Source organism: Abramis brama (assembly GCF_963993115.1).
Source record: "Abramis brama genome assembly, chromosome: 9".
Taxonomy (NCBI): Eukaryota; Metazoa; Chordata; class Actinopteri; order Cypriniformes; family Leuciscidae; genus Abramis; species Abramis brama.
Window position 1 is genome coordinate 3,350,149 of NC_139971.1, and position 130,160 is coordinate 3,480,308.

The following is a 130,160-nucleotide window of genomic DNA, read 5'->3' on the forward strand; positions in this document are numbered from 1 at the left end:
TTGGATTCATGTACACTGGTGGCCAAAAGAAGTATTTAAGTGTCTTAATGTTTTTGAAAGAAGTCTCTTTGATGCTCAAGAAACATTTCTTATTATTATCATCAATGTCTGACTGTCTACTCCTCCATCTTTTCCACAGCATAGGAGTAAAAGTCATCATCAAAATAATCTTTAAAAAGCCAACACAATATTTTTGTCCACCTTTGCGAATAAATGAACTTCTCCAAAGATTGGTTCCTGTTCAGAACTTGATTGACAACATCAGAATGTTCCCTGGTCTGTGTGCGTGTCCACAAACACAAATGTACTCAGTCCTTCAGAGGAGATCCCGGTTCCAACACTATATAAAACAGAGAGAGAGAGAGAGAGAGAGAGAGAGAGAGAGATCACTGAGTGATGATCGTTCTCCTTCCTACAGTAGTTACCCACCTGTGCGCTGATAGCCTATTAGGACCTTCCTGGTCAGGTGGGATAGAGTCTTCTGCCTAATAAAATATCAAAATTATTCAAAAATATAAACTTAAGTTGTTTAGAATGCTAGATTTGGTATGAATGAATTAGTGAGAGTTTTACTGCAGTGCGCCGGAGCATTCAGTGTAATATCTGACTGTCTTTTGTTGGATCGTGCCGTTCGTGTCTCGCCCGGGGTAGAGACGGTATTCACTTCACCGAGAGAGAGAGAGGCCAGCAAGCAAGGTAATTAAAAAAAAATCCCAGACAGTGTATAGTGATGCGCCGTTATATTTCTGACGTAGCCTACACTCCGAGTCCAAGCGCTCGCGCTATTTCTGACAACCTCTGGCTGTTATAGAGTTGTAGACACGCGGTGTAAGGCAAACATTAAGTAAAAAGCACGATGGAATGGTGCCAGAGAGGCCGTTACGTCAAATACAGTACAAAATACAGTAAGTCTCTGTATGTGGTGTTTTACGTCACAGAAAATTCCCATGATGCAATGGGATTCACAGTTATTTACTGTAAAGAGAAATAGCTGTATAATACTGGGTGATTTAAAGTAAATAACTGTAGAAATTACAGAAAAGTCTAATTGTAGGGGAACCATCCTGGTGGTTAGTTCCTAGAGCTATCCGGTGCGAAAGCCCCTAATATAGGGGGGAAAAGACAACACCAACCTCCATTTCATGCACACTTATTATGCACATTAATATACAGTATCTCACGAAAGTGAGTACACCCCTCACATTTCAGCAAACATTTTAGTATATCTTTGTCATGAGGTGCCATGTTGAACATCCAGTGGTCAGTATTAGAGAATTGTACTCAAAGCACACATTTTAACTGCTCTAATTCAAGATACACACATTTGTATGGTCCTGTCAAGCAGACAAAAACATGAAAATGATAAATAGGACATGTGGCTTTGCATGGTTAAACGACGTGCGGCCTTTGATACCAATCTTTCATTTGAAAGTCACGTGTCTAGTATCTGTAAAACCGCATTTTTCCATCTTAAAAATATATCTAAATTACGCCATATGCTCTCATTGACAAATGCGGAACAATTAGTTCATGCGTTCATGACCTCAAGGCTAGATTATTGTAATGCTCTACTGGGTGGTTGCCCTGCACGCTTAATAAACAAACTACAGCTGGTCCACAACGCAGCAGCTTGAGTTCTTACCAGAACCAGGAAGTATGACCATTGTAAGAATTGATAAATTAGGAAATTCCAGACAGTCTGTTTTGGTGGTGACCAGACCCTGAGAGGACAAAAGGACTTCTCTGGAGATTACCATTTGAATTGGCCCTCGTGCCCCATCGAGACGGAAGTCTCACCTCTGAGTCATCTTAATCTACATTTCCTTCCCTCTCCCTTCACCCCCTCTCTCTCATGCTCAGATGATCACCTGGTTTCACCCAAGAAAATGTAGTTTAATGTGAATGATTATCACAGAGTATTTTCATGTTTGGTATCGTTTAAAATGTCACAGTGCGACTGGTACAATTCTCTCATTTCAGAATAAGTAAAACACAAGGTAATAAGGTTTTTGAAGGTTTATGGATAACTAGCATACAAGGAGGGGTTGGTCTCTCAAGCAAATGGTCACACACCCCCAAGAGGTGCTACAGTGTACCTCTGAATGCAAATTTCTATTGTTAGCACATGGTTCCAGGTGAAAGGTTTGTCTATTTAAGGAAGTGCAGCAGGGAGATCGGGGCCTTTTCTGTACTTCAGATTGGCCCGTGAGGCTGAGAGAGCGATCTCTTAGCCTCACGTATTTTTTAAAGTTGGGTTTGCATCTTCTCTCTATTCCAGAGCATTTGATGTTTTGTATCGATTATCTTTGAATTGATTATGAAATTGGCATGATACATTTACCTGACATAATAAATCCTAATGTGATTATTCTAACTGATTTTGACATTGTTCATTTAATGGTTAAAAGGAATAATCAAACATTCACTCACTTTTAGTGAGGCACAGATATTATTAAAACCCTTTCATTTATGGAGTCAGATGAAATAAACGAGAGAATACATAACTAAATGTATTGTAAATTTAACCAACCAATACTTTGCATGAGTGAGGACAGAACACGTGATAACCTTCCCCGTGTATTGGTCGGACCGGCAGATTGGGCCAATATAGCGGGCCTTACAACCATATTAGCCCGGTTCTGTCAACACTGCACTGGCTCTCTAATAAACATCATATACATTTTAAAATATTGCTGATTACTTACAAAGCACTAAATGGTTTAGCTCCACAGTACTTGAGCGAGCTCTTAGCGCATTATAGTCCTTCACGTCTATTGCGATCTCAAAATTCCGGCCAGTTGATAATACCTAGAATATCAAAATCGACTGCTGGCGGTAGATCCTTCTCCTATTTAGCACCAAAACTTTGGAACAGTCTTCCTACCATTGTCCGGGAAGCAGACACACTCTGTCAGTTCAAAGCTAGAAAAAAAACACATCTCTTTGACCTAGCATACACACAACACATTATAGACTTCTATAATTCAATGTTAGGCTGCTTAGATCAGGTCAGCCGGAACCGGGAACACTTCCCATAAATCCTGATGTACTCGTTACATCATAAGAAGAATGGCGTCTACGCTAATATCAGTCTCTCTGTTTATCCCGAGGTTTACCGCAGTCCGCCGGATCCAGGCCGTATCCAGATCTGATGAAGGACCTGCGCCTGGACCCGATGTCACAGCGGGGTGCTAAAGTGCCAACTAGTCTCTCCCTATGGAGGATCCCTTTACCACTCTACAGATAAAGCGTTGTCGGGAAAATTCGGTTCGCGTATCTACCCCAAAGTGATACAATTCTGTATCAAAATGTTAAGGCCAGACAAGTAGTTTTTTAAGGCTTGGTTTGTAGGGAATTACAAACCTGCGCACATATATTCAAACGCGCATACCGCATACTGAACTCGTAATACGCATGTGCACGCCATCAGCGTTCTCACAGGTTTCGCGTTTAAAGTCTGTGTAGAGTTTCCTGTTAAAACGGTGTTGTGTTAAGTTAATAACTAATGATCGTTGCGATGGAAGTGAATCAATCAAATTAACTTTACCTGGAAAATAACTTTATTCAAGAACTGCTATAAAGACAAAACAATCTCTGTTACTTTGAACTATCCTTGTATCTCTGTAAAGCCGCTTTTGGAACAATCTACATTGTTAAAAGCGCTATATAAATGAAGATGACTTGACAGCGATTATCACTTAGGCTGTACTCACTTTTGTTGCCAGCTATTTTGACAATAATGGCTGTTTGTTGAGTTATTTTCAGAGGACAGTAAATATATACTGCTATACAAGCAGCACATTGACTAAAATATATCCAAGTTTCATTTCTATAGTATTGTCCCTTGAGAAGATATACAATTTTTTTTTTTTCTGAAATGTGAGGGGTGTACTCACTTTTGTGAGATACTGTAAATATATATATATATATATATATATATATATATATATATATATATACGTTGCTTGTTATGATCACGATTCGGCAACATTCAGAATTTGGGGATTGGCTACATTTCAACTTGGAATCTGAGTTTGATTGAGTCAGTCATTTGTTAAGTCAGTCTTGTCCAACTTTCTTTTCTAGTTAAAAAAAATTCACTTATTGCAGTCAAACAACTTTCTGTGAACATTGTTCAATATTATTATACTTTTTAAAATTCTAATTCAGGATTCTTTTTGGGCAAATATAGAAAGAAATACAAAGGGTTTTACGGAAGACTGAGCAACCATCTGTTTCCTATTTTTATTATATTTCCATATTTCAGTTTCAGTTGTCTTTCCTTGTTTCTTGTATATTGAGTGAATAATTAATAATTAAAGTTAATAATTTACATCATTTCTTTTTATTCTTTCTCAATCTAGACATTTTTACATCTTAAAATGATGCAATCTACCATGGAACTTTTTGGTATTTATTTGTTTATGACGTAACATTATTAAGTGGTTCCTATTAACTGAGTCCTATTTATAGATATGAATGCATGTTGAATGCAAGGGCATATTAATGTAGTAACTGGGGCGTGAAAAAGCTTCCTCCAGTTGACTCATTTCTGGACTCCACACTTTGAATTATTGACCCACCCATTTCTCATTACTGGGGGAACAAAAGACAAAGTGTGAACGGAAACTGTTTCTCCTTTAGTTTCAGGATTCTGTAATCCATCTAAACCAATGCACTGGCTGGACTACTAATAGTAAATCCAAATCAAAACCCTTTTCTTTCTGCACTTCCTCTTTTTTTATACTATCTTCCTTTTTGTTTTTGTTTTGGTCATGTGCATAGTGACGCATCTCTTCCGATGGAGTGAACTTCCTCAACTTCTGCACCAGAGCCTCAGATGACCTGATCTCTCGTTTCATCCTAAAACAACCGTAAGTGCTGATCTACTCGCTGTCTATTCACCTGTTAATTATGCTTTGAATCTGATATAATGGCAATATTTAACTTGCACTTCATAACAATCACAAATGTACAACTATTCAGGCTTAAAAAAGTGCAAGTGATCCAGCAAAAAATGTGGAACTGATATTAACATTACGCAGACGATTATTTCTATCGTATTAAAGTTACTTTTTGTGTGTATGGTATGAGGTGCAGTACTGTACAATATTGTTTGCATATGCGCCTGTTGTAGTTTATATCCTTGAAAGGATGGAGAAGAATGGAGGAAAACCGCGGCAGCAGCATTATGGGTAAGTTTCAGTTTCGTGCTGCATTGTCTTGTCTATCATGCATGAAGTCAGAAGTTAATAATTATGTAAGGCAAAATAAAGAGTTTAGATTGTGATTGATAGCAGGACCACAAGAAGAAACCGACATTACGACAGCAAAAGAGGCAAAGAATCCGTGAATCAAAGGCATGTTGCAATGGGCTGCATTTCTCTTTTGGAACTGGTGCTAAATTTACATAAAACTATTTTGAGCTGTAAGACACAGTTGTCGCTCAGGATATTGCACAACAAAACAGTGCATGATACACTTTTAACATGAACTCTGTGTCGGGACATATTACAACACCAATACAGCAATGTAAACATTACTGTAAAGTTTTAGATAATGTACAGTGGGTCAAAAGACTGGAGTCTTGTTGTGATGAAATAGACATTTCAGATTGTAAAATTCATGGTGCTCTTGTACAGAGCTCCTAAAGGGACCTTTGCGAACGTTTTTCATGTGCACGTGAAAGTATATATATATATATATTTATTTTTTTATTTTTTGCAAAGGTCCCTATAGGGGTTCTCAGCAACTTTAACTTTATGTACAGTATCGGTCAAAAGTTTGGAAACATTTTAATGTTTTTGAAAGAAGTCTCTTATGCTCATCAAGTCTTCTTCATGTTCAGTCTTCAGTGTCACATGATCCTTCAGAAATCATTCTGATACGCTGATTTGATACTGTTGGAAAATCAGTTGTGCTGCTTAATATTTTTTTGGAACCTGTGAGACTCTTTTCATGATTCATTGATGAATAAAATGTTAAAAAGAACAGCATTTATTCAAAAGAGAAATATTTTCTAACTATATAAATCTTTGCTATCATTTTTTTCTCTTCATTTTAACACATCCTTGCTGAATAAAAGTATTAATTTCTTTCAAAAAAATAAAAAAATAAATACTGACCACAAATTTTTGAACGGTATTGTGACAAAAATATTTCTATTTTAAATAAATGCTGTTATTTTTTAAAAACTTTTTATTCATCAAAGAATCCTGAAAAAAAAAAAAATTAAGCAGCACAACTGTTTCCAACATTGATAATAAATATCATATTATGCTGATTTCTGAAGGATCGTGTGACACTGAAGACTGGAGTAATGATGCAGAAAAATCACCTCATCAAATTATATTTTAAAGATATTAAAATAGAAAACCGTTATTTTAAATTGTAATAATATTTGACAATATTATTATTTATTTATTTTTTTTCCTGTATTTGTGATCAAATAAATGCAGGCTTCTTTCAAAAACATTACAAATAGTAAAGTTTCCAAACTTTTGACCGATACTTGACAAAAGAGTTGTGATATATTTTATATATATATATATATATATATATATAAGGATTATTTGATAATTATTTAAAATACAGAGAAACCAGGTAATGTTAAACATATCCGTGCTCATGTGTATTACATAGAGGTTGATAATGCATTTCTTTGCAGGCTGGTTTCGTCAGCGTTTTGTAAAACAAAGGAATGAGTCGGACCAAAGCAAAGCAAGCACATGTTCTCAGAAGTGCTCGTCTGGACCCTCCAACACCACATCCATCTCCTCTTCCTCCTCTAAACCTTCAACAACAGCGAAACCGTCCACCTCAGAAAAGCCTCTTCCCTCTGTGCTCTTCTCATCCTCGCGCTCATCTCGCAGGTATGACGTGTGTCTGTGTCACACTGAGAAGGACATTGATCTAGCTCAGAGTTTGGCCTGTTTCCTTGAAGATCCCTGCAAAGGCCTGCGCTGTTTCCTGCAGGACCGGGACTGTCCTCTAGGTGGCGCTGTGTCCTCTGAGATCCTGCAGGCCGTGCAGGACAGCCACTGCTGGGTGCTTCTGCTCACCCCACACTTTCTGAAGGATGAGTGGTGCTTATATCAGATGCACCAGGTCCTGTCCGAGGGACCCATGTCCCAGAGGATCATCCCTGTCGTTATAAACATGCCCAGATCCCAGATCCCGCTGGAACTGCGCTTTCTCTATACTGTGGATCTGAATGCGAACACAGCGTTTGGCTACTCTCAAGTGTACAAGACCGTGCTTCATTGTGAGTAGAATATTTTGTAGGTCTATACAAATGAATGAATCGGCGACTCTACTGATTTTGTGTTATCTTTATTTAGTGGTGGCAGGTTCAAAAATATTTAGGCCTACAGTTAAGATTTATGTAGACCTACTTGAATTGCATATAAAATTACCATCCCTTTGAATTACACAGTTTTAACATAATTATATACATAATGATGCATATTTGTAAGTCATACAGAGCCTAAATGATACGGGTAAGATTTTTGCAATAGTACTAATGAACTGAATGCATTTTAAATACAATAACCAAACTTATCATTAAAAAAAACCCAGTTTGTGAGCTGGGAACCTTCAACAGATTCTCATCTGATGACCTTAAACTTCTAGCAGATATGTTAACAATCACAAGTTCAGATAAATAAGGAGGTGCCATCCCATTTAAAACATTAAAACCAAAGAGTAAAGTCTGAACAGTTATCTTAAGAAGATAAGACACATCAGCCACAAACAATGAACTATTAATGACATGACATGTTGGTTTCACACATATAAAGCAAGAGGAAACATGAGCAAGATACAAAATAGAAGAAGACACCAAAACTAATTCAGATATGCTGACCCTTTTAAAAAGTGTGCTTAATTGTGTACTTATAGTGTACTCAGTTCACATCTTAAAAGCTCTACAAAAAAAAAGAAAAAAGAAAGAAAGAAAGAAACAACTGTATTTATACACCATATTTTGATGGTCCCTTTTGGAAATTCTTAACAGTTTTAACATAATTATATACATAATGATGCATATTTGTCAGCCATACTGCAATAGTACTATTAAACAGAATGCATTTTAAATACAATAACCAAATTTATCAATAATAAACCCAGTTTGTTCACAATCTCATGCATTTAAACTGGTAGCCATATTTTAACTTTTTACAGTTTTCACAATGAACTGTCACACTTCTGGTGTGTTATAGTCACACTACACTCAAGGAAGTGCTGATACAAAGTCAAAACACAGGAGAATCAAAATGCATGAACACACTCCACTACATAAAGACAATACAGCACAAATAACTAACTCAAACGGAGGGCTTTTATACACAAACTAAGGAGCTAATTAACAGGGAACACCTGAACTGAGGAAACTAATCAAATCAGTGGCTATGGAGACAAACATGTGAAACGAAGAGAACAAACTGAGAGATAAACAATGACATTCAAACATGAACTGAGGGTTGTTCCATAAAACAAGATTAGAATACAAGCCAGGCTTATTTTGGTTAGTCAGACTTATTGTTGGTGATTTCTGTTTCATAAAGCAAACTTAAAATAGTTCAAACTCAGTTACCCTGGCAACTTATGCTGGGAAACTAGCCCGGTCCAGGGCAGGCTAACTGTCAGGCTAAGCCTCAGCTGTTACACAGATCCTCTAACACTGACCACCATTACCACTGACACTCTCTCATACCATTATTGGACTTTATTAACCACTATTAGTCCAAAAATAAATAGGCCTACACAGTATACAGAAAATCAACTTAAATAAGGCTACAATGATAAATTAGACAATATAGACATATATATATATATATATATATATATACTGTATATATATAGATATATAGATAGATAAGCCTAAATACAATATATATACTACAGGTTTTCTTTTTTTACTGGCTGAATGTTTTGTGCCCAAGATTTAATTAGATTGTTTTAAAGATTTATGAATACATTTCTCTCTGGTTTGTTTGGCAGCTGTAGTACATGTTTATGATTATTAGAAGAACATTAGAACAAAATCTAAAAAAAGCTTTGTAAAGCAGAAGTTAAAATCACAAAATTAAAAATAAATAATTACAAAAGCACAGTATGAATTTTAACTGGAAAGATGAATCTGAGCTTAGTAACTGACAGTATATTAGCCTACATTTGATTTACCCCATTAAAATAGTTCCTTTACAGTTATTGCTATCATAAAAATACACTTGTAGGTTTAAAATTCTAAATAAGGCACATCTAATGTCCAAATAACAAATATTTTAGCATATATATATATATATATTATGTACTTTATTATGTCTTTCAATTCAAACACATTTAACACAATTATACAAATTGACAGTTCCTTTAAAGACATCATATTTTCCCCCAATAAATATTCCTTATTTTTCCTTCTACTTTTTTTCTTTTGTGATAATACCCACCAACACACATGATTAGAACAATAACCAATAAGTACATAGTTAGACACTTTTACATATGATTTAAGGGGGGAAAGACAAAAAACAATAAATAAATATTAATAAAAATTTAACATTCACATATTTATATCAAACTCTTATAATGACACATAATTCCTAATAGTTATTCAAGTAATATTATTTGAATATAAAATATTCAATATTAAATAAGCAAATAAATAAAATAACAAATAACTAGCCTAGAAATAAAAGGGAGGGAGGGTTATATAAAAATGTAGTTAATGTAGGCTAATATATATTCCTTTATTTTATGGAATATTCTTTGATTTTAGAGTTGCACATATCTTTTCAAAATGTATACATTTGCTCTTAATTTCATGTTATCCTCTCCATAGTGTACTTTAGAAACTAAATCTAACCACTCATTTAAAGTGTAAATTGCAGGTTAAATTTTTCACGAAGATAATGCAATGTGTTTATTAAACATAAAGATAAGAACCGCCCACCATTGTTTTTTATACCAAAATGCTGAATATAATATGAACAGTTGGCACTTTTAACATTGGTTTTAACCGCTCCCGCTCCCTTCCACTAGATGGGGCGTGACGTCATAAGAGGAACTCACTAGAGTTACCGTACGCTAGTAGCTATAGATGCCTTACATAACTTCAGAAAAGTTGGTTGTATGTTTTATTTGATAAAAAAATTATGGATAAAATAACTCAACTGTAAACATACTCGTGTGTGCTGACTTCAAGGGGACCGTGATCCTGCCTGAAATGAGAATAAGCTATTCGCAAAACAAACGGGTTCAGGCATGTCAGATCAGCCGGTCGCAGGTCGAGCTGAGGGTTGTTCCATAAAACAAGATTAGAATACAAGCCAGGCTTATTTTGGTAAGTCAGACTTATTGTCGGTGGATTCTGTTTCATAAAGCAAACTTTAAATAGTTCAAACTCAGTTACCCTGGCAACTTATGCTGGGAAACTAGCCTGGTCCAGGGCAGGCTAACTGTCAGGCTAAGCCTCAGCTGTTACACAGATCCTCTAACACTGACCACCATTACCACTGACACTCTCTCACCATTATTGGACTTTATTAACCACTATTAGTCCAAAAATAAATACACAGTATACAGAAAATAAACTTAAATAAGGCTACAATGATAAATTAGACAATATATATAGATAGATAGATAGATAGATAGATAGATAGATAAAATATATATACTACAGGTTTTCTTTTTTTACTGGCTGAATGTTTTGTGCCCAAGATTTAATTAGACTGTTTTAAAGATTTATGAATACATTTCTCTCTGGTTTTGTTTAGCAGCTGTAGTGCATGTTTATGATTATTAGAAGAACATTAGAACACAATCTAAAAAAAGTTCAAATTAAAAATAAATAATTACAAAACCACAGTATAAATTTTAACTGGTAAGATGAATCTGAGCTTAGTAATTGACAGTATATTAGCCTACCCCATTGCAATAGTCCCTTTACAGTTATTGCTAAAGTTATTACAGTTAATGTCCAAATAACAAATATTTTAGCATATATATATAAAATGTATTTTATTGTGGCTTTCAATTCAAACACATTTAACACAATTATACAAATGGACAGTTCCTTTAAAGACATCATATTTTCCCCCAATAAATATTCATTTATTATTTATTTTTCCTTCTACTTTTTTTTTTCTTTTGTGATAATACCCACCAACACAAAGCCTAAAAAACACATGATTAGAACAATAACCAAAAAGTACATAGTTAGACACTTTTACATATGATTTAAGGGGGAAAAGACAAAAAAAAAACAATAAATAAATATTAATAAAAATGTAACATTCACATATTTATATCAAACTCTTATAATGACACATAATTCCTAATAGTTATTCAAGTAATATTATTTGAATATCCAATATTCAATATTAAATAAGTCAATAAATAACATAACAAATAACTAGAAATAAAAGGGAGGGAGGGTTATATAAAAATTTAGTTAATGTAGGCTAATATATATTCCTTTATTTTATGGAATATTCTTTGATTTTAGAGTTGCACATATCTTTTCAAAATGTATACATTTGCTCTTAATTTCATATTATCCTCTCCATAGTGTACTTTAGAAATTACATCTACTCATTTAAAACTGGGGATTCTTGCTTTCTCCAAAAAATTATTGCATTAAAAGCTGTAATTCTCAGCATTCTAAATAAGTATACATCATCTTTATTAAGTAGCATAGGTCCTATACCCAAAACTATATTTTGTATCTTTATATATTTAGTTTCTTAAAATAAACTTCCCTTAAGTAGCCTACTTCTGTTCGCTAGAAGTTCACTGCAACTTATCCAACATCCTAAAGATAAATTATTATAATTAGAAGATATTTCTAGTGTTATAAAATATCGCGTATTCATTTTCCAAGCAAAATGTATATTTTAGTCAGAATTATTGCGCTCCTATTTGGCGCGCATGCGCGCAGCAACGCTCGTTGAATATGAAGATTAGCAGCAAAATGGATACATTTGCATGACTTTTTAACATTTACAGATGGAGGATATAACTGTAAAATGTAAGTTTTACACTGAGGGAAAAAAAAACAGCATAAAATATACGCTGTTTGATGGTGGATCGATTTGATCCACGATCGACCTCTAGGGCTGCTTCAGAAACGCGTGCACACGCAATTATCTAGACTTGATAAACCTGGATCAAATTAGTGAGATTGCGTTAACTTCAATTACCTTTTATCGAACCACTTTAGCCCCAACTTATTTGTTAGGCTCATTCAAGTCCGGTTTTGGAGTTTAATCCCCGCTTTTCTAAGCGTCTTTTATGGAACAACCCTCTGGACAGAAAACTGATCAAAAACACTCTAAACATGAACAAATAAACTCAAATCCTGACGATTTATGCTGATTTGAATAATACATTTAAAAAAATATTATTAATAGATGCAAATAGTTAGTAATATGCCATGGTTTTTTTTTTGAGTGCAGACATCTTATCTATTTCATTTATGTATGACTAGTTAATATAAGATTATTAGTTTGTTATTGTTGAAACTAGGCCTGCGTCAGAAATCGTATACTCTCTTGAGTAGGTACTTTGCGACCGCTATAAAAGTATGTTATAAATAGTATGCTATGAATGTGTAGCCTGGATGCCAGCCGAACTTAGCCCCGCCCACAAAATCTTTAGGTCGGGAAGTTCGGTCTGGCCTCGTTCCGTTGAGGAGCTATTAGGTGTGTTCGACATCGGCTGCGGCTGGATGCAACCGATCGGCGAGAGTAGCCGCGTGCAGGCGGGGAGGAGCTGCAAACGGAGACGTGAAGTCGGACACTTTCTGGTTCCCGTAGTGACCGCTCACGTTGTTTGCATACTTTACCACAGCTGAAGTGAAATAAATGCAATATTGCCAAATAATACACAGATGTTTCAGAGACATTTTCATTCAATACTTTATGTACTGCTTCATCCAGCGTCTGTTTGAACAAAAATAAAGTTCAACATAAGCTACTATCAATGAAGTGGAGTCTACGTTTTTTAAGCAGTTTCAATTTGATAAACATGACACAATATAACATGACAACGACATGAAAAGAGTGTTCACTGTTATAATAAACTGATTTGAGAGCTTTAGAGGAACTAAAGGTTTTCGAATAAACACGAAACACACGTGATCGTTGTCATGCGATGAATCCGGCCAATCGTGAAACAGCTGTGTCGTCATCAGCCCACGTGCAGCCCAGTGCAGCCGCTCTTGAGAAGCTGCGCTGGCTGAGTTCTCCGGCTACTCTCGAATTGCTCTCGCGGTACTTTGATGGCATACGTCACAGTCACGTGGCGTCGGCGCTGTATCAAGTCGGACAAAATTTCTAACCGGCATGCACTGCTTTAAGTCAGCCGCCGATCGGTCTGCGCAGAGCTGCATGAAGTCGAACAAGCCTACTATGCCCGAACAAAAATTGTTCGGACCAATCAAATTGTCAGGGCGGGCTTTATATGATGATGGACAGATGAGCAACGGTAACGTAATCATCCATGTCATCAACGAGCGCTTGGGTTGAATTCAAATGACTGCCGCTGAAGAATTGAGATTTCACGAGTTCACGCTTACAAATAAGTCAGATAGAATAAATGCATATTTGGCGTGCTGTCTGAGGAGAGGCTCCGGGCTCGGTATTCGGCCCGAACCCAAAGTACTCCTCCCGTATTCCTGGCTGTGGAAGAACAAGCCGAGAGTGAGTGAAGGGATGCTGAAAACTGTCAAGGAATGTTAGGTGAGTTGACAGTGAATAAATATATGCTTCCTCTCATGCTGATAGTGTAGACCGTAGACGGTTGATTGGATTGATTATTTGAATGTGAACTCTGAACTTTGTTTATAAAACATCATGTGTAGATTCCGCCATCGCTTCTGTTATAGAAGATATCGACAGCGCATTCATTTTAAAAGAGGAACAGAGAACCGCGATCGGAAACATGAATGAAAAACATACGTCACTTACTCCGTTGCTCTGATTGGTTGTAGGTCTATCCAATTGAGTGCAGAGGCATTTTCTTTCCTGGTTCGGTTGAAACACGCCCCATAATCACAGCCCAATGGAGCAGATCAGACTCACATTCTGACTAGAATCTGAGTATGACGACGTCAGGCTAATGAATGTGTGTAATATAAATGTAAATTGGATGTACTACTTCCACCATTATCACGTGACCTCCATTCATAAATCCAGATCATCCGAGTACTTTTCACCTATGAGCTCTGTGAATTCAGACAAACTTCTTTTGTCATACTGTATACTTTTTTTTCGCCTACTATATAGTCGTGTTAGGGGGTAACAGTTTATGACCCAAGGACCAGATGTTTGAAAGAAGACCCGGAGTCAGAACTATAATAAATTGAAGAAAAGTAGGCCGCTCTGTTATACCCTACACACACACACAGAGACACACACAGACACACACACACACAGCAGTTATACCCTTTACCAAGGTCTACGCTACGTCATTACTTCAGGTTGCAGTTTCTGATTGGCTAAGAAATAGATAAACATTGTAAATTTATCACACATATACAGATAGACTGAAGCATATCTCCATCATGCGGTTGACACTCAGACCCTGAAGTTAGGCACGTCGTGAACTTCCAGGTCGCAGATTTGGGTCGCTGGGCGCCAGCATGTCCCGAACAACAACTCAGTCAATCTCCAATAATGCCAGTGGTTCCTTAACCTGTAACCAAGAAGACTGAGGCCATGTCCACACTAATACGTTTTCGTGTGAAAACGTATCTTTTTCTCTCCATTTTGGCCTTCCGTCCACACTGAGACGGCGTTTTTATTAATGAAAACGAAGCTTTTTTGAAAACGCACTCCAAAGTGGATACTGTGAAACCGGTGGTATTTAAAAACGATGGCGTAAATGTAGTCATGTGACGCATACTGTACCAATAGATATTCATGTTTATACCAGTATTGTGCCTGTTATGTGCTATTCACTTTCACACTGTTGCTAAAAATATTCTACATTGCACACTCTTCATATCACAGTCCTGCAAAGATGACAGAATTTACTCACATTTGCTGCAATACATGAGAGCAGTTTCAGCGTTTTAGATCAAACATATGGTGACTGCGTGCGACCTGGACCGCATCAGTGAATGCTGAGATATTTCACTAAATAAAATTATCCTGTCAGAAGAATTGCGCGATAACTTCATTATTTATTTTTCCATCTGAATCATATCAGTGATCTTGTGTGGGGTTACGCATGCGCAGTAAAGGTGAATTTAGCGTTTTCAGGCGTTTTTCAGAAGTTTCTCATCCACACTGAAACGTCCGAAAACGCTAGTGTGGACGGAGAGCGTTTATAAACGAAAACACTGTTTTCAAATGTATCCAGTGTAACAAATGAGCTCAAAGGGGAAATATTAATAATAACTCATAATTACCAGTTATGATTAATTATTAATATTTGGGTCGGTTAATTAGATTAACTTGAGGTAGCTAAATTAATATTACAATCAATTAATCAGTTCCAACGAACTCTTTTGATTATTCAGTTATTCTAAGAAAAGTGTATCTTTCATGGCCACCGAAAAATAATTATTTCTTAGCATGTACAGCGCTTAGAGCATGTAACAAGATCAAGATCGTAAAATGGACTTTGTTGCAAGCAGAGAATCAGAAACCAAATACATATTGTGCACATGTTTTATTAACTAACTCACAAACATAACTAAAACTAAACAAACATACATACATTACATTCATACATACATACATGCATAGGTAAAATGGTGAGTGATATGGAACCGGAAACAGGAAATGGAACTATGGAAAAGGTTTATTTAACTATGAAAAGAACCATCAGCTTATCATTTTCATTTTCTATCAACGTGAAGGAGCGGCAGTTGAGGCCAGCAGCGAAGAAGCTAAGAGGCGGAAGGGCGAAAAGGCCTTTTAAAGCTTGACAAAGGACACACCTTGCAGGCTGGCTCAACCAATGAGAAGGGTGGAATTTCTGGCGGGAGTTTCCTCTGTGGGGAAGATTTATGAGTCTCTGTTCTAAGCATGCTCATTTGCAATGGCACGCTGGATTGGTTTCTAAAGATGAAACTAAGAAAGATTCTTGTAATACTAACATGTTGCACAGCTATCGGCATATCATGTACATAATCAGTGATTAACGTTAATCAGTGATTAACGTTACTAACCCGCTGACTCCGACCTCGTCTACTCCATGCGTTACTCAGCATCGGTCACGAGCGTCGAGGCCGCGATCAGCTATGGTCTCGTTTACGCCGGCTCCAACATGCCACCACGAAGCCTGGATATTTCCGCAGCGGAAGACGCGAGTCAGGTCTAGACCAAGAAAACTCTCTCCGACCCTCCCGGTTTTCGAGATATCCACACAAAACCGCTTCTCCCCTCTTCGCGAAACAGAACGCGATGCTGTGATCATCGGTGATTCCATCGTTCGACACGTACACGCTACGTTAAATAAAAGTAAGGTGCATAGTCACTGCTTTCCTGGTGCTCGTGTTTCTGAAATCGCTGCTCACGTTCCCGAGATTCTGAACGAGCGCGTCGGAACTGTGGTCCTGCACGCGGGAGGGGCCGACATCAGGCTGCGCCAGACAGAGGTTCTGAAGAAAGACTTCAGGAATCTGATCGATACGGTACGCAGCACATCGCCTGATATAACGATCATTGTGTCAGGACCGCTTCCCACGTACCGACTAGGTCATGAAAAGTTTAGTAGATTATTCGCGCTAAATGAATGGTTAATATCATGGTGCAATGAGCAGAAACTGCTCTTTGTAAATAATTGGAATCTGTTTTGGGAGCGTCCTAGGCTTTACCGTGCTGATGGCTTACACCCAAGCAGATTCGGATCGGATCTTCTGTCAGATAACATCTCCAAAATGTTAAATACCTTTTGACTAGTAACCAAAAGTCCAAATCATAGTCTCTGCTGCACCAAATTAACTGATATAAATAGTGTAGAACATTGCATAGAAACTGTGTCTATTCCTCGTTTAGTGAGATCAAATAATAAATCTACTGCAGGATCTAGAAAAAATCTAATTGTTATTAAACCAGAAAATGTTGCTATTAGTAATCAAAAACAATTTCTAAAGCTAGGTCTTCTAAACATTAGATCACTCACACCTAAGGCAGTTATTGTAAATGAAATAGTCACAGATAATAGCTTCGATGTACTTTGCCTTACTGAAACTTGGCTTAAACCTAATGATTATTTCGGTCTAAATGAGTCTACTCCATCTGGATACTCCTATAAGCACGAACCCCGTCTGATTGGTCGTGGCGGCGGTGTTGCAGCGGTCTATAGAGATATTCTCAATGTTACTCAGAAAACGGGTTATAAGTTTATTTCGTTTGAAATACTTGTACTAAATGTTACGCTCTTAGATGTTAGAAAAAAATCCATATTATCTCTAGCCTTGGCTACCGTATATAGACCGCCTGGGCCTTACGCTGATTTCCTAAAGTTTGCAGATTTTCACTCAGATCTATTGGTCAATGTAGATAAAGCATTAATTGTTGGAGATTTTAACATACACGTAGATAATTCAAATGATGCGTTAGGGGCTGCGTTTACAGATTTATTAAATTCCTTTGGGGTCAAGCAAAACGTCACCGGACCAACTCATCGTCTTAATCACACACTCGATTTAATTATATCATATGGAACCGATCCAACCGATATAGATATCATTCCACAAAGTGATGATGTCACTGACCATTACTTGGTAACTTGCATATTACGTACTGCTGTAATATGTCATGCCGTGCCGCGTTTTCGACCAGGCAGAACAATCCTTCCATCCACCATAGATAATTTCTCAAATTGCTTATCTAATCTGTCTCAGCTGCTGCCTGAACCCAAACAAACAGATGAACTAGAAGAACTAACTAGCACTATGAGCACCATTATCTCTAGAACATTGGATGTTGTTGCACCCATTAGATTAAAAAAGGTCAGAGAGAAAATTAAAGCACCATGGTACAATAATACTACGCATGTTCTAAAGAGAGAAACCCGTAATTTAGAGCGTAAATGGAAACAAACTAATTTAGAGGTCTTTAGAATCGCGTGGAAAGACAGTATGTCACGTTATAAAAAGGCCCTAAAAGCGGCCAGGGCTGAGCACCTCCGCAAACTAATAGAAAACAACCAAAACAATCCTAGGTTTTTATTTAACACCGTGGCTAGACTAACAAATAAACAGACGTCACCCGAACAAAATATCCCGTTACAGTTTAGTAGTAATGATTTCATGAACTTCTTCACTGAGAAAATAGAAAACATCAGAACCACAATTGTAAACGTTCAATCCTCAATCGCACCTTATAATTCAGCCTCAATTATCCCCCCGCAAGAACAATTACAGTGCTTTACAACTATAGAACAAAAAGAGTTAAATAAACTTATCACTTCATCTAAAACAACAACATTTTTATTAGATCCTATACCAACTAAACTACTGAAGGAAGTGTTACCTGTAGTGGAAGAGCCTCTCCTCAATATTATTAACTCATCTTTATCTTTAGGTCATGTTCCAAGAACATTTAAACTGGCAGTTATAAAACCTCTCATTAAGAAACCACAATTAGATCATAATAATCTAGCAAATTATAGACCCATTTCAAATCTACCTTTTATGTCTAAAATACTAGAAAAAGTGGTGTCCACTCAACTGGGCTCTTTCTTGCAAGAAAATGATATCTATGAAAAGTTTCAGTCAGGATTCAGGCCGCATCATAGCACTGAAACTGCGCTCGTTAAAATCACAAATGATTTACTCTTAGCTTCTGACCAAGGCTGCATCTCAATACTAGTTTTACTTGATCTAAGTGCTGCGTTCGATACTATAGATCACACAATACTCTTAGATCGACTACAAAATTATACTGGTGTTCAAGGACAAGCATTAAGCTGGTTTAGATCATACTTATCTGACCGCTACCATTTTGTCTATTTAAATGGAGAAAAATCGATCATAACTCCAGTAAACTATGGAGTGCCGCAGGGATCTGTGTTGGGCCCTCTGTTATTCTCAATATATATGATGCCACTTGGAAATATTATAAGGAAACATGGAATTAGTTTCCATTGTTATGCTGATGACACTCAAATATATATTTCATCACGGCCGGATGAAAACGCTAAATTATCCAAATTGACAGAGTGTGTTAAAGATATAAAAGATTGGATGACGCGTAATTTTCTTTTATTAAATCCAGACAAGACAGAGGTAATACTTATCGGTTCAAAAAACCGCCCACAGAACCTCTCACAATACAACTTTGACATCGTAGGATGTCCTGTTACTTTATCCTCTACAGTAAAAGACCTGGGTGTTATACTCGATTGTAACCTGTCTTTTGAAAATCATATTTCGTATGTTACAAAAACAACCTTTTTCCACCTTAGAAACATTGCTAAGCTACGTAATATGCTATCAGTTTCTGATGCAGAAAAGTTAGTTCATGCATTCATGACCTCGAGACTAGATTACTGTAATGCTTTATTAGCCGGTTGTCCTGCATCCTCAATAAACAAGCTACAGTTAGTCCAAAATGCAGCCGCTAGAGTTCTTACTAGATCAAGAAAATATGATCATATAACACCGATTTTATCATCACTACATTGGCTACCTATAAAGTTCCGTATTAATTATAAGGTATTGCTACTGACTTATAAAGCCCTAAACGGCTTAGCTCCAGTCTATTTAACGGATCTTCTATCACCCTATAATCCATCGCGCTCTTTAGGATCAATAAATTCAAGGCTTTTGGTCATACCTAGGATATCCAGATCAACCAAAGGAGGGAGAGCATTTTCACATTTGGCTCCAAAACTCTGGAATAGCCTTCCTGATACTGTTCGTTGCTCGGACTCACTCTCCCAGTTTAAAACTAGATTAAAGACGCATCTTTTCAGCCAGGCATTCATATAATATTGTTAATCTCACAGTTTCAAACTACAATCCGGCCTCTAGTTCATAAATGCCAGAGGAGAACTGGCCCCCGACTGAGCCTGGGTTCTCCCAAGGTTTTTTTTTTTCTCCATTGGGTCACCTGATGGAGTTTTAGGACACCATTAGGTCACTTGATGGAGTTTTAGGACACCATTAGGTCACTTGATGGAGTTTTTTCGGTTCCTTGCCACTGTTGCCTTTGGCTTGCTCAGTTGGGGATATTTTGGGGATATTTTGGGGATATTTAATTTTATTCTATCAATCAATAAATTCCACTAGAAACAAACTTTGTTGTATTATTTTATTTTAATACTGTGAAGCTGCTTTGATACAATCTGTATTGTGAAAAGCGCTATACAAATATACTTGATTTGATTTGATTATCATTTCGATCTTCAAAGTACCAATTTATAGAGACCAAACATGGTATGCGTGGGGTTACATTGATACATAAGATATATAGTATCAAAGAGATAATAGTATCAACAGATAATAGTATTAAAAGACACAACACAAGACAGTAAATCATTCACAAAGTTTCTGGGATGCATGTTCATTTATAGATCAGTTCGTCTATGATTAATGCAGAAAAGTCTGTATTAAAGATTGTTTCTGTCTTCCCATTGTCTCTCTCTCGAGCATGTGGTCACATTCTTTTAACACCCATAAAACTTTATCTGATCGTGGTCATGACAACTAGGACCGTCTTGCCCTCTTTGGGGGGATGGGACCACAGATCCCAGAGTGAAGTTTGAAGATTTTTATGGTGCATATACCAAATAATTGTGTCTGATTTGGTCTCAGTCGTTACACCGGATTAATGTAGACGTAGCCTAACACACACACTGACACACAGCTTTTCCAAGGTTGGATTTGGCCAGGCTCTAACTATAAACAGGCAGGGTTGCCAGATGTCAGCAAGGTTTTCCAGCCCAAAACCTCGTCAAAAACCGCGAGAATGCCCAAAAAAACACCCAATTTTTTTTTTTTTGGGCTTGTTTCTCATTTAAACACATTGAAATCATTAACAATCATTTTTCGACTTATCCAATTAGTAATATGCCAATTATCTATGGGATTAATATCCTGCCATGATTCAAAACTGAAAATAAAGTTCTGAAAGGTTGAAACTAAGTGTTCGAAAACTCAAAATCTTACAAAAAAAAGTTTTGCAAGATCGAAAAATAAGTTTTGCAAGCTTGCAAAATGTAAAAAAAATAAAAAATATCTCTGCAAACATTATGTTGTTTTTGAGATTTCCTTCTTCAGAACTGCAACATTTTTTTACGATGTTGCGCAAACAATTTTTCAGAGTTTCAAATTTGTCAGTGTTCTCCCACTGTATTAGTTTGTTTTCCAGGTTTGAAACCTTGTAAATGGTGATCTGAAAACTGGTGTGCGAATGTGTGAAAAAAAGTTTTGAAACTCTGAAAACAGAGTTTTGCAGGCTTGCAAAGTGGTAAAAAAATTAAATCTCTGCAAACATAATATTGTGTTTGAGTTTTCCTTCTTCAGAAGTGCAACACTCTTTTTTTACGGTGTTGTGCAATCATTTTTTCAGAGTTTCGAATTTGTCACTGTTCTCCCAGTGTATAGTTTGTTTTCCAGATTTGAAACCTTGTAAATGGTGATCTGAAAACTGGTGTGCGAATAGGTGAAAAAAAGTTTTGAAACTCTGAAAACTGAGGTTCGAAAGGGCGCAACTTACTACATTACATTACATTTGCACTCCTATTGCAGACTATTTTTTCAGAGCTTAGTTTACAACACCCACTTTGCGGAGATACGCCCTCACAGTTGCGAGTTTGCGACTCACGTGATTTGTGGCAGCGTTGTCACGCAGCTCTGCTCTGAAACTCTGAAACTCAGACTGAGCGAAAATGAAGCTTCGCAACTTCGCAACTTAAAAAAAGCCTGGAGGGAGGGCCTTCTGCTATTGGCCAATGCTTTGCTGTCTGCTGATGTACAGTCCAATCACAAGTCGTATTTACTGGAAAGGTGGGAAAACTTTTTTTCACACATTCGCACACCAGTTTTCAGATCACCATTTACAAGGTTTCAAACCTGGAAAACAAACTAATACAGTGGGAGAACACTGACAAATTTGAAACTCTGAAAAATTGTTTGCGCAACATCATAATTTTTTTTTTGCAGTTCTGAAGAAGGAAATCTCAAAAACAACATAATGTTTGCAGAGATATTTTTTATTTTTTTTACATTTTGCAAGCTTGCAAAACTTATTTTTCGATCTTGCAAAACTTTTTTTATAAGATTTTGAGTTTTCGAACACTTAGTTTCAACCTTTCAGAACTTTATTTTCAGTTTTGAATCATGGCAGGATATTAATCCCATAATTATCCAGCCTATCCAATTTTAGAAACAATATTCAATCAAATGAACGCAAAAGTAGGCTACTGACTACAGTCAGACTAATCTTAATCTACTATTAAACTATAAGCTTATGTTACGGAAAATAATGCGATCAATTTAGGCTATCGATGAGTCTGTTTATTGTCAAAAGTCGCTTGGAACAAAAGCATGCAGTAACATAAAAACATTGAGTGGATATATGGACATAAAAAATAACCCACTTTAACATTTAAATTATTTCAAATGGCAACATGAAACATGCATATTAGGGCTGGGAGAAAAAATCGATTCACCTAGGTATCGATTTTAAAATCGATTTTTTTATTACAGAATATTACAGATATTAATTCAAGTTCAGATAAATAAGAAGGTGCCATCCCATTTAAAACCTTAAAACAAAAAGTAAAATCTTAACAGTTATCCTAATTAGATAAGACACATCAGCCACAAACAATGAACTATAAATGATGATATTGGTTTCACACATATAAAGCAAGAGGAAACATGAGCAAGATACAAAATAGAAGAAGACACCAAAACTAATTCAGATATGTTAAGTGTGCTTACTTGTGTACTTATAATGGACTCAGTTCACATATTTAAAAGCTCTATAAAAGAATTTATACTGTATTTTGATGGTCCCTTTTGAAAACAGTTTTAACATAATTATATACATGATGCATATTTGTCAGTCATACTGCAATAGTACTAATAAACGGAATGCATTTTAAATACAATAACCAAATTTATCAATAATAAACCCAGTTTGTTCACAATCTCATACATTTAGACTGGTAGCCATATTTTAACTTTTTAATGGAATAAATGCAAGTTTTCACAATGAACTGTCACACTTCTGGTGTGTTATAGTCACACTACACTCAAGTAAATTGCTTTATTTTTGCCTTTGCTTATAGATGAGGTTGACAGAAGTTAGCCACTTTCGTTTCAACAGAGGATGAAATGTGTCGTTATAGAGCATCTTTAAAAGACTGTGATCTCGATTCAAACACCCACGCGATCTTATTCCATTTCGTCTGTCTATTAAACCTCTGACAAAATCATATCGCAACATTCAAATCTGTGTTGGCGCTTCCGCTGACTCAGAAAGAGTTGTCATGAAACCGCAGTGTCAGTCAGCTAGCTAAGTCTGAAAACCCCGCGATCTAGTGTGTTGTTTGAGGGGCGGGCGCGGCGGGCGGTGCCGGCGTGCGTCACTTAAGATAGTGGGAGTGAGTGTCTGTTGTGAGGTTAGGGGGCACGTCAGCCAGAGTTGTAGTGGGTGTGTGTGTGTGTGTCCCATACAGAAAAAAAAAAAATTGAAATATATTTTAAAGCAGGGCTATTCAATTAGCTTCATTCGAGGGCCGAATTATCAAATCGAAAAGTTGAGGTGGGCCGGTGGGTTGATTTGGGGGTTTAAGCTTATTTATTGAAACATAACAGTTTCAATAAATAAGTTAAAGTAACCCTAAAAAAGTATGGTATTTACTTGGAAATGTGGTACCCAATAGTATGCAGATATATAAAACCATAATAAATAAAAACTTGATAATTTACAGCTGTGTACAACTATTTTTCTTGGAACAAATAAATAAATTATACAAACTCGTAGCTGTTGGTGAGAAATAATAATAATTTTATTTATAATTGTTATGCTTAAATGAAAATATTCTGACAGTGAGACTTGATAACCACAGGCTACTCACTCCCACTGTATAAAAAATGCCTAAACACAGATTAAAAACTATACACACCTTTACAAAGAAACTGACATAATTTCATAACAAACATTAATTATATATTCCTCTACCCACCTAATAAATCTAATGCAATATAAATCACTATATTTATTTATTATTACATAGTATTCAATATATATATTGCACATTTCTGCCCAACCATGGTAAATTACTACAGTACATTCATGGTAAATGTTTGTAAGGGTGATTAGGGGATTTAAAGTCTTCTAATTTTGTTCATGCCACAATGTTTCTCCTGCTTTCCTCATCAGTCTTATTGGGAATGTTGAGGCTGTTTCATCCGATTTAATACTAGTTAAATCATCGAGTGATTTGTGGTTTGTAACAGAGAGGTTTCTGTCGAACTGAAACGCTTCCCACTGGTTGTCGCAACGCTGTTTAATAATAGTGTCCGGGACCGGGAGTAAACGCAACTATTTGTTGAACTTGTTACTGTACTGACCGAGAAACCGCTTCAGATGATTCAGCGACGGAGCGGTCCGAATGAATCCGAACAGGGCTGGACTGGGACAAAAAAATCGGCACGGGCATTTTGGCCCAGACCGGCCCACTATGATCATAAACACCACCCATCTTTGCACGCCCCTTAATTATATGCATACCAACTCCTATTCCTTAAAACCATGCCCCCCCCCGTAAGAAAATGTTGTGCATTTTAATGTTAAATTCATCAATCTGGTGCACTTTGAGAGTTCAAAATGAAAAGCTCCAACCCATATTCAGTGTGCAAATTAAACAAAGAAAAATTCAAACCTCTTTTAGTTACAGTGTCTATTTACATTACACCTACTACATAATAATAGTTATAATATTAATCCAATGACAGTAATTGCCATATTTTGTAAAACAAATGCACTAAAAAATAAAGGAAACTTTCAGAATTAGTTTTGTACCAATTTCTATACTTGAAAGAGATAAGCACATGATATTTTATTTTGACGCAAACTGCATCAAGTTTTTATTTTGGCTGAAAACATGGTTTACAAACGCCTCTCATTAAGCTTCTAGTGAATTGCGGTAATCGTCAACTATGCAGATGTGGAAATAATCTGTAACTGGGTTATGGGTTCCTACACTCATGACATGGCCTAAGTGTTTTGAAAGTAGTTCTGCTTACCGCAGGCTCTACACTCTCTCATCTCTCTCCTCGTCTGCTTTAAGGGCCTGGTTCTATTTTTTCACACTATTTCTCTGCACATTCCTTGCGTTTCTTCTCCATCTCGCTGACTATTTTGACAGATACACTGTTCACAGAGTAAACGCAACAACCTGTTGTACTACGTCTGTCATTACTAGCCGCCCAGTCTGCATCACTGTATGCTCTTATTCCCAGTGTCTCATTACATTTTCTGTAACACAGTTCTTTGTCAAGTGTACCTTTAAGATACCTCAGTACATGTTTAACTGTGGACCATTGCTCAACAGTTGGCTCTGTGAAATATTGTGACAGTTTGCTTACAACAAAACTTATATCAGCTCTAGTACAGATGGACAAATAGATGAGGCTTCCCACTGCCTCTCTATATTTTTTCACATCAATCATCTTTTCGGCATCATTAGTATAGTCAAGTTTTTGTTCACAAGGAGTCGATTCATAATTCTTTTCATTCCCGTCGAACAGTAGCCGCGACCAGCGACCGCTATGTTCCGTTTTTCTGGCATTAGGCCTACTCATGGCTCTACTTAAACAAACGCTTGACTTCTTGACTTCCTGGGCCCATAACCTGTTCACAGAGTAAACGCAACAACGTATCTGACTTGCAACACACACACAGCTACAGCTGTGCTCACTCAAGGTGATTTTATTAATTAAACAACCAATTACAAATGTACACCCCCCCCCATTACTCATCACGTGCCATTTCATTCAGCTCAATCAACTCAGACATAAATATCAATCAATAAAGAGACAAAAAAAACAAAACAAAAAAACATAATACACATTGAGAGCACACGGTTAACATACACAATGACACTGCTGCTCGCTCACTCGTTTAAAGTTGTGATTGGGCCAGCCCAGTGTCAATCAAGAAAAGAACCAATGGGCCGCTGATCTACGTGTTTCATGGGCTGGTCTGTCAGAAGAAAAAAACTAACACTGACTTTTTTTGACCAATGCATTACACCGGGGGCCTGTACCATGAAGCCGGTTTAGGTGGCTAGCCAGCTATGTTTCAGTTTAGTTTCCGCCAACCCTGGGTTTTAGGTACTATGAAAGTAGCTCGGCTTTAATCGGTGTTCGTTGCCATGGTATCTTACGCTGCACGGCTAACCTGCTCCGGGGCAGGTTATGTTCTGGATTCGAGATCTCAGACTGAAGTTTGACCAATCAGCTGAGAGCAAAGAAACATATAGGTGACGTAACTTATTCACCTTTTCTTCCAAATCCGGTGACATCTCAGCGCAAATTGTTAGACGAGTACTTCGTAAAGAAATAATTTTTAGCATGACAAAATCCCCTTGCCTTTCCTGATAATTATTTGTATGAAAGATACAGATTTTCCGCGGAAGCAATGTCTTATCTTTACGAACTTCTTGAGCCGCACATAAAGAATTTAACACGTCGAATTCATGCACTTACTGTACCGCAAATATTGCGTTGCGTTTTTTTTTTTTTTGCAAGTGGTACATTCTTGCACGGTGGGTGACGCACAGAAGCTAGGGGAAAACATATGTTTGTCGAACCATTCGCAAGGTGGTCCTCGCTCTGCAGGAGTACATTAATAGTTTCATTAATAGTGTTTCCCGGACATTTATCGACCATGTCCATAAAAGAGGACTTTTATAAAATTGCCGGTAAGATATATTGATAGGGTGACATCACATGAACACTTTTTTTTTTTTTTTAAAAAAGAAGCAAATTTCACAAATGTAGGCTACTATACAATACATGTTAAGAATTATTTTAAATATTTTTTATTATTATTCTGTTAATCTTATGATAGGATTCCCTAGAGTCATTGCAACATGCAGTCTATTGCTCCAATCTCCACTGCTCTAGGGGAACATGAGGCAGATTATGTTAATAGGAAGTCCTATCACAGCCTTAATGTTCAAGTAGAGATGATGTGAATATGTGAGATGATTATTTTCTGAGAGATGAATCTTTAAATTAATAGTAGCCTAACATTAACAGATATAACAATGATCTACTAAACATTTCATCTGCAGACGACTTGTGGTCATGAATGTATGATCACAAGTTTGGATGCCAAATGGCCTGGCTCCAGTGCTTGTCTCACAAATTTTCCGTGAGTCTTTGTTGTGTCAGCGCTTTGAGGAAAGCAAGTTAAATTTGGTACAGTACAAAACACTGTTAATTTGAACTGAGATAGAAAAACCTACACAATAACCCCCTATCATGACCCTCAGACAGGGCCACAGCACCGCTTCAATGTGGCCCTCAGTAAAACCAGAGTGAAGATAGAGATGACCTTTGGCATCCTAAAGGCACATTTCAACTGTGTTCGGCGCTTCAGAGTCACCAGAGCGGCCCACCCAGCTGGTGCAGATGTAGATGCAATCACCATACAATATTACACTTAATAAAAGCACATTGAAACTGCAGATAGGTCTCAAACTGTTTTATTGGTTTTGTGGGATGGGAGGGAGAAAGAGCAAGAGAAAGTTGCATTAATAAATATTCATACTAAAGTGTTACTTGGTTAAATATATTCACATACTGAGATCAGTTTTATCCAGCTGTTTGATCTCCAATTTTTTTTTTTTTTGGAGCCTTCTCAGCTCACAGTCCAGTCTAGTTCGTCTCCTTTAGTGAACAGTCTAGTTCAAGACTCCTTTAGTGAGCAGTCTAGTTCAAGTCTCCTTTAGTGAGCAGTCTAGTTCAAGTCTCCTTTAGTGAGCAGTCTAGTTCAAGTCTCCTTTAGTGAGCAGTCTAGTTCAAGACTCCTTTAGTGTGCAGTCTAGTTCAAGACTCCTTTAGTGTGCAGTCTAGTTCAAGACTCATTTTGTACAGGGCCCTGACTGAGTCTGTTTCCACCTAAAACATAATTCCACCACAAACATGATCATTACAAGTTTTCTGGAGGCTCAGAAAAAGTTCCTTGACTTCCTACAAACACAGGACTGACTGTAATTTATGTCAAGGGTTTTAAATCCTTACACATTTCTTCTGAAGCCCATTGAGGTAGAGGCCTCAGTTTCTGGGTCAGGTTGTGAAAAATCCTACAATAAAAGAGATGTGTAAGGGCCAGTCCCTTTTTTATGCCACACATTTAAATGTTTGCCATAATAAAAAGCCCAGTGCATTCACATCAGAAACTGTCTGAGAACACACAGACAGAGTGTCTTCATTTCCTCCACCCTAATAAATAAAAATAGGCCAATGTAAAGCATAACTGTTGTAAAGCAGGTTATGTTTGGTGTTCTGTTTGCTGCATACTGACCTCTGTGTGGGAGACTGTGTGTGTGTGTGTGTGTGTGTGTGTATGTGTGCTGGCTTCAACAGGGACACTGTATTTCCCTCTACTGCAGAACATACAGTCAGCCATATTTAAAACTTAAAAAAGTAGTAATGTATTGCACACGTACCCAGTGTTACTTGCTTAGAGGAGCCAGCACCAGGGTCAGACTGTACAGCACCTGTAATCACATCCATAATCGGCCGTCCCTTATTGCCTACTCAGAGACAACTCCTCCGCCAGTGTATTCTGGTTTTCTGAATTTAACTCTTTATTTCTGTTTGCTGCAAACAAGTGTTTATGATAAAATGTTCACAAAAGTAATAAAAGGTTGCAGTAAATACTCACCACTTTGAATTATATTTTTATATTTTGTCTTTATCTGCTGCCAAGAACATTTGGAGTTGGGGTTGCATCTAAAAATCAATGAATATTAATCTTTCTTAGTACATCCATGCACATTTTTATATATTATAAAAATAGGCTATAGGCTATATTACACGTATAGGCTACACATACATAATTTTACATAAATATATAACGTATTTGTTTAACTTACACATTAACATGAATCAGCAATCTTTCTCCAACAGTCTTCTCTTGCTTTGGCAGCAGAGAACGTATTGTTTCGAGCTTGAAATACATATTTAAATTCATCGTAATTCTGAATGATTATCTCTCGTTCCTCCGCGGAAAAATATATCGCTCTCGCTCTACCCGCAATTGGTTGTTCAGTGCCGACGTCACTCTTTTATGTGCACGCGCGCGTGGAGTAATCATAGCTTGAGGATCAAAGCCTGAGTTGACAAAGAAAGTTGATGAGCTGCATCATGGTACCAATAAAGCCTGATTGCATCGGTTTGGTTTTGTCAACTCAAAACTAATCCTGTAACCCCGAGTTTGTTCAGCTACCTTCATGGTACAGGCCCCGGCACAAACCCAGCGCCGCCAATTAAGCAAAACAAAACAAAACGAATGGGCTGCCGATGTACAAATTTTATGGGCCGTTAAAAAAAAAAAAAAAAAAAAAAATCATAATAAAAATGATGTATGAGTATGAGATGCATAGGCGTAATTTGCGGGTGGGACATGTCCCCACCACTATTTTCTAAGGTCGATATTGTCCCCACCACTTTTGAAACATCTCGCGGCACGAATGTACCAATACAAATAAACAAAAACATCTCCAGTTAACTAGCAGAGCATTCATTTCGTTCGTTTTTTAAATAAGAGGCGATCTAGCGCTGAAATGTGTTGTTTTTTAAATCAACTGATCAAAGTGCTCGTTGCCGCTGCGATCTGTGGCGCGATACTATGTTTGTTTCTGGCTCGCGCACAGCCTTCACTCAGACGCGCGCTTTAATCCGTTGTGGAGAGGCTCTCTATTCGTTCCGGTGAAATTAGAAAACAAAAAGCACAAAAAAGTGTCCCTGCCTGATATACAACCACTGAAAAACATAATCGGTTTTGATGAAAAAAAAGAAGAAAAAAAAACTATGAGTGCGGATTAGAACTCAGAACCTCTGACACGCGGGGCAAAAGTTCTACCCCTGGGCTGGACCACTTATATATTTGCATTGTTGTTCACTTATATTTATCATTTTGAAATATATTCTGAAATATAACAAAAATATATGATAAATATATTTACATCTATAACATGTAATGTAAAATATATGACAAAATATATGGTCATAAAATGTTTAGCTTGCTAAAGAAGGGTCGAAAATGTATTTTGATCATAGTAATTCCTCTACCTTTTCCCCTATACACAACAGTAGGCTACCATTTCGCTACTGTATTATGACACACAGCTATAATAAATACTGTACTTACATTTAAATGACTGCACCCATACACAAAAGAAATATATTTTAAATATATTTTCTAAATATATTTTTGGAATATATGCAAATATTTGAAATTGGCCCAATAAATATATTTTAGTTAAATATATTAAAATATATTTTCATATATGTTTACATATATGTTCATATATGTTTTAACTTTTGTGTAATGGAGATCTACTGGTTAAGGAAATTTGTCAACAATATGGGGTGTCTAGTCAGGACACAGAAGGCAGGGATAGTCCTTGAATGGTTTTAATAAATATACTTCTAAAATACAGATGCACAGGCACTATTTCTCATAAACTTTACAGTGAAGGTGTGGTTCTAAAGTAAATGAAATAAACATCGATGTTAACTAACATAAACACAATTGAGGCTAATAACTCTTCCTAGTTACTTAAATAAACAGTGCTAAACATGTCCTGAAATGTAACTACAATGAGAATAACATATAAGTTACACATACAACAGATATAAAGGCTGTCACTGACTATAAACATTAACATAAATTACTAATATAAACTTATCTATATGATATAGTATCAACTTACTTGTGGTCACTGACGCACACGAACACAATGTGAAGATTAGCTTAACTGAAACTGAAACTGAACTGACAGCCGTTCTCTACAAGCCAGGGCATGTCGCAACATGTCAGAAAAGGTGCGTGGTCTGAGCGAACACTCGCGGTACATGCTCTGTCCATGTTCACATCACTTGAGCCTTCTGCACATTTTGCAAATTGTTTCATTTGAAATATATTTTGAAATTTAAAAAGTTAACATTTTCGCAAACAAACAACACATTTTAAATTTATTTTTTAGATAGACCACTTCAGCCATGGATGAGGGCATGGGAGAGCAGTGCTCTTCCTAGGACTATTAGGCCATATTAGGTGGCACGTACCTAACACTAAGTGCAATTATTAGATTTATTGTTGTTTTATTGACATCTTTCCTGAAGTCATTTAAATATTGAAAATATGCACAATATTTATGATGCAAGTATAACAGTGACACTCCAACAGTGAAGTGCACTTAAACAATAGATAGAACTCAGTGTCTAACACTGCATACACACACTATTAAATAACTGTATTCAATTCTGTAAAAATAGGGGAAAAAAACTCTGCATTCTGTGTGTTATTTCCTACATAAAATTGTAATTTTAGGCCAATTAAGTCAGTAAAGGGGCAGCCGTGGCCTACTGGTTAGGGCTTCGGGCTTCGGGCTTGTAACCGAAGGGTTGCCAGTTCAATCCCCGACCAATAGGAAAAATGTGGGTGGGGGAAGTGGTAGAGCACTGCTCTCGCATGCCCACATCCACAGCTGAAGTGGTCTATCTAAAAAATAAATTGAAAATGTGTTGTTTGTTTGTGAAAATGTTAACTTTTTAAATTTCAAAATATATTTCAAATGAAACAATTTGCAAAAGTTAAAACATATATGAACATATATGTAAACATATATGAAAATACATATATTTAACTAAAATATATTTATTGGGCCAATTTCAAATATTTGCATATATTCCAAAAATATATTTTGAAAATATATTTCAAATATATTTCTTTTGTGTATTGGGTGTGTTCATGTTTTTCTATCCCGGTGGGGACTTCAACTTGAATGCACACAGACTCAAGGGACTCGTGTCACAGTGGGGACCTAAATTGAGGTCCCCATGGGTAAACAAGCTTATAAATCATACAGAATGAGTTTTTTTTTTTAATGTAAAAATGCAGAAAGTTTTCTGTGATGGGTAGGGTTAGGGGTAGGGTTAGTGTAAGGAGATAGAATATACAGTTTGTACAGTCTAAAAACCATTAAGTCTATGGAGAGTCCCCACAAAGATAGTAAACCAGACGTGTGTGTGTGTGTGTGTGTGTGTGTGTGTGTGTGTGTGTGCGCGTGTGTGTGTGCGCGTGTGTGTGTGTGCGTGTGTGTGTGCGTGTGTGTGTGCGCGTGTGTGTGTGTTGCCTGCTGAACATTGGGTCGCAGGAAAAAGGATCTGAAGTGCCGGTGTTTCGGCAACAAAAACCCGCCGAACTGATCCGAAACCAGCCCAATTTTTATCCACCCGCCCAAACCCATTTTTGCCCGCAAAATAGATTGCAAAACCGCCCAATTACAGGAGAGTATTCTCAAAACATCAAGATAATGCATTCTTTCTCTCAAGGAGAGCTACACTTTAGTCTATCTGGAAAGTAAGGCTTTAATAAAGAGATGGTCCCTTAAACTAAGGACTTCATTGACCCCTGTGACCTTAGTTGTCAGAGTACCCTAGAAAAACAGATGTATGTATTGACACATGTTGAAGACCTTTCTCAAACAAAACATCTTTCCATATTTTATTTCTGGAAGCCGGGCTAAATGAGCAAGCACTGTTACTGCATTCATATCAAATACAGACATTAGAGAATACATGACAAGAACATTTCAGTGATCACACTGGTAACTTCTATAACAAAGTAAAATCTCACAAGCTTAGAGAAGTCATTCAACTCGTGATATTTAGAAGGAAAAATAATGATTAATACCTTGATTATAATCACTCATTTACACATTGAAGCAGAAGTGCATTCCCCCCCAGATGCAGCCCGTATCAATATTTTATTGAGTGTGGGTGATCCATCATTTAAAGGCATAGTTCACCTAAAAATTAAATGTTGTCATCATTCATCATTCATCACATGTTATTTGAAACCTTTATGACATTATTCCACTGAACAATAAATCTCTTAATAAGTCAAATGTCCTGGCCACGCTTTTGCATTGAATGAAAGTGAACTGTGACGCTCAGGTGAGTTGAGGTTGTAGTGATCCTGAACACACTTTATTGGTTTGCAAAACAGTCCAAACTTAATCAATATTCTACACAAGGTGAGAATACATAATTAAATAACAATGGCCGTGTACCAGTAAGACAAAACAACCTCACAGAAGAACAGTTACATCAAACTAGACAAAACACTAGAAACAAGAAGATAACAAGACACATCAGCCACAAACAATAAACCATATGACAAGACAGTATAATGAAGCAAGAGGAAACATGAGCAAGATACAAAATAAAAGACCCCAAATCTAATTCAGATATGCCGACCCTTTTAAAAGGTGTGCTTAATTGTGTAATTGTAGTGTACTTCACATCTTAAAGGGGTGGTATAATGTCCTTTTCACAAGATGTAAAATAAGTCTTTGATGTCCCCAGAGTGTGTGTGTGAAGTTTTAGCTCAAAATACCCCACAGATATTTTTATATAGCATGTTAAAGTTGTCACTTTTTGAGAGTGAGCAAAAAATGCACTGTTTTGTGTCTGTCCCTTTAAATGCAAATGAGCTGCTGCTCCCGGCACAGGGGGCGGAGCTTCAGGCTACATTTACACGTGGCCGGTTATGTTCATAAACGGACATTTCACCCTCTCCGTTTTCAGAAAAGTGTTCGTTTACACAAACCCGTGTATATGCCGTCAAGAGCATGCCAAACCTGTAGGTGGCAGTGTAACGAGAAGCTCAAGCCCATGTTAGCCAATCAGAATCCCGAAAATATAGGTCACACCTTTGACGCAGTGCAAGTTCTGTCGCATACAGTGACGTCGACTGCCTAAAACTCAGTTTTTCTCAGTTTACATGCAAACAGAGTTTTCCAAAATCTCCACTCTGGCCGGAGTTTTTAGAAAGAATAGTTTTCAGAGGCGAATTCTCCGTTTGCGTGTAAACGAGGGGCACAACCGAAGGGAAATGTCTCCGTTTTTCAAAATAACCATGTACATGTAAACGGGGCCTCAACAGCTGGTGTCCTTTTACCTCACACACACATGCACTGAACATTTCAAAAACTTTTAGCCTTTTATGTTCAAAACGAAGTCGGACAATGATGGAGAGACTCAAGAAGAAGTGACAACATGTAGAAGCAACAGGACATTTCTGAATGGTTAGTTGATGAATTTATGTAGCTGATGTGTAGTTATCTTCTAGTCATTGATTAGCATATTCTGTCTTGATAATCTATAAATCGCGTTCCCGGGGGTGGGGTTTATGTAAATTTTAGGGTTAGTGATGTCACTAACCCGTGTAGTCCCTACCAGCCATTTGTTGTAGTTCTTAAAAAGCGATTTCTTTAAAAGCAAATATCTCCCTTTGCTTTGAACTTTGAGCGTTGTAACTTTGCAGATGTTGTTTATGCTCAAACAGCAACATTACACACTAACTAAAGTTAGAAAAGTCAAATCATAATCAACCACCAATATATATATATATATATAAACTACTTGAAGATAATATAATATTAATTAAATAATGGGCCCCTTAAGTGCACTTGAAGAGAATAGCCTACACTTCCATGACTTTCTTAACACACTTCATAATAATGCCAATTTTTTAATGTTTTACTTTAAAGTATATATTTTTTTATATAATTATGTTTTAATAATCTTTTGTCGTGCTTTAAAGAAGTACACTTATACGCAATATTACATTTAAAGTTAATATACATTTAAAATGGCAACTTCATCATTACAAATGTGTGATTACAAATATATTTAAATATGTGACACAAGTTTCAATAGAAATGACAATAAAGTATATTTTAGTTCGTCGTATCATAAATGCTTGTTGTTACATTCAGCTGTACACTTTAACCATATTTCAAAAACAGTAGAATTATGAAAATACTGAAGTCCTACTTAAGTGAGTCAAAATCACTCTTAAGTTCAACTAATTGCATTTAATATAAATTTAAACTATACATCAAGTGTCTGAAAAAATTGCATTCAGTTCACAGTTGAGTACTGTATATTCTTTTAAAGTATATTATTTCTGCAATAAGTACTCTTTAAAAAGTATGCTAAAGTGCAGTTCTTTTCCACAAGGGGACTGACAACACGTTACTGCAGCTCACTGGTTCTTCATATCACAACCCATAACTGACTGTCATGATATCAAACCACAGTGTGTCTTAATACTCTGGATGCCGATTGGTAGATACAGTGTTTCAGTCATAATATATACACCGTATATTAACAGATATGATGCAAACCTGTTCTGTGAAACACAAAATGAAATATTTTGCAGAATGTCCACCCTGCTCTCTTCCTGGGGTGCGTTTCCCAAAAGCATCGTTAGCCAACTATATTCACAAGTTCTGTTGTTACCAGCATAGTTCAACGAGTCTGTGTTTCCCGAAACCATTGTTCTAACAAACATTCGCAAACAGCATCGCAAAGTTGTGTAGTTGGAGCGACAGCTCTCGACCTGTGGTTAGAAGAAGAGTCTCTAGTTTGCATAACATGTGGACTCAATAAATCCTTATCTTGAGCAAAATAAGCAAACTGACATTCAGTACAACCTGTGTCTCTTATTGAATACATACAAATGCCATTTATGTCTTTTAGTTTGTCAAGAGATTTAAAGCACCTTTTTTGAAGAGTGTGCATGTGTGAACATGCTCTACTATGTAAGAACGAGCCTATGAGTGAATCTGGAAATAAAGCAAAATAACTGAGAATAATGAGAAATAGTCCTCAGATGTCATGTCTGTAATTTAAAGCAAAACATCTGCCGTTAATTCGATCTCAAACAGATTCATTAAAATAAGTTATTACTCCACCACGTGCGTGACGTCAAAAAAACAACGTGGTTAAACGACCACTTTGTGACAATAGGGTTTCAGGAAACAGTCGTGACTAGCTAGTTGATTTCTTCAACAATGCATCATACTATGGTAGTTAAGCAGCGAGTTACGGCGTTGTTCGGGAAATGCACCCCTGGAGAAAACCGTGATGTCATCGTCCAGCTCAGTTCAGTTCTCATATAATAGTGTCAATGCAGGCAGATCAATAATATTGTTGAATATTAAATCAAATGTTAAATTAAATTAAATTAAATTAAATTAAATTAAAGGTAATCCATAGTAATGCAACTTATGTGCAAATTCAATAATTTAAATAATTGACTTATGTAATAATGAAATAAAAAAATAATATTATTAACTAAAAGTTTTACGGTTTCTCCTAACGCGTCATGCTTTTACATTTTGAACCGTGCCACAAATTATGTTTTTTTCTTCTTTCTTTTCACAATTTGTGTTCCTCCTGATTCTGTTCTCTTATACTTTAGGCTGTAGTGGAGAAAGTGTTTTGCTGTGCCCAAAATTTTCTCCCATCAGAGATAAAGCATGATTTCTGTAAACCAGACGGGAATGTTTATATTTATATCTTTCCCACACTGATTTTGGGAGATAATTATGTTTTGTCTCGTCTGGAAACAGAATATAGATTCTCAACAACATGTTTCTTTTTTTTTTACAGATTTGAAGGACATGTGTGAGAAGGAAAAGTCCAGCAACGAGTCTCAGTCCCACAGCTGAGAAGACACTATCAGCATCCATTGTATTGACCACAATGACATTATTCTTCACTTCCGAGAAGTGACACGCAAACAAGCCAAGTTGTACCGTATATCCTCCTATTATTTTCTATATCATGGGTGTTACCCAAGACTTTCATGAAAACATTTATATTGTGTTAAAAATAACTTGTGAAATGAGCCCTAGATGGCAATAGAAAATCACATTCCATGAGCTCAAGCATGATGAGACATATGTTTCCCTTTCTGTTTTTAGGTCAAAGTCAGATTAGAGAAAGTGCTTATGTAATATACCCAACCAAAAATTATTTTAAAATGATTCTCTCATTCAAATACACCCACCCACACATACATGCATATGCACAGAAGGAAATTACAACAGCTCCAGATATAAATGACATGACTGGCATTTACTACTCTCATCAGTACTAAGTATCAGTATTATTATATGCAGGTATTATCTTAGCCATCTCGTCATCTGTGGTTGAAACTGTGCCTTGAGGAAGATGTTTCACTGGCATTTCAATGCTTTCATAATGGTTTTAAGCCACAGTTGGATATGTAAACCAACAGGACACCTCAAAGAACTGCACAGCTATGATTAAATGTTCTTGGCAAATAACATGATGTCACATGTCGTAATCCTCATCGACAAACATTGTTTCAAGCGTTCAACACAGTTTCAGTAAAGCCCACATTAAATTGGTCGTAAAATCCACAAACAACTGTTTGGATGATTGTGCAATACTACTTTACTGCGGGTTCACAGATGAAATCAGAGTGTAAGTGTAAGTATGTGGATAATAACAAAACCTTGCATCAGAGGAACTGAGAGAAATACCACTTACCTAGAAAGAGCTGCTTTGTTGGAGGATTATATAAGATTATGTTGTATTTAAAATTAAGCCCACTCTGATACAATGCTCATTTTGTTTCTTGCGTGTGTGTGTGTGTGTGTGTGTGTAGTGTTGTAACGTGGTCAGCTGCAACACTGTCAGTTTGACAAGTCAGTAAAGAGCTGTGAGGATGTCATCAATATCATACACTCTCGCATCACCCTTTTGAGCTCACAGAAGGAGTGGCATGTTGTGAGCAACATTGTGCATTTTGTGACCAAAAAACTGATTTTCAGGAAGAAAAGTAATTTTTTTTTAATCAAGATAATTGTTTTGCCTAGCAATCATTTAATTGTAGGTACTGTTTTTTGAAGTAGCTGTCTCTCTAGTTTAATTTGATGCTTTCCAGTTATGCACAACTTAAAACCCAAATGCTAAAACAGTTAGCCAAGACTGTTAGAGATGGTGATAGAGAGAGAGATGGATCAATTCGTGGACTTTTCTCTTTGGGTCTTTTAGCAAGGCCCCCATGCAGGAGACAGTGATGAGAATAATACATGTTGATTAACAATTTCTGCAAGCCAGGATGATGTGATATTACCAGAAGTCGTCCTGCTGAAGTGAAACCACAGCCACTGAAGACGACTGATTATTATAGTTGTGTCCAACAAAAGCATGGAAGAAATGTCTCTGGATAATATTTGTAAAGTGGAGTTGGTTTTCCCAGCTATTGACGTAATGACTTGCACAATACTGTTGCCAACCCCTGGATAGTATCTCCTTTGCTTTTTCACCTCAAATAAATTATTACCTAAAGAAATCAATATTTTTCTAAACACCCACTTCTGTTCAGGTTTGAAGTTTTGAAGGCTGATAGAGTAGTTCATATATCAACACGGTAAGTCCTCTCTCATCGCATTTGTTTATTTGTGTGATTAATGGAAATGTGAACATTCCTTTAGTGATGTACTGTATAATGATACTATTTTGTTTATTTTCTAAACTTTTTTTTTAAGGTAATTTATCTTATTTTAATGATGTTTACAGAAGTTTACTTTTCCACAGCCCTCTTCAACTCTCTTATTATCACATAAAAACAAACTTACTGTTTTTAATATTAATCTTTGGCCTTTAACAATGAAAACATAACTGCTTTTGGAACTTTGTTTAGCTCATTTTACTTGTGTGTCCAAATTATACAATATCAAATTGATTAGTTGCAACATAACGAAGGAAGACTTGAGCTATTAATAAAATATATATATATATTCAGTGTTGGGAAGGATACTTTCAAAATGTATTCCGTTACAGAATACAGAATACATGCCCAAAAATGTAATTTGTAAAGTATTCCGTTACGTTACTCAATCTGAGTAACGTATTCTGAATACTTGGATTACTTCCACTTTGAATTGCATTTTATAAGTGTCGGACATCAAATCCTGCTTAATAAACAGGCCTATTCTTGTGGGGTGCGGTGAATGCGGTGGTGACGCGTATGCCAATAAAGCACCTAAAAGCTGTCACAAAGAACCGGCAAAAGTAATAATTATGAATATGTCAAATATAGAAAGGAGATATTTTAATTGTTTATTAATAAACAAGTGTTTTCTTTGTCAGTGTCGGCTACAAAGATGAGGTTGACGATGCTGACTCGCGATCTTCGCAGTAGCCTAGTGAACGCGCCTGAGAGAAATGCACATTTCATACAGATGCGCTGCGTGTTGCGGTGTGTATGTGGTACAGGAGAGCAGCACGCGCTATAGTGCTTTCACATATGATGCGTTTGGAGTGCGTAACTGATCCACTGATACCACAAACACATACACAATATTTGTATTTCAAATCCAGAAGTTTTCAGCAACTTTTATTTAAAAAAGTTTTGTCACCGGTGCAATTTTCTTTGTAGCCTTTATTGTGAAATTACTACATTTTCAGCTCAATCTGTCACTTTAATTCAGCGTTTGCGGCACAGCAGAAATACACTCGGTGCGGAAACGATCTATACACACCGCTCCTGGAACGGATAAACGTGCCGCAGTGTGAAAGCTCTAACCTGTTAACATGGGTACAAAAAAAAAAAAAAAAACGCACTGCAAACAGAGTATGTGTGAAACGGGCGTTCATTTATGAGACCAGCTCCAGTTCACGCGCTGGTGCCTCCGTGTCCTGATTATTGTCTGCTATATTTACTTAAATCCAGGCAATTGGTTGATGAAACACTGATTAAAATTAAGATACAATTAATACAAAACGAAATTCACTTTAAAGAAAGGCTTTGTGCTTTCTGTTTGAGGTCTCTGTGAAAGTTTTAAAGCAGTCTTTTAGTGCCGCTTTCAGAGCGCTCACGTCCGTAACGGAGAACACGACCGTAACATTTTTTTTTTTTTTCATAAATGCGAATACGAAAAATAAAATGAATATTTTATGTTCTGTGGAGAGCCAACCCTGCTTCATCCGGTGAGTAGTATTACTTTTGGTTTGCGCAGTGTAATTCACAGATTGGCACCTAAAAGTTAAAGTTTTTTGTGTCATGCATGTTTTATTTCCCTCATATTAAAAATAAAACGCATGTAGACCGATATTTTTCTAATGTCTGGACTCCTTTATTAAGGGAGTATGGATATATACAGATGTTTCACTATTGGTATTAATGCATTTTCTAAGAATTTATATTTCAAGTTTTGACTGCACGTATTTAAAAAAAAACAAAACAAAAAAAAAACGTAGGCCTACTTTAAGATGCTTCTTCAGGTTGAAGGTGGAGTTGGACGCTGAAAGGAGGTTGGTTGCTGGCAAGCAGAGGTTGCACTGCACAGTTATATTTCGTGCTCCTTTCTCTTTCTTTAATGTGAAATGCTGTTTGAATTTCCAAGATAGAAATGCATTCTTGCCCTGGCTCTGTTGTTCCAGCTCCATCTCTACCTCTAGCTCCCGCTGCTCCTCTTCCGACTCCATTGTGACTGATCACGCAAACCGCGCATTTTTTCGTTTTCATATTGGGGCTTCTGGGAAATGCATGGAGTTGCCTTAATTTATTTAGAGAGTGAATAAACTCGTGAAACAGAAGTATCGTTATGTAATCCATTGATGTCAACAATGTAACTGTATTCTAAATACCAACTATTTAAATGGTAACGGTAACGGAATACAGTTACTCATAATTTGTATTCTGAATACGTAACGCCGGTACATGTATTCCGTTACTTCCCAACACTGTATATATTAAACAGTGAATTTGGTTTGACGTGTGAGAAAAATTCAAATTCCTCTGCCATATTTGCAGAATAATTTCCCCTTTTTTTAATAGTGTATACACTTTGCATGTATGTTACACTTTGCACTTTGCATTTTGTATGTTAGTTGTGGTTTTACCAGCAGGAACTAACAATATGTCAGTTACAGGGCTCACTTTTTTTGTGCTATCTATCTATCTATCTATCTATCTATCTATCTATCTATCTATCTATCTATCTATCTATCTATCTATCTATCTATCTATCTATCTATCTATCTATCTATCTATCTATCTATCAGTTCATTGAACACGTTGACCTTTTGTGACCTTACAACGGGGTAAGTTTCCCCAATGCAACTACTATTACAGTCAGCTATGCAGCAGCACAACGATTAATAAAACAACAAACGTGTCCATCAGAAAATGTAATGATATATCCAGTACAGTTTCCAGTACCACAATAACATGAACGACTGAAGTTTCTCACACATCCATCCACCAGTCGTTCGCGAATGCGCATGCGCCGCCAGCCAGTCTTCAGTGGGTAGCCTACTGGGTAGGGTACACTCTGTGCAGTACAGTGATGAATGTTGACCCCACTGAAGGAGCCTCCCGAAAACAGCGACCGAAAGATTTTAATGTTGTCGGGAGCCAAAAGAAGCGATTGTTTCCATTCCGGGTTTTTCAACGTGACGTTTCATCAGTGAAGTCATCTAACGGCGCTTCCCATTTGAAGAGCAAAGACGCCCGTGTGCGCGCACTGCATATCTCAACTTTCCCAGTATGATGTGACTGTACAGCGAGCTCGATCTGGGGGGAGAGGGGGACTATCCGGACAATCCACTTTCCCTTTACGGACTATCATTGTGTTTTTTATCGATATCTAGATACGTGCATGCTGGTAAGTTGATTTACGTCTCATCCAGTAAGTTTAGCTCTTTGAGCTGTGTCTCAAAATCTCCTGCGCTGCTTTTATACTCCATGTTGATGAGACCCGAACATGCTGTCTATATAGGCAGTTCACTAAGTTTTGAGACATAGTCTACAACTGTGGCCTCGAGTTGAAACTCAACAATAATACACAAGTGATTTTTGAGTAGTTCTTGTTTTCGACATAATGCCCGTCAGCAACATCAGAATGTTACATTGTTTCCCGTGTAAAATGGAACGTTACTATCATAGAACATAGAATGTTACATTGTTTCCAATGTTACAGAGTAACATTATCAAAGACCTCTTATATATAAGATTTATCGGGTAAAAACATTTTAAAGGCGTAGTTGCCAGTTGATGATGCAATATCTATCCGTTAGTTGGTGAAGTTGTGTCTAGTTGGTTTTCTGTTATTTACCTGACGCTAATCGTAACACTTTAGAATACTGTTCCGTCAATAATTAAAAACTACATAACAAATGAGCAATGTACTATAAACACTCTAGTAATACTATTAACTAACAAGAAACTCTGAAGAAGAATGTAGGAACACTTGTGTCATCACTATCCAAAACCTTTTTTTTATTTAAAAAAAAGCTAACATTGACTATTTATTTATTTATATACAGTTTTCATTTCATTTTCATGTTTCAAAGAGTTATCATGCTTTTCATTTTAGAATACTGATCCAAATCATTAACAATTATTTTGGAAGGATTTGGTAATCTTGAGTCATTACTAGTGGGTTATAATCTTCACTTTAAAATTAACTATACATTATTCACATTAGTTATGAACCTGTATTTAGTAGCTCTTGGTCATCTGGGAGGTATTAAAAAAAATAGATATACTGATAACAAACTATCAGTACTTGAATGTTAATAGTGCGTTACTCATTTGTTCCTGTGTAGTTATTCATAAATGATGGAACAGTATTCTACTCTTGCAGGTTTAAGATGGTCTTAACTGGTCTTGTTGGTCTCCCAGACTGACCAAGCCAGTCTTTATCTGGCCTATCAGCAAAAATAGTCTTCAAACCCCTTTAAAACCAGCCAACAGACCAGTAAAAATCATACTAAGATGTTTTTCTGGTCTTAGCTGGGTTATGCTGGTCTACTCTCCCAGCCTGGCCAAGCAACTGTTCATCTGGTCTAACTGCTGTTCATCGGGTTTAGCTAGGTGTCCAGAACCTCTCTAAAACCAGACCAGTGAAGACCAGCTTTAGCTTTTAGCAGTGTACACTAGTCCTTCTTTGCAAAACTCCTTTTATTTAATGTGTCCAGTACGCTGTTAATGCAAATTGTGAATCAGATGAAATTGAGCCCAGTGTCAAAATTAATCTTCGGCATTTTTCAAGCCATATGTAAAAGATGGTGATTTGCAAACAGGCTTGTTTGACAGAAATGCAAATATGTCAGGGAAATTTTAAGTATAAGGTTTGTAACTCTTTTTTAGTTATAAATGTAAAGTTGATTTGTTGATTAGTATTATTATTATTTATCATTATAATAATGTTAGTAATAATAATGTTGGTCTAACAATTCAGAAGGCCTTTATTAACCCCCGGAGAGCCGTGTTGAGCACTTTTATCACGTATGGATGCGCTTTGATGGACTTCCAAAAAATATATACCCATTGACTCCCATTATAAAGCTGGGAAGAGCCAAGACATTTTTTTTTATATAACTTTGATTGTATTCGTCTGAAATAAGAATGTCATATACACCTAAGATGGCTTCAGGGTGAGTAAATCATGGGCTAATTTTCATTTTTGGGTGAACTATCCCTTTAATATTGCAAACTGGTATTTCTTATATTATTTTAAGAAATTACAGTATTGTATTAATCATCTCATTGGTTTGTAGCACAAATAGTTTTACCATTTACTGCACTTTGATATTCTTCCAGTTATTTACTTATTACAGCTAATTATTTAGAAGTCTCGCTCATTCACAAAATTTTTTTTATGTCCTGTTGCAAAATAAGGTGGATAGCAGACAAATGTTACTTGTCAAAACGTGTAAATAAGCATTTTTTTGACTTGCTCATGTGAGACGTTGCACTTGCACAATCACACCTTGCACAAGAGGGAAGAAGCCTTGTGTAAGAAACATCTAGAGTGATTTTAAAGGCGTTTCAATGTATTGCACAGTAATGTATTTGCGGTGAGGATCTGAGACAGGATGTTTGTGGTGGCTCCTCCTTAGAACGCTTCTAAATCCTTGTTATTGCTCAGATGACGTCTGTCTCTGTAAAGTGTTGTAATGTTTACAAACTGGATCAAAAGTTTCAGATTTACGCCTTACTTTATAACTTATTAACCTTAACCATTGTGACCATCGCACACTTACAGTACACACACTGAGAGATTTGAAATAGTTATCAAATAGTCATTCACTTAATGTTATGCTTACATTGACGCACATAGTTTTGTTTTGCTCATGAAGTATCACAAGTTCTTCAAATGTCAAAAGTCTTGGCCTTTTTCCAAGCAAATAGTTCAATGTAACTTTATCTCGTGGTTCTTTCTGATAAAGGGCCAAGCTGTGCATGGTTTTGTGAGATTATCATGTGGCAGTTTAGGTTTTTCTCAGCACACGAATTTACCCAGAAGACGCGAGTGTGTGACAGTTCAATTTCCCTTTCTTCCCGTTTCTTAGTGAGAAGTTTTTCTTGACTAAAAGTCAGCTTTCTACGTCATATTAAAGATATAGTTCTGCCAAAAATGAAAATTAGGGATGCAACGATACCATTTTTTCAGAACCGATCTGATCCGATACCAAAAAGGTGGTGAAATTGTGAGAGGTGGTGGTTGTGGCGCAATGGATAAGACACATGCCTTTGGTGTGAGAGACCCGGGTTCGAATCCACTGTGAGACACCAATGTGTCCCTGAGCAAGACACTTAACCCCTAGTTGCTCCAGAGGCATGCGACCTCTGACATATATAGCAATTGTAAGTTGCTTTGGATAAAAGCGTCAGCTAAATGAATAAATGTAAAAATTCTGAGTATCGGCCGATACCGATCCGTGCCGATACCAGCGCAGTTTTTTTTTAATCAAGTAGAATTTCTATAACTCTGTGTTGAACTGATAATAAGAACTGAAAAAAAGAAAAACAACAACAAAAAATATATGATCATAATCTGACATAAATGCTATTATAAACTAGATTAGTGGATAATTCAGCAGTAATATTTAGTCTAGAAAAATCACGAGTGCACAATAATTGTATAAAATGTGAACATTTTGTGGAAAAAAATGTTTAGTGGGGAACAAATTAGAGACAATAAGTGTAACACTAAATCTGGTAAAACTTTACACATTGCTCTTTGTATTGTTGTAAAATACATTCATGAAAAACAACAACAAAAATCAAAAATATAAATTATTTTATAGCCTACAATAAAATTTAGACATTTTTTTAAATGTATAGCACAGCTGTTTAATGAGGTACCAACATAATAGATAAGATAGGACAGAACAAGAACGGCTATTGATAATGTTTCATTGCGTCACTTATGATATGAAAGGCTCCAATATAGTGCGGCACAGAGCGCTTATGCGCATCCCGAGCGCAGAATGATGCGCTTGAAGCAACACGAGTCACAGCGCGCAGCGCGTCGAGTCCGCATTGAAAAGTTTAAAGCACAAAGAAAATACATATTGATGCGTAGTGTATTACACAGTATCTATCTATGCAATAGTCTATTCAGCATTTTCTTTTAACAGTTTTAAATTTCAGTTACTGTGCGCGTGAAGAACAAATAGTAGGGCTACCTGACTTTACTCCAGTGTTGTGATCTAACACCTTAGAAAGTAACATGATTAAGGTACAGCAATAAAGTCCAGCAAGATAAAGTTGTTTTATGCGAAACCATAGACCTTTATCTACAGATCAAGTATAATAATAGTAACACTGAATCATCTTGGAGAGAGTTTCATCGTGTTAACTGTCGTAACCGAACGCGACGCGCTGTTTGACTGCTGAATGGAGAATGACTGACAGCGCAGCTGAGGGAAACGTTTACGTGATCTTGAATTTAACGACTTAAATATTAATTTATATCTCACATTATGATATAATGGCTTCAGAACACTTATAATATTGTGCACGAAAACTTATGGTGCTTTATAATGTTTGTGTGTCTTTTGTGGGGCTTAACAATAACACTGAATAGTATACGTACAATATCGGATTTGGATCGGCCTCGTCTGACCGATACCCGATCCGCCAAAAATGGCAGTATCGGAGCCGATACCGATACTGAGTATCGGATCGGTGCATCCCTAATGAAAATTCTGTCATCAGTTACTCATAAGAAGATATTTTGAAGAATGTGGGTAACCAGAAAGTTGACAGTAGCCATTGACTTCTATAGTAATTTTTTTCTCCCAGACTATGGAAGTCAATAGCTACCGTCAACTCTTTGGTTACCCACATTCTCTGTTTCAGCACAAGAATGAAACTCATACAGGTTTGGAACAACTTGAGAGTGAGTAAATGATGACAGAATGTTTATTATATATATATATATATAATATCTTCCCAGTCTGTCAGAAACGCTCTGGGGTGCGTTTCCCAAAAGCATCGTTAGCCAACTATATTCGCAAGTTCCATCATTATCATCATAGTTCAACGAGTCTGTGTTTCCAGAAACCATTGTTCTAACAAACATTCGCAAACAGCATCGCAAAGTTGTGTAGTTGGAGCGACAGCTTTCGACCTTTGGTTAGAAGAAGAGTCTCTAGTTTGCATAACATGTGGACTCAATAAATCCTTATCTTGAGCAAAATAAGCAAACTGACATTCAGTACAACCTGTGTCTCTTATTGAATACATACAAATGCCATTTACGTCTTTTAGTTTGTCAAGAGATTTGAAGCACTGTTTTGAAGCACAAGAGTGTGCATGTGTGAACATGCTCTACTATGTAAGAACGAGCCTATGACTGAATCTGGAAAGAAACCAAAATAACTGAGAAAAATGAGAAATAGTCCTCAGATGTCATGTCTGTAATTTAAAGGAGACATATCATGCTTTTAAATTGTTTCTTTTTTACATATAAATCATACATTTGTAGTCTATATAAAGCGGAACTGCAATGCTTGGGTCTGAATTCCTCATTATTATAGCTCCACAGGCCTCTTTTCTACCCCTTTTCTGATGTGCATCTGAGAGCAACTCGTTTTGGTGCGGTCTCTTTAAATACAATTGAGACACTTCATACCCCGCCCACACTCGGTTCAACTCCACCCCGTTCGGCCATTTTTGTAGTTTGATACCAGAGATACGATTATCTAGCGGCACAGAAACGTTTTATTCACACGTTATTAACAAAATGTCAACAACGGAAGACTTGTCCAGCCAGCCTTACATGTTCGAGCCAGAGTCGGAGCCGGTGCGAGATGAAAATGAAGACGACGAACCTGCAGAACAACGTCTTCATATGGATGTATCGCAATGGTGTGTTACTGTATTTACACATGAAACTTTGGTCTTCCGACCTTTTACCACCGTGTCGATTTATTTTGATTAATATGTGCGAGGGAGAGAGAGCAAGACAGCGTCTAGTTTGGAGACGGTGATGTCTTGTTTACACTTTCGCCTGGCTCTGAAGAGAGAGAGTGAGCGCGCGCGCGACCGGGTCTCTCTCTCTGCTTGTTCTTTCAGTTAAACATGCGGCCTGTCACAAGCGCGGCAGTTCATCTACATTAGACGGTGTAATGAAGCGTGTGGGTTACTACATCCAACAACCGAACATTTTAACTTACCCTCTCGTAACTTCTGCATCCTTTAGCTTGGACTACAAAATTGCAGCGAGAAATAAAAATGGCGGATTGCTCGAAGTGTTGGGCCGGAAGTCAATATCCTTATTTGGCAGTTCCGCTGCAAATACTATGACGTAATAGTTCAAAAAACGTCATAGATAACAGAAAAATCGGAACAGGTTGAAAAATATGACCATGACAGAATATAAAGATATCAACGAAGCACCTGAAGAGAATAATTTCAACTTTTCTGTACTTCTAAACACTCCAAATATAGCAAAATGCATTTAAGGGCTAAAAAAAGTGGATTTAGCATGATATGTCCCCTTTAAAGCAAAACATCTGGCGTTAATTCGATCTCAAACAGATTCATTAAAATAAGTTATTACTCCACCACGTGCGTGACGTCATAAACCAACGTGGTTGAACGACCAGTTTGCCACAATACAGTTTCGGGAAACAGTCGTGACTACACTGTAAAAAGTGATTCTGAGTTTTAGTCAGGTGGACTAGTAAAATCATGTCCTGTCAACTTGCAGTGTCTCACTACACAATAGGATGAGTTATGACAACCTCAACTTGAAGGGAAATAGAAAACTTTAAATAACGTGTTCATATAACAACAAAACATAGGTTCTATCAACTTTCTGTGTAATGCGCATGTGCCAGAAACTCTACGTCATGATGACGTACTATTTGAACAAATTTGAAGCAGACACGCCATCGCCATTTTCTGCACGAGAAGTTGCTGATGCAAGAAAAGACGAAGGAGCCCGCGTTTGAATGAGTAGGCTACAGGTGGACTTTTATGGACTGCAAATAATGAAATGAGTAAGTATACCCTGATTTGTGCCTTCTTTCATGTTAAATTAGGCTTGTTTCGTTAGCGCACCTCTTCCGTATTTTGATTCCAGGCACATTTTGATCACATTTGGCAAACTCGATTAACGTTATTTATCAGGAGCCACACGCACTGCCAGGCAAATTTCTGCTCGCTAGACAGAGACACCGAGCTGCTGTCGAGACGTGAGCACCGACTTCTCTTTCTGCTCAGTGAGCAGAAAGAGAAGTCGTCATTATAAGTTAATGTTGATAAATAGATAAATAGTGTACATATAAGTTATTTTTTTTAGCGTGTTCTTAATCGTATCTCATTATCGTTAGAAACACCTAGCCTAATAACCAGTAAGTTAATATCTGAAGCAGCGCCGCCAGTCCATATTTGTGTTTAACATGACAAAAAAAAAAAAAATAAATAAAATAAAAAAATGCTCGATTGACTTATATTTCTTAAACACCCAGTTGTTATTTTTTCAAATGACATAGGCTACCATATGGATGTTTTGAGCACGTGCAAACGGTGTGTCTTCTGTAGGCCTTAGGTAACTTGCAATGTAAGTTATTAATAAGTCATACCTTTTTGTAGTGTAATAATCACATTATTAAACTTATATGTAATTTGTGTTACCTGTGAAGCCCTGAAGAATCATGAAATTCAGAATTACGTTATTTGTAGAAAACATTTTCACATAATAAAAGCTATATTTATAGCATTGCTCACTTTTATATTGACAGCAACATCATCTGTATAATTCAATGCATCACCCAGCCATAGAAATAAAAAATGTTGATATTGTTTTCCTCATTGTATTTGGGGAGTAAGATGTTTTAGGGCTACATGATTATGGCAAAAATCATAATTTTCGATTAGGCTATTCCCTTGAAATTTTAATTGGCGATTATTAATTACGATTATCTGCATAATTTACATTGAATGATGTTTTAAATAGCTTTATAACAGTGGTTCTCAACTCGTTTAAATTCGACCCACATTTTCCCATGGTCATCAAGTCACGACCCGATTATTTTATGGATTTTTTTATGCCTATTATAACAATTGTAGACACAAACAAGTGCTGTTCTATTAGAAGATATGGGCAAAATTAATGTCCTAGGATTATATGACCAGTTCTTTCATGTTGAGTGAGATTAAAATGTTTTAACTTGTTAATGTTTTAATACTGTCACTGAGATCCTGGCATCTTTGTTAAATTTGTAAATGTATTTATGTTTTTATAGATCAGCAAAGAATTCACCAGGCTTGTGTCAAAGGACCCGAGCAAGTCCTTTTTGGAAGGCCTAGGTGGTATTTTTGCATGAGTTTGGAGTGGCATGTTGGTGAGTAAATGACAATTACCATCTTTGGTAACCTATCCTTTTAAATCCTTTAAAGTGTTGTTACAACCCAAATTAATTTAAGGCAGGGGCGCCTAATCCTGCTGCTGGGGAGCCAAGATCCTGCAGAGTTTAGCTTCAACCCCAATTAAACACACCTGAACCAGCTAATCAAGGTGTTCAGGATCACTACAAACTTCCAGGCAGGTGTGTTGTTGAACCAAGTTGGAGTTAAACTCTCCATCCATCCATCTTCTACCGCTTATCCGGGGCCGGGTCGCGGGGGCAGCAGTCTAAGCAGGGATGCCCAGACTTCCCTCTCCCTCGACACTTCCTCCAGCTCTTCCGGGGGGACACCGAGGCGTTCCCAGGCCAGCCGGGAGACATAGTCTCTCCAGCGTGTCCTAGGTCTTCCCCGGGGTCTCCTCCCGGTGGGACATGCCCGGAACACCTTCCCAGGAAGGCGTCCAGGAGGCATCCGGAAAAGATGCCCGAGCCACCTCAACTGACCCCTCTCAATGTGGAGGAGCAGCGGCTCTACTCTGAGCTCCTCCCGAGTGACCGAGCTTCTCACCCTATCTCTAAGGGAGCGCCCAGCCACCCTGCGGAGAAAGCTCATTTCGGCCGCTTGTATCCGGGATCTTATCCTTTCGGTCATGACCCAAAGCTCATGACCATAGGTGAGAGTAGGAACGTAGATTGACCGGTAAATCGAGAGCTTCGCCTTGCGGCTCAGCTCCTTCTTCACCACGACAGACCGGTACAGCGACCGCATTACTGCAGAAGCTGCACCGATCCGTCTGTCAATCTCCCGTTCCATCCTTCCCTCACTCGTGAACAAGACCCCGAGTTACTTGAACTCCTCCACTTGAGGCAGGAACTCTCCACCAACCTGAAGCGGGCAAGCCACCCTTTTCCGACTGAGGACCATGGCCTCGGATTTGGAGGTGCTGATTCTCATCCCAGCCGCTTCACACTCGGCTGCAAACCGTCCCAGTGCATGCTGGAGGTCCTGGTTTGATGAGGCCAACACGACCACATCATCCGCAAAGAGCAGAGATGAAATCGTGTGGTCCCCAAACCTGACCCCCTCCGGGCCCTGGCTGCGCCTAGAAATTCTGTCCATAAAAATTATGAACAGAACCGGCGACAAAGGGCAGCCCTGCCGGAGTCCAACACGCACCGGGAACAAGTCTGACTTACTGCTGGCAATACGAACCAAGCTCCTACTCCGGTCGTACAGGGACCGGATAGCCCTTAGTAAAGGGCCCCGGACCCCATACTCCCAGAGCACCCTCCACAAGATGCCACGAGGGACACAGTCGAATGCCTTCTCCAAATCCACAAAGCACATGTGGATTGGTTGGGCAAACTCCCATGAGCCCTCCAGCACCCTGTAGAGGGTATAGAGCTGGTCCAGTGTTCCACGACCGGGACGAAAACCACACTGTTCCTCCTGAATCCGAGGTTCTACTATCGGCCGGATTCTCCTCTCCAGTACCCTGGCATAGACTTTCCCAGGGAGGCTGAGAAGTGTGATCCCCCTATAGTTGGAGCACACCCTCCGGTCCCCCTTTTTGAAAAGAGGGACCACCACCCCGGTCTGCCAATCCAAAGGCACTGTCCCCGACCGCCACGCGATGCTGCAGAGGCGTGTCAGCCAAGACAGCCCCACAACATCCAGAGACTTGAGGTACTCAGGGCGGATCTCATCCACCCCCGGTGCCTTGCCACCGAGGAGTTTCTTGACTACCTCGGTGACTTCAGCTTGGGTGATGGACGGGTCCGCCTCCGAGCCCTCAGCCTCTGCTTCCTCAATGGAAGACGTGACGGCGGGATTGAGGAGATCCTCGAAGTATTCCTTCCACCGTCCGGTGATATCCCCAGTCGAGGTCAACAGCTGCCCTCCTCCACTGTAAACAGCGTTGGTAGGGCACTGCTTCCCCTTCCTGAGGCGCCGGACGGTTTGCCAGAATCTCTTCGAGGCCAGCCGATAGTCCTTCTCCATGGCCTCACCGAACTCCTCCCAGGCCCGAGTTTTTGCCTCCACAACCACCCGGGCTGCAGTCCGCTTGGCCCGTCGGTACCCATCAGCTGCCTCAGGAGTCCCACAAGCCAGCCAGGCCCGATAGGACTCCTTCTTCAGCTTGACGGCATCCCTTACTTCCGGTGTCCACCACCGGGTTCGGGGATTGCCGCCTCGACAGGCACCGGAGACCTTACGGCCACAGCTCCGAGTGGCCGCGTTGACAATGGAGGTGGAGAACATGGTCCACTCGGACTCAATATCTCCAGACTCCCTCGGGATCTGGTCGAAGCTCTGCCGGAGGTGGGAGTTGAAGATCTCTCTGACAGGAGATTCGGCCAAACGTTCCCAACAGACCCTCACAGTACGTTTGGGTCTGCCGAGTCTGTCCAGCTTCCTCCCCCGCCATCGGATCCAACTCACCACCAGGTGGTGATCAGTTGACAGCTCCGCCCCTCTCTTCACCCGAGTGTCCAAGACATACGGCCGGAGGTCGGATGAGACGACCACAAAGTCGATCATCGACCTCCGGCCTAGGGTGTCCTGGTGCCATGTGCACTGATGGACACCCTTATGCTTGAACATGGTGTTCGTTATGGACAAACTGTAACTAGCACAGAAGTCCAATAACAGAACACCACTCGGGTTCAGATCAGGGGGGCCGTTCCTCCCAATCACGCCCCTCCAGGTGTCACTGTCGCTGCCCACGTGGGCGTTGAAGTCCCCCAGTAGAACGACGGAGTCCCCAGTCGGAGCACTTTCCAGCACCCCTCCCAGAGACTCCAAGAAGGCCGGGTACTCTGCACTGCCGTTCGGCCCGTAGGCACAAACGACAGTGAGAGACCTATCCCCGACCCGAAGGCGCAGGGAAGCGACCCTCTCGTTCACCGGGGTGAACTCCAACACATGGCGGCTGAGTTGGGGGGCTATAAGCAAACCCACACCAGCCCGCCGCCTCACACCATGGGCAACTCCAGAGTGGTGAAGAGTCCATCCTCTCTCGAGGAGTGTGGTTCCAGAGCCCAAGCCGTGCGTAGAGGTGATCCCAACTATTTCTAGTTGGAATCTCTCAACCTCACGCACAATCTCAGGCTCCTTCCCCGCCAGAGAGGTGACGTTCCATGTCCCTAGAGCTAGATTCCGCATCCAGGGATCGGGTTGTCTAGGCCCCCGCCTTCGACTGCCGCCCGATCCACTTAGCACCGGCCCCTTACGATCCCTCCTGCAGGTGGTGGGTCCACGGGAGGGTGGCCCCACGTCGCTCCTTCGGGCTGAGCCCGGCCGGACCCCATGGGGGGAGGCCCGACCACCAGGCGCTCGCATACGAGCCCCAACCCCGGGCCTGGCTCCAGGGTGGGGCCCCGGCTGCGCCATACCGGGCGACGTCACGGTCCTCTGTTTTTTCTTCATCATAAGGGGTTTTGAACCGCTCTTAGTCTGACCCGTCGCCTAGGACCTGTTTGCCTTGGGAGACCCTACCAGGGGCATATAGCCCCAGACAACATAGCTCCTAGGGTCATTCGGGTACTCAAACCCCTCCACCACGGTAAGGTGGCAGTTCAAGGAGGGGGGTGGCAGTTCAAGGAGGGGAGTTAAACTCTGCAATACATAATTGGCCCTCTAGGAGCAGACTTAGTGTGCTTTGGTCTGGTTTCACACTCAACTTGATTCTATCGAACCCTGGTGGGTTTGCGTGCATATTACATCATGGCAAACGTGCACGGCGCATGATAGAAAACAGAACGCGGGTCAGTATAATTCGGCGCTATTATGCGCAGCTGAGTGAACAACACAGGTTTACTGTGTGTGTGTGTGTGTCGCATAAGGTGACATTCTGCTGCTTGCAAACGGACTCTTTTGAGGAGACAGTGGATTTCCAAATTTGTTGCCCTGATTCCACGTGCTGTGCGCGAATACACTGCAGGCTCACTCTCGCTCGTATCCAAGGTAAATCATCAACACTGTCATCCCTTACATGTGTTTTATTTAACTAAATACATCATAATCAGCTAAAACGCATGCGCAGGTCACTTTACTTCCTGAACAAGCGCGCACCCGAGTCCATGTTGCTTTCTCATTCACGCGAACTGCGGCATGGTTCAGGAGCAACCGAACTCAGACCACCTCCTCTAGGTAGTCTCGGATTCGGTACCCCAGTGCACACCTGGGTCCGCCTGACAGCGTTCACATTAGAGATTTTTCATGCGAGCCGTGCCCCGTTCCGAATTAAACTTAGGGTGCTTTCACACTGGCAGTTTAGTTCGGAATGGGGCACGGTTCGCATGAAAAAACGCTAATGTGAACGCTGGTCTGAGTTCGGTTGCTCCTGAACCATGCCGCAGTTCGCGTGAATGAGAAAGCAACATGGACTCGGGTGCGCGCTTGTTCAGTAAGTAAAGTGACCTGCGCATGCGTTTTAGCTGATTATGATGTATTTAGTTAAATAAAACACATGTAAGGGATGACAGTGTTGATGATTTACCTTGGATACGAGCGAGAGTGAGCCTGCAGTGTATTCGCGCACAGCACGTGGAATCAGGGCAACAAATTTGGAAATCCACTGTCTCCTCAAAAGAGTCCATTTGCAAGCAGCAGAAGGTCACCTTATGCGACACACACACACACAAACACACACAGTAAACCTGTGTTGTTCACTCAGCTGCGCATAATAGTACCGAATTATACTGACCCGCGTTCTGTTTTCTATCATGCGCCGTGCACGTTTGCCATGATGTAATATGCCCAAAAACGCACCAGGGTTCGATAGAATCAAGTTGAGTGTGAAACCAGACCAACGCTGGGGGGGGGCGCCGGGAACAATCGCGCTTGGGCTCGGACCGCAACAAACGAGCCCAGTGTGAAAGCCCCCTAAACTAAACTGCCAGTGTGAAAGCACCCTTAGACACTCCTGATTTAAGTGCCATGAGCGTGTTACACCCACTATTAAATCTTATTTTGGTGCTGAACAAAAAGATAGCAAACAACTGTTGTTGCACCACATCACTGGTAAATTACAACAAAAGTGTACAAGTGTAAATGCGCAAATTTGAAATGAATGTTTATGTTTTTTTAGTTTTTTTTTAAAACAAGACAGAGGGAGGGGGAGAAAGGATAAACGAATAAAGAAAAACATTGGATTGAGGATTGAACCAATAAAGCTTGTACTTTAACCATCCTTTTATTTTATAGACAACAAACCAAAGGATGAGGACTGCAGCATTGCTTGGCCTGCCGTGGTACATGCGAGAGAATCCTTCAAAATTCATGAAGATATGTGAGGTAAGCTGAAACCTTTAAGGCAAAACAATGAAAAAATTTAAATCTCTTAATTTGCAGGGGTCTGGGGACTGTAAATTATTTGTGTAATTGGTTTTAAGTAGGCTAATGGTCCCTTGTTTTGTTTGCATTCTATAAAGCCCAGTGACATTGAAGAGGAAGTGATCAAGGGTGTGGTGATAGGAATCCTACTGGTTGTGGAAAATGTGATGGAACCTCAGTCAGCGTTCTACAATGACGTTGTCCTGGTGATTGAGAAAGAAGTGGTAATGCGTCACCTGAGTGACATACCTAATGCTTTTCTGAACCTGATGGGCCTGGTGTACGCATTACATCTTGACTACCCAAAGAAATTCAAATTCACTTTTGAAGTGATACAGCGCCTGTTAATTGGTGTTGGATCAGACTCTTGAACTCAAGAGTTCACTCTTTGAAGAGCAAGTTGCTGAGATAAGACTGAAAACAAACAAAATCTTTTCTCCTTCTTGCTACTGTTAAATCGTTGCACTGTTTTAAAGTTTAAGAGCATTTGTTATTTTAGATCTCATTGTTTTAAGTGTAACGTTAGTACTCTTGATTTTCAAACAGACTGTATTCTTGTTACCTTGTCCTGCTTGCTCTTTCCTTGTCCATGCTTCTACGAGTGGGAATTGAAGACACTGTTTTTAAACAGTTTAATCTGTGAAGTTTTTTAACACAGCTTATTGTGAATTCTTCATGTACACTTGTTCCTGCAATGAAAATATCTGATAATGACAAGGAGAGTTATTTGTACTATTTTGGCTCTAAGATGGGTCTGTGCATAGAGAAGTTTGCACTTGTTTGTGTGAGCTGTATATATGTGAGGGTTTTTCTTGTGGTGTTTTTTTATCTTTGCAAGATAATTCTTTGTGTCTGTGTCTTTTAGGTGCAATGCATCTGTTTTAAAAAATAAATGCTTAGAGTTTCAATTTTGCAGTTGTTGATTTCATTAAAAATTTGGTTCCAGATAGATATCTAGAACTTCTTGTTAAAGCAAGCAATGAAGTCCAGTAAACTCAAATAGTTAAGTTATGATGTTGAGGAAAAATGACTATTTTATGTCAATTAGACTTGGTTAATGGTTGTGAAAACATGAAAAAATTAAGTTCAACCAATATGTTTCTCAGTTGACTTAACTAAAAATTATAAATGCTTATTAATTGATACAGTACGTTGGTTCAATTTACTGCAAGTTATTTCAACAAATACATACAAGTTGAGAGAACTTAAATCCTAATGTTGGCTAAACTTAACTGAGTCAATGCAACAAGATGACTTGACTAAGTCAAGTTGTGTCAACAAATCATTTTTTACTATCAATCAATAGCTAGTTGATTTCTTCAGCAATGCATCACACTATAGTAGTGAAGCAGCGAGTTACGTCATTGTTCGGGTAACGCACCCCTGTTTAGTTCCTGTCTCTATGAAGCCCCTCCTTCTGAAAAGCACACTGTGCTCTGATTGGTCGGCTGGAGCAGTGTGTTGTGATTGGTCGAGCGCTTCGAGTGTGTTTGGGAAATCTTACCTTACCATAACCGCCAGTTTCAACACACTACTAACTAACTCAACCAGGCCCCGCCCCTTTATTCTGCGTATTAATTATTTAATTGAGGAATATTAACATGAGCATTCTGAAAACATTTTGGGAATATTACTTTTTAAATCTCCTCTAAACATTCTGAAACAAGTAGTAACTTAAAAAATGTTAAATGAACGTCCAAAACATTTCAGAAAAACAATGTGTAGATAATGTGTTTGTGCTAAAGAACATTAGTCAACACAACATTTGAGAACATATAATATGATAATATGAATATTCCTTTTCATGCAGTGTATAATATAGATTTTTGCGAGTGTAAACGCTCTGCAAAGTTGCAAAGTGCACAATAAATAAAGTTATTGTATCCCAAAAGAAAGAATCGACTCTTAACCGCAAGGGAGGGATTTAGAGAGTCCTTTGAGAATCATTGAAAAATGTGGTATTGTGCAATGCATGTTATGAGAAAATTAAACTGTTTTTTTACCTTTGATGCATGTAAATCTGTTGTAGGAGACTCCAAAACAACATTAGGAGCCTTTAAAATAGCATAATAGGGGCTCATTAAGAGATGTTTTTCCACACAAAAGCATGATATCAATATTATACAGCTAGGTTAATAATACTGAGGCAGTGCTCTTACCTGGTGTCAGACTAAATTTGCCAGCCCATGCCTTTACCACTAACCTACCACCACCCCTTTTTCTGTGTGCTCTCCGTTTGCCACACAGACCACCATTGTTTGAGAGGTTGTGTGTGGATCGTGGGCTCCCGGAGCTCATGTGGAGCTCATTAGAAGCACCTTGAATGCACCTCTGTGTTTTTTACATGGGAAGTGTGCAGAACAGAATGGAAGGCTTGAGCGATCCAGAGAGGTGATATAGGGTTAGGTGTAATTACACGATTTGGGGATGGGATTGATGCTAAAGCTTTAGTTTCATTAAGTTGGGTGCGTAGGAGCAGTTATTATTTTAAACATCTAAAAATGTTGGGAGAACATCTGCCCGGTGCATTATTTGCATATGACATTTCAAATGAGAATTATGAATATACATTAACTAAGATGCAGATCCTAAGAACTTGTTATTAAGGGATGTTGTTAAATGTTGGTGGAAATCAAGTTTTTAAAAGGGTGGTATAATGCCCTTTTCACAAGATGTAAAATAAGTCTCTGATGTCCCCAGAGTGTGTATGTGAAGTTTTAGCTCAAAATATTAGCTCAGATATTTTTATATAGCATGTTAAAGTTGTCACTTTTTGAGGGTGAGCAAAAACGCACCGTTTTTGTGTTTGTCCCTTTAAATGCAAATGAGCTGCTGCTCCCGGCACAGGGGGCGGAGCTTCAACAGCTTGTGTCATTTTACCTCACAGACATGCACTGGAAATTTCAAAAACTTTTAGCCTTTTATGTTCAAACCAGAGTCAGACAATGATGGAGAGACTCAAGAAGAAGTGACAACATGTAGAAGCAACAGGACATTTCTGAATGGTTAGTTGATGATTTTAGATAGTTTATGTGTATAGTTATCTTCTAGTCATTGATTAGCATATTCTGTCATGATAATCTATAAATGGCGTTCCCGGGGCGGGGTTTATGCAAATTGTAGGGTTAGTGATGTCACTAACCCGGGAGGAACGTCATGTAGTCCTTGTTGTAGTCCATAAAAAGCGATTTCTTTAAAAGCAAATATCTCCCTTTGCTTTGAACTTTGAGCCTTGTAACTTTGCAGATGTTGTTTATGCTCAAACAGCAACATTACACACTAACTAAAGTTAGAAAAGTGAAATCATAATCAACCACCCCTTTAATGTTGTTTATATGTCTATGTGGTGTTATTAATGTGCTTCAAGACAAACCATGTGCAAATTCAAGTCAACACCAGAACTGAAATGGCGTATGGAACGTGGTTTGTATAACATTAGCAACACATTATTAGCTGTATGAGAACATAGTCAAGCCAAAGGCTAATCATATTGCAATTACTGCAATGTGTCTGACCTTGTAGACAGCGGTACATAAAATGCATTATCATTCTGATATATCGACTTGCAGTTTCTGGTTCAAACATACAGTATATGGCTGAATTAAACCAATATTTCCACTTGCCATTGTGCAGCGTTTACTAGAATTACTCAATGACAGCAGTCCGAGCTGGGGACCAGGACCCCAAGGCGGGGACTCATTTGCATATTCATGGCTGTGTATGCTTGTTAATGTCAAATGTGTTAATTGTTTCTCACTTAGAATCGCATGTTTCAGAGAAGGTCTTTAACGCTAAGCATGCTGGGACACAAGGACTTTGCTCTGACTGCTAAATGTTGTCTTCGTCTGGACGCAGAGCCAAGGTTAAACAGGGTAAACAGCAGAGCTGTAAGCTCAAGCCTATCAAGATTATTGGATTCTGTTTTCAGTCAGGTCATAGCTATTTTTATGCTTTCTCTCATATAAACGGCAGATAAATTAATTGAAGTATTGAAAACAGCCATTTAATTCTGATTTCTGCTTATTGCTTGCTTATTTAGAGGAGTTGCATATTTTAAAGTCCCCCTGTAGTCAATAATTGTATCCTTTAAAACTCATCTTTGAACACTAAAATTACATATTTAAAGTTTTTTTTTCCTGTGAAAAAAAGTCTTCAAACCTGTAAATAGCGTGAATGTAACTTATCACCCTTGGGTGAATGTACACCCTTATCAATGAATATGCTTATTAGCCCCGCCTCCACTCACTCAGCTCAGAGATCCACTCGCTCAACTTTACTGAGGTAAACGCTGCACAACCGTTTCGCTCTTTACAACGTCGGACACATAACGGTAATTGGTATGATTAGCCTTTTGCTTGACTACATTATCAAACAGCTAATAATGTGTTGCTAATGTCCCAAAACCATGTTCCCGTTCGCCATCTCAGTCTGCCTTGAACATCATAGAACATCAGTGGAGAAAGGTATATAGTTAGTATATAGTTCATCATAACATTGTAATATACACTACCGTTCAAAAGTTTGGGGTCAGTAAGATTTTTTAATGTTTTTAAAAGAAGTCTCTTCTGCTCACCAAGGCTGCATTTATTTGATTAAAAATACAAACAAAAACAGTAATATTGTGAAATATTATTATAATTTAAAACAGCTCTTTTCTATGTGAATATACAGTAAAGTGTAATTTATTCCTGTGATCAAAGCAGAATTTTCAGCATCATTACTCCAGTCTTAAGTGTCACATGATCCTTCAGAAATCAGCATAATATGATGATTTGATGCTCAAGAAACATTTATGATTATTATCAATGTTGAAAACAGTTATTTACATTTTTATTTCATGATGCTATGATGAATAGAAAGTTCAAAAGAACAGCATTTATCTGAAATCTAAAGCTTTTGTAACATTAAACACTACCCTTCAAAAGTTTGGGGTCAATAAGAATTTTAATTTTATTTTTGGGGGAAAGAAATAAAATAATTCAATACTTTTATTCATCAAGGATGAGTTAAACTGATCAAAAGTTACAGTAAAGACATTTATAATGTTACAAAAGCTTTAGATTTCAGATAAATGCTGTTCTTTTGAACTTTCTATTCATCAAATAATTTTGAAAAAAAAATGAAACTGTTTTCAACATTGATAATAATAATGAATGTTTCTTGAGCATCAAATCATCATATTAGAAATGATTTCTGAAGGATCATGTGACACTGAAGACTGGAGTAATGATGCTGGAAATTCAGCTTTGATCACAGGAATAAATTACAGTTTAAAATATATTAAAATAGAAAACAGTCATTTTAAATTGTCATAATATTTCACAATATTACTGTTTTTTTTATTGTTTTTTTATCAAATAAATGCAGCCTTGGTGAACAGAAGAGACTTCTTTTAAAAACATAAAAAAATCTTACTGACCCCAAACTTTTGAACGGTAGTGTATATCATATACATAATTCACCCACTATATTGCTAAATGTACCTGATTTTTCAAGGTAAGCGAATATTAGTTTTTAGAAAAATATAAAAAGCCTTTATTATTTCATGGCTTAAATTGTATAAGCCTTCATCAGGGTATGAGTAACAAACACTATCAGAGTTCTTTTAAACAGCAACCAATTAGTCACACGACGATCACCTGGTCATGCGGCACAGGACAAACAGAAGAGAGAAGTTCAAATATTACAAAGAAAATATATCTCACCAATAACATGACTAAACCAAGCAATATATGTGAAGAGCTCAGATGCAAAAGCCTCTGTGCCATCTGAAATTTTCTTCTAGAATGATAATTTTTATCAAGCTCGTATATTTAAGTTCAATAATTTCACTTAAATGGCAATGCAAATGACCTATTAAATGTCATTTAAGGAAATTACTGAACTTAAATATACAAGCTTTATAAAAATTATCATTCTAGAAGAAAATTTCAGATGGCATTTCATATATACAAAAAACTACAAATACATTATCATACATAAATTAGAATAGATGTATCAAAGTCTAAAGGTCAAAACTATCATAAATGAAACAAAGTTTTATCTGTAAATCTTAGTCCCTGCCACGTCAGACAGCAGATACGGTTCTGTCATCATTTCCTCATCCTTAATTCTGTGGAACAGAAAATGTTTATTTCTTGATAAATATATAACTAGATCTAGTTAATGGCTTACAAACACACAAACACACCTTTCTGTATATTTCCAGCAATAAACTAGATTCGATACACAGATTTTCAATATGTTCTCAGCACAGTATGTGATAAGATAGTGCAGTCAGTGGTTAAAATCATTAAATCTGCTTATAAACTGGGAGAATGTGGAATGAATCACTGAAAATGACCGTAGAGTAAGACTCTCATCTGCACACTTTTAGATTCATGCTGTCAGTCTAGAACGGATGAAACACTACAGCATCTAGTGAGAGAGGCTCTATTAGAAACTTCAGAGAATTATGGAAATCAGAAGTAATAATCAAATATTATCAAAAGGGATTTATTATCACAGGATAGTTGCCAAGGTCATACAATCCAATTAGGAACATGTAGAAAGTATATGCTTTTCTTTTGTTCAGAACTAGATTTTAGCTCTAAATGTTTTTGAGGTAACAATAAGGGTGACAACTTGTTCACTTTGTTAAAGGGATACTTCAGGATTTAGCATTAAGCTTTGTATTAGTAGAAAACCTGTAGTATTTTCGAATTACCGTGCTTTCCACCCTCATATCCCCCTGAGAGGAGAGATTTATGTATTTTTTGTCTGGAAAAAATCCTCCGATGACGCAAAAATCGTCATTTTGCGTCATCGGAGGATTTTCTGGCCAGAGGCTAAAGACTACAGCCAGTAGAAGGCGTTGTTCCGCATATTTTCAGCCCGCCCATAGGGGGTGGGATCTCACCCACAGAATGCACACAGTGTCAGCCGTCTTTCTTTGGAAGCTAAGCTAGCAGGCTCTTGTTCTGTGGAGAAAGCTGAATAGTAGGAGAAAGCTGAGTATTAGGGGTTACCATCCTCCTTTTCCCGGACATGTCCGGCGGGCGAGATCGTTCAAAATGTCCGGGATTCAGCTTTTGCGTTCTGCGGTCGCCATTCATTGTTTCATGCACATTGAATTCACCACACGGAATTCATTCCGATTGGTGAATCTGAATGTAGTGTTTACATGAATGCTAAACAAGTGATCGGTTGATGTGTGTTTTACCATTGCTAAGAAAATTCCTGCTCCTCCGTGAGAGATGCGAGACCGGTGCGTCTCAGTAATGACTGAAGCTAAGCTATCAGGCTCTTGTAATGTGGAGAAAGTACACAAAAATAAATTTTCTGGCTTTTCTCAGTCTAGAAAGCTCCAAATTCAAAAATTTCTTCACATTTCTTCTACATAAATGACATATTTTAAATACACATTCATCTTTCCAGAGGTGAAGTATCCCTTTAAGCACAATGCTCATGTTGCCGTTATGTGTTAAAGCACTAGAAACGAACTCCAGAGGGGCTGGTCATGTGACAACTTGATATTTTGGTCCAAAGAAGAAATGCTTATCAGAACTAGGATGAAGCATTTCCCTCTAACTGCAACTCTATAAGTACAGTAGCAGTGCAAATGACTAACACTTCCGTTTTATTGAACTGCTGAGTATTGAGAAGCAGCTGGACAAAATGCAAATTTTTAGTATGCTTTATTGCATGGTGCTTTTACGAATTATTGACTGCATAAGAGCTGACTTCCTGGAATGTAAAGACAATTTTATAGATAATGTATTGTGGTGAGAGTAAAGGTTGCTGGTGCATCCTGAACACACCCATGTTAACAACATTAAACTGACATCTGTTTGTTGAGCTGGAGAGATTTTACACATTCTTCAGGCTGTCCATTCAACGTATTGCTGTTTTGAGTTCCTGAATATGAAGTAAATCTGAATTGAGGTAGCAGACATGATTCAGAGAAATTACTAAAACATATTTTAGTAATCATCATAAATTAGGTATCAATGGAACGCTTAAGCACTCTAAATTCATCCTGTATTTTGAAATTGGACGTATGTAAATGGTACTTTTAAAGGGTTAGTTCACCCAAAAATGAAAATTCTGTCAGTAATCATGTCGTTCCAAACCCGTAAGAATCTTCGGAACACAAATTAATATATTTTTGATGAAATCCGATGGCTCAGGAGGGGCTGCATTAACAGCTATTTAATTAACACTTTAAAGGCCCAAAAAGGTCAAAAAGACGTTGTTAAAATAGTCCATGTGACTACAGTGGTTCAACCTTGATTTTATGAAGCGACGATAATACTTTTTGTGTGCCAAAAAAACAAAATATCAACTTTATTAAGTTATTTCTTCTCTTCTGTATCAGCCCCCCCTGAGCCATCGGATTTCATCAAAAATATCTTAACTTGTGTTCTGAATATGAGCGAAGGTCTTACGGGTTTGGAACGACATGAGGGTGAGTAATTACTGACAGAATTTTCATTTTTGGGTGAACTAACAGCATGGTAGCATTTTTGGTAACAGCAAACAGCAATGCTAACGGCATTTTTGGGTGAACTAACAGCATGGTATTTGATTGAATCCATGATGCCATGTATCTGAACAAGATGTCCAGGACCTCTGGCAAGGTGATCCCACCCAGCCTCCCTCTCCCACCTCTACTACAGATCTCAGCCAGTCCCTCAGCCCTGCCTTAGTTGGTTTCCCGCTGTCCTCCGCCTTCCCCCGTGACGCCTTGCGCCGTTGTCAAGCCTAAGGCCATGCACTCACCAACTCCGCCTAATTCACGGATGTTACTCCATGTTGTAGACCAGGGGTTCTCAAACTATCTGGAGATAGGGACCCCTCATAGGGCAGAAAAAATTCCAAGGACCCCCTCATAACCGCAACACAAATGTAATAGCTAAATCATGTGTGTGTGTGAGTGAGAGAGAGAGAGAAAGATGGGAAAGGGGCAGGGGCGTTTCTAGGTTTTAAAAACATTAGGGGCTGAGCCCGAAACATCAGGGGCTGGGGGTGGGTTACAAGATAACATGATTCGATACAGAGAATAATGTATATTGTAGGTCTATATGCAGGGGGCAGCCACACCAGCCCACATTACCCCACAGACACGCGCATTCAAATGTGAGGTAGTTAGGGGGGTTCGTGGGCATCCTCCCCCGAGAAAATTTGGATTTCTCGGGATAACAATAGATTTAAAAGCATGTCAGTGGGCAGTAGCATAAATGATTTGTCAAGCAGATAACAGATTCTTAAACATGAGAATGAGGATAAATGTTGAAATGAATGATCCACAGTACAAAATGGAAATGCAGAATGTTTCTGCTTATTGTTGACAATACACAATCACATATTCCAAACAGGAATGGCCTTAAATGAGAAATCTTTCAAGGATTATTTTGCATATGTTACATTTCAATCAAACACCAGTGCAATCTTTTGTTTGTTTATTTTATAAATATATATCTATAATTATATTTTGCTTATAGTTTCTGTAATTAGCAAAGAACATCTGTGTTAAATAAGAATACATTGTAATAATGTTAATTAAGCTGACTAAATCACACGACTGTGCAGCAGTTCCAACACACTCACAATAAAAATACAATATAATTTAAAACAAAGACAAGCTCTTTAGGAAATAATATTACAGATCTAGACAAATTGGGTTGCTTATAGTTAAAAGAATGTCAAGAACGATCATTTAGGCTAGATGTATTTTTCACATTTTTGGTCACAAAATATTTTTTTTATGACACGAGTCAGTTTTGATGGCTTTGCAATATTGATCAAATGTTAGAATATTAATAATGAAAAATGACGCAGTTTTAATCTCCCTTTTGGTTATTTCAATACTTAATTGACGACAGAACGCGACGTACATGCTCGTAGTTTCTTTTGCGTGATACAGGGCACGCTGCATTTGCGCGTGATATTGAAGAGTACGTGCTGCGAGCACACGATACGACAGGAAAGTTTTACTGACATATAGCCTGACAACATCTGGTCTGACAGAGGACTGTGCGGCGGTGCTGACTACGTTATTTATTCTTTTTTTTTAATTGCTGTGAGATTGTTTGCTGTTGCGCAAATCCTGGAGATATTCTAGGATAGGCTGAAATCACTCACGTGGTGCGTCTGCAGAGACAGATTTCAACAATCACTAGTCAGAGACAGCAGCAAAGCCAAAGCACAATGAAATAAGGCAACTTATGATTTTGGGGGGTTTACATAGGCTATTGTCCAGTTTCATTTTTGTCAGTCAACTTTTCAAAAAACATTCGGGGCTACACTCAAAACATTCGGGGCTGAAGCCCCGGCAAAATCGTTAACGCATGTGCTGAGGGGGTGCTAGATCATTGACAGGGGGAGCTGCGCAATTATATATATATATATATATATATATATATATATATATATATATATATATATATATATATATATATATATACACAATTAAAGTTTTAATTTTATTAAATTGAACAAGCGCAACATTAAGCATTCAATCAAATATTCTAAAATATGTATTAATTAATAATAATGTTATAATATGTGTGCGTGCAACAAGCAAGATATGCATTTGTAAATCCGGTGACGCGTGCATTGATTTTTATTACAGTGTCTGCTGCAAAGATGAAGTTGACGATCGCCATATTCGTAGTGAACGCGCCTAGAGAGAAATGCTCATCATGGATTACATAATCAGAGATTAGAATGTCCCCTTATTATGGCGAAATTACGAGATATTATGTCGAAATAACGACTTTGACAGATTGATGTAATACAACAGAGTTTCTATTGGCCCAAAGTTAAAGCGGGGGGAGTGCTGATGAACACAATGCGCGTGTTTAATTGGCTTTCATTTATTCATTCATTAGCTGTGAGACGTGAAGTTAAAGCCTGAGGGAAATGTTTTGGTAGATTGACGTAATGTAAAAGCCGAATGTTCATTGGTCTAACGTTACACGCGCGGGAGTAATGAATGCCGATGGGCCCTGCACTTTCTCCGGGTATGTTTATATTTTATAGCAAACTTTCCACGGACCCCCAGGCAGTGCGCCACGGACCCCTAGGGGTCTGCAGACCCCACTTTGAGAACCACTGTTGTAGACAACAAATCTGTTTTCTTGCCGCTACAAACAAACATTTTGGAATGAAAAGTCTTAAGTATAAATGGAATCAGTACGTAAAATGCGTAATATTAAAGATGAACGAGAAACAGCGAGTGCTCTTTGCCATCGCGGCTATTTAACTGCAGCAAACGGTCAAATGCTGGTCTATCTGGGTTGACGAAACCATTCGAATTTCAGCACGGCGAATACCACTGTATGTACACGGAGACATATCATAAATTATAGGAAAGTTTCTGACTGCTAAAATGAGCTTCTCATTCAACTTGCCTCAGTCTGACTCTGCACTGAAGAGTGAAGGATCACGTGCACTCCACTGACTTCACTCCTATTGGTTGTCGCTCCCGAAAGTCGCTCTTCATTTGCATAAAGTTGAACAGATCTCAACTTTGTCGTGTCGCCCGCTCTCCATTGAATTGAATGGTATCGTGTCGCTTTGTAGCTTGTAGTGTGAACGCAGCTTAAGGATCCCTCCCCTCCACCTCCAGCGGCTATTGCCTGCGCTCCGCCTTGGCCCATCGACCTGTTGACGTCGCCTTGGCTCCTCCCACCCTTGGCTCCACCTGAGATCCCCGTCCCTCCGGCTCCACCTCTGTCAGCCGTCACCATGCCTGACTCTCCACCCTTTTGGCTCCAACGAGCATCGCCCTCCCTCCTGCTACACCTGCATCCTCTGTCGCACCAGCTCCGCCTCAGTCCTCGGATGCTTCGGTTACACCTCGAGCGCTCGTCGCCGCACCCTCGCCTTGGTCTCCGGAGCCAGCGGTGTCACTCAGGCCCATCAGCTCTCTGTCTGCGCCCCTGGGATCCCCTAACATCGTCTCCGTCTCCATCGGCCGTCCCGCAGATGTCATCTGCCATGTCAACACCTTGGCTCCTCCCTCCATCAACTCTGCCATGGGCTGTCGTCCTAACTGGATCTGCAACATCTGGCCACTCCTCCCATGACCACCTTGGATGCTCCCACCATCTGCTCCTCTGTGGGTTCTCTGCCATTCTATCTGCCTGTTATTACCAGCCCTCCAACCTGCTCCTCTTCACCAGTCCTTCGCCTGCTCCTCTTCACCAGTCCTCCGCCTGCTCCTCTTCACCAGCCCTCCAACCTGCTCCTCTTCACCAGTCCTTCACCTGCTCCTCTTCACCAGCCCTCCAACCTGCTCCTCTTCACCAGTCCTCCGCCTGCTCCTCTTCACCAGCCCTCCAACCTGCTCCTCTTCACCAGTCCTTCGCCTGCTCCTATTCACCAGTCCTCCGCCTGCTCCTCTTCACCAGCCCTCCAACCTGCTCCTCTTCACCAGTCCTTCGCCTGCTCCTCTTCACCAGTCCTCCGTCTGCTCCTCTTCACCAGTCCTTCGCCTACTCACTCCTCTTCACCAGTCCTCCGCCTGCTCCTCTTCACCAGTCCTTCGCCTACTCACTCCTCTTCACCAGTCCTTCGTCTGCTCCTCTTCACCAGTCCTTCGCCTACTCACTCCTCTTCACCAGTCCTTCGCCTGCTCCTCTTCACCAGTCCTTCGTCTGCTCCTCTTCACCAATCCTCCGACTGCTCCTCTTCACCAGTCCTTCGCCTGCTCCTCGTTCTCCAAAGCCACCTCCCTGCGTCATCTCCTGTTGGTCTGTTTTGGTGTTGTCACAGACACTGATTTTAGTTTCATGGACTTTTAGTTTGTTTTCACCAGTTTCCTGTTAGTTTTCAGTTCAGCTGTGTGTCATTAATTAGTTTTGTTTGCTCATCTTTGTTTGTATTGCCTTCTGAGTGGATTTTTAAAGAAGTTATACCTGATCTTCATCTTCATTGTGTGTTCCTTGCAACTGTTGGTGACAATATTAGATTAGTATGTCGATAAATTATATTTGATGGTCTGTGATAGCGGCTATTGTGTTATTGAAATTCTTGAATAATTTTGCAAAAATGCTTTTATCTCATTTCATTGTCTAAATGACCCCATGGGGCTATTCCAGCCTCACTGATTCACTAATCTTGAAATGCTTCAAAATCACTGAAAAGTGATACATGCACTCTATATATGTGACATGTTTAATACATCCTTGCGAATTGGAAAAAAAAGTCAATCACTTGCAAATATTTATTCGGTTTATTGGAGAACAATACACATGTTTTCATATCCTAATTCAGGGACATTTAGAACTTTATATCTTAAAAAGGAAACCAAAGTTGGTTTTCATGCATCTGCACGTGTGCATGTATCGCACATCTCTCTCCTATAGTCTGTTGAATGACATCAGTGGCTTTATAATCTGATTTAATCCAGAATCATGTGCTCGATCTACAGGGCCAGATTAACATGCAGTGAGCAAACTCTCCCACCGTTACACAAGTGTCTGTTACATTAATACATTCTTCAAGCTCTCGTCACTCCACCTCTGACACAGATAAACAAACACACTTTTTAGGGAGGAAGCATTAGACATAGAAAGAGTGAGGAAGTGAAATGTTCACAACTGACAGAAGACATGCTTGGTAGGACACTTTTGATCTCCCAGTTTGACTTCTTTGGCTTTTTACCTTTTAATTTTTTTTTTTGTGGTGGGAGGAGAGGGATTGTGACAGTATTGTTTCTACACCATTCTACTTTGTGTTTCATCAGGAGAACAGTATGGACCGTTCAGAAATCAGAGGGCTAAGGCATATGTGAAGATGACCTTAAAATCAGCCAAAAGTAAGTACATGCGAACACACATAATTAGTGCAGGGGCAGTTGGTCGGAGACAGGCATGGAAGATGCGTTTTATACATACTTGTAATGTAATCTCATATTAATTGATAGATTATATGAGAAAACAAACTTATAATTTTTTTATGCCAAAAGAGCTACAGATAGATTAAAAATGGACTACAATTAAAAAATTAGGAGCACAGTTTAAGTTTTTTTAGAGACTATAATGTTAATGTGCCACAATATAATATGCAAAAGTAGGCACAAGAAAGAGTCTAGTCTGTTGTTTTATGGAAATTATTCTAGATGACTAACAACGATGATAATAATAGTAATAATAATAATAATAATTCTTTTTTTTTAGTGTCCAAAAGTGATGTCCGGAGGGGATATTTGTTTTTATGGCCCTACATTTTCAAAAAAACAAAAACACAACAAAATCAAAACACTGAACTTGGTTAAGGTCTTTATCTGACCAAATTATTTGGCAAAATAATTAATAAATAATGCTATTTTAAAATTGTGTTTATGTTAACGTAATGAAACATGCCAAATTGTGCTGACATTACTTTTTGGCCAGGCCGTCATACAAAGAAATTATGAACACATGACACAAAAACAATACCCTGGTAATCCAGAGTTCTCGCGAAAGCACAAGTTGAATTTGCTCAGCGAGTTACTTTGGTGTCGAATAATGATGCTCATTAAATATGCCCCTCGATCTGAGCTGCACCAATCACATCGGGTTATCTGATATAGGCGGGCCAGAGGCGAGATGACGACAGCACTGCGACGTCGAAGTCATTAGTAAACATTGCAAGATGGCTATGGATGAACACCAGTTGTTTGAAACGGCTTTGGCCGCTACAATGAACGAGTTAGACTTGGCTTTTTATCTAAAACAGGAACAGAAGACGCCGCTCGAATCGTTCCTTTGCAAGAAGGACGTTTTTTGCTGTGTCGCCGACCGGATACGGCAAGAGTATAATCAGAGAATGTCTAATAAGGTTAGCTCCGCTGGTAGCTGGGGTTTATTGTTGTGATTGGTCGTAGTGTTATCCAATTGCGTGCAGCGAGATTTTCAAACGCATGCTTGGTGCCGCCCCTCGAGCTGGGCGATTTTCTATGTATTTTTTTGCATAGTAAAATAAAACCTGTAGCTGTAGTTTGCCTTTTTTTGCCAAATAATACCTCACCCAAGATTAGTATTTTGTTCATCCCTCATATTTAAAATATAAAAAAAATATATAATATTTTCCTGATTTAATTGTAGGGTCATTAAAAACAAATATCCCCACTGGACATCACTTTTGGCCAGGGTTCGAAATGACTTAGGACTCTTGGGGGGTCCCCTAAAATTTAATTATTAAATTATTAAAAATTTTGAAGACTACCTTGCTACACTATATACTGTAGGCAAAATTATATGGACCAATGTTGAAGGTGGGATAATGGTCTTGGGATGTTTTTCATGGTTTGGGCTAGGCCCAGTATTGTAGTGGTGTCTGGAGAAGTGGCTATAATCTAACAGGTAAACCTCTAACTCTGGAGCAACAAAGTTACAAGTTATTTTTCTCTCCATGATGCAGGATTCTAAATTAAGAAAAATAATATTAGCTTCCTAGATAGCTTACCAAGCTCTCATGTATACTCATTCATGCTCAAATCACATTCACTTTAATCAACTCACAGATCTGGTTATCTTTCGTAATCACTGACTGGAAAAGTAGGTTGTTATGCTAGCTTTGAATAACTAGTCTAGCTGCTAGGTCTTCTATGGAAGCTTGTTTCCGCCACAGAATAAAACATTTTAAAAGAAAATTGCGACTTTTTATCTCACAATTGCGAGTTTGCAATTCTGAGAAATAAAGTCAGAATTGCATGAAATAAAGTAGCAATTGCGTGTTATAAAGTCAGAATTGCGAGATATAAAGTCAGAATTGCGTGAAATAAAGTCGCAATTGCGTGTTATAAAGTCAGAATTGCGAGATATAAAGTCAGAATTGCGTGTTATAAAGTCAGAATTCTGACTTTTTTTCTCGCAATTGCGACTTTAGGCTATATCACGCAATTCTGACTTTATAACACATAATTGCGAGTTTATATCTCGCAATTCTGACATCTTTTCTCAGAATTGTGAGATATAAACTAACAATTGTGATATATATAAAGTCCAATTCTAAGGAAAAAAAGACAGACTTTTTTTTAATTATTATTATTTTTTACCTCAGAATAGTTTATATCTCACAATTCTGACTTTATAACACGCAATTGCGACTTTATATCATGCAATTCTGACTTTATATCTCCCAATTGCGTATTAAAGTCAGAATTGTGAGATATAAACTGAAAAAAAGTCAGAATTTCAAGTATATTTCTCGCAATTGCGGGTTTATATCTTATAACACGCAATTGCGACTTTATATCACGCAATTTTGACTTAATAACACACAATTGCAACTTTATATCACGCAATTCTGATTTTATAACCTGCAATTGTGACTTTATATCTCGTAATTCTGAGATAAAAAGTCAGAATTGTAAGATGTAAACTCGCAATTGTGAGAAAAAAAAGTCAGAATTGTGAGATTAAAAAGTCGCAATTACCTTTTTTATTTTTCACTCTGTGGCGGAAGCTTCCATATTCTGCTGTTAGCTGGCAGATCATTTGGCTTCATACACATAACGTTACAGCTAGCAAGAAACGTTGACAAACGTACTCTTCTAATCATTACACTGGGTATCTAGTTAATGCAACTTTTGATATAGGAACTCGAACTCCTGATATTTTACTATAAGCAATTATGGAGATATAAATATAATCGAAGCACTTACAGGATTTTCATTCAGGATTTCACTCTTTGTTTCGTTTTGCCGCGTTCAGCTACAGCACGTATCTGCGGGAGCACCACAACAACAATCTGTGACGCTGTATAGGAACTCACTCGGCTAATAGCTGCCCTGATTGCTGCCTCGCGCTAGGAAATAAATTAATTACTGTTATAAATATAAAACGTCACTAAAGACCTAGAATTTTCACAATCATTTTTAATGTTAAAATATATTTGTCGGGGACCCCCCAAAATCCAAAAATAAATTCTTATGGGGGGTCCCTAATGACTTATGGAGGGTCCGGGACCCCCCCAGACCCCCCTCATTTCGAACCCTGCTTTTGGCCACTACTGACTACTCAAATGCTATTAAATGCAGGGTTTGGCAGTTTATAACTGAACAAATCTCACAATATTTGTATTTTAATTCATTAGCTGTCTCTCTCTCTCTCTTTCTCGTTCTATTCTAGCATGGTTTTTTAGACTCCTCCCGGTTGTGCTGTTCTTCATCTGTTACTATTGCTCCCAGTTCTACTTTGAGAGGTTAGTACTGTCACCTGCTCTACATATCAAATCCATTGTTTTATTTGGATGTTATTATGGTACAGAAGGCCTTTTTATTTTTAGATTTTTCATTTTCTCAGGCATGCAGAATCTTTTAAGCTGTATGTATACTAACTTTGACCACTGAAACTATCTTTCTATCTTGTCTTTAAGCTATGGAGGCAATGGAAAGTCCCCTGAGCCCACTGTCTCAGTATGTCACAAGTATCGCTTGCAGAGGAAGTGGGGGAGTCTTAAATTGAAGTATGTGACCTGTGAATTGTGTTGTGGAAACTAATCTGTAACTTTCTGTAAATTTTCCGAGCTTGAAAATCGAATATGAAAATTCTGTCATCATTTACTGACCCTCATGTCCTTCCAAACCTGTAGGATTTTCTTTCTTCTGTGGAACATAAAATAAGATGACATAAATTCTGAGAAATGTAAAACATTTTTTTTTTTGTTCATACAATGAAAGTCAATAGTAGCCAAAACGTATGTGTTACCGATATTTTTCAAAAGAGCATGAAAGAAAGTAAATGATGAAAGAATTCATTTTTTTTTTGGTGAAAATCAGTATTTATCTGACACAAAACTTTCTTTCTTAACTGTTTTCCTCATGGGGACAGAAAAATGTCCCCACAACGTCAAAAAGTCTATGACTGTAAGCGTTACTTGCAAATCTTACGTTAAAAACAAAAAACACACATAGAAGTGTATATTTTTACTGTAGAGAAGCTCCATAATTTAAAACACCCAAAGAAATGTATAAATGCATTGTTACTACTTTTGGGAAATTTGTGTTATTTAATTTATTTAGAAGTAATAAAAAGTTACACAGTCAAAAAGGACTGTGAACAGCCCAGGTGTGACCCTTTTTCACGTAGGAGGCTTAGGAAAAGCTTATGAGGGTTAAGTAGTGTTTGAACAGAATTATTACAATGTGTGTTTTCTCTATTGTAGCATCATCAGTGTTATTAGTTTACACAGCTGGCCATTCCCTATCTGGTCTGAGCATGTAGAGCCTTTTCATTCTCCATCTGGAGTTTCAACATTTGCATTATGTTGTTTGTTTATTTATTCACCAGAACAATAGAGATTTTGCTGCAAACATTGTCTTCTTTAACAGCATACTCAACATGGTTAATGTCAGGTATATTAAAGGATTTACCAATCATCCCAGATCTAGGAAGTCTAACATTTTACTATCAAAGTAAAAATCATTCCTAATGGTTTAAATCCATGTTTGTTTGAATTCAATTAAATCCAATTTGATTGGCTGCTGGTGGCCTTGTTTTTTGAAGTAGTAGAGGATATGTCAGGACGCCCACCAAAGAAGATGCACACCAATTTTCAACTTCATGAATCATACGGTGGAGTTATAGTGTTTTTTCAGGTGTAGTTGCAGCTTTTTATAATGTTTGCCATTCAGTGCTCCTATCTCGTCTAACTGCTATCAGTATTACTGCTACTCTGTGTCTTCACATCTCTTTGACAGGCAACAATTTATTAGCATTAATAAATTATACATTTTTAGCATTAATTATTAGCATCACTGTTTTCCGTGGTATACCTCAAGGATCCGTTCTTGGTTCACTTCTATTTCTAGTCTATATGCTTCTTCTTCCTCATATCTGATGATACACAAACTTTCAGCTCAATACTGTTTTTAAGTGATTAAGGGCTTAAGTGGGTAGGCCACCAAACTAAGAGTTCAGTGGTGGAAAGAGTACTAACAAATTGTACTCAAGTACAAGTATTGCTGCTTAAGTAATAATTTACTTGAGTACAAGTAGAAGTACTGAAAAATAATATGACTCAAGTAAGAGTAAATAAGTAGTTTGCTTAAAAAAAGTTCCAGTAAAAAGTTACTACGTTACAAAGTACTTATTAAAAGTATTATTTTTCTATTTTTACCCAAAATGGGGAGATGATAGCAATATAGAGCGCTAAACACTCTCATGTCATATCTGTTTCATTCATACTGGAAGCCCAGTGCATTCTGATTCATACCTCGCGCAGAAAGTCCACATGTGAGATTCAAAGAAGTATTAAACTTATGACATTTCAGGAAATGCCTTATATGGATATAATACCATGCAAATAGAGACGTTTTGACTGATGAAACATGAAGACAAACAGATAATAGCGATAATATATCTGTGTTCATCAAGCTATCTCAGGTATTTTCATAAGAATGATGTATCTTTTGGATGTATAATTTAAAGGGATAGTTCACCCAAAAAGGAAAATTAGCCCATGATTTACTCATGATAATCAGAGTTATATTAAAAAATGTCCTGGCTCTTCCAAGCTTTATAATGGCAGTGAATGGCTGGAGAAAATTTGAAGCCCAAAAAGTGCATCCATCCATGATAAAAGTGCTCCACTTTTACTCCAGGGGGTTAATAAAGGCCTTCTGAAGTGAAGCCATGCGTTTGTGTAAGGAAAATACCAATATTTAAAACTTTATAAACTATAATCACTAGCTTCCACCAGATGGCCGTACGCATCGATTTACGGTGGAAGACTAAACCCTGACCCGACGCACAGTGTAATGACGAACGTGGAAGCTCAGAGGAAAGAGCTAAACAAAACCGGTCGCAAATTAGCAATTTTGAAGAGAAATGTCGGAGGATTTCTAAATAATAGAAGAGGAGCTTCAATTTGTTGAACAGCCCTATTTGTTTAAACCGTGAGAGGTGTCTTATAGCTTACGATACTCCTACATCCTACGTCATACATGCCTCCCGGGTTACTCTTGTGGCGCAAGTTGAATTGTGTAGTATGTGTACGGTCGTCTGGCGGAAGCTAGTTATTTGAGATTATAAAGTTATAAATATGGGTATTTTTCTTACAAAAACCCATGGCTTCGCTTCCGAAGGCCTTTATTAACCCACTGGAGCCAAGTGGAGTAAAAAATCTTTCCAGCCATTCACTCCCATTATAAAGCTTGGAAGAGCCAAGACATTTTTTAATACAACTCTGATTGTATTCGTGTGAAAGAAGAATGTCATATACACCTAGGATGAATTGAGGTTGAGTAAATCATGGGCTAATTTTCATTTTTGGGTGAACTAACCCTTTAATGCAATGCTAATTAACATAGCTTGTATCATAGAATTTAATAAAATAATATATTCTCACACTGTTAAGAAGCAACATGAAACCACAGAAGTAATTTCAAACACGACTGACATGTATTGTGATTTTGGAGCAAAACAATATTAAACTCATAAATTGTAGTGTTTGACGGTATGCTAAGCAAACTAAAACTGTTGCACTCCATATATTTAGCACTTTATAACATTGCAACTAGCTAATTTTGCACACAAATTGGTAATTTGCACTTTATATTTGTATATTGTAACTTCTTTGTAAACTGCCTTTTTATATTGTATTAACCGTCTTTGTTATATGATTTTTATATGTTAATTGCCTTTGTTATGTAATTTTAACTCTGTTATGTAGCCTAATTTTAATTGTGTAGGACTACAGATGGAAATTAGCATAGTGCTAAATCTGGTGCAGCCATCTTTTTAATGTAACTGCACATTGTCCTGATATAAATAAACTAAACTAAACTAAACTAAACTAAACATATAGCTTTCCCTGTTGTCGAGCGATTGTTGTATTACTAATTTTGAAAAGCAAGTCCAGGTAAGATCATTTGAATGTTTTCATTTAAATAATTTCATAATTGAAAGCAAAGAAGGTTAAGTGATAGGTACGATAAAAAAAAGAGAGATTTACAACAGTATGAATAAAAAAGTGCCAGTAAAAAAAAATAAAACAATTCAGTGGGGTATGGTTAACATGTTAAATTAAATGCTCTTTTTTTATTTCCTTCTACCAAAAATGTGCTGGGAGCCCACTGTTGCTATAGTAACTAACTACACTTTTACAATCTGATTGTATCTCAGGGGTGCAAACCATAGACATCATATAGAGATAGACGCCCTATCGACCGCTACTGCCTACTGGCGCGGTCGAGCCGTGGGGCCGCCATCTTAGACCGGTCACCCGCTCCACTCAGTGTAATCTGAATGGCAGGTGCAATGAGCTGTCAGCGCATTTAATTAATCATACCTCACTAAATACCGAACTGATTTTCAAGCGGTTTTTTTTTTTGCTGCAAAGGTCATTCATGTAGCTATGATACAGGACACATGGTTTGGCGTATTTTAATATTCATAGTAGGCTTAACAGTAATATAATATTCAGATATAAGATATACAGTGACCAGACGTCCAAAATCAAAATATGTGATGTAGGATATAAGGTATTTTATAAATCACACACTATAAATATGATAAAGAAGCAGAAACAGATAGTTGCAGTAAAGTAATATTTTAATAAGTTGAAGAAACGTGTGTGTAGCCTATTACATTGCTTCCTGATATCACGTGTGCAAACACAAATAACACACACACACAAAGGCTAGGTTATTTGTGTAAAACAGTTATGTCCGGTCGAACAATGTATGAATTAACTTCAGTTTGGATTAGGCTTGGCGCGATAGTCGGTTACTTACCGGTGTTACACGGTGTTCAGAACACCGGTTTCATCACTTGCCCACCGCAGCACCGCAAAAAAATTTTTTATTACGCAGTATCCATATTTTCTGTCACCAGTTGACTAGCGTTGTATGATCACGCTCAACCATTCAAGCGCGAGAAAACAAGAGACCGCGCTGTAAGTCCTGCCTATTACACACGCACACACACACACACGAAAAAGACGCGCGTCAATATCGAGTTCTCTTTTCGGCCTTGAACAAGGATTGGTATACCGGTAGCCTAATAATCATGAATGCACTCTCTTGTGTGCATGAATGAATCTTTTAACACATCTCCGGCGAACTTTTCACGCAAAAGAAAAACTCTTCATAAAGCGCAGTGAAATTCATGTGGCATTTCCTGTTGGAACGAGGTTGTTCGTTAAATTCACACAAGCTCTAAACGAATGCGCGCCCTATACCCTCGTTATTGTTCTCAACATGATCTCAAGCAGTGAAAAATAGAGGACACTGACAACGCGCTGAAAGCCAAGCAGGTAATATTTAATATGAAACAAAGTCTCAACTTTCAAATTTGGTCAGTCAAACAAATATAAAATAGGCCTACCGTTTTTTGGCTCTTTAATGTGTTGTGACAGATTGCCTCAGTTAAAGCCAAGTTCAAATCAACCCAAGTTAATCAATAACTCTTCTGACTGCTTTGTCGCACAAAACAATGGAATTTGATTGGTCAGATCGCATGTCAATCAAACTCAATACGAATGATGAATTGACGCCATGTAAAAAAAAAAATTACATCACTCTATACACCCCACCCCCACGATGAAACCGGTAATACCGGTGTTGTCACAAGTCGATTAACCGGTGGGAGAATATTATCACCGTCACATCTCTAGTTTGGAGTGTTGGTAATAGGCAGCAGGCACTTACCTAACCTAACGCACTTCTCCCAGTGTCTAGAACGCAACTTAATGCCTTTTCAGGCGTGTCAATACTTGAAAAACCACAGGAAACTACTTTTAAACACGAAATTATTTGATTTACAGTGGGTCTATTCGCACGACTATTAAAACGTTACCTGAGGTAATTTTCCAGGACCTTTTTACAGAAGGTAAAAGTCGCCATTATCTTTACTGACATTGTCCGTAATGATTCGGACGGGACTAAAATAACCGAGAAGCTCTTGTAATTATTACTTTCCTCTCCAGGGTCTGATTGAGAGGGTCTGATTATAATTTAACCAACAGTAATTCTGGATTGCGTCCACCAACAAGTAAATAGGAAATAAGCGAATCAGAACACTGCGCGCCAAACCAGCAGTATGTGCGCAAGCGTGAACCACTAGTGTTTCTGTCTCACTCTGGATCTGCCACTGCATCACATTTCTCTCTGCGTGGCGTGGAGTGTCCGTTTTTATGTCGGCTCTCATGTTAACTGGTTAGAGCTTGTGTTAGAGCACAATGCCTGCGTGACACACACACTTCTCGAGCCGCGCCGAAACCGCATGCTAGAAATAGAACCGCAACCGACGCCTATTTTTCACGCGACACGCAAGAGTGTTGGAAGTTTTCAGACAAAATAGAAGGCGCAAATACATATTAATAAATTACATTTTGATGCTTGAAAGTCTCTCGGTTTTTGACAAATGCATATATAATTGTAATTTAAAAAATAGGCCTAATTATCGATTTTCAAATATTGCCCCTGTCAATAGGCCTACAGAACGAAATATTCTGTAGCCTATTTTGCCGTCAATACTACCGACGTTGTCTTTGCTGTATCAGGCTATATATATTATGTTTAACATCCAAATGTAGATGGTCTGTCGGCGCACAGAGCCACGCAGTCGCAGACAGCACGTGAAGTTCGTGAACACCGAATTCCCTTTTCTTTCTTATCTATTTGTGTTTGAACAGACATGTGCACGAAAAAATAAGCCAGTGTCCGTCTCAACGAGTTTCCCCGTAAACGCAGTCAAAATAAAACGGATGCGTGTCATTACCGGTATTAGATACGTGCATTCGTCTTAAAGGGACAGCACCCAATATACCAGCAGAAACAACAAAAGAGAAAGAGAAAAATCACGTTTTGTCAAAAGATAAACTGTATTAATACTTAATACAGTTAATTTACCTGAAAAACATAAAGCACTGCTTTATTTCTCGTGTATTTGTGTTTTATTGTATGTATATGTATTTTGTTTATTAGTTTTTATGCAAATGCACTAGGCCTACCCTACACAATTACCCCAATCATCCTAGAATTATTAATTCTTTACAAAAAGAGCTATTCAAATCATCAGGTGAAATTGTTTTCAGGAAGTAGCAGTAAAGCAAGAAGAAGAAGTGCAAGATAGTTTTTCTAAATTTCATTTGACTCTGTGTGCCTATCGCCTCTGTGCACAAGCGTAGTAACGAACTTCCGCTGGCGCAAGAAGTCGGCATATCTGTTTCCGGTCTACTTGCGCGTCGCCCAAAATGTCTATTTCGTGCTGCGAAATTGAAGCTCAAATGGCTGTTAGTGACTTGAAGCAGAGCAAAGTGGCACACAGCAGTGCTCCTTATACATGTTAACAGGTTAGAGCTTTCACGCGGTTGCAGTCCGTCGATCCAGCATACAGAAGTGCAGAGATCGTTTCCGCAGCGAGTCTATTTTTGCTGTGCTGCAAACGCTGAATTAAAGTGACAGCGCGTGTTTCGTGGTCAAATTAAACAAAGATTGACCTGAAAATGAAGTAATTTCACTATGATGCGTTTAATTAAATAAAATGTAGTAATCTCACCATAAATGCATTTAATTATATAGGCCTACTACTATTTTTCACAGTCATCTTTTTACTTTTAGAAGACCAGGGTAAAGCAAGGTAAACTACAGTTTACTTAAACAAGGCGACATAATGAACAACAACACTCGTCTCATTCGTGGAGGTGGAAAAACAAGTTCTGTGACATGCAAGATTTATTTTATTATAATTTAAATGGAAAAGAAAAGGCATAAGAGTCGGCTGTTCTTACAGTTAAATATTTGACCACTTGCTTGAGCAACTTAATATAAGTAATCATTGAAATGCATGTGGCAATGCCAATTGTCTGTTTAATACAATAAATATGTGAATATAGCTTTTATTTGAGAGGATTTTGATTTCATATGGAAAGATATGCGTGGATTGATGCTCTCGGTTTCATTAATTAGTGGTTAATTAGAAATAATAAAATGTGTATATACCTTTTAAAAAGAGGTCATCTTAATCTTGTTGGGCTTTTAATTACCTACACTGTAGTGTTTGAATTATGCAAATAGACCAAGGAATGAGGAAGTTATGATATTTTGAAGTGTTTGGTCAAGCAGAAGAGGTCACAGTTTTTCATTGTTTTATTGTTTTAATTAGGTACACAAATGACCCCCAATTTCCGAATTCCATAACTATCTTAATAATTATCCGGCTCCCATTTTATGGGATGGGCTCCCATCCCATTTTAAAGGTATTTTTATTATCTATCATATGGTTATGATTATATATGAATTTTCTAGTATTGATTTTTTTTTTTTGTCACATAGGCCTACCTAAGTAATGCATAGAATAATAGCCCTATGTTGTTTAAATTGTGTTTAAACGTGCATGCGTCCATTAAAGAGTGTGTACAAAGAGAATCGCAATGCTTACAAAACTTTTTTTTTAAATAAAAGTTGCAGCGTAACTTCTGGATTTTAAATAAAAATAGTAAGTGTTTGTGGTACAGCCGTGAATCAGTTATTCACTGCAACGCATCATAGGCCTATGTGAAGCACTATAGCGCGTGCTGCTCCTGCACCGCACACACACTGCACACGGAGTATGTGTGAAATGGCCGTTAGATCCACCTACAGTTCTTAGAAACTCAGATGTGTCACGCACATAGTATCTCTTTATTTCATACAACAGCAGCACTCATCTTGTTTGTTTATAGCGAATGCCGATGAAGACAGTCGTAAACCGGAAACTGATATGCCAACTTCTGACAATAGCGGAAGTTCGTCGCGACGCTTGTGCACGTAGCCCATAGGGGTGGGTTGGGGATGGTGGCAATGTAGTATCTGGATATTTGCCGCGGGACGAGGGCTTCGATTACCTCTCTCTTTTTTGACCATACATGTGTTTGCACCCCTGGTATCTGATTGACAGATAAATCATGCAATCTTATTTCACTGTTGTTGAGGTTTTTTCAGCTTTGTACGAAGTTTGCTTTGTACATTTAGTTTAACTGTACTGTTAAAGAGGGCGAGCTTTACCATTTAATTGAACTATGTGCATGTATTTTAAACACTTACATTGTTCTTGCTCCGTCCATACAATAACTGCGTCCATGTTATGAGCCGAGTTTTTTTATTTACTTCAACTGCTCAATGCTCTGGTATTATCAATGGGATGACCCATTTCAGGAGTTGCCATAATTAAAATTTAATATGAGAATATGAGCATAGCTCACTTACATTTACTGAAATATTGAAATGTTGGCGATACTGATTCAAAACACGAGCGCCAGTGATTGAATGTTAAAGCGGTTTGAACGCCCCGCCCCCCAGTCAACTGGAAGTTTTAATTGGTTTTGCATCAGACCTGTCTGTAATTGGCTGAAGCGCTTCAGACCTGTCTGTGATTTGCTGAAACGCATCAGACCTGTCTGTGATTTGCTGAAACGCATCAGACCTGTCTGTGATTGGCTGAAGCGCTTCAGACCTGTCTGTGATTTGCTGAAGCGCATCAGACCTGTCTGTGATTTGCTGAAACGCATCAGACCTGTCTGTGATTGGCTGAAGCGCTTCAGACCTGTCTGTGATTGGCTGAAGCGCTTCAGACCTGTCTGTGATTTGCTGAAGCGCATCAGACCTGTCTGTGATTGGCTGAAGCGCTTCAGACCTGTCTGTGATTGGCTGAAGCGCTTCAGACCTGTCTGTGATTGGCTGAAGCGCTTCAGACCTGTCTGTGATTTGCTGAAGTGCATCAGACCTGTCTGTGATTGGCTGAAGCGCTTCAGACCTGGGGCACGTTCAAGTTCAAAACGGTGCGCAACGTTTTGCTACGGTTTCCGGGTTGAACTTCATGTTTCCTGGAAACAGCGTGCACCGGTGTGCAACGGGGTTTGAGATACGTTTTCTCTTGTTTGGTGGGTGTGTCAGAACTGCAGTCCAATCAGCAGCAACATGTATATAAAGCACGCGGTATTAAAGTGAACTCGCACAATGGGTTCAAGGAAAGTAATTTACAAATGTGTTCGATGCAACTCGGTATACGCAACAACTGAGGATATTAGAAGACATGTTTGTCGTAAGTTTTATTGTAAAAATATAGGATATCAACATAATGATGTAATTGTTTATATTTTTAGCTTCATTGCAAGTGTATGACATTTGGTATAGAAATAAACAATGGTAATTAAGTGCTTTTCCTAAAAATGAGAAAGAAAATGCAGGGTATTAAAACAGTATGAACTACAAATAAAGTCAGTGTTTTAGTCTGAATTAGGTTAGATGTGTGCTTCCATTTCAGTTTCAGCAATCCCTTCACTCGATTGGGATGTTCTCTTTTGTTCTGGGTGGCAAGTGCAGTAACTGTAACATCGGGCATATTTTGTAGTATTAAACACATATTTATACCGACTTCATCAGGCTCCGAAAATTCTTCACAAAGAACACAAAGAATGGCCTTCTCAGCTGCCATAGTTGCAACTCTTGCGTCATCAGAACAGTGTGTTCAACACATCACCGTTTCTGTTTAAAAAACGTTGTGCAACGTTTTGTCGGTGCTGAACGCAGCCCTGTCTGTGATTTGCTGAAACGCATCAGACCTGTCTGTGATTGGCTGAAGCGCATCAGACCTGTCTGTGATTGGCTGAAGCGCTTCAGACCTGTCTGTGATTTGCTGAAGCGCATCAGACCTGTCTGTGATTGGCTGAAGCGCATCAGACCTGTCTGTGATTGGCTGAAGCGCTTCAGACCTGTCTGTGATTTGCTGAAGCGCATCAGACCTGTCTGTGATTGGCTGAAGTGCTTCAGACCTGTCTGTGATTGGCTGAAGGGCAGGGCTCCACCGCAGTAGTTTGAAAAGTGTCTGTCAGATGTCAGCTTGCCTTGTTGCTCCGTCGGCACCTTTGTCAAAGTACTTTGCACTTTTGGTGAAAAATAAATGTAGCGAAGTTGAATACTTTATTTTTTTTTATTCAATTCAAGTAAAAGTACCACAATTTAATTGTACTCAAGAAAGTAGAAAAAAAATCGAAAAATCTACTCAAGTATTTGTAATTAGTTACTTTCCACCTCTGTAAGAGTTACAATAGTCCAGATCATTACTCTGATGATACACAAATCTATCTTACCTTTCAGCCCAATACTGTTCTCCTCCCTCTTCCATCACTTCCTATCTACAAGATCTCAAAGTATGGATGGTTCAAAGCTTCTTAAAACTGAATACTGAAAATACAGAAATCCTGTTAGTAGGTCCTGAATCCCTTGTCTTTTCCCAACATGACTTCTCCATTCACACTGACAGAGTTATAGTTCATCCATTACTCACTATACAGATTATTAGGGTACTATTTGATTCCAAATTATGCTTTGAACCCCATATCAGCCGTCTTGTTAAATCCTGTTTTTTCCACATTGTCCTTATACGACCTTTGTCAGATCTCAAAGATGCTGAAACTGTTGTCCATGGTTTTATAACCTTGCGTCTGGACTATTGTAACTCTTAGCTTGGTGGCCTACCCACTTAAGCCCTTAATCGCTTAAAAACAGAATTGGGCTGAAAGGTTATGTATCATCAGATTTGAGGAAGAGGAAGCATTTAGATTAGAAATATAAGTGAAACAAGAACGGATCCTTGAGGTATACCACGGAAAACAGTGACAGAGCAAGATTTGTGTTTATTAATGCAAATACACCCTTATGTTCCTGAGTGTACTTTTTAGATTGAGTTCTGAGAATTTGCTTGCTTATTTGTCAACTTTATATAAAGTGTCCTTCTTGAAAGGCGCTATATAAATAAAACATTATTATAGCTCTTTTGTTTATACACACAGAATATTGATTTCCGGGGGGAAAAGGACAGCTTTTGCCTAACAGCAGCACTTAAAAATCATCAGGATTTCTCTTGCAGCTTTACTCAGTGGTGTAGCCAGAGAATAACAGGGCACTTAATGGAAAAAGGACACTCATGGGCAGTGGGAGTGTGTAGACGACTGGCAGCACTGTAAAACCAACACATCTCTGTGTAATGATTGGGCTGGGCTCCACTGCACTGTTATGAAAGACTAGCTTGGTTTAAACCAACATGTCAATCTCAAGCTTTTGAGCTTTACACAAGGACAACACAGCAGTGTAGCCAAACTAGTGCCCTGTGTAATAAGTATCTGTGTTGTTTGCATCGCCATTTTTGCCTTTTCTTAATGTAACTTTACCCACATTTTAAATTATGTATTGTGTTTGACAGCGTTTTGTGGTGGAAATGATTGTGATGTAAATGGCCAACTCTTAACTCAAAGGCTAGTTTCATTGGTAGCATTTTATGCATCCTAAATTAATTGTAAAAAACATAGGATACATTGTTAAAAGTTAAATAATATTTTTGCATAATTTGATAGACCAATTGTTACGACCCTTCTTTGGCTCACAACCGTCTAGGAATTTTTAAAAGGGGAACATTAAGCCAATTCAGACACCTGTCACCATTGAGCACTGAATGAAATGAGAAACAAGAGAGACACGACAATCAAGTAAACTTAATTTAATAAAAGATAAAGTAATTAATATTTTACATATGAACTGTAAGCTCGCGCTTGATCTGCCCTAAACCGGCATCCGACCAGCGCGGAAGGTCTTAACGTGTTACTGTCTTTTCTCGAGGCAAAGTATTTTTTGATTAAATACAATACATTTGAATATGTATTCTCTCGTTATTTCATCTGACTCCATAAATGAAAAGGTTTTAATGAAATCTGTGCATCATTAAATATGAGCGAATGTTTGACTATTCCTTTGAACTCTTTAATGAAAATAATGTCAAAGTCAATTTGAATAATCAAATGTAACAATTTATTATGTCAGGTAAATGTATCATGCCAATTTCATAATCAATTCAAAGATAATCGATACAAGACATCAAATGCTCTGGAATAGAAAGAAGATGCAAACCCAACATTAAGAAATACATGAGGCTAAGAGGTCTCACTCTCAGCCTCACGGGCCAATCTGAAACACAGAAAAGGCCCCGAACCCTCTGCTGCATTTCATTAAATAGCCAGGACCTCTTTCACTTGGAAACATCTTTTAACAATGGAAATTTGCATTCAGAGTTTACACCTTTGGGTGTAGGGAGACCATTTATCTAGAGGCCAACCCCTCCTTGTGTGCCAGTTATCCATAAACTCTTAAAAACCTTATTACCTTTTGTTTTACTTATTTGGAAATTAGACATTTGTACCAGTCGCACTGAGACATTTGAAATGATACCAAACATGAAAAATACTCTGTGATAATCATTCACATTAAACTATACATTTTCTTGGGTGATTTACATGAGGTCTCTGCATGTGAGAGGGGGAGTGGGGAAGAGGGGGAGAGATGTGTTCTGAGGTGAGACTTTGCCTCTCAAATGGGGAGTTCAAATGGTAATTTCCAGAGAGGTCCTTTGTCCTCTCAGGGTCTGGCCGCTCTTCAAACAGACTGTCCGGCATTTCCTAATTTCTCAGAAGGAGCAAAAGGGAAAACAGGATTGTGCCAAACAAACAAAATAATCAAAAAGGAACATTTATATCTAATCCTGAACTAAAAAAAAAAAGAAAGATCAAAGAAAGAAAAAAAAAAAGTCTTCAACGTCCGTAACGTCTTAACTAAACTACTCTAACAAAACAAAAATACAGAGGGTGGCACAAATCCCTAACCCCTAACCTAGTGTATATAGACAAAAATCCAACTAATTATGTAAATGTATGTCACGTGACGGCCTTACCTATCCCCTCTCCTCCTTAACCCAGCTTTGAAGAACAAATAAGTTTTCGGGGCAATCAAAAACAAGGCACGATTAACAAGACACACTAAACACTTAACAAAACTAAATCAAGCAAAGAGAAACGAAACAAAAAGTCCCTCTTCTGCTGGCAGTAGCATGTTCCTTAAATAGGGTTTCGCCAGGTGTCAGGCATCAGGATGATGAGGATCCCGCCACACATGGCACACCCACTCAACTCATTACGAATGACTGACAGGCAAAACAGCCAATCAGTGACGGCCTGTGAAAGTGAAAGTAAGAGAGACAAAAGAGACCAAAAAGAGAAACACAAAAATACACCCAAAAACACTATAAACGTCCCTAAGGACGTAACACCAATAGACCAAATCACCAGTGCTTCCTCTGAGTTTTTCTAATGGGTTTTAATATGTTTTTTGTTTTTTTCAATTTATGATTAAAATAAGATGTGCAATAAACATATCTTGACCATACTTGGACATTTTGTTTTATGTAAACTGCACTCACTCACACCCCAAACGTTCTTATCTAGTTAGTAGTTTTTAAAAATAAACATAAAAGCTTAAAAATTCTCTTTTTTGACATGGGTGTGTGCAATTTAAGCTGTGGAGCAAAACGTCCAAATATTGTCAAGATATGTTTACCACCAACCTTATTTTACTCATAAATTGAAAAACCCCATTATTGAAACCCATAGGAAAATCGTTAATAAAAGCATTAATAAACACAAATCTGGCTCTGTCACTGTTTTCCGTGGTATACCTCAAGGATCCGTTCTTGGTCCACTTCTATTTCTATCTATCTATAATCTATCTATATTCTATCTCTAATCTATATGCTTCCTCTTGGTCAGATCATCCAGCGTCATGGTCTAAATTTCCAATGTTACTCTGATGATACACAAATCTAAATTACCTCTCAGCCCAATACTGTTTCCCCCCCCCCCCCCCCCCCCTTCCATCCAAGTATGGATGGCTCAAAACTTCTTAAAACTGAATACTGAAAAAACTAAAATCTTGCTAGTAGGCACTTAATCCCTAAATACCACCAACCTTATCTTACTCATAAAAAAAAAAGTAAAATAAAAAAAATACATTATAAAAACCCATAGGATAATCTCGAGGGAACCACTGGTAAATTATTCTTCCAGTTTTTGACATAATCTCTGCAGCAATCTATTGGAAATTATGCACAATAAATATATTGTGTTCGCAGGTGACCTTGAAATTTACCTTGATTTTGTTTTTTGTTTTTTTTGTGTGTCACTGACACTGTTGTGTCCTTGGTAACCAAGTACACTAAAACCTTAATTAGGTAGGGAGGAAATTGTTGGTCTGGCTTGAAATGATGCCAAAACTGAGAAACAAAGCATTATAAGTAGTTTTATTTTTGAGTCTGTCTTTTGTTTTACCGAAACAGCATGAGCCGAAAGACTGAGCTCTTTCTAAAGCTTGAGGATTTCTTCTGGAGGGAACATCTGTCAGCTGAAGCCCTGCCCTATGGTATTAAAGGCAGCGGTATGTACAGCTTCTTTTGGTCCTCTCTGTTATAATCTCTCCTTTAATATAATGGTTAAATCTAGTGCAACGTCATTAAGCGAATGCTTATGTTAAATCTGGCCTAAGTACAGTACATTATCACATAAATCTGGTTGCTGAAACCTTACATACCCTTGAAACCTTTCAGTCAACCTAATATAAAGAAGTTTCTTTGTTTTTTTCTGCAGTCAGCATGCTTTTACTGCAAAACGAGCATTCTGCATGCGATCCATTCATGTTGATACATTCATAATGGTGCACTTTGTTCAAAGACTTTCTTCTTTCTCACTGCAGAGCTCCTGCTTCTGAAGGTCTTGGCAGTGATTTCCAGCTACACAATGCCAGCAAACACTGAGAGGTAAAGTACGGCTGAGCAGCTTTCATAAGTATCTAAATTTAAACCATTCCTCAGATTCGCTCATTTGCTTCAGTTCCTTATGACATGCTGTGGTGTGGCATGAATTACAGCACGTATTACAAATAAATTACAATAATGTTCTTGCTCATGTTCAAAATGATCTTGGTTACCATATGATAACCACTAAAAAGAAGTAATGACTATTTGACGGTTTTGTAAAAGGAGAAGTAAAACCCTGTAGCCCCACTTACGCCGAGTTCACACTGAACGATTTTAGGCCCGATTTTCGCTCGCCGACATGTTTTGGGAGATCGCCGACAAATGCCCGAAATCATAGGCAAATCGGTGCTCGTTCACGTGAGTGACAATCACACTGTGTGAATCATCAAAGACGCGATCTGATAGAATCGCTGACGAGTCGCTGACGCCCGTGAGATATTCGGCATGCTGAATATCTGGACCTCTCGGCGATTCAAAATCCTGCTGTGTGAATGTGTTCTGACTGAAAACGACATCGGCCGAAGAACTACTGCCAATGAGAGAGCGAGATACAGGACCACGGGATGTTCAGGGAGGAGTTATAGACCAGAATATCAAACATTTTTAATAACAATTTCAATCTCGTGCGAGAACTCCGGTCTCACACACGCGTGATCTTGCGTTATTTCCTTATCACTTCTCGCGTGTGTGTGTGTTTGGTTGTGAAACGTAGTTTGCGGACCAGACAGAAGTCGTCGGCTATTCTTTCTTTTGTAAAGTCATGCAGTGTGAAACCTCCTGTCGCCGATCCATCGTGCAACAGCAGCGACTGAATGTTACCCCAGATAGTCGTGCAGCGTGAACTCGGCATTAGTGGCAGCTAGGGCTGTCACTTTTGGGAAAAAATCCTGTTCGATTTTTGAGACATAAGTGTCCATTGAATCGATTGCAAAATCGATTTTCCATGTCTAAAGACGTTTCCATTTGAAATGCCAAATATGGGCAAATCCACGGACAACTAACAGGCATTAGGATGAACATAAAGAGGGCGCTTGAGACAAACACAAGTCAGCAAATATTCCTGATGATTTATTGGCGTGAAGTTTCGTGCACAATGACAAACAGGAGTGCAACATTCTCGAAAAACAATTAACAGAGTGGACTGCCATAACATCATTGAAAAACATTACTGCAGGCTTCAACATGGCTGTGTTTACGATTAGAAATGTCAAACAAATTTTGTAGCCCGTAGCCCGAATCTGTATCTGTATGCATGAGACTGTCTGAATACCGGCAGAATTCACAGTTTTGTTGTAAAAAGAGACACTTTAAGCAGAAGTATAATCTGCTGTTATGTGTGTGTGTCAGAGCCTGCAGTTGCTGTGTGACGCGCGTTCGCTGTGGGCATATCGTGACGAGCTGGACGCGCGCCGAGAAGCCCGTTACAATCGATTCCCTATTTTCGTATTCGAAACTTGTGTTGGTTGGTCCGATCGATTGTGCAATCGGTTTTCGAACGTAAAGTGACAGCCCTAGTGGCAGCCAATTTTAGACTAAACATCTAATATATTATATTTACAATCCTGTTAGATTTTTTTCTTTTTATTTAAATTTTTACATTTTAAATCCCGCAGATTTTGTGCTCACACCCAAAATGCGCACAAAAAATAAACTATTTTGGCCCTATTGTGTACCGTATTCATGGAAAGTGCCTTTTTTTGTGTCAGCAGTTTAGATTGCAGGACATGTGCAGTCATTGGAAACGGCTTTTCCATAAAAAACACTTCACTGGGGGAGATCATTAACAAATACGACGTGGTGATCAGGTAAAAAAACAACAACACCTCCACCTCTCTTTGACCTCTTTCAGCGTTTCTATGACACTGCTTTCACTTACCGCTTACTAGTCCTCGTTCTTTAAAACAGTAATGTTTATATCCTCTTTTTTACATTTCTCAGGAAGTTTTAGTTTGAGCTTTGCAAGCTTTTTAGTTCATTTCCCTCTCCATCTCGTTTTCCATCTCCATCTATCTGTTGAATATATTTTTCTTTCGGTCTACAGAGCGATAGCCTTTCCATAAGTCTGGCTTGTATTTTGCATTCTTGTTTTATTGTAAGTCTGTTTAGTGGCAAATAATAGGCTCAATACCTCCTGCAATTAGAGCGCTGCTTGGCTACCGTTTCTCAACCTTTGCTCCTCAAGCCGATTTATAGCCTTGGAATGAACTAATGCCATTTTATTTCTTGTAAGCCTCTAACAAACGGCAGAATTTGGCTGAGTGTATTTTTCCATGGTCTGCCCCTCCTCGCTGTGTTCTCAGAAGCTAATCACGGCGGGGGAGGAGAGTCCAGCCGGTTGACATTTGGTGTTGAGTTACAAATCCTGATGCTTCGAAGTCTCCATTAGCGAGCAGAACACCAGCTCTCCTCTAATCTCATTTGTGAGAAAGAGGGCGGTTTTCCTACATGGATTCACTCCCAAAAAAATGAGTTGATAAGGATGTATTTGTAGTGTCTGTAACGTTCATGAAGCAGTGGAGAGCAGGGAGAATTTTAACACTTTGGTTTTGAAAGAAGTCTCTTATGCTGCATTTATTTCATTTTTTTATCACATTACAATTGCCTCCCTTATTATGCTCATGTGTTTTTATTCCTAAATGATCCCTTCTGAAAAACAAGTGTGCTTAATTGTATTTGAATGTGCACTTGTGATGTACTTCAAATCTTAAAAGTATTTTTTTCAACTGTAATTTTAATATTATTATATATTATTAATTAATACAATACAATACTATAATATTAATGAAACAAAAGAGAATAACTTTCATTACCATGTTTCTTAAAACACTTAAGTACACTTGTATAAAGTGCACTTTGCAATAATGGCAGAATAAAGTTTTACTTTAAAGTACATTTTAAATCTTTTTTTTAAAATTATCTTTTGTCATGCTTTAAAGAAATACACTTATTTTGTTGACTAATATACTAAAGCACATGTAAAGCACTTGATTATAATTTTAACTGTATTGTGTTATTTGATATTACATTTAAAGTTAATATATTTTGAATGTACTTAATTGCAACTTCATCATTACAAATGTTTAATTGCAAATGCCTTTAAATACATGACATACAAGTTTCAATCAATTGACATTAAAATATATATTTAGTTTATTATAAATGCTTGTCACTAAATTCAGCAGAACACTTTAACCATATTTGAAAGACAATAGAAATAATTATGAAATTACATATAAAGATGTACTGAAGTCCTACTTAAACTAAGTTAAATTGCATTCAGTATAAATTTGAACTACATTTTCATTTAATTATAAATAACATGCATTTGAGTGTCAGTTAACATTACATTTAGTTCACACATTATTTCCATAATAAGAACTTAATTTGTTCAAGTTTTCACAAGGTGTGTCTCTTTCCAGTTTAGTCAATGTTATTGAAAACGTCACCCCTTCCTTCCCAAAGGTGGATATTTTGGCAGTTAATCTCATTGTGTTGCATTAATTTGTTTTCAATTAATCTCTTCAAGCATTGATGCTGTTGACATCACAGGCGTGGCCTCAAGAATGTCTTACTATTAAAGAATGTCAGCTATTGTAATCTAAACACAGTTAGATTCCCCTGGTCTGCACCACATTCATAGAGTGAAACACACGCACACACAGTTTATGCTGAGATGAATTGCAGCGTTCAAGTCCTACTTACAAGCTTGGAGGTCGTAATTATGAGCTGATGTACGAACAGATTTTGTCTGGACAAAATAGATGAGTTAGGCAATTTCATATTTCTTCTCTTTACCTTACTGCCAAATCAGGGAGCTTTTTTAGCACTAGTGTTGCAAAATCAATGGCAAATGGTGTAAATAAGGTCTGTAATCATCTTTATTATGTAGTTTAGCATTCTCTTGCTGCCATAGGGAATGACAGGAAATGCAATTTGGCTGCACTACCCTATCACCTCATAAATCGGCTAAATGAGTAGTGCTTTCTGGCAAGCTTTACCAGTATTCGTCATCAACAGAGCACAAATTGTGTACAAACTACACTGCACAGTCAATACTTCACAAAACCAAGTTGTTTCTGCCATTATTTCTTAACTGACACATTCTCAACTCTGAAAATGTCATTAGAATTGCATTATTGTGGTCCATCGCATTGACATTATAGCCTACGCACACTTATTATCAATGCTTATTCCAACATGATTTGAGGTCAACATGTACAGTATACCCAGCTCTGATTTGACCTTTGACCTTATTATAAATGGCCTCATATGTTTGTGTGTCAGGGTGAATGACGCCCCAGTGAGAGGCTATGAGGAGGATGTGGGGAACAAGACCACTTTGCGTCTGTTTTATCCCGAATCTGCCTCCTTTAATCCGAATATCCACAATGACCCGGACACTCTGCTAGTCCTGGTTCCCTTCAAACAACAGGACCTCCGCTGGCTCAAAGAGATCCTATATGACGAGAAGAGGGTCAGTCCGTCTCACTTGGTTTCTTTTAAACCTGTGCCAGATTTCCCAGTAATCACGAGGAGCTGTTTTCTCTCTGTGCCTGATTTAGGTTCGAAAGGGTTTCTGGAAGCCTCCTCCCCAGATCTGGCTTGGCCGGACCAGTCAGATCCGTGTCCTGGACCCATATTTTCTTCGCCTAACAGCCAGCAAGCTTCTGCAAATTCCTTTGCAACCACGCCAACAACAGGTGAGATCTGCACACGTGGCCCGGCTCCAGGGAATGTTAAACACTCTTATCACTATGGAAACGCTCTTACTTTGGCAGAACAGATCTGGATATAATTTCAGATATGGAAATTGTGGCATTTGCATATTTGATTGTAATCAAAAAACTTTCTAATCCATCATATATGGATTCTTGACATTAAGGTTACCCAAGGCAGAATTGCATGTGCCATGCTAATAAAACATATTAGAGAGGGTCCAGTCGGTTGACATTTGGTGTATCCTGATACTTCGAAGTCTCCATTAGTGAGCAGAACACCAGCTCCCCTCTAATCTCATTTGTGAGAAAGAGGGCGTTTTTCCCCACATGGATTCACTCCCATGAAAAATTACATGTTACATGTGGAGTGTATTGTATGTAATGTTCATGAAGGGAGAATTGTAACACTTTTTTGTAACCGATGATTTTTGAAAGAAGTCTCTTATGCTGCATTTATTTCTTCAAAAAAACGTGAAACATTACAATTGTCTGCCTTAAAGGGGTCATACACTGAGAAATCAAATTTTCCTTGAGGTTTTGACATACAAGAGGTCATCATAATATAAGAATATCGTGAAAGTTTCAGAACTGAAAACTTGTTATTCCAAAATCAGCTTTTATTGTTACCAGGCCCAGCGAACGACTCGTTCATGAATGTGCCTCTTTATGACGTAATAAGGTAGTGAAAGGCCCCGCCCTCTGGCATTAGTGAGATGAGGAAGAGAGAAGAGCACAGGCTAACCCTAACCCTCACTGGACTAAAAACAACATTACCTTCAGAACGATCCAAATGCTAGGAATGTGGATATTTATTTTCAACAATGTGAATGTCTCAGTTGAACATTATTTATTCGTATTCGGTAAATTTCACTGGATTTTTTGGTAAATCAGTCCCCAAAAAAGCGCAGGCTTTTATGATATGGACTCGACAGTATTGCTACAACATGCAAGTAACCCTGTTCATTCTAATGCCTGATCTGTGACCAGTGATTTCTGATGTAATGATTCATGTAGATACAGTCATTTGTTCTTTATCCTGTCAGTAAATCAAACCAGTGACTAAACGGTCAACTTCACACTGTTTTTCTTAGTAGGGTGTAAATAATCTGTTATTATATATCTGTTATTATTATATATCTGTTAATAATCTCCGTTTACAATAGCTGTAGCTGTCAATCAAACAGCGCGCGCTGGAGCTGTCAATCAAACAGCTCGTGTTTATCACTGAGTTCTGGACTCGCGTCAAAACTCCCGTAATAATCAACGAATCTCTTATTTACATTGTGTTTGATCAATCAATCGAATCGAATCGTAAATCGAGTTTTGTATAAAAAAAATCGCCCAGCTCTACTCCTGTGTTAATTTTGGATTCTGCTTGTTTCTTTTTGTGAGAGCCAAGATATTTGTTATTATGAAATGTTTGTATGGTCAATTTTCTGTGGTCGGAGACCTCAAGTATCCTGGTACATTTGTGTCTGTTTATTTCTGGTACATGTTATCAAAGTCTAGTGACAGCAAGGAAATACAAAAAACAAGCTCATCCCAAGCTCATACAGGAAACACCTCATCCCAACCAAACTCTCTCTCTCTATCTCTCTCTCTCTCTCTCTCTCTCTCTCTCTCTCTCTCTCTCTCTCGCTCTCTCTCTCTCGTTCTCTCTCTCTCTCTCTCTCTCTCTCTCTCGCTCTCTCGCTTTCTCTCGCTCTCTCTCTCTCGCTCTCTCTCTCTCTCTCTCGCTCTCTTTCTCTCTCTCTCTCGCTCTCTCTCTCTCGCTCTCTCTCTCTCTCTCTCTCTCTCTCTCTCTCGCTCTCTCTCTCTCTCTCTCTCTCTCTCTCTCTAAACACATACATCCTCTTTCCTCTCTTTGTACTTTTGTATTTTTTGGAGAATTTTTTTTTATTGAGCTTGTTTGGAGGGCTGTGATTAGCCAGACACCGCAGACACGCGTACTTCTTTACATTCCTCGGGCTGCTTAAGAAGGTTGTCCTCCCGTGATCCTCGCTGACAGGGACCCCCGCTAACTCTGGGCCGACAGCCAGAATCACAGACACATCATGCTTGAGAGGGTGGCAAACAGAGCCGTACTCTGTCAATAAACATGGGGGAAACACATGTGCACATCCACGCTCGCTTCTGGAGCTATCAGTCAAAAAAACCAGACTGAAACAGTCAAACATCAACATACTGCTGGCCAAACTAGTTCTTACGCCTGGTTCACACCGGACGCCGAAGCGACGCGGAAGCGGCGCGGAACGGAAAATCACGCGCGGTCCGGCGCCTGCCTGTTCACACCAGACGCGTATTCTCCGCGGCGGTCGACAAGCGCTTCTGCTCAGTTGTTGTTTATTCAGAGCTATTTTTTACATCATGGGTAAGTAAATAACCTCATAAAATGAATACACCATGTTTCTGTAACCAAGAAGTTTGTACACTTCTTTTATTAATCCGTTGTCGAGACACACACGCAGCCAGAGAGAGAATATGGTAGACAGTAGTAGTGTAGATATACCGTTGAAATATACATCCTCTCTTCAAATTTATTAAATCTATTTTGTTGTGTTTTTTCTTTGTTTGTTTTCATCTTTCTAGTCTGTTTAGATACACAAATATGATCGCATTTGTCATTCGCGGTATTTTAATTTTTGAAAATTGCTTATATTTTGACAATTGACCGGATTGTCTCGTGTTTCTTGGTGTGACTTCCTGGCGGAATTGACGCGGATCACTCGCGGCTCGTGCAAAAAATAGACCAGACGCCGAAACTGGCGCTTCATGGCGCGGGCCGGCCGCGTATGGAACGCCAAATGGGTCAAATTTCGCCACTAACGAAACGCCTTTCATTCTCAAAACGCCGGTTGCTGAGTCCCAATTCGCATACTAAATAGTATGCTAAACTAGAATTAGTACGTCCCAAATCGTAGTATGTTGAAATGAGTATTCCCAAGATACCCGGATGGTCTACTATTTCCGGTTAGAATTCGAAGTGCAGATCAATGCACACTCTAACGGCTAATATTGCCCACAACCCATTGCGTGCGGGAGGGAGGAGCTTTGTGGTGATGGTGGTGATGATGTAAACATGACAGTCGGACGCAGCAGCGGAGATGCGCCCTCAGTTTTTAAGTGTAAGAATTCAAATGTTTAACCCTAATTAAAGCTATATTTAACCACACTGACTTATTTGTTGTAATACTGTGGCTGTACAAATGTTAACTTTATCAGTCCAACTAAAAGACACATGGTTACTACACTTTTACTATAGTAAAAGCATGGTTCATTTTCATCGGGGTATTTTTGAGTATTATACATAATGATGAAATTAAGTTTAAAATATGTTAAACAATAGTTATACTATAAACTTTAAATATTTTAACTCAGAAAATAAGTAGCTTTCGTTACACACATTGCACACGATTGCACATGAACGTCAGAACCAGCCGCCTCACACACGACCTGCGTTTGGTTAATCTACGACGACGCCCTGCTTCACTCCTCAATTTGGTAGAACACATTGTAAATGTATTGTGGAAAAAACGATGAGGAAAAAAAGATAAAAAGATGGGAATAGTAAATAAAATTATATTGGATATGAATTAATGAAATGTAAAATGTTCTGTTAACAGTCGCGGTGTGCGTAACTAGGCAACCACGTTCAAGTTCACGTTGCATGACGTCATCGAAGTAAGTCCCAGAACGTGCATACTCTTTTGCTACACACTCAAAAGTATGTACTTTTTCCTCACAAAAAAAGTACATACTTTTAGGTCGTAGTATAAGTAGGCGAATTGGGACTCAGCAGGTGTTTACGGCGTTTAAGACGAAAATACGCCGCAAAGTACGGCGTACTGTGGTACAAACGCCGCAAATTACGGCGTTTGCAAAGCAAAATCGCCGTCATTATCGCCGTTTTTTTTATCCAGTCAACAACGCCGTTTCTGACGCTGCAGGCCATCCACAATGCGCCGTAATTTGCGGCGCTTCTGTCTGACAAAGACGGCGTAAAAAGCGGCGTTTTGTATAATATTATAATCAGCCCCTCCCTTTTCTTCAAAGTTCAGCCCATCTAATGAAGCAAATGGAAAGACATATGTAGTAGATTGTAGATCTGAATGATAGGGTTCTGTTTTTCTAACGTTGTTAGGACTAGTGTTTGGACTTTTATCATATTTTTGTCATCTTTTTTATTTCTTCATTAGGCGCGTGTATCCCCCTTTTTCCTTTATCATATGTGGGCTGATTTTAGCCTCTGTTTACATTCATGTCTGTGAAATACATTAGATTTCCCAGTAAACTCACTAGCTTCAATGGGGTAATGGTCTGCGCGGGCAGTGGTGTCGTTTTGCTCTTAGTGACAGGGGTTCGAATCCAAGGTCCGACCGTATTCTTTTTTCTCCGTTTCGTTTCTTTTGTATTGGTCTGTTGCTGTATGTCTTTTAAATTTTGGAAGACTACCCGGTAGCTGACAACTGATGGTATATGCTACTTTTTACGGAAATGACAGCTGGTAGCTTACAATAATGCTTTAATGCGTGTAGCAACTGTTACTGTATGCCTGCTTTGTGGGTCCGTTTGTATTGCTGATTATAATGATTTAGATAGGCCTAGATGCTTCACGATATTAGTCCATCTCGCTTTTTAAGATCATAAAATGCGCAACTTTTTTAAGCCTTCTTAGGCTACAGTGGCCGTTGTGGGTCCGTTTCTATTGCTGATTATAATGATTTGGAATGGATAGGCCTAGGAGGTAGATGCTTCACGATATAGTCCATCTTAGAGCTTAGATCGGGCCCAAAAAATCAAGCCCGAGTGCCCGTGCCCGAGCCCTGCCCGGCCCGACACTAAACTGTAATTATGAGCCCGAGACCGACTTAAACTCGACCATTTTATAACCAGGGGCGGCGCCGGATAATTTTTAACGTGCTGAGGGGGTGCTATATATTAGGCTATATAATACTATTAATAAATGAGCAAACATTGGCCACTTAATATTTAATATTCAATTATTTTAATGATCACAATTATTGAATTGAACAGGCACAACATTCAGCATTCAATCAAATATTCTTAAAGATTTATTATTAATAATGTTATTTCAACATAATATATCGTTATTTCAACTTAATATGTGTGCGTGAAATAAACAAGATGTGCATTTGTAAATCCGTTGCAACGCACACGCATGCATTGATTTTTATTAATAGTGTTTTCTGTCAGTGGCGGCAAAGATGAAGTTGACGATCGCCATCTCTGAACGCAGCTAGAGAGAAATGCACATAATTGATTACATGATCAGAGATTTCTTTTTGTTTTGAATTGTGTCTTTTAAAGACATTTCAAACTTTTTTTTTTTTTTAGATATATTTCTCATGTCTGTATGGGCATACACTGAGTTTCGGTTAATTTATATGATGAGATGCGCTCAAGTTCACGTGCAGTGTTTATTAAAATTAAGATACAATTTATACAAAACGAAATTCACTTTAAAGAAAGGCTTTCTGCAAAACAAGACTTAATGAAGTGGTCAAAATCATGTCTGACCCACTCTATGTCTCCCGATATATTCCGCATCATATTTTGGTCGTGCTGTTCACTTTTCATAATCAACATAGATGGAAAAAAATAACATTATAATATTTAACTTATTATATTCTAAACGCGCTAATTGAATGGCTATAGTAGGCCTACATACTCAATTTGTAAAAATTGCTGCACATTAATTTACTTCTGAATTTTGCACACATAAGTTGAAAGGCATTTGTTTGTGCATAGTAAAACATATCTGCAACATTTATCAAGTTCACGGATAAATGTGCGTGAATTTATTAATTATTATCTTAATGAATAATGCAACAAGGACGAAGCATGTAAACTGCTTTGTTTATTCAGAATGGAATGTATTGCAAATGGATCCGAATAAAGAAAACAATGCAGAACAATGCAGAAAATGAACAAGAATGAACTTTGAATGGCCGGAGTAGGCCGGCTACTGTAATATAATTCAACAAGGTTTTAGAATAGAATATTTTTTAAACAAAATAAATATTTTTAAAGCCTAGTATCCCGCCCCGGTGTGATGCGTGCTAGTGGAGGAGATGCTGCGCATGACACATGACGTGTTGCATTTTGTAACAATTCTTGATCAAGGGCCCGACCCGGCCCAGCCCGGCCAATGGCGGGAAATATCCAGTAGACCTGGCCTTTATGTTTCTGCATCGGGATGCCCGTCGAGATCCATCCTCTTATGAAGACTAGATGAACCATTACCAGTGAGATGACGCCAACCCAAGCAAGGACTACCGCTGCTCTTGACCATCATACAAGACTGTAAAATATTTCACATATAAATGATTTATTATTACGCTGCCATTGCCTTAAAATGGACATTAATATTGCTATTGCCTTCGTAAAAACGAGGAACAAAAACTTTCAATTCCTCCAACAACACAAATGATAAAAACAATACCAAATAGCGATAAAATACGTAGCCTACATCTGTAGTATATTGATGTGTAACATTTTTTTTTTATCGGCTCTTCTCCAAGTGATAGTCATATAAATATAATAATGTTTCAAGTTTCGTTTTGTGTAATAAAGCATTAGATATGAATTTTCTGATATGCGGAGGGTGAACCAAGACACGCTTCCTATTTAAAAAACAAGTTTCAAGTTACTTTTCACCGTGACTCTCCACTCAATATCCGCTCTTTGCCAGCGCACTACACTCAATCGCTCACAGCAAGAGATCGCTCCACTTTTATTTAGTTTCATATTTATTTTTAAATATTATTATAGGCTATTGTTATTTTATTTCATTTATTATGTTGATTATGAATAGTGTGCATTAGGAGTTTGTTTTTTTAAAGACTTTCTTTAAAGTGAATTTCGTTCTGTAGCTATAATTTGTATCTTAATTTTATTCAATGTTTCATCAACCAATGGCCTGGATTTAATAAATAAGAAGCAAACCAAGAAGATCGGGTTTGGATTAAAGTAGGCCTGTAACAAACGAACCATGTTTCCGGGGCCTTAGTTTGATGCCGAATCAATAGCATTTGTCTTTCTGATTTTATTGAATTTCTTGCATGTCTCAATTATTGTCAGCCTAGGAAGTTATGATATTTGTGGCTTTAGTTTAAAGCAATATGATGTATTGTATAAAGTGGTATAAATAAACGTGGTGCGACTTGACTAGGCTATAGAGTGCTGAACTGCAGAGATGGTCCACATCACTATATGATCAGACCAGACTTGTTTTTATTTTTGTATGGCTTGAACGCAGATCCCACTGCTTCAAGGTATTTAAATAATAGCCTAATAAAAAAAAAGGTTTTAATTGCTCCAGTAAATAGGCAATTCCAAATGTGCTGAGTTCAAGTTTGACTGAAACAATTAAATTCAAGATTTTATTTTAGAAAAATACAATACAATTTTTTTTTTTTAAATACACATTTAAAAGAAAAACCTAATACAAGCATTAGCCATTATGGAAATACAGACATCGCACAACTCTTTATTTTTACAGTCCATAAAAATAGGGCATGTATTAGGCTATAATACGAGAAGTTATTTCTTACAGTTTTCCCATGTATTTTTACTGAGGCATTGTATTGTGTTGTGTTTTAAGGTTAACGGAAAATTCCGTAAAATTACTGAATAAAGTCTTGGCAAAAAATGACCATTACATTTTCCATCTTTAGCCCCTTTTTCCACAATGTTCCCCTAAAAATAACGCCAGAAATTCTGATTCTGATTCTACAGAAAACGAATAATTTATTGTTAGGCCTACAAAAAAAAACAAAAAAAAACAGCCTTAATCGTTATATTGTATGACATCAGAATGAACCGTTAAAGGTACAAAATATATTATTCAATGTTAGCTATATTAATGTCCATTTTAAGGCAATGGCAGCGTGATAATAAATCATTTATATGTGAAATATATTAGTCTTGTATGATGGTCAAGAGAGCAGCGGTCCTCGCTTGGGCTGGCGTCATCTCTTGTTTTAATAGTTCAATCGCTTAGGAAGGCTCTACCTCCTTTCGTGGACTTAGCTATCCTGGGAACTGCTAAAAGTCCAGAGCTTTATGATCTTAAAAAGCGTTGCTACAAAACAGTTGAGCTTAAAATGAGCTTAAAGTATGAGTTTAAAAAAGTCTTATACAAGCTGTCATTTCCGTAATAAGTAGCCTACCGCCTGCTATTCAATCAGTTGTCAGCTACCGGGTAGTCTTCCGAAATTTAAAAGACATACAGCAACAGACCAATACAAAAGAAACGAAACGGAGAAAAAAGAATACGGTCGGACCTTGGATTCGAACCCCTGTCACTAAGAGCAAAACGACACCACTGCCCGCGCAGACCATTACCCCATTGAAGGTAGTGAGTTTACTGGGAAATATAATGTATTTCACAGACATGAATGTAAACAGAGGCTAAAATCAGCCCACATATGATAAAGGAAAAAGGGGGATACACGCGCCTAATGAAGAAATAAAAAATATGACAAAAATATGATAAAAGTCCAAACACTATAGTCCTAACAACGTTAGAAAAACAGAGCCCTATCATTCAGATCGACAATCTACTACATATGTCTTTCCATTTGCTTCATTAGATGGGCTGAACTTTGAAGAAAAGGGAGGGGCTGATTATAATATTATACAAAACGCCGCTTTTTACGCCGTCTTTGTCAGACAGAAGCGCCGCAAATTACGGCGCATTGTGGATGGCCTGCGGCGTCAGAAACGGCGTTGTTGACTGGATAAAAAAAACGGCGATAATGACGGCGATTTTGCTTTGCAAACGCCGTAATTTGCAGCGTTTGTACCACAGTACGCCGTACTTTGCGGCGTCTTTTCGTCTTAAACGCCGTAAACACCGGCGTTTTGAGAATGAAAGGCGTTTCGTTAGTGGCGAAATTTGACCCATTTGGCGTTCCATAGCCGCGGAGCGTCTGGTGTACGTCTGGTGTGAACGACACCATAGGTTAACATGTGCTGAGTCCCAATTCGCATACTATCCGTCCTAAATAGTATGCGAAACTAGAATTAGTACGTCCCAAATCGTAGTATGTTGAAATGAGTATTCCCAAGATACCCGGATGGTCTACTATTTCCGGTTAGAATTCGAAGTGCAGATCAATGCACACTCTAACGGCTAATATTGCCCACAACCCATTGCATGCGGGAGGGAGGAGCTTTGTGGTGATGGTGGTGATGATGTAAACATGACAGTCGGACGCAGCAGCAGAGATGCGCCCTCAGTTTTTAAGTGTAAGAATTCAAATGTTTAACCCTAATTAAAGCTATATTTAACCACACTGACTTATTTGTTGTAATACTGTGGCTGTACAAATGTTAACTTTATCAGTCCAACTAAAAGACACATGGTTACTACACTTTTACTATAGTAAAAGCATGGTTCATTTTCATCGGGGTATTTTTGAGTATTATACATAATGATGAAATTAAGTTTAAAATATGTTAAACAATAGTTATACTATAAACTTTAAATATTTTAACTCAGAAAATAAGTAGCTTTCGTTACACACATTGCACACGATTGCACATGAACGTCAGAACCAGCCGCCTCACACACGACCTGCGTTTGGTTAATCTACGACGACGCCCTGCTTCACTCCTCAATTTGGTAGAACACATTGTAAATGTATTGTGGAAAAAACGATGAGGAAAAAAAGATAAAAAGATGGGAATAGTAAATAAAATTATATTGGATATGAATGAATGAAATGTAAAATGTTCTGTTAACAGTCGCGGTGTGCGTAACTAGGCAACCACGTTCAAGTTCACGTTGCATGACGTCATCGAAGTAAGTCCCAGAACGTGCATACTCTTTTGCTACACACTCAAAAGTATGTACTTTTTCCTCACAAAAAAAGTACATACTTTTAGGTCGTAGTATAAGTAGACGAATTGGGACTCAGCAATGGGCGCCGAAAGGAAGCGGCCTCCGTTCCGCGTCGCTTCGGCGTCCGGTGTGAACCAGGCGTTACTGTATTACCAACACACCGCAGTCTACAGACACATCCTTTGTGTCGAGAGAGAGAGAGCTTTTAACAGGAAATGTTAGCAGAACTGCTGACTTCTAAAATTAGAAGCAGAACAAGAAAATGGAAAATGGTTCTATATCTTCTCAGGGAGAAGTACATTTTTAATCTCAAAACAAATTTCATATCTTTCCGTCATTGTCTTTTGATGGACGAAAACATGTTCTATCATAGTAGCTCAAAACTGATCAGAAATTACTACTCTGCTTTGCTCTTTGCAATTTTTTTGTGTTCTTCCTCCTCCTTGTACCCTATTTCTACAGTACTGTACCCTGCATCTCACAAACTTGTCCTTTGTCTCTGTGATACTGTAATTCTTGTTCTTTGTTGATATGAACCTGCAACCAGTCAAAATCTATTGAGCAGTCAGTGCTGTTAACAAATGGAAAGCACAATGTTCAGGGCCATACAATGTGTTCATTGTACAGTATACAGACTACAATGCACTGTACTACAGTATACAATACTGAAAGAGACAACAATCAAAGGAGTAAACGTGATCAGTGTGCTTCTTCTTGTCTTTGGGCATCATTTGAAACAGGTTAAATCAAGTTTGAGTGGTTGTTCAATCAATGACATGTGTTCTCTATTTGTATTTGTTGCCACTTGTGTTTACCAGTGTGGATGACGTGTGCATTAGAGTGCAGAATGTGTTTTGAGAATGAGAATGCGTTTAGAGTTTTGCTGAAGAGTCTAAGTGAGATCTGCAAATTGTGTTTTACCATGTGAAATGGTTTAAGGTATTGACAACAGACTGCACAATTAGATAAATGAGTTCAGGCAACTGAGAACTTTGTTCAGCCAATGGGTTTTAGTGTTTTAGCAATTGAGAAAAACTGTAATAAAATCTTTAAAGGGTCAATTTAGTTTTTGTTGTTGTTTATTTTATGTTTAATAAAAAAAAATAAAAAAAATTGTATTATCTAGAATTACAATAGAAGACAATCTAGCCCTGTTATTATTATTGATATTATAATTCAATCCATTGTCCAAACCACTAATCCTCTGTAGGGTCGTGGGTATTATTATTATTATTATTATTATTATCATTTACAAGGCACACAAATTATTATTTACAGGGCACAAAAACAGTATTTGGACATTTAAAAAAATAATATTAAAAATTTAAAATATAACCGAGTGATGCTAGTCCTGATTCTAATTTAATTCCAATTCTAATCCTAATTCATTTTTTCTGAGCCATTTTGACTTTTAATCAACTGTTGTTTTGGTAATATATAGTAGATGTATGAAGTCAGTTCTTCTACAGTTATAGTTACAGTCATCTGTGAACATATTCTACCATTTGACAAGCAAAATTCTGTCTTTAATGTTGAATACATATATTGTTTTATCATTTAAATCTCATCAAGCTTGATATTTGTACATGTTGTATATGAGTAACACAGAGCACAGTGGCAAATGTTTACAGCCCCATTTGGAAAGGAAAGACCATTAACAAGAAGAAGAAACTAGGAAGTCTCTTGTTTTAATTTGAACATGATGTGAAAATGGTGACTGTTGATGAAATGGAGGCTGAGATTCGCATCTTTGAGGAGATGTATACAAGTGTGTTTACAGAGGATAATTTGTGTGGGACTGAACGGATCAGTAGCTACGGAAATCATGGAGCAATGCGGAAAAGCTAATGGCTTGGAAAAAGAGAGATAGATGCAACTTAAGCAGCCAGGGCTGGAAAAAGCCAAGATGCATTACTTTCCATTACTTTCCATAGCGTTCCACTAAGCAGAAATTTTCCAACATACAAAAGGTGATTTCTGGCAAAAATTCACAGCGAATACATTTTAAGTGGTTTATTGCATTGTTCTTATTGCAGCATAGGTGTGTGTTTAACGTTTATTACAATGCTTGCAAAATGACGAGAAGTTTAAAACCTCATAAAAATTGTATGTCCTATGTTGAGGACATGTGCAGGACATATCATAGAGCTCATTCTTTTATTCAAAAATAGCCATTATGTCTGGTTTCTTGCTGGACGGTTGCAGGTGGACCTTAGTGGAGAGAGAGCATTTGATTGGACTTATTTGCATAGAAAAAGTTACTAAAATCGGTTATAGATTCATATAGATGAATTGGGCTAAATTCCAAGTGTTGAACCATTCATAGGAAAGTTAAAGCTGTCTTCAGCCGCCCCCTGCAGGAGGACAAACACTATTAAACAGACATTATCTAAACAGCACTTCCTGTGTTTCTCCAACAGAAACCAATCCATCCCACCACTGGTATTCTGGCAATATTTGTGGCATTAAATTACTGTGACGTTGTGCACGTCGCTGGATTCGGATATCCAGAGTCCCGAAACCAGAAACAGCCCATCCACTATTATGGAAAAGAAACAATGAAGTCCATGAAGGTTGGTTCTTTTAAGTGACAAAAACGGGGCTTTATTTTGATCGTCCACTTCAGACATTTCACTACATGTCAACTAACTCTCACTAGAGTATTAGTAGACTTTCTGCTTAATATCTGCTAACATTTTATTTTGATGCTCCTCAACACACATTCTACTGACTAAGTCATTTTGCAACTACATGTCAACTTATTAGAGTATTAGTAGACTGTTAGGGTTCAGGTTAGTAGAATAAGCTGACATGTAGTTGCTAAGTTAACTATAGTCAGTAGAATATCTGTTGAGGAGCATCAAAATAAAGTGTTAAGGTGATGATACACATGGCAACTTTTTGAGAAATGTTGCTGGGCAATTTTTGCCGGTCGATTGTTTCTTGGGAACTTTCCCATTGAAAATGGGAAATAAATTTCCATCTGGATAATTTAGATCGGTCGTGGGCCCTGTGTCTCATTCTGTTGACCGTTGACGGCGACATTGCCCAGCAACATTTCTCAAAAAGTTGCCCTGTGATGATGTGATGTTGACAGAACCCTTTTATATAGAACCTTTTCTTATAAGACGGTGTAACATTGCTTTGCTTTACTGGATGTCCTTGTTGTTTCAGAATTCCTACCATGATCTCAACCAAGAGGGTCAAGTTCTTAAGAGACTGGAAGACCAGGGGGCCATTTTATATCTTCATCCTCATTCTTGACACCCAACATGAGCACATGTATATGTTCACACGTAAGAATATACATGAGTGCATGTAAACACAACACTACAAACAATATCTTCATCTTCGGACTTCACACAAGCCTGAATTATATCCAGCTCTCACCCTACATTTCTATGTGATTTTCTTAATGATTTTTTTAACAATGTTTTTTTTCTTTCGGGATTTTTAAAAAAAAAATTTTTTTATATATCACCAATAGATATTTTGTTAACCTCAAGGGTATTTAATAAAATGAAATTAAATCTCGTTTTTCATTGGCAAGATTTAATGGAGAACAAATGGAGACGTGCTGATATCTCCTGCTTCTTGGATGTTTCTCCTTAGATAAAGATCCTAGTGATCTCACATGTGTCTCCTATACGGCCTTCTTCACAGTTCCCATATTCAATATCTGCAAAGGACAAGGTCAGATGAAGAACAGCAACCTTGTTTTCAGATAACCAAATCTGCACTTTGTACAGAAAGACAATAGAGTTTGCAATCGAAAAAATGTTACAGAATTTAGTGCAGTTTCAAAGTTAAATCGAACACTTATGAACTCACTTAGAAGGGTAGATATAAGCTAAACTTTTAAAGTGAGTCTCTTTTATTTTGTGATTAATCGGATATTTCAATTTAGAGATTTTATATTTAAGATACAATTTTTAGTAACACTTTATTTTACAGTGACCTTGTTACATATGTTACTTACCATAGTAATAACAGTAAATTATGCATAAATACATGCAATTAACCCTCAACCAAACCCTAATCCTTCCCTAACCCTATTGTAAGTAAATGTAGTTAATTAATATTACACTGTAACAATGACACCTTAAAATAAAGTGTCACCCAATTTTCCTCTGAGCATCAGTGATTGTGAAGTCATCACCAGAAGATCTGTAGCAAAACCTCGCACAGCCTGAAGAGGGCGATTCATCTACGTGACAGTGTGAGCGAGGTCTGTGAAACACCAGTCTGAATGCTTGCACTGAAGCACATCACATGTACATGATGGCCGTATGTTCACTTTCTGCTTTATGGATATTGTTTCTATTTGAAGTGAAGGGAGCTGCCTTTTTGTTTGAGTCATATTCATTACTCAGAGCTTCACAGAGGAAGGAACATCTGGAGATTTGTCAGTGCTGAATACACTTTCCAGACTGCAATGCCTCGTTTGGACTCGGCAGCCCAATACAGCAAGCGATACCTAGTGAGAGGTGAACTTTTGGTGTCATTCAAATGAATGACGCAAACCACGCACCATCGGCTTTCATAAATCAGACCCATAATTGGAGGTTGCATATGAAGGCATCACATGTACACACCAGAAACAAAGACTGTTCTAGAAGTTAAGACTGTTACCTGTTATTTGCTGACAGGCAATCTCACAAGTCACAATAGTTTCATGGATAAATGCATCCAAAATGGTGGACAAAGGGGGAGAATAATGATCAATATACTATTTCATTCAATGTTGTATAGACAAAGAAATAGTCAGTACAATAATAAAGATGATATTTATACAAAATATGTGTGTGTGATGTTTGCTTTTATGCTTCTTAGAACTACACCGTTAGCTTAGCAACATGCTAACATGTCCAAGCAATGTCCATTTGTTCTGAAATCATTCGAATCAGATCTGTTCAATCACAGATATGTATGTAGCCCTGCCCCTTTTTAGCACTGCGCTGGTTGTGTTCTGTCTTCTGTTTTGTATTTCCACAGCATGAAGGTAAGATCTTACGGATTTCTGAATGAACCGCTTGTTTTATAAACTTCACAGTCTACTGACATTTATTATGACATCTGCTTTAAACATTACAATGCTCATGATAACTTTCAGTAACTCTACAATAAGTAAACGCAGCTACATGCTCTTCGGCATAGAAATATACAGAGCTACCGCAAAAATGGAAGTTCAAAGTTTCTCTGGCACATTAGGTCCATAGGTAGATGCTACACTCGACCACTCCAGACACGTCGACGGTCAGCGTGTCGTCACTCACAGTAAGGCTGTGTCTGAAATCGTCCCCTATACCTTTAAACAGGGCACTATTTGAGGGAGCAGCCATTTGTAGTGGTGTCTGAAACCATAGTGGACGTTACCAAGTGCACTCAATCAATCCTACAATGCAAAGCAATAACGAGTTTACAATCACTGTATGTTCAGCGGCTAGAGAATACCCATAATGCACTGTGAGAGTCGCATGCTAAATTAATTCCCGCGTCTGACCAGAAGATGGCGCCCGCAGCTGAATCATCCATCCATTCATTTTCCAAACCGCTGGTCCAATGTGGCTACAGCGTAATATCATACAGGTATAAATTCCTTTTTTAACAGATTATTCAATTGCTTAATTGATGTTTATACAGATTCCATGACAGAGTTATTAATCTTTTAATCATACTAATGGAGCTGCCTGTTTGCTAAGTTTTCATTGATTATTTATTACCCAGACAGCAACATAGCATCGGCCCACATCTGGTACGTGTGGATTCCATGTGTACCAGATGTGGGCCGGATCTGGGCAGACACTATGTTGCTGTAAGCACAAACTATGCAAAAGTGGCAGCACTTCATGCACACACTGTCCGAATTCACTCACTCGTTTTCATTCACTCCTTCAAGTGGATTATATTAGTGGACTAATAGGGAATAGTGAATGAGAGTATAGCGGGTGATTTCGAACACAGCGTACGACTCGATGCCACAACATTGCGTAGCTTGGTTGTGAACCTGCCTGTGATTTAAATTCTCGAAGAAATGGGATAACCTTTCACAGGTGAGAATGTGTTGGTTTGTGTTTTTATGTATTAACTCAATACAAGGTTTTAACTACGGTGCTTTTTAATGTTTTCACTTTTACTATGGTAACTGTTTAATGTTGAGTTTGCTGACACTTAAGTCTTTTGTAGATATAGATATTCATACATGCGTCTAAGTGTGGTTGTAGATGCTCAGTCAACTTGCTCTCGAAATGTTCACAGACCGGCTTTGACCGTCCCAGTATGGCGGACGGCTTAATGAATAGCGGCCCATAGAAACCATTAATGAGGCATAGGTGTATCTATGTGTCAAATTAATCTAGTAAAAACATTAGAATTATTAGTTTACACTCTGGACTAAATTATACATTCACAAATCAGGCTTTTTTTTTTCCGGAGATCTGCCTCCTTTGGACATTTCCAACAGTAATCCGGGTGTTCCAACAACTCATTGACTCACTGAACCCCCAGTCTCAAAGTTTTAATGTCCGAGAACCTCCTCGTGAAAAAATAAGTGTACTTAATTGTATTGAATGTGCACTTCAAATTTTAAAAGTATATTTCTAAAATACTAGGCAACAGTGGATATAAAAAGTCTACACACCCCTGTTAAAATGTTAGAATGTCAAGTTATTGTGATGTAAAAGAATAAGACAAAGATAAATCATGTCAGAACTTTTTTCACTTTTAATGTGACCTATAATGTGAACAATTCAATTGAAAAACAAACTGAAATCTTTGAGGGGGAAAAATGAAAAATAAAAACCTTACAATGACCTGGTTGCATAAATGTACACACCACACCCTCTTATAACTGGGGATGTGGCTGTGTCAGAATTAACCAATCACATTCAAACTCATGTTAAATAGAAGTCATTACACACCTGCCATCATTTAAAGTGACTCACATTAATCACAAATAAAGTTCAGCTGTTCAAGTAGGATTTTCTCTGACATTTTCTTAGTTGCATCTCAGAGCAAAAGCCATGGTCCGCAGAGAGCTTCCAAAGCATCAGAGGGATCTCATTGTTGAAAGATATCAGTCAGGAGAAGGGTACAAAATAATTTCTGAAGCATTAGATATACCATGGAACACAGTGAAGACAGTCGTCATCAAGTGGAGAAACATTACCAAGAACTGGACGTCCCTCCAAAATTGATGAAAAGACGAGAAGAAAACTGGTCATGGAGGCTTCCAAGAGGCCTACAGCAATATTAAAGGAACCGCAGGAGTTTCTGGCAAGTACTGGCTGTGTGCTACATGTGACAACAGTCTCCCATATTTTTCATATGAATGGGCTATGGGGTAGGGTGGCAAGACGAAAGCATTTTCTTACAAAGGAAAACATCCAAGCCCGGCTGAAGTTTGCAAAAACAAACATCAAGTCCCCCGAAAGCATGTGGGAAAATGTGTTATGGTCTGATGAAACCAAGGTTGAACTTTTTGGCCATAATTCCAAAAGGTGTGTTTGGCACAAAACCTTCAGGCGTCCGTTAGAAAGCTGAAGAGGAAGTTCACCTTTCAACACGACAATGACCCAAAGCACACATCCATATCCACAAAAGCATGGCTTCACCAGAAGAACGTTAACGTTTTGGAATGGCCCAGCCAGAGCCCAGACCTGAATCCAGTTGAACATCTGTGGGGTGATCTGAAGAGGGCAATGCACAGGAGATGTCCTCGCAATCTGACAGAGTTGAAGCGCTTTTACAAAGAAGAGTGGGCAAATACTGGTGGGGTTGGTTTTAGGAAGGGGGAACAATTGAGCACATGATAGTTTTAATTGAAAATTAAGTGTGACTGTGGTTGTAAAATTGTATATTTTAATGTTTTGTATTTCACTTGCATGGAATTTTGTTTTATTGTCTTACTGACCTGCCAAGGGACTACGGGTGGAAAATAGCACTTGTGCTACAACCTGGCACAATGCATCTCTCCTTGTTTTGATACAAGGTTAATGTTAACTTTTGCATTGTCCCTGTTTAAATAAAATGAATCTGATCAGTGGATATAAAAAGTCTACACACCCCTGTTAAAATGTTAGAATGTCAAGTTCTTGTGATATAAAAGAATGAGACAAAGATAAATCATGTCAGAACTTTTTTCACTTTTAATGTGACCTATAATGTGAACAATTCAATTGAAAAACAAACTGAAATATTTGAGGGGAATCCGTGTATCATTCGTTCAGTCGTTTTTTATTTAATATTGAAAGTACAAAAATGAGAAAACGGTTCCTATTTCTTTTTTTTATATTTTTTTTTCCAAAAAAACGAAAAACAAGAATTCAGCTTCAGTTTTCCTTTTTTCGTTCTGAGGTAGCAAAATTAATAAACCGCTTGAATATTCGATTTCTACACGTGGGCGGGAATGAAACACCCCTTTCCTCTGATTTGTCAGCCGAAGATCAAACTGTCCCGTCATCAGTTCTTCCTCAGTTCTGCACTGCAGAATAAGAGTCCTCCGTTGTGTGGATTCTTAACGCGTTTATTGCAACTTTTTCATGTTTTCCATCAACCAGACTAATGAATGGCTCGACACAACCCGTACTGGGGAATAGACCAGACAGGGCTTTCTTCTTTGTAGACCAGAGTTCTCAAGTGTCAGGGGTTTGCTATTTTCCTATTTTCCGAACTGTAAAGTCACGTTTTTTTTTTTATATTTTATCCTGAACCACGCTGTGTTTTATTCCTAAGTGACTATATAATGCATTTTACTTTAAATAATCTAAATGTTGACTTTGAAAAGTAGGCGCGTCAGAAGGCTATTCACTCTATTTTGGTTCATTTTTGGTGTGCGCCAGAAAGATTTTCAAGGAGACTGAGACGCACTAAAGCAGCGCATCATGTTTTCTTTATTTTTCAAAGGCATGACATTTTGTAGTCATTTTGAATGTACACAAATAAAAATATAAATTTTACTCTTTCGAATGACAGAGTATTAAACGACAGAATATTAAGTTATTTCCCTTGCTGAGAAACAAATCCAAGTGATGGCGCTGGCGCATTGCTCGCTCACACAACATCTAGGCTATTATCAGTTCACTTCTGGCATTGCTAACTTGACATCGCAGCCTGTTCATTATTAAAATAAAACACAGTCAACCAAATATATAAAAAGTTATTCTGCTTAATTTAATTGGTCTGTTGTACAATATAAAGGCTGTGCCGCACAGTCCTACTTGCTGTTATTCCAAACTCATTTCCCTTGCTGTGAAGATGATGATTTAGCCTATACGTGTATATTGGGACTCAACTGAAGTATGAAGCCTTCTTTACATTACTAGTTAGCATCCAAATGTTACATTGCAAATAGAAAACTTTGGACCGAATGAGAGATGCGCGTTTCGCAATGTCGGTACAGTTTAGGTCGGTACAGTTCAACTCCCATTAAGATCCATATTGTAGTCATTTATCGTCCCCCAGGTCAGCTGGGTAACTTTGTGGATGAGCTGGATGTGCTGCTGTCCTCTTTCCCTGAGGACGGCACCCCACTCCTAGTCTTCGGTGACTTCAACATCCATCTCGAAAAGCCGTATGCAGCAGACTTCATCTCCCTCCTAGCCTCCTTCGATCTCACACGACTCATCACCACAGGTACTCACAAATCAGGCAACCAACTGGACCTGGTTTACACACGCAACTGCACCACAGAGAACATCTTGGTGAGACCTCTCCATGTTTCTGATCATTTCCTCATTACTTTAAGTCTACAACTCTCTACCCCTGCACCTCCAACCCCACCTCCAGTCACTTTCAGGTGAAACCTGCGCTCACTCTCTCCCTCACACCTTTCCTCTGCCGTGTCATCTTCTCTTCCCCCACCCTCACAATTCTCATCTCTGGATGTGAATACCGCAACGGATACCTTATGCTCCACTCTAACCTCTTCTCTAGACACTATCTGCCCTCTCTCCTCCAGGCCAGCACGCGCTACTCCCTCCAACCCCTGGTTATCTGAGGTTCTTCGTGAACACCGGACTGAACTCAGGGCAGCGGAGAGGAAATGGCGCAAATCAAAAGACGCATCTGACCTGGGTATGTATCAATCTCTCCTCTCTTCCTTTTCTGTAGATGTTCATGCTGCAAAATCTTCATACTTCCACAACAAGATCAACAGCTCCTCCAACACACGAGTACTTTTCAAGACATTCAACTCTCTCCTCTGTCCACCTCCACCACCACCCACCTCCTCCGTAACTGCTGACGATTTTGCGAACTTCTTCACCAACAAAACTACAACTATCAGCAGTCAGTTCTCGGCTCCACACACACAGGAACCCAGACCGACCCCTTCCTCAGCCAATGTTCCTCTGTCCTCCTTTTCTCCGCTAACCGAGGAAGAAGTATCTACACTTCTCCTTTCCAGTCATCCTACCACCTGTCCTCTAGACCCCATCCCCTCGCACCTTCTACAAGCCATCTCTCCGACACTTCTACCAGCACTCACACACATCATAAACTCATCCCTCCATACTGGCACCTTCCCTACAGCATTCAAGCAAGCTCGGGTTACTCCACTGCTTAAAAAACCAACACTAAACACATCAACTGTAGAGAATTACAGACCCATCTCCCTCCTACCATTTATTGCAAAGACACTTGAAAGAGCTGTTTTCAACCAAGTAACATCCTTCTTGTCTCAAAACAACCAGCTGGATGTCAACCAATCCGGCTTCAAGAAAGGCCATTCTACTGAGACTGCACTACTATCAGTCACAGAAGCCCTACGGATCGCAAAAGCTGCTTCCAAATCTTCAGTCCTCATTCTCCTGGATCTGTCTGCTGCCTTCGACACTGTGAATCATCAGATCCTTCTGTCCAGCCTCTCATCACTGGGCATCACAGGTACTTCACTCCACTGGTTTGAGTCCTATCTCACAGGTAGGTCCTTCAAGGTCGCATGGAGAGGCGAGCTATCCAGATCGCATCAGCTGACCACAGGGGTTCCCCAGGGTTCAGTTCTTGGACCCCTCCTCTTCTCCATCTACACCACATCACTGGGACACATCATACAAGCACACGGCTTCTCCTACCACTGCTATGCTGATGACACACAGCTCTTCCTCTCGTTTCAACCAGATGATCCCACAGTAGCTGCACGGGTCTCAAGCTGTCTGGCGGACATCTCGGCATGGATGAAGGAACATCACCTACAGCTCAACCTGCCAAAGACTGAGCTTCTCGTCCTCCCTGCCAATCCGTCTCTACAGCACGACTTCACTATCCAGCTAGATTCATCTTCAATCACCCCATCAAGGACGGTCAGAAATCTTGGAGTAACATTTGATGACCAGCTGACCTTCACAGATCACATTTCAAAGACAGCTCGATCATGCAGGTTTGCACTGCACAACATCAGGAAGATCAGGCCTTTCCTAACTGAGCATGCAACACAACTTCTCGTCCAGGCCCTGGTCATTTCTAGGCTTGACTACTGCAATGCTCTTCTGGCCGGTCTTCCTTCAAGTGCAACTAAACCTCTACAGATGATCCAGAATGCTGCAGCTCGTCTTGTCTTCAACGAGCCCAAGAGGGCCCACGTCACTCCTCTGTTCATCTCTCTGCACTGGCTACCTCTCGCTGCTCGCATCAAGTTCAAGGCATTGACGCTTGCTTACCGATCTATCACAGGCTCAGCTCCCTCCTACTTTAACTCATTCCTACGAGTCTACATCCCTACCAGACGCCTACGATCAGTCAACGAGCGACGTCTCGTGGTTCCATCGCAGAGAGCCACAAAATCACTTTCCAGAACATTCTCATTCACAGTTCCATGCTGGTGGAACACTCTCCCCTCCCTCATCCGGAATGCTGAATCCCTGACAACCTTCAAAAAGCATCTGAAAACCCATCTCTTCCGTGAGCACTTAACCACATAAAAAAAAAAAAAAAAAAAAAAAAACCCTCCCCTTTCCCTCTAAAAACCTCACTTATCGGGCTTATGCTACTCTGAATAATGCCTGAACTTTGTATCTTGAGCACTCCTTGCGTAGCTTTGGTTTTTGCCTCTTCATGATGATTCGCTTAATCTAGTCCTGCTTTGTAAGTCGCTTTGGATAAAAGCGTCTGCCAAATGACTAAATGTAAATGTAAATGTAAATGTACAGTTTCAGTTTTGATTCAAATAAATTTGTTTAGGCTTGGCGTTTAAAATAGGCTAAATGTTGTTTATAATAAAGGACACAATAGGCTATTATTATAAGCTATTAGGTTATATTTTTATTATACATGGCTACTTATTTTTCATTCTTGTTTTCTGAATACCATTCATTTAAGGATTTGACATAGGCTACAGTAAGGGGAAGTAAAATACGCATAGACATAGCCTATATGTTATTAATAGTGTTTATAATGTTAATGTTGTATTTTATTTACCGGTCTTTTACACTATTTCTGAATAAACGCATTAAGAATCCACACAACGGAGGACTCTTATTCTGCAGTGCAGAACTGAGGAAGAACTGATGACGGGACAGTTTGATCTTCGGCTGACAAATCAGAGGAAAGGGGCGTTTCATTCCCGCCCACGTGTAGAAATTGAATATTCAAGCTGTTTATTCATTTTTCTACCTCAGAACAAAAAACGAAAAATCAAGCTGAATTCTTGTTTTTCGTTTTTTGGAAAAAATGAAAAATCGAAAAAGGAACTGTTTTCTAATTTTTCTACTTTCAATATTAAATCAAAAACCGACTGAACGAATGATACACGGATTGAGGGGGGAAAATGAAAAATAAAAACCTTACAATGACCTGGTTGCATAAATGTACACACCACACCCTCTTATAACTGGGGATGTGGCTGTGTCAGAATTAAGAGGCCTACAGCAATATTAAAGGAACCGCAGGAGTTTCTGGCAAGTACTGGCTGTGTGCTACATGTGACAACAGTCTCCCATATTTTTCATATGAATGGGCTATGGGGTAGGGTGACAAGACGGAAGCATTTTCTTACAAAGGAAAACATCCAAGCCCGGCTGAAGTTTGCAAAAACAAACATCAAGTCCCCCGAAAGCATGTGGGAAAATGTGTTATGGTCTGATGAAACCAAGGTTGAAATTTTTGGCCATAATTCCAAAAGGTGTGTTTGGCGCAAAAACAACACTGCACATCACCCAAAGAACACCGTACCCACAGTGAAGCGTGGTGGGATCAGCTTCATGCTCTGGGTCGTTTTTTCTTCAGCTGAAACCGGGACATTAGTCAGGGTGGAGGGAATTATGAACGGTTCCAAACACCAGGCAATTATGGCACAAAACCTTCAGGCGTCCGTTAGAAAGCTGAAGAGGAAGTTCACCTTTCAGCACGACAACGACCCAAAGCACACATCCAAATCCACAAAAGCATGGCTTCACCAGAAGAAGGTTAACGTTTTGGAAAGTAGAGAGCCCAGACCTGAATCCAGTTGAACATCTGTGGGGTGATCTGAAGAGGGCAGTGCACAGGAGATGTCCTCGCAATCTGACAAAGAAGAGTGGGCAAATATTGACACGTCAAGATGTGCCATGCTAACAGACTCGTGCCCAAAAAGACTGAGTGCTGTAATGAAATCAAAAGTGTGTTTGTGCTGCAACAAAGTATTAGTTTATTACCCCCCCCTCCCCCCTCAAAGATTTCTGTTTATTGTTCAATTGAATTGTTCACATTATAGGTCACATTAAAGGTGGAACAAGTTCTGACATGATTTATCTTTGTCTCAGTCTTTTACATCACATGAACCTGGCATTTTAACAGGGTTGTGTAGACTTTTTATATCCACTGTACTTGCATTTACTACAAGATTAATGAAAAAGGTAGGCCTACACGTTAACCATATTCCAAAGACAATATAATTATGAAATTACTGTACATATAAAGATGTAAAGTTCTAAAAACACTCTAATCAATTTTTTTTTCATTGTAAATAACACTCAATTAAGAATTTCCAAATACTCTCAGTTTATAATTAAGTATATCATTTCCTTAAAAGTATACGACGGTGGGCCATCTCTTCAGGACGAGATTCGTGATGAGCAGTGAGACCGGTCACTATGTTTTGGAACAGAGATAGTGTGTATTTGTAAGGACTATTAAGATGCACATGTTATTCTTCAGCTCTTTTGTCATCAAGTTCTTCTCCACATTCTCCTCTCTTTTAGTTCCACGTCTGTGCGGACAGAAATTGCAGCTGCAGTTTCTCTCTGTAGGGAAGGATGGCCACTTGTGATTGTGAAGTAGTTAAGGGCACAACAGAGTCATTCAAGTGCGTCACTGGCCCTCTTCTTCACAGGCTGGAGTGTCTGAACAGCGGCGGTTTCATTTCCCCTGCAGAATCAGTGCAGAACCACGATGCATTGCTTTGTCACACCTGATTGGTCATCCTAGTGTGTGTTATGCAACACGCAGTTACATAATCAAGAATATCTGTTTATATGACAACCAAAAACAAGGTCAGTGCAAGTTATCCATGGGACACCTTGTCCAAACATGCCTGTAGGTGTGGGTATACGCATGTTTGTGTCAAAGATCCGACATAAAGATTGCAAGCTTGATGCCTCCATCCATCAATGCTTACGATAAGAGTAGTTAGTAGCATATTTTCACATTTAAAATTCAGGTATAAATGACCCATCAGCTGATAAATGGCAGATTTAAATGCGCCAGTAATCACTGTTGGTGCCTTGCATGGAAAGTGTATGCAAATGATAGCAGACAGAGCTGGCGAAGTGGTTGCTCTTAAATCATTTTCTCCTGCAGTTTGATGCTGCATCATCGTGATGCTTGCGTGTAATTCTTGGCTCAGATAAGAGCTGCTGCTTTTTTCCATAATTGCAATGGCAAAATCAGCTCTCTTTACACACTTGAACTGTTTTCATGTGCCAACAGATCTGTTGCTTTTTTTGTTTGCCGACAGCGTTTGAATTCTGAAACTATTCTCTGAAAGCTAAGATATTATTGAGCACTGATAATGTGAACGCTGTTGTGCTCAGCGCACCCACACTCTCTTAAAAATTGTGCCAATCCTGAACTGGTCTTTCCTTCCCACACGCTGTGAAGTGCAGGTAAGAGCGCACACACACACTGATCGCACGGCACATTTTGGAGAAGAGGTAGATATGGGGTGCTCTTTTTGTGCACATTCTGCTTCTGTTTGTTTTGATGTCTAAAGATGACTCTGACACACAAGTGAGAGAAAACATTTTTATAACCTAGCTTAAGGTCAGATTAGTTGCAAATGCATTTACATTTAGTCATTTAACAGATTGGTTCATCCAAAGTGATTACAAATGAGCAATTGCCTTAACCATCATTTTCTGTTCGATATCTGAGGGACCCCAGGGCCTTTTAATAGCTCAAAAACATTTGAAGCAGTGTTTTGAAACTCCGCATATAATAGCCTAATGTATCTTAATCTTAAACATATATTTTTTAAACTGTATACTTTCAGATAATATATGAAATAAAAGGTCACTTAAGTGTACTTGAAGAGAGTGCAGTTTCATGACTGTGTTTCTTAACACACTTAAGTACACTTACAAAAAGCACTCGCATTGTTAATAATGTCAAAGTAAAAGTTTTAGAGCATTTTAAATCATTGTGTCTTTTGCTTTAAAGAACTAAAGCACATAAATTACTTGTTTGAGTTATGAAATTGCACATAAAGTCCTACATAAATGGGTCTAAAGTTGTTCAGATAACATCATATTTTGAGTTTCTGTTGATTAAACCAATCTATTCAATGTACTAAACATTTTATGTGAAAGAGGTTTAACTTCTTGAAAGACAAAACTCTTTCTTAATTTTTTTTTTTTTAAAACATGTTACATATCTTTGGAAAGCTGAGATACGATGTAAACCCCTTTAAGAAACAATCAACACAGCGGGTACAATCGGTGTCTTTGTCAGACCACCTACATCAAAATAAACCACCACAAAATGGAAGAAACTCACCTATAAAGCCTCCTGTTAGTCCACTGATCCATTACACTCCAACAAAAATGGTTTAGTTACACTGTAAAGGGTCCAGACAATCCAATTCAGTGAAGTATTTAGTCCATAACACATTTATATATCAGTAAACATCCACGGAATGTAGTAGTAGCATTTCAAGTTAGCCGACAGAGCTGTCACAACTTCGACGCATTCTGTGGAGAAGCTTCTTTGTAAAAACACCAACATTTTTTTTTTACAATTGTAATTAATATAAATTAATTATTTTTTCATCATATATTTTAATTTAATTGTCATGCATGTATAACTTTTCATTTAATTGTACGTAACTGAACACATTTTTCAGTTATTTTAAAGTATATTATTCCGTAAGAATACTCTTTTTAAAAGTGTACTTCTTTTTTCACAAGGGGATTGTGTGGTTGTAGTGCTGGGAACAATCTTATTCAGTGTCTAAGGCCGCATTTACATAACATGGAATTCCGATTTTTTCCTCCCACGTGGCACAGATCGGAAATGACCCAAACGTGTAAAGCACATGAATTCTGATGTTCTCAGATCAGTTTGGGCCTCATTTAGGGCTGCACGATGGCTCCTTAGAGGCAGCTAACCCTACCCTCAACCTTAAACCTACCCATCCCCTCGCTGCCTGGAAGGCGCCGTTGGGGGCATAAAACACCAAACACCGCACGGTATATCGTTTTACAGTAGCATCGATTTTGCGATGTGTTAGGCTACTGTATATTGCATGATGTCAAGTAAGAGGCTGTAGTTGATTCGTCTATTTGAGCTTTAACTGACATGGCTTACGTGAACATAAACAACTGGGAAAGAAAACTGATGCATATCATTAAACTGGAAAAAAAAAAGTGATCCGTGCATTAGCTCTTAAAGTGACAGCAGCCTAATATACCTGCTGGTGTCTGAGTCATTAATGTGAATCAAACAACAAAATAGCTTTAATTAAGAAGATAAATTGTATTTAATTTATACAGTGAAGACGATGCAGTTTTATTTTACATTTGATAATTCGATATCACTACCTGAATACTGTTAGACTTACCTTATTTCATTTGTATTATATATTTATCTATGCTTGTATTGTTTATTAATTTCTGTGCATATTCATTCTCTTACAAAATCAACCTAGGCCCGGTTTCCCAAAGCGTTCTTATCTCTAAGTAGTTCTTAACCTATTCCTTAACCTCTCTCTTAACCTTATGGGACGGTTCCCGAAACGTTCGTACGCTAAGTATATCTTTTGTAAGTCACACTTTCGTAAGGTTGGTCTGGACCACTCTTAGCTTTACCTTATCACTGTTGCAGGTCTATATGAATATAATTCTGAAGTTTTAATACACCCAGACAGTATTAAATTAGGCTAATTCAAGTGTTTTCATGCAAAGAATAAAATTGTCATTACAGTGATTGTTGTTAGATTTTTAATTATATTATTATACAATATTATTAATTTAATTAAAACGCTCTTTTAAAGGCCAGTGAAAGCATAGGCTACTGTCAGTTAAGTCCTATTCGGACGCTAATATTGTTTCTCATGGGCTCGTCCGGTATTTTAAACATTTACAGGGGTAAGTCGGTGATTTTAGTGCCGTCCGAATCCATAATATCAGTGTTTTTCTCACCCAACCCGCGTAAAAATCCCTGGCCAAATTAGTACCTTCTGTTTTTTGACAAACAGGTCGTGTGGTAATTTAATTGCCGTCTGAATCCACATCTCTGAGTTTACAAGAGATTCAAAATTCACGGTTTAAATCCTTTTTGATCACTGCCGAGCACCGTACGCAAGATGTAAACTTTTATTACTGAAATGCTGGAAAGTATTTACAAGAACAATATTTCATCGCAGCTCCACCTCAGCGAACAAAAATGGGAAAGAGAAGAAGGCACGTACATTTTTGAAAAGGTTATTGTGGCAGCAATATATGTTACAATTTTAAAATATGTAGGCTAGGCTATTATAGGCTATTATAGTTTGGATTATTTTTTATAATATCCAATAATCATAATAAATTGCAATTTCAACTATTTCTGAAGTGCTTCATTTATAAAGAACACCGCTTTCTCACATAAACAGCCCCTGCACGAGAGAATAATTGATTGTCGAGCCATCGATATCAAACAATTCAGCACCATCGCCACGGACAGCGCCGGGTAACGTCGCACGTAAGAAGGAATATCTTAAGCAGCTTCTTAAGGTATGGTTCGGGGAACACACTTAGGAACAGAAACACCTTTGGTAAGATATATCTTTCGAGCTCTCTTAGCGCGCTAAGAGTGAGCGTTATCGGGAAACCGGGCCCTAATCATTCTAGACTGATTAATTCTTTCCAAATCGAGCTATTCATCTGGTGAAACGCTTTTCATATCGCAATATATATCGCAGAAAAACAAAATATGCAATGTCAGGGTTTTTTTTTCTCCCAATATCGTGCAGCCCTCATTCACACGTGAATAAATCGTGCATTTGCATCTGTCATGTAAGATTGGATATTTCCCTGTCAATGTGAGTTGTATGTCATTGAAAAAGCGACGGTGGCGGATGGCGTCAACTCAGGTGCATTGCCAATGTTTTGCTGACCTTTAAAGATGGTGTGGAAGCAAAAGCTTGTATTATCATTTCATCTGCGTCCATTTCAAATCGCACCGTTTTACTTCCTCTTCGTTTTATTTCCTTTTTTTCTCCGAAGCCTCAGTACGTCTACCTTGGGTCTACCTCTACCAAATGTGTAATGCAAATGCTGGATATGGGTCACTTTTAAGAGAAGATGTAAGCAAAGCATCATCACAAAAAAAAAAAAAAAAATGGATATAGTCAACAAATCGGATTCGGGTAGACCTGCAGTGTAAATGCGGCCTTAGTCTAGCAAAAGTTTGTAAAACGGCAGAGAATTGCTATTACAGCACTTTTAATTGCCTGTCACGTCCTAAACGCACTGCGTATACGACTCATGTTTGAAACTCATGTTACGACCCTGATGCTGGTAGGTTTGCACAGGCTTTTCCCTGCTCCATAAACTACCCGATGACAATCTTTGTCTACATGTCAACACACCTGTCTACTAGCTAGAGATCTGAATCTCATATCGCAACTGCACGAGTGTCCTCAGCAACCGGATTTTGAAATCAGTGCTTTGATTGGAGTCAGCGGGCATCTCCTCCTCCGCACGTCTCCTCTCAGGCCTCGTGGTTTGTTCGTCATTAGTTGTGTGTCTTCCCTGGCTGTGTTCACTGAGGTGTAGCGCTGTGACACTGAACCCAGCTGTTCAGACGGAATGCCCTCATGTCTTTGTTCAGTACACATCGTTTGTATACACCTGAATGAGAATGAGAATGCACAATTACAGAACCGCCACTGCCCTACATCGCCACACGGACACACACACACGCGCGCATCTCATGTGCGTGCATGACTGTTAGTGAAAATCATATGTTTTCAGCTATACATGTGAAATGTGCATAAAAACGTAACCTTTATTATGTTTTTTATTTGCATGTTGATGAATTGTACTGATCTTCTGAGAACTGATAATAAATACAATGTTTGATTTATATATATATATTATATATAAATAATTATTATATTTATTTACTTATTTTATTTTAACTTGCAAAAAATATGCGAAAAAAAAATCCTTGGAGAAAATGTTATTCTACATAATGCTCTAACTATAAAATTAATTTTCACATGCCATTTGTAATATTGTTTTTTGTTGTTTAGATTAAGAATTTGCTTTTATTATTATTATTATTATTATTATTATTATTATTATCATTGTATTTTAGGATTAGTCAGTGTTTTTGGTGGGGTCAAATTAGAGCAGCACGATTCTGGATAAATTGCAATTTTTAAAAAAAATTTTTTAATAGAGATCATGATTCTCCCACAATTCTGAATAGAAAACGAAACAAAATAACATGTAAAAAAAAGTATTTAATTAGAATTTTTTTTAATCGGTTTGAATGAATGATTCAATGACTCACTCAAATACTTCACTTGTTTTATTAGATGAATCAGCGTTTTTGAATGAATCTCTTGAATGAATGATTCAATGACAAATACATGTTTTACAGTCGTCGACAGTTGTTGATGTATGTATTTGATACAATCTTTATTTGAAGCATCAAGTTACTTTCAAAAGGTGATTTGCACTATTTTGATCGCTACCGTAGACATCAGTGTTTACTTCCAAACTTTTATTCCAGTTTTTCTGTGATAGTTTGAATAAGTGTAACACAGAAACACTGATACTGTGAGGCTGAAAAGACGAGTTGTCTATACCCACATGACAACTATAGCGCCAACACAGATCTGAATGTTCGCTGTGATCGTAGGCTACTTGTCAAAGGTTTAATAGACAGAGATGAATCGCTGTCATTTAGGAATAAGATCTCGTGGGTGTTTGGATCGAGATTGCAATTCTAACGATTAATCATGCAGCTCTTGGTCCAATTCATATTGCTTTATTGGATAAAATTCACACTGCTGAAAAGTGCATATCTACTGAATGATGCAACAGATGGGTTAAAGCTGCAATGGGCCTAAAATCTGCCTTCTGGGAATTGATTAGGTCAAATGAACAAGAAATTAAGAGGTTATTTTAAAAATGAAGATTTTTTTTTTGCACCTTTATTACTGGGATCTCTGGGGCTCCTACCATAAATACAGTAACAGTAAGTGAAGTGTCTCAAAAGGTCTTCTGCAATTCTCATGCCTAAAAAGGAGAAGCTGATTCTCCTTAAGGAAGTCAGAGATGTAAGTACATTCAGTTCTCATAGGCATGTGATCCGTAGCTTGTTCCTTGAAACTCTTTGTGTGTGGCCAAACACGGTGTCCTGAATGCAATATGTTGACTGTAAATGTATTGGCGCTGCGGATGCCAGGCTCTGTTTCTCTGTCATGGCACCGCATGCCGACGTTCTGCCGCAACACTTGTGACTCCATTAGCGTTCAGCAGGTGATGACGGGTTATCCCATAACAAGACAGATGTCCTATATCTAAACACATGCTGCAGTGAACGAGTGCATGGGAGTTCAAACAGTGCAAAATAAGGAGTTTTAATAAAACTTTCATTTAAGTGGGCATTACACTTACATTAAAGTGTGATGGGGTGACTGTAATGCTTTAACTCGACATCAACCCTTAAAATATATGCCCAGGAAAGCTCTCACTGTGCATATATCAATATTATTATATATTATTTTGTGGCACAAAATGGTCTTTTCTGTAGCTCAAACAGTAAAGCATGGCACTAACAACACCAAGGTCATGGGTTTGATTCGCAGGGAAAGCAAGAGCTAATAAAATGTGCATCAAGAATGCAATGCAAGTCGCTTTGAATAAAAGCATCTGCCAAATGCATAAATGCAAATGTTATTGCATGTCCAGTATTTATCTAAAGTTTTCATGTGGATTCCTCGCGCACCAGATGTGGGCCGGATCTGGGCCGACACTATGTTGCTGCCTGGGGTCACTCATATTACAGGGTTTTCTTCGTGTCTGTGAGGTTTGGGGAAATTGTAACATAAATTAGGATGAACATTATTTCATTCAATTGTGTTGAATCAAATACATTAAAGTTAAATTGTGAATACCTGAAGAATGTTGTTTACTTATGGACATTATTTTCTATTCTCATTTCAAATGTAGGTCAAATTAATCACATCAACATAACCCAATCTCTGAAAAGGTCAGAGGTTAGGTTCAGCTGACTTGTATTAATCTTATATGAAATGATCTCATAATCTATAGTGAAAAAGTGTAAACTGACACTCTCAGAATTCTGTGACAGCTCACATTTCATAGTTTTTTTTGTTTTTTTTTTATCAAAATAACTAATTTTACCCCATATCATTTATATACTTTAGGGTTTCATGTTACATCTTATGTTGTTGTATAATGTTTGTTGCATTATTGCAGTGTCATATGTGTTACCATGATGGTGTCTTGTATGTGTTTATAACAGGATTCATCATGATGTGAATCATGCCTAAGAAGATACACAATGGTAAAATACGGCACATTTTTCACTGGTGTTTTTGCATGTATTTTGTGTTACGCATTGCATTGTGTTGTGTTAAAGGAAATATCTGTAAACTTAATAGATAATGTCCTGGCAGAAAATTACAAGCACCTTTTTTGGGGCCGAGCACTGAATGTTCTGTTGTCCCTTTTGTTTCTTTTGGTTTTCTTTATTATTATTCCTCCACAATGGGATTCAAAGGCAGCCCTAGGAACCGTACCTTCAAAAATTATGAAATTTGGCACAATTATAGTAGTGGTCGTGAATAGTAATCTGACCAAATGTGGGGTTCTCTGGGACCAACTCTATAGTGCCACCACAAGTTCAAAAAATCACTTTTTAAAATGGTTGTTATAACTTTTAAACCCCTTGTCTGAGAAACAAATTTATTTATTTAATTGAATTATTGATACCTGATTACTCTCCTCATTTTGATCACATTCAATATCTTACATGAAGACTTTTAAAATGTACTGTATTCTACTTTTTTGCCACTCCTCCTCCAGTTTGCCGAGTTGCTTGGCCCTGATTTGCAGCTATATTTTTCTTCTTCTGATTTTTTTCCCTTATATTTTGTGTTTTTAATGTGGTTGTTAGAGTATATAAAAGGGATAGTTGGTATATTAACATTAGAGCAGTTAATCTAAAAAAATCTAAAAATTCGGAAAACCCCCCCCCAAACATCTAAAGCAGAAAATCTAAAAATGTTGCTACTGTATTTTTTTTACGGTATGTTCAATAACCACAGCTGCCATTTTTTGATCAGTGTTTCAGAGACCCCAGGTATAAAACATGAATTATCTATCTGTCTATTTATCCAATGTACCTCAGAAGGACAGATTGAATAATTCATCTTTTGTACCTTTACTCCTCTTTTCCTCTCTCCCGTGGCTGGAGTTCCAGGAATATGTGCCCAAGAGGTTTCCAATACACCGAAAAGGAGAGAGAGAGAGAGAGCGAGAGAGAGAGAGTCTCTGAGGACATGATGATTATCCTGAGGGAAGAGACACAGAGATACAGCTGCAGGACAGAAGTCCCTGAGCTCCTGGACTAATTTACACACACAAAATCCACACCCAACCGCATTCATTGTGAAAATCCAGCTCTTACTGACGCATTTCAGGCTATTGATTATAAACGGTTTCATCCTATTGAATTCCACTCCATTACAACTCTTCGTAGATCATGGAGGACTCATCCATTCTGAATACTGAATAATAACTGACACATCCAATCTGCTTTAACGTGTTCTGCCATCGCAGCCTCCGAATATAAAGAGCGCTCTGCGATCCCATGGGATAGCCATTATCACTTTGTTATTCTGTTTATTTTCTGGGAAAGGAATGCAAGTTGAGGAGCAGGAGCTTGAATCACACCGAGAAATCAAACTGAAGTTGGAAATATGGACTTGTTAGCTATACTGTCTATAAGTAACTTTGCAAGTAAATGTCAACTTATTCTACTAACCCAAACCCTAATCTAACAGTCTACTAATACTCTTAAAAAGTTAAGTATAGTAATGAAGCACAGTTACTCAAGAGCTTTCCACCGATGTGGAGGAGTGGAGACTCATATAGCAGCTTGGTTTCGGGTTCTGACGTAATCATGAAGGTCCCAGAACAATACGTCCAGTACCTGTTGACCCTTGTGTTTGATGCGTCAGGAGAAATATTGGATTTTCTGCAAGCTGTTCCTCACAGAGGGATGTCGACAGTTTGAAGTATTTGGCTCCGGGCTACCTGTGTTCTTCTCCTACTCATTCGACAGCTCCACCTAATATTTGTGCGTTTTTAAACTATTCTAACCTGACATGAGTCTGAAGACATTTTTACATTTATAAAAGCATTTTTCCAACCATCCATTTATGCCAAATGGAGTGCAGCAGTCAGGATCTGTAAGTTCATTCATATGGAAATGAAGCTTTGGATAACCCTTAAACTGTTAAAGACAGACATGCCTTGAGCTACGACATTGTTAATCGATGGCATTTGCTTTTGATGAAGCATTATTTCAATGTATTTGTTAAATAATCTTGTTTAAAAGTGCTAGTCCTGGTGAGAAACTGCATTACCCATGATTCTGCAAAAAAATCTCCACCAATCAGAGAATCAAAATAAGAAAGTCAAACCAAAAGAAGACTTTAATGCCCACTCCCATGAAGGACTGCAAATGATGTCTCTACTTTTATACATATGTGCACGTTTTGCAATAAATGTTGAATATATTGTTTATATACATGCCATCAACAGCCTACATCTATCATTTTATGTTTCTTTGCTGTTTTTAATTCGATTATATCATTTGCAATGCTTCATGTGATTGTAGTTCTTTCCTTCACTTCCTTCAGTCTTTGTCTTTAAAATACCTTTCCCAGACAGCAACATAGTGTCGGGCCAGATTCGGCCCACATCTGGCCCACATCTGGTACGTGCCGGATCTGGGCTGACACTATGTTGCTGTCTGGTTTGTCTTTTTTGTCGATTTTCAAATGCTTTTTTCTGCTTGTTTGTAATGTTGTGGTTCACCTCATAGCTGATTGGATTGGTTCATGGCTTTAACAAAGACTTTTCAAAGAGCCCTATGGGAAAAATGAATGGGAAAAGTACTTCTTGAATCAAGACTGCTGAAAAAGTGTACAGCACTTTTGGACTCTATACTTCAACTCAATGGCTCTTAACTGTACCAGGCTACTAGATCTGCTAGAATAAAATTTAAATAATTCTTCTCTTTACCATTATAATAAATTTTGTGTTTTGTTTTATATTTTATTGCATTTAATTTTATTTTATTGTGAAATATATAAAAAATGTATATAAAATGTGTAACACTCCCATGTCATTTTGGCACTTTGTAAACTTGGTACAAAAAACACATTTCATTTTTCATGAACTTGATAAAAAAGTGATGCATTTCATCATTGACACAGAAAAGATTCTTCTTACTTTCAAAATCCTCAGTAAGGGAATTACTCAGCAGAGACAGAGAAAGAAATGCAAAAAAGGATGGATGTGGAAAAACAGAACAATGTGGATCAGCAGCTGTTTCTGGGGTTGTGTGTTCCTCGGCAGACTCTGGCTAGAAAGGGATCGTCCCAGGGTGTGACAGCTTCATTTCCCTCTAAAGACACAGTTGATCTCATCCAATCATCAGCAGCCTGTGAACAGCAGTGAGAACAGATTCTGCAGTTTTCTGTGTGGATCTTTATTAGAAGGTGGGAATAGAGCTGGTGCCTCAAAGTCTCTTCTGGAAAACCTAAAAGTTCCTGAGGTATTCCTTATATTTTTATATTTATATTTTTTATATTTTATATATTTTTTTTTATTTTTTTTATTTATGTATTTATGTATTTATTTATTTATTTTTTTTATATTTTTTTTTTTATTATTTTATTTTAATTTTTTTTATTTTTTTTTATTATTTTATAGGGCAAGTAACTCTTTTCATCTTTAAACGTTCAGGGGACATTGAATTTCTTATTATAATAACCATCTCTTTAATATTAGTTACTTTATAAGATTTGGAATTTTGATAAATTAAATTAAATTAAATTAAATTAAATTAAATTAAATTAAATTAAATTGTACTTTATTCTTTTTATTTTTTACTTTTTTAATTGTATTTAATTGTATTATATTTTGGGTCAATTTGAGATAAAAGTTCAGAGAAAATTGAATTTCAATTTGGCATTTTGTTGAAAATACAACAAGTAAAATTGTATAACAAAAACCTTGGTTAAACTTTATTTTAAGGTGTCATTGTTACAGTGTAATTATATTTTTAAGTACTGAGTAATATTAAGCAACTACATGTACTTACTATAGGGTTAGGGTAGGATTAGGATTTGGTTGAGAGTTAGTTGCATGTAATTATGCATATTTACTGTTATTACTATGGTAAGTACATGTAACACATGTAACAAGGACACTGTAAAATAAAGTGTTACCAAAACCTTCCTTTACAATGGCTTCTCCTGGCAGGAGTAAAGGAATGTTACAGGGAGAACACTGGAGTGGGCCCACATCCATCTATTGATGTTGTAATTAAACTTTAACTTGCCTCAGTTTGACTGCTGAGTGAAAGAATTCATTTGCGAGAAGGGGAAAAGGGAAAAAGACAGATTGAAAGACAATCTCTCTCTCTTGCTCTCTCGCTCTCTCACTCCCTCTTTCCTTTTCTCTTTCTGACAGTGACACTCATTCTAACTCCAGTCCTGTCGAAATATAATAAAGTTACTAGATTTTTGGCTCTGGTCGGGGTCACGATAAGTTTGTGATGAGTTTCGTGACTGCTTTTCAGCAGAACCATGATTTTATGAAGAGGTTCTTCTAAAAAAACTGACAGTATATTGTCTACTCTGTCATTTAGGTCCTACAGATGATCTCAGACTAGGACAAACCACCCCACAGAAACACAGTGACTTCAAGAGGGAAAGTAAACAGTTTTTATTGAATCATAATTGAAATAAGTAAAAATAAATGGTATTCTTTTGCACTTTATCTGCCTTCATATTTCTGTTCTCTATGTAACTGTGACTCTTTGGGGGATTGAAGCAGCAGATGCTGAAACAAGCTAATATCTTCAGAATAAACAGGCCCAGGGCATTGTTTCTGAGAGAGAGAACAGAGAATGCTGTGTGTGTGTGTGTGTGTGTGTGTGTGTGTGAGAGAGAAAGAGAGATATTTGAGGTTTAATAAAACCTTATATTGTGATCACATATATATTACATTAACTTAGCTTTGGAATGTACATTGCAATCAGTGTATGTTGTGTATGTTATCACAACATAAACATACATTTACATTTGTGTAAATGTATGTTATCGGTTCATGCATTCCATGAAAATCAAACCCAGGACCTTGCATTGTTAGAATCATGTTTTGAGCATACAATTTTCAATGCAGAAATACAAATCTTTTTAAATATGAAACTAAAACCACCAGTAGGTGGCGGCAAGAGACTGTTTAAATGAGTGAGTAAGTGAAATATTCATTCAACCTATTCATTCAGTAATAAAGCAAGTGACTGTCTTTAAGTGTGTATGACTTGAAGCTGCGCAGACCGTTTGGCAAGAGTTGCCGCCTGCAAATGAAAACGAATCCATCAAGTCGGACAGTTTCTGCTTCCCGTAGTGACGCTTACACTGTGTTTGCATACTTTATCACAGACAATGTGGATTAGGTGCAATATTTTTCGAACACACATGCACTGCTTCATTCAGCGGCATCTGTACAAGAATAAAGTTAACTCTTGTGAATAGGTCATTGAATCATTCACTCAAACGATTCATTAAAAAATGTGGATTAATTTAATGACCAAACACCACTAAACTCGAAAACGCACAACTGTTCTGGGGTGTGTTTCCCGTGCAACGATGTAACCCGCTGCTTAACTACTATAGTACAATGCATCATTGAAGAAATCAACTATAGTCACAATTCCCGAAAGCTATAAATTACAGACATGACATCTGAGGACTATTTCTCAGTTTTCTCAGTTATTTTGCTTTATTTCCAGATTCACTCATAGGCTCGTTCTTACGCACTAGAGCTCGTTCACACATGCACACTCTTCAAAAACGACACTTTAAATCTCTTGACAAACTAAAAGACGTAAAAGACATTTGTATGAATTCTAAATAAAAGATACAGATTGAACTGAATGCCATCTTGCTTATTTTGCTCAAGATAAGGATTTATTGAGTCCACATGTCATGAAAACAAGAAACTCTGCTTCTAACACAGGCCAAGATCTGTCATTCCAAACACACAACTCTGCGATGCTGTTTGCGAATGTTCATTTGAACTATGGTTTCGGGAAACACAGCCTCACTGAACTATGATGATAATGATGGAACTTGCGACCATAGTTGGCTAACGATGCTTTTGGGAAACGCACCCCTGCTGTGCTTAGTTATATTTGGTGAAAATAGTGTAAAAAAATT

At 38.2% G+C, this 130,160-nt stretch overlaps 3 protein-coding genes across 6 annotated transcripts; all 3 read left to right on the top strand.

Moving 5' to 3' along the window:
- Positions 1-4,592: 4,592 nt before the first annotated feature.
- Positions 4,593-38,397, top strand: tirap (toll-interleukin 1 receptor (TIR) domain containing adaptor protein). The gene is made up of 4 exons (XM_084123887.1): positions 4,593-4,874; positions 5,138-5,195; positions 6,668-7,264; positions 36,680-38,397. Exons 2-4 carry the CDS (start codon positions 5,165-5,167, stop codon positions 36,736-36,738), a joined length of 687 nt encoding a protein of 228 aa, XP_083980013.1. The 5' UTR covers positions 4,593-4,874; positions 5,138-5,164; the 3' UTR covers positions 36,739-38,397.
- Positions 38,388-106,864, top strand: st3gal4 (ST3 beta-galactoside alpha-2,3-sialyltransferase 4). Of its 4 annotated transcripts, none has more exons than XM_084123883.1 (11): positions 38,388-38,471; positions 68,767-68,838; positions 72,137-72,209; positions 72,384-72,473; positions 87,149-87,246; positions 87,562-87,625; positions 89,332-89,430; positions 91,910-92,099; positions 92,188-92,325; positions 104,632-104,784; positions 105,386-106,864. In XM_084123883.1, the coding sequence occupies exons 2-11, from the start codon at positions 68,817-68,819 to the stop codon at positions 105,473-105,475; spliced, it is 1,017 nt and encodes a 338-aa protein (XP_083980009.1). In that variant the 5' UTR covers positions 38,388-38,471; positions 68,767-68,816; the 3' UTR covers positions 105,476-106,864. The 4 variants fall into 4 exon arrangements, with proteins under 4 accessions (XP_083980009.1, XP_083980011.1, XP_083980008.1 ...); XM_084123885.1 differs by having other exon boundaries at positions 38,389-38,471; positions 89,335-89,430; XM_084123882.1 differs by lacking the exon at positions 38,388-38,471 and adding an exon at positions 41,337-41,712.
- Positions 48,228-55,942, top strand: LOC311089302 (uncharacterized protein). The gene is made up of 4 exons (XM_084123888.1): positions 48,228-48,346; positions 49,595-49,693; positions 54,906-54,995; positions 55,133-55,942. The coding sequence occupies exons 2-4, from the start codon at positions 49,688-49,690 to the stop codon at positions 55,403-55,405; spliced, it is 369 nt and encodes a 122-aa protein (XP_083980014.1). The 5' UTR covers positions 48,228-48,346; positions 49,595-49,687; the 3' UTR covers positions 55,406-55,942.
- Positions 106,865-130,160: the final 23,296 nt, after the last annotated feature.

Bases quoted from the DNA above. Each gene is read 5' to 3' on its own strand.
- tirap (XM_084123887.1), top strand. From the start codon at position 5,165: ATGGAGGAAAACCGCGGCAGCAGCATTATGG. The intron at 5,196-6,667 runs GTAAGTTTCAGT...ATTTCTTTGCAG, and splicing joins CCGCGGCAGCAGCATTATGG to GCTGGTTTCGTCAGCGTTTT. The intron at 7,265-36,679 runs GTGAGTAGAATA...TTTTTTTTACAG, and splicing joins GTACAAGACCGTGCTTCATT to ATTTGAAGGACATGTGTGAG.
- LOC311089302 (XM_084123888.1), top strand. The intron at 54,996-55,132 runs GTAAGCTGAAAC...CATTCTATAAAG, and splicing joins AATTCATGAAGATATGTGAG to CCCAGTGACATTGAAGAGGA.
- st3gal4 (XM_084123883.1), top strand. From the start codon at position 68,817: ATGACCTTAAAATCAGCCAAAA. The intron at 68,839-72,136 runs GTAAGTACATGC...GTTCTATTCTAG, and splicing joins GACCTTAAAATCAGCCAAAA to CATGGTTTTTTAGACTCCTC. The intron at 92,100-92,187 runs GTCAGTCCGTCT...TGCCTGATTTAG, and splicing joins TCCTATATGACGAGAAGAGG to GTTCGAAAGGGTTTCTGGAA.